Source organism: Oncorhynchus gorbuscha, linkage group LG21 (assembly GCF_021184085.1).
Source record: "Oncorhynchus gorbuscha isolate QuinsamMale2020 ecotype Even-year linkage group LG21, OgorEven_v1.0, whole genome shotgun sequence".
Lineage (NCBI taxonomy): Eukaryota > Metazoa > Chordata > Actinopteri > Salmoniformes > Salmonidae > Oncorhynchus > Oncorhynchus gorbuscha.
This window is the reverse complement of record NC_060193.1, coordinates 36,837,772-36,981,950: the sequence shown is the minus strand read 5'-3', so window position 1 is coordinate 36,981,950 and position 144,179 is coordinate 36,837,772. Positions and strand designations below refer to the sequence as shown.

Here is a 144,179-nt window from a genome sequence, read left to right as displayed (position 1 = left end):
ATCAACTGTCTCAATCATTTATTCATTAACTATCTAAATAATCACAGAAATGCATAAACAAACAGTAGTACATATGGTTACAAGGAAATGATAGAGGAGGTTCCCTAGTGGGATAAACTGGCTTGGTGGTCATTACAGGTGCATCAAAGCTGGGACCGAGAGACTGAAAAACAGCTTCTATCTCAAGGCCATCAGACTGTGAAACAGGCATCACTAACACAGAGAGGCTGCTGCCTAGATACAGACTTGAAATCATTAGCCACTTTAATAAATGGATCACTAGTCACTTTAATAATGCCACTTTAAAAATGTATACATATCTTACATTACTCATCTCATATGTACAGTATATGCTGTATTTTATACCACCTATTGCATCTTGCCTATGTCGCTCTGAAATTGCTCATCCATATATTTATGTGTATATTCTTATTCCATTCCTTTACTTAGCCTTGTGTGTATTAGGTAGTTGTTATGGAATTGTTAGATTACATGTTAGATATTGCTGCACTGTTGGAACTAGAAGCGCAAGCATTTCGCTACACTCGCAATAACATCTGCTCACCATGTGTATATGACCAATAACATTTGATTTGATTTGAATTGGACACCAGATAAGACAGGAGAATTACACCAGACATAACAGACTGACACTAGCCCCCCATCACATAGACTATTGCAGCATAGATACTGGAGGCTGAAACGGGGGGGTCGGGGGACACTGTGGACATGTCCGACAATACCCCTTGACAGGGCCAACCAGGCAGGATATAACCCCACCTGCTTTGCCACAGCAGAGTCCCCACACCACTAGATGGGTATTAACAGACCACCAACTTACTACCCTGAGACAAGGCTGAGTATAGCCCACAAAATTCTCCTCCACCACATGAGCCTGAGGGGGTGCACCACCGGACAGGAAGATCACATCAGTGACTCAACCCACTCAAGTCGAATATAGCACAAAAAAGCCTGGCACAACGTGACACACCCCACCTAGGGACGGCATGGGAGAGCACTAGTAAGCCAGTGACTCCGCCCCCGTAATAGGGTCCGAGGCAAAGAATATCAGTGGAGAGAGGGAAGCCAACCAGGCAGAGATAGCAAGGGCTGTTCATCATGCTAGTGCCTTGCCATTCACCTTCGCACCCCTGGGCCAGTCTACACTCAATCATAGGACCTACTGAAGAGATGAGTCTTCACTAAAGACTTCAAGGTCGAGACTGAGTCTGCGTCTCTCACATCGATAGGCAGACCATTCCATAAAAATGTAGTTCTATAGGAGAAAGCCCTGCCTCCAGCTGTTTGCGTAGACATTCTAAGGACAATAAGGAGGCCAACATCTTGTGACCGTAGTATACGTGTAGGCATGTACAGCAGGACTAAATCAGAGAGATTGGTGGGAGCAAGTCCATTTAATGTTTTGTAGGTTAGCAGTAAAACCTTAAAATCAGCCCTAGCCTTAAAAGCTTAAAAGTATCCCTAACCTTGGCAACAGACAAAGAACTATGAATGGATCAGTGGTTCACCAATCAGGGCCTTGTGTAGTAACAGTAAAAATACATTATGTGTTTTTAGGGGCACTAAATGTTCTTGCAAAGATCCCATGAAACGTGTCGAACATTAATATCTTAAATTCTGAGACCACGGTAATCACGTTCTGGGTAAGTTCTATTTGACATTAAGGGAATGTGCTCAGAAGTTGTGGGAACATTTCTTGTTAGCTGGGATTGAACTTTTCAATTGAACCTTGTATCATGTGCCATATTAATTTGCTATATCTTTTATTGGTTTGAAGGCAATCCCCATTGTATAGAATGAGCAATCTTAGGTATTACAGTCTGGTACCAGGTCCTTTCTAAATGTGACTGACGACTCGATTCGGTCTTATGTATCAAAATTTAAAAGTGCCATTTTTACATTTGAGAAATGGCCCTTGAATATTTGGTACACCTACTGGAGAGCTCGTCTTAGCCCCACCCACCTCTTTAAGGATTCACACGTGAGGCCATGTACTAAACAACCAAAGATTTCAAGACTAAAGGCTAATTTAATCTGAAGTGCCAGAGTGTGCTCTGGGAGTTCGTAAACTCTGAGCTTTGTCAGATTGTCTGTTTGTAAATTCAGAGTTTTTCTCTCCCTGAGTATTTAGCGCGCACATTGGCCGAGGAGTAGGGTTGATCTGAGTGTTTTGACGCAACAACAGCAGTCAAACACCCAAGCTATCTGGCTAATGTTGGCTAGCTTACTAGCTACTTCCAGACACAAATGAGAGAACAGCTCACTCTGACCATTTTACTCACCCTAGCAGAGCTGGTTAGGCTGTTTTTTTGTTATCCAGAGCGTTGATGACTGCAACTGTGCTGTAGGCAAAAAATGTAATATGCTTTTTTGCCAAGGTTAACTAACATGTGTTCGTAAATTCCTCAGTTATTCTGTGCTCTGGCACACTCAGATGAGAGTGCTCTGAAATCTCAGTAGATAGCCAGAGCGAATTTACCAGCTACGTCTATCGGCAGTTGTCGCTATGTCATCATGGACATTCTATTGAAATGGTTACTTGCATAGTGGAGTCTTTTGTTTAGACATGTAGCTAGCTAGCTAAAGAATGAACCATAATCCCATCTCACACCGTTACTACCCTGCATGAATCTGCAGGTAGCTAACCAACCAGGCTCAATGATAGCTAGCAAATGGCTCTGAGATACGAATAATGTTGCTACACAGATCATACAAGTAACATTAGCTAGCGAGCCAGCCAACTAGCGTTAAAGGCCAGAGTCGCTTCTTCCCTGTTGACGTTGAGACTGGTGTTTTATGGGTACTATGTAATGAAGCTGCCAGTTGAGGACTTGTGAGGGGTCTGTTTCTCAAACTAGACACTCTAACGTACTCTAATGTACTTGTCCTCTTGCTCAGTTGTGGGCCTCCCACTCCTCTTTCTATTCTGCTTAGAGTCAGTTTGCGCTGTTCTGTGACGGAAGTAGTACACAGTGTTGAACGATATCTTCAGTTTCTCGGGCAATTTCTCGCATGGAATATTCTTCATTTCTCAGAACAAGAATAGACTGATGAGTTTCAGAAGAAAGTATTAGGTTTCTTGCCATTCTGAGCCTGTAATCGAACCCACAAATGCTGACGCTCCAGATACTCAACTAGTCTAAAGAAGGCCAGTTTTATTGCTTCTTTAATTAGCACAACAATGTTCAGCTGTGCTAACATAATTGCAAATGGGTTTTCTAATGATCAATTAGCCTTTTAAAATGATAAACTTGTATTTAGCTAACACAACGTGCCATTGGAACACAGGAGTGATGGTTGCTGATAATGGGCCTCTGTACGCCTATGAAGATATTCCATACAAAATCTGCCGTTTACAGCTACAATAGTCATTTACAACATTAACAATGTCTACACTATATTTCGGATCAATTTGATGTTATTTTAATGGACAAGAAAACATGTGCTTTTCTTTCAAAAACAAGGATGTCTAAGTGACCCTAAACTTTTGAACGGTGTCACGCCCTGACCTTAGCTTTCTTTGTTTTCTTTATTAGTTTGATTAGGTCAGGGTGTGACAAGGGGTGGTTTGTTGTGTTTTTGTCCAGTCTAGGGTTTTTGTATATGTTTGGGGTTGCTTACTAGTCTTGGTGTTTTGTATGTCTATGGTTTCCTTCCTTTTCAGATATATATGTATGAAGCTTAGCTTCAGATGCAAGCCAGCAGTGGTATGCAGGGTGGTCCTGGTCAGTCCCTGGATGGGAGACCAGATGCTGCTGGAAGTGGTGTTGGAGGGCCAGTAGGAGGCACTCCAACACACTCCAGGGCAGTGATTGGGGACACTGCCCTGTGTAGGGTGCTGTCTTTCGGATGGGACGTTAAACGGGTGTCCTGACTCTCTGAGGTCATTAAAGATCCCATGGCACTTATCGTAAAAGTAGGGGTGTTAACCCTGGTGTCCTGGCTAAATTCCCAATCTGGCCATCAAACCATCATGGTCACCTAATAATCCCCAGTTTACAATTGGCTCATTCATCCCCCTCCTCTCCCCTGTAACTATTCCCCAGGTCGTTGCTGCAAATGAGAATGTGTTCTCAGTCTACTTACCTGGTAAAATAACGGAAAAATAAAAAATATATCTTCACGTTCGTTTGTTTGTTTTTGTAAGCTTTTTGTGTTCTTCGTTTCATTAAAATAGAAGATGTATTCACATCCCGCTGCGCCTTGGTCTCATCGCTATAACGAACGTGACAAATGGTAGTTTAGATGTGATTGAAATGAGATAATAATTGTTTGATTTACACTTTGTTTCAAGCTTGAGCATTTATTGAGTGTACTTTTGAGTTGACATGTCTTCCTTTTAATAATAAGTTGTAACTGGTAATTGGTTGTTTGTGTTTAATTCTTATCTTCAAGGGATATTTCGTCATTGAGCAGTTCTCCATACTGTGTGGGTTTATTATATTTCCTATTAAGTAAATACATATCTTTAGGAGTGCCTTTCATATTATGAGTAGGCACTGCTCTACATTATTTATGGTTATGCCTATACATGTTGACATACATTAACTGTCACATGCTGACTACTTACAGACCACCTAGTCTAAAGGACCTATTATTTAGGTGTGTGAGAGTACTATTAGACTAGATGGTCTCTACGAAATCAGACTGTCAGTCTTTGATTAGCTAGCAAAAATATCTAACTCAAGTCCTTTCTCTTTCCCTATCTGGCCTTGGACTGTTGCCTAGCAACAGGTCAATTCCCAAAATATGTCACACATGCAATACGGTAACTAATACAGTCCCTGACAGAAAAAGCTAACCAAGGGGAAGAAAAAAATCCCGGTTAGGAAAACAAATGTGTCTCACTTCACTCCTGTAACGCACTTCTATGAGTAGTGGGTGCGGAGTCAGGCGCAGGGAACAGAGGGTAAAGGACAATTGTTTTTTATTCCGGCACAGGAATAAATAAAAAACATCAAAAGCATAACAAAGACCGTCCCAAATACAGGACCCAACCAGTCCGGAGAAAAACAAGAAAATCGCACAAACAAGAACAGAGGAAATAAGCCCGCACAAAAGCAGGCGGGCATCACCGGCTTAAATAGCTCAACTAAAACCTAAACAAGAAACAGGTGTAACCAATAAGACAAAACCAACAGAAAAGGGAAAAGGGATCCGTGGCAGCTAGTAGACTGGTGACGACGACCACCGAGTGCCGCCCGAACAGGAAGAGGAGCCACCTTCGGTGGGAGTCGTGACAACTCCACTGTAAACAATATGGCAGTACTTGAAATTGATACAACTTCATTTGAAAGGACTTTTTCTCAGATTCAGATTCCCTTTCTTTATATTTATGGCTTCCGTTCTAGGAATAGGGCATGCCTTTCATTAAATAGTAGAAAACAAATAATTCAGTCGACATTCATACCGGTTATAGATTATGGTGACATCGTCTATATCAGTGTTTCCCAACTCCAGTCCTCGAGTACCTCCTACAGCACACACTTTGTTGTAGGATTTGGGAAACTTAGCTTTAAAAATGCAAATTTCTCTCAGCCTCATTGCAAAAAAAATGTTGAATAGCATGAGATTAGCTATAAAACATAACATTTTTCTCTCTCCCCCATTGCAATATCTGTAGAATTGCAGAAAATTAGCTTTAAAAGAGCAACATTTTCTCTCGGCCTCATGGCAAAATGAGTATAATAGCGTAACATTTGTGTGGTGGGGGGGTCCAGCCCAACTCTGAACTAGCTGTAATGCAGTCACAATGGAAAATGTGAACAAATCTTCAGAGAGGGACTTTCTACCACAGTACAATGTCATGCAAACTGGTACTGACAAATCCAGAATTAAAGATGATACAAGAGGTATTCAATACACTATAGAAAATCCAACCTTGCCCGCGTTCCCCTTCCAATATCAATCCCACCAATCAGATAACCCCTTTTATCACCGGCCAGTCGTATTTACACAAGTCCACAGATGGAGCTGAATGTTCATATTGGGCTTATAAGCAGCAAGAATAACTGAGAGTCAACCACTAAGAGAAACAATAAAGAGGACACAATAGAAAAGTAGAATAGAGAATAGAAACAAGAGCAACAAAGGTTTATTTGTCATACTGAAATTATTCTTAAAAATTGTCACATATACAGACAGCTCTTAGATATATCATAAATGCAACAAAAATGGGGCATTGGATTTTCACAATATCTCACAAAACACACATGCAGTTTCAACAGCTTACTCTCTGTTACTCTTCTATCGCCACATAAGACTTCATTACTAAGTAACTGTATGACTGCTCCTTAAGAACAAGACACACATTGGCTAACAGTCGATGGTACACAAAGTTGTCCTTCACTGATCAATAAACATGCTAGTTCATTTTGCTGCGCTGATCATTATCATGGGTTAATAACTTAAAATCAATTGAGTTATCACTGGTCAGTTTTCCAAGGTCTCGGGAGGTATCCACTTCCTTAAAGGTTTTGTGTCCTTGCTTTTTTTTACATTGAGGGCATTTATACACTTTAAGATCAATCCAAAACAAACAGGATTGTTTGGAAAACAGTGTGGCGGCTACCTTGATGATAATGTACAGTTGAAGTCGGAAGTTTATATACACTTGAACTTGTTTTTCAACCACTCCACAAATTTCTTGTTAACAAACTATAGTTTTGGCAAGTCGGTTACAACATCAACTCTGTGCATGACACTTGTCATTTTTCCAACATTTGTTTATAGAAAGATTATTTTACTTATAATTCACTGTATCACAATTCCAGTGGGTCAGAAGTTTAAATACACTAAGTTGACTGTGACTTTAAACAGCTTGGAAAATTCCAGAAAATTAATTAATGGCTTTAGAAGCTTCTGTTAGGCTAATTGACATAATTTAAGTCAATTGGAGGTGTACCTGTGGATGTATTTCAAGGCCTACCTTCAAACTCAGTGCCTCTTTGCTTGACATCATGGGAAAATCCAATTAAATCAACCAAGACCTCAGAAAAACCTCCACAACTCTGGTTCATACTTGGGAGAAATTCCAAAATGCCTGAAGGTACCACGTTCATCTGTACAAACAATAGTGCGCAAGTATAAACACCATGGAACCATGCAGCCTTCATACCGCTCAGGAAGGTGACACGTTCTGTCTCCTAAAGATGAACGTACTTTGGTGTGAAATGTGCAAATCAATCCCAGAACAACAGCAAAGGACCTTGTGAAGATGCTGGAGGAAACAGGTACAAAAGTATATATATCCGCAGTAAAAACCAGTCCTATATGGACATAACCTGAAAGGCCGTTCAGCAAGGAAGAAGCCACTGCTCCGAAACCTCCATTAAAAAAGCCAGACTACGGTTTGCAACTGCACATGGGGACAAAGATTGTGCTTTTTGGAGAAATGTCCTCTGGTCTGATGAAACAAAATGTTTACTGTTTGGCCATAATGACCATTGTTATGTTTGGAGGAAAAAAGGGGCGGCAGCATCATTTCGTGGGGGTGCTTTGCTGCAGGAGGGCCTGCTGCACTTCACAAAATAGATGGCATCATGAGGCAAGAAAATTATATGGATATATTGAAGCAACATCTCAAGACATCAGTCAGGAAGTTAAAGCTTGGTCGCAAATGGGTCTTCCAAATGGACAATGACCCAAGCATACCTCCAAAGTTGTGGAAAAATGGCCTAAGGACAACAAAGTCAAGGTATTGGAGTGGCCATCACAAAGCCCTGACCTCAATCCTATAGACAATTTGTTGGCAGAACTGAAAAAGCATGTGTGAGCAAGGCCTACATACCTGACTCAGTTACACCAGCTCTGTCAGGAGGATTGGGCCTAAATTCACCCAACATATTGTGGGAAGCTTGTGGAAGGCTACCCGAAATGTTTGACCATAGTTAAACAATTTAAAGGGCAATGCTACCAAATACTAATTGAGTGTATGTAAACTTCTGACCCACTGGTAATGTGATGAAAGAAATAAAAGCTGAAATAAGTCATTCTCTCTACTATTATTCTGACATTTCACATTCTTAAAATAAAGTGGTGATCCTAACTGACCTAAGACAGGGATTTGACTAGGATTAAATGTCAGGAATTGTGAAAAACTGAGTTTAAATGTATTTGGCGAAGGTGTATGTAAACTTCCAACTTCAACTGTAATTGTGATAACATAAGTTCTTGTGTGGTTTTTGTGTGTAAAATGTGAAGATGACATCATGCGAACCGTCATTCAATCATCAAATGTCAACATACATCAGTATTTCATCAACCATAATATGAATACTGTGAGTATTATTGTGATGCCACAGTTGTTCACATTTTGGGATAGTTTACATTCATTCATGATCCTTGAGTGAGAAGTAGCCTAGTCCCAAATCATGTTGGTGCTATCATGTCAACTCATTGTCGTCTTTGGCATGAAAAAGAGTGGCAAAGAGTGGCATGATGGCAAAAACAGACTGGTACCCAAACTAAGTGAGAAGGTATTGAAGTGTATTCCAGTTGTGCATATGTGAAATGTATGTATTCACGTGTAATAACTGAAAACTTAGACTAGCAGGGCCTTTATGAGTCCAACATCTCTGTAGTAATACAACATTACCTAACATTCATCAAACACAATCAGATTAACATGGGCATTCAACAGATCCTCTCTATTTAACAGTTTGAATAACAAGCAATGCAACGTTACTCTTGGTCATAACCTATAGACAGACACTTTATTGATTGTTGAAAACACCATTATAAGAAAAAGCCTCCTAAAACCTTGAACTGATATCTACGACTAATTTACTCTGCAAGTTTCATCAATGTACAATACTTATGAGTAGGCCTATGACGTGAACAGCAGCAATTGTGGAGGTCAAATATTTTCTACGATACATTGATCCAATGGTTGATGGTTCTGTATATATATGTATATAAATAGTTGTTAAATATCTGTAAACTTAATTCTCTGATATATTGTCTATATTTGTTGTGAATATAATATTAACTCCATGATTTAAAATTAAAACAATGGCCACCTTTACATAACTTACAGTATATATGGCTAATAGCAGTAAGCCAGATATTTGTAATTTCTTCCAGGAAAATGTGCTCCTCCTTTCCAAAAGTGCACTTGCCAATATATCCCAACAATGAGTGTACAACACAGCATTTGAATTTTTTGATTATTATATATTATTTTACTTAGTATTATTTCTATTACTATTTGTTATTATTGTTTCACTCACTTCTCTTTGACCTGCATTGTTGGAGCTCTGAGCATACGAATATCAATGTACCCTGCAAACACATCTAACCCTGTGCATGTGACTAATATATACACTCTGATTTAGATGTGTTTTTATGTTGGGCTATTACATTTATTACATACACTGAATGGATATCAACTTCGCATTTGAATTGTAAGAGAAGACAAATTGCCAAATCCTTAGCCTCAGTTGATGTTAAAGGAGCCTTAGCTTTAAATCATTAATATGCTTTCTGAGCTTTATAAATTGTCTCATTCAGTTGCTCTATATGTAATGCATCACCAGATGGTAAGAAAATTATCATCTGTATACTAGTACTTTGTTCTTACCACTTTCTTTATAAGTGATTAGCTTTCTCCATTAAATAATTTGAAAAGGCCTTTGGTTTGCATTAAATAATTTGGTCTGTAATAATATTTCATTTGGATAATAACTGTTATCTGGAGGCGATATATTTAACTATCATGAATGTTTGATATTTATAATAAATAAATATTGTGCTGCTGCTGTTTAACATGCTGATTTGAAAAGAGAGAGGGGGGAGAGAGAAAGAGAGAGATTTATTATTCCAGCTCCATTATTCCATTGCAAAGTTTCATAAGGACTTCTATGATATATGATCTATGTTACCAAATGGCTCTAATGTATTTTTAAAGATAAAGGCTAAATTTGTAGCAAACAACTGGGACAATTATAGTATATAATTATGACCCCATTTCTTTGGTCAAGACCTTGCATGATGGTATGTGTGTGTGGACAATCTCCTTAACACATTTTGGAGGAAAAGTTGTTGCCGGTTCTCCACATTTGGTATACATATTTCCACATCATTATGAAATAAAATAATCTGTTGTTTTCTTAAATTCGTCAAAAACATGGCCCAAAGCCTCTGATGCATATCTAACATTTCACTTGCTTCGATGTTATTGTTTGTGCTGCTGTATTTTCTTGCCAAGACCACGTTATAATAACAACCAACAGGTTAAGTGGCTCCAGTGAGTTGCTACATATTTAACTTGGCTTATTGGCTCACATGAGCTTAGAATGTTAGCATATGTGTACACAATTTACAGTGACTAACTTTTTAAGGCATTGTATCCTTACATGATAACAATAACAACAACAGCATTTGTAGGCCTATACATATTGTACATGTTTTGTTCATTAACAATGTAATAAATATATTATCCAGACATATATTCAAGTCTTGAAAAGATGCTGATAGCCATCTGTTTACAGCATGTCAAGTTAGCCTATACAATGAGTTCCTCAAGGGTGCCCATTGTGCTTTCCAGTTCCATCTCAGTCTCTGATTTGATCCTACATCCAACAATACATGATGTGTAGTTCCAGATGTGCTCTTCGTCTTAACCACATTCAGCTTACCTTGCTTGCTTCACTTTTCACAAAGCCCCTCAAGCAATGATTACAACCCTTCACATAGTCTGTGGATAGAAATGTGCTCAGATTGTGCTACTCCTGTTGGGTTCCACTGGACATCTGTGTTCCATCTGTACTTATGGCTGGAGCTGTGGTGCCAGTGTGACTAGGTTCACATTCAACAATAGATTCTCCCCCCTCGCCCAACTGTCTCATCCGCAGGTGAATCGACCCGTACGTCTTCCTGGGTTGGACAAAAGTCCTCTGGCGGTACAGCTCACCTTTGCATATGGACACCATTAGCAAGATGGACAAGAGCATTCCCCCTAGAGTCAACAGTCCCAGGCCTGCTATGATACACTTGTCGAGGTGCGAGCCCAGTTGTGCGTAGTACATCTCCAGTTTCTCCATCTGACGAGCTGACACCAGGTCTGGGTTGACCTTAGCCTCTCTGGGGATGGTATAGGCAATGATTACCAGTACTATTCCACCCACCAAGAACACCAGGGCAGATATGAATCCATAGTCGACAGAATGGTCATTGAAGTCAGTCACATGGCCCTCCTCAGACCGGGGTGACAGCTCATTTCGCTGGAAAGGCTGGGGTTGTGTCTGGTAGCCCCTATCATTAGACATGGGCCGATGAACACTCGAGCTGGCTGGGTCACTGAACCTCATCTCGTGCTCTTCTTCCTGATATGACGTGTTCTCGATTCCAGCTCTGGGCGCTGTCCGAGGACCTTGTCCCGGAGTTGTAGCGGCCTCGCAGGCAGCGCGCTTGTCCCCATCCCCCAAATCATGGAGCTCTACAGATTTCACAGACTCCATCGACATTCAGTGGATCTGCTCATGTCGTTAAATTATGCCACCCTTAATTATTTTGCTGAACACCTGCAGAAATTTATGAAATTATGAAATAGACATTGACATGTAGGCTTATTACGCATGCAGTGCCTGCCTCCCAAATTTGAATAGTCCACCATATTTAGTGAAATCTAAGTGTAATTTAAGTCGAAATATAATATTCTAGGTTAACAAAGGCCACAATATATTTCTTTAAATGAGATAGAATAACATATGCAGTCGTCACAAAACAATAAGTATTTCAAATTAAAGCGTTGAAGTGTGTAAACCTTGGTCATGGAGAGCGCATTCCTTAATCAGGAAAATCACTGCCTAGAAATGCACTATAATCACATTGAACGCTGGCAATGTTAACAATCCAAACCAGCATTTACTGATCCATGCAGGCTATTTTAATTATATGTATATTAAACACTTCACTGTTGATTCGCAGATTGTAGACTATTTATTTGGGAATAAATGCATCCCTCCAACCATTTAACCTCGATGGAACGCCACCATGTAGTGCTACTGCTGGTAACACAGATGCTCCGATTATCATTAAAAAGGGTGGAGAGTCAAAAAACGTTGATATATTATTAACAAGAACAACCTTTTTCATTATCATAATCATAGCTCATCTGCTAATTGTAGGCTACCAGATCTAGAGATTGACGAGAGTCTAGCTGTGTGACAATAGGCTGTAGGCTAAATATTTACCTCCAACAGTCGGCTACTGACACATTTTCTATATGAATTAGGCCTATATATCATGAAATCCCTTCAATTTTAACACACGATATAGGTTTTATAGTTTTTAAAAACAGTGCACAATCAACACTGGGATGACCTTGATGACCATCACAAAACGTTGCCTATTTATTAGATGAAATGTTACGTTTTAAGAGGTCGATATCTATATATAGGCCTATGCGTCAATGAATCAAAGAGGACAAATATTCAACAATAATCACATTAGCCTACAATACTATAACAAACATCCTATGCATAAAAAAAACAAACGGCTGACTCCTCTCTTGATATATCAATATTAAACACAATAAAGAAAAACCTACCCCAGGTGTTGATGCACCAGTGATAAGATTTTTTTTGTACAAAGATGCCAGTTGCGAGTGAGACGGAAAGACCTCGAGAGCGACTGGCCATGCGCAAACAAACAGCGCCGTGAAATTGGTGGTTGAAGGCGAGCGCATCGCTTCAGTCGGTAGTAGAGCCTTCAGTCATATTAAAAGCATAACCTGCACACACAGAGCTGTAACTACATATGAGTACGAGATCCGGACCTGGGTCATTTTTCCTCATTTGTAAAAAATAAAATAAAACTATATATAGCCTGTTTATATTTGATACACAATCAAGAAATCAATTACGGATCAACATCTAAATATTATGCCCAGCATTGATCAAAGTTCAGAACGCTTATAGGCCTATTCTTGATCGGACTGAGTTTCTAATCACGCCTGTCTCTTTGTGAACGAGTAGAATCATTCGTTTTGCTCGTCTGCTTCCCCCGGATTTGCCTTTTTTAGCAGCACATTCACCCCTCTCTCAATCGGCTTCCTCCGAGGGCCTGAGACGTGAAACGACCTAGCCTACCCCAGCTCGCAGTCGGCTCAAGTTTGTAGCCTGTCATGATTCACACGTGTTATTTAATTACACAGATAGAACAATGAGACAAAAATTCCACCGGATGTATAAATGTAAAGCATTCCCTTGGCTTTTCCACTCACTACAAAACTTAGTCCACTCTGCAGTCGGAGAAGATGTAACGAGATGGATTACATTGTATCTCAATACAATTTTCTGTTCCCAAAACTAAAATCTGTTACGAACAGAGTAAACTAAGTTTTGTAGACCTTACGCTTTGCCAAAGTTTCAAAAGATTGCGTTGTTTTGAAGGAGTGCAAATGCGAATTTAGTTATTACACACGCGCACTTCACAAAGTAGGCGTTCCCTAATGGTAATATGCAAATATATGACAGAACGCGCCAATACGATCTCTCTACCTCTGCTTGGCTCCGCCCATATCCTTGCTTGTTCTTCCACTCATTTGTTACCATTTGAAATGACAGGCTGTGGTCTTTCGTGGTTTATTTATTCATTTATTTGCTTGTATCATGACGTGTGAAAAATGTAACGTGGCAAAGTTATAACTTGACATTTGAATACATTCAGCACTATTTGCAAGCGTGCTGCTCAATTTGAGGTGCAACTCATTTAAATAAACTTTTGTGGACGACCTCCAGATGCTTCTTCAGGTTTGATGTGGTGTTTCTGGACAAAGAGATCAATGCTGCCTTTGCAGAGTTTGCATTTGACTAAAATGTTGTTCTCTTTCTCCTCGATTAACTCAAAATAATGGGACCATATTCACAAGGAAAATGTTAAGTGGGGTAACAACACAGCTTTAAGACAGTATGAATTCTGTTAGCATTAGACAAGGCTTTAAAAATATATATATAACACGTCGGTAGAGATATGCTTCTGAAAGTAATATACAGCTTACTTGAAAAAGTAACGAATAATATTACAATATGTGAAGACAGTAACTCGTTATATTACTCTGTTACTCATAAAAGTAATAAAACTGTAAGTAATATATTACCCCTAACACTGGTCCCAAGCTATTCTATTGAAATTTGTCTATTTTTCCACATTCAAACTTGGAGATGGAACTTTGTGTTGTGTATTGTTTTGGAATAACTGGCAACATCATTGCTTAAACAGCAAATGTGAGAAAGTTTCTGATATTCTAAGAATATGGCAACTATGTTCTGAGTACATTTCAGAAGCAAACACCACCACCTGGGCCATGTTTCGGCAACAGTCCCGTTAGTTCTCTTATAAACTGCTTGCACAGACAACTTATATTTGGATGATTTAGCTTATTCATTATTCATAATTAATTAATCATTATCGTTTTGGTTCATGCATGTGACCGACCAATACCTCACAAGGTTTCTTCTCTCCAAGTTGAGACGCTGAAACTGAGATATCCCTTTCATTCTCAAAACAAGGTTCTGGGCATACTGACAAATTGCAGATATCGATAGTGAGGATTCCTCCGAAGCACGATCAATCAGTCACTTACATAAATCCAGAAATTGGTCATTAGAAAAGTACAAACATAACATTTTCCATCACACAGTTTGTGTTTTATGCCAATTAATATAGCTGTGGATTGACTGCATTATTTGAATGTAATGTTGGCATATAGGCAGTTATTTTTAAAAAATGTATGGAATCATTCCTCTCATACTGTCTGGCTAACTAACATACAGTACAGCTAAATACTTCAAATTCATTATTTTACATAGTATCTCATCACAGCACTGGCAAACCATGGCTGACCAACTCCCTGACCAAAAGACTGACATTTAGACCATCGTAAGAAGGTTCATGTCCATTTTAGTATTCTAATTCCTAACTCTATGGCGGTAATTCACTCACAACACAGATTAACATTTTCAGGTTCTCTCACAGCGTTCCCGCCTCAGAGTGAGCGGTGGTGGTGCAAGGGGAGACATAACGTTAGCCAGTCTCTCGACAGTTGCCTTCTAAGAGCGAGAAACAAACAAAATGGAAATCCCCTCACCGTCCTCACGGCGTCCCGCCGTGGCTAAGAGTTGAGTATATTTGCCAACTACAATTTATATTAGCTAGTTATAGAGTGGCGAAGAGGAGGAGGACCTCAGCGGACCCTTTGTGTCCGGAAGTAATTCACCCCTTCATTTTTATCATTGCACTCTGTGGAGTTACTATTTTCTCGTGTCAATTCACTCGTGACATTCCTGGATTACTCATTATATTAATAAAGTTGGATTTAAATAACAAATATGATTGTCCATAAAAAAAAAGGTTAAGGGTATAAGACCGTGTACATATCTGGCTGTGTTGGCAAAATCACAACATATCCCATCAAGCCATGGTCGAGGGGAGAGGCTGCCCATTGTCACAGTTCCAAGACAAGTCAGAAACGTCCAGTTACCCTACGCCAATAACATGAAACTTGAATCCATGTTAGGTATCTGGGGTGGTAGGTAGCCTAATGGTTAGAGCGTTGAGCCAGTAACCGAAAGGTTACTAAATTGAATCCCTGAGCTGACAAGGTAAAATCTGTTGTTCTGCTCCTGAACAAAGCAGTAAACCCACTGTTCCCCGGTAGGCTGTCATTGTAATAAAGAATTTGTAATTAACTGACTTGCCTAGTTAAATAAAAGGTAAAATAAAAACATTGTCTTATGACATACAGTTAAAGTTGGAAGTTTATATACACCTTAGCCAAATACATTTAAATTCAGTTTTTCACATTCCTGACATTTAATCAGAGTAAAAATTCTGTGTCTTAGTTCAGTCAGGATCACCACTTTATTTTAAGAATGTGAAATGTCAGAATAATAGTAGAGAAAATTCTTTATTTCAGCTTTTATTTATTTCATCACATTCCCAGTGGGTCAGAAGTTTACATACTACACTCAATCAGTATTTGGCAGCATTGACATTAAATTGTTTGACTTGGGTCTAACGTTTCAGGTAGCCTTCCACAAGCATCCCACAATAAATTGGGTGAATTTAGGCCCATTCCTCCTGACAGAGCTGGTGTAACAGTCAGGTTTGTAGACCTTCTTGCTAGCACACGCTTTTTCAGTTCTGCCCACACATTGTCTATAGGATTGAGGTCAGGGCTTTGTGATTGCCACTCCAGTACCTTGACTTTGTTGTCCTTAAGCCATTTTGCCACAACTTTGGAGGTCTGCTTTGGGTTGTTGTCCATTTGGAAGACCCATTTATACGACCAAGCTTTAACTTCCTGACTGATGTCTTGAGATCTTGCTTCAATATATCCACATCATTTTCCTACCTCATCATGCCATCTATTTTGTGAAGTGCACCAGTCCCTCCTGCAGCAAAGCACCCACCACAACATGATGCAGCCATCCCCATCCTTCACGGTTGGGATGGTGTTCTTCGACTTGCAAGCCTCCCCCATTTCCTGCCAAACATAACGATGGTCATTATGACCAAACAGTTCTATTTTTGTTTCATCAGACCAGAGGACATTTCTCCAAAAAGTATAATCTTTGTACCCATGTGCAGTTGCAAACCGTAGTCTGGTTTATTTAATGGCTGTTTCGGAGCAGTGGCTTCTTCCTTGCTGAACGGCCTTGATTGATTTTCACATTTCACACCAAAGTACGTTCATCTCTAGGAGACAGAGCACGTCTCCTTCCTGAGCGGTATGATGGCTGTGTGGTCCCATGGTGTTTATTATTGCGTACTATTGTTCGTACAGATTAACATGGTACCTTCAGGTGTTTGGAAATTGCTCCCAAAGATGAACCAGACTTGTGGAGGTCTACAATTTTTTTTCTGAGGTCTTGGTTAATTTCTTTTGATTTTCCCATGATGTCAAGCAAAGAGGCACTGGGTTTGAAGGTAGGCCTTGAAATACATCCACAGGTACACCTCCAATTGACTCAAATGATGTCAATTAGCCTAACAGAAGCTTCTAAAGCCATGACATCATTTTCTGGAATTTTCCAGGCTGTTTAAAGGCACAGTCAACTTAGTGTATGTAAACTTCTGACCCACTGGAATTGTGATACAGTGAATTATAAGTTAAATAATCTGTCTGTCAACAATTGTTGGAAAAATTACTTGTAGATGTCCTAACCGACTTGCCAAAACTGTAGTTTGTTAGCAAGAAATTTGTGGAGTGGTTGAAAAACGAGTTTTAATGACTCCAACCTAAGTGTATGTATACTTCCAACTTCAACTGTATATTTAGCAAAAATAATTGTCAACTAATTTCTTAGTTACATGATTGTATAACTAGCAAAGGTGTTTTGAAGTTGAGGGTGCAGTATTTATGAAGTTTGGCAATGAGAATGAAAACTAGCATAGTTCAGCAAGTTAAGCCAGGGATAAGCCATGTGTCACGCCTTGGTCATTGTATTTTGGTTTTTGTTAATTGTTTGGGTAGGCCAGGGTGTGACATGGGTTTATATGTTGTATTTCATATTGGGGTTTGTATTAATTGGGAGTGTGTATTATTAGGGGTGTGTCTAGTTAGGCTTGGCTGCCTGAGGCGATTCCTAATTGGAGTCAGCTGATTCTCGTTGTCTCGGATTGGGAACCGTATTTAGGCAGCCTGAGTGCGCGTTGTATTTCGTGGGTGATTGTACCTGTCTCTGTGTTAGTCACCAGATAGGCTGTATTAGTTTCACTCGTTTGTTGTTTTCGTATTTTCAGTTATTTCATGTACCGCTATTTTCTTCATTAAAAGTCATGAGTAACCTACACGCTGCATTTCGGTCTGACTCATTTCAAACAGCAGACGAAATTCATTACAGAATCACCCACCACCATTCACAGACCGAGCAGCGTGTGAACTGGCAGGATCTGAAGGAGGACGTTATGGACAACAGAAGCAAGGAGTATACTACGTGGGAGGAAATCGACAGGTGGGCGGCCGACCCAGAGCGAGTGCAGGAGCCCGCCTGGGATTCCCTACAGCAATGCGAAGAGGGCTATACACGGATGGAATCGAAAAGGAAAGCACGGCTATACAGAGCGAAAACCGTAGGTAACGGGGGAAAGCGCAGAGAGAGAGTGGCAGAGTCAGGAGTCAGACTTGAGCCTACTCTCCCTGTTAATTGTGAGGAGCAGCAATATGAGGACTTCTGGTCTTGGGAGATGATATTAGACGGAAAAGGACCCTGGGCGCAGCCGGGAGAATATCGCTGTCCCAAGGAGGAAATAGAAGTAGCTAAAGCGGAGAGGCGCGAGTATGAGGAGGCAGCACTGCGACGCAGTTGGAAACCGGAAACTCACCCCAAAAAATTTATTGGGGGGGGCTAAAAGGGAGAATAGTTATGCCAGGTAGGAAACCTGCGCATACTCCCTGTGCTCACCGTTGGGCTAGAGAGACCGGGCAGGCACCGTGTTATGCTATGGAGCGCACGGTGTTTCCAGTGCGGGTGCAGAGCCAGCTGCGACTCATACCAGCCCTTCCTATTGGCCGGGCTAGAGTGGGCATCGAGCCAGGTAAGCTTGGGCAGGCTCGGTGCTCAAGAGCTCCAGTGCGCCTGCACTGTCCGGTCTATCCAGAGCCACCTCTACACACCAGTCCTCCGGTAGCAGCTCCCCGCACCAGGCTTCCTGTGCGTGTCCTCGCGCCAGTACCACCAGTTCCAGCACCACGCACCAGTCCTCCAGTGCGCCTCGCCTGTTCAGCACAGCCAGTGCTTTTCTCCCCTCCTGTGCTATCGGAGTCTCCAGCCTGTTTAGCGCAGCCAGAGCCTTTCTCCTCTCCTGCGCTGCCGGAGTCTCCTGTCTGTCCAGCGCCACCAGTGCTACCAGTCGGCCCAGCGCGTCCAGTGCGCATCGCCTGTTCAGCACAGCCAGTGCTTTTCTCCTCTCCTGCACTGTTGGAGTCTCCCGCCTGTGTAGCGCAGCCAGAGCCTTTCTCCTCTCCTGCGCTGCCGGAGTCTCCTGTCTGTTCAGCGCCACCAGTGCTCCCTGTCTGCCCAGCGCTGCCAGTCAGCCCAGCGTCACCAGTCTGCCAGGATCCACCAGAAGTGCCAGTCTGCCAGGATCCGCCAGAAGTGCCAGTCTGCCAAGATCTTCTAGATCGGCCAGACAACCTGAATCATCCAGTTCCACCAGCCAGCCAGGATTTACCGGAGCCTACTACCTGCCTGAGCTTCCTCTCAGTACTGAGCTTCCTCTCAGTACTAGGCTTCCTCTCTGTACTGGGCTGCCTCTCAGTACCGGGCTTCCCCTCAGTACCGGGCTGCTTCGGTCTCGGGCTGCCCCTCTGTCCCGGGCTGCCCCTCTGTCCCGAGCTGCCCCTCTGTCCCGAGCTGCCCCTCGGTCCCGAGCTGCCCCTCGGTCCCGAGCTGCCCCTCAGTTATGTGGGGATCAGGGTGAGGACTATTAGGCCATGGTCGGCGGAGAAGGTGGATTATCCTAGGACGCGAAGGGGAGGAACTAGGACATTTATGGAGTGGGGTCCACGTCCCGAGCCAGAACCGCCACCATGGACAGACGCCCACCCGGACCCTCCCTATGCTCTTGAGGTGCGTCCCGGTGTCCGCACCTTAGGGGGGGGTTCTGTCACGCCTTGGTCATTGTATTTTGGTTTTTGTTAATTGTTTGGGTAGGCCAGGGTGTGACATGGGTTTATATGTTGTATTTCGTATTGGGGTTTGTATTAATTGGGAGTGTGTATTATTAGGGGTGTGTCTAGTTAGGCTTGGCTGCCTGAGGCGATTCCTAATTGGAGTCAGCTGATTCTCGTTGTCTCGGATTGGGAACCGTATTTAGGCAGCCTGAGTGCGCGTTGTATTTCGTGGGTGATTGTACCTGTCTCTGTGTTAGTCACCAGATAGGCTGTATTAGTTTCACTCGTTTGTTGTTATCGTATTTTCAGTTATTTCATGTACCGCTATTTTCTTCATTAAAAGTCATGAGTAACCTACACGCTGCATTTCGGTCTGACTCACTTCAAACAGCAGACAAAATTAATTACACCATGAGATAATTCAGAAAGTTAACATGACCTTTGTGAATGATGAAGCTTTTATGTGCTTTTTTTTGATGATATCTCTGTGCAAATTGCCATCGATAAAATGCAATTGTGTTAGTTGTCTGTAGCTTATACCTGCCCATACCATAACGCCACCGCCACCATGGTGCACTCTGTTCACAATGTTGACATCAGTAAACCGCGCATCCACACGATGCCATACCCGTGGGCTGCGGTTGTGAGGCCGTTTGGATGTACTACCAAATTCTCTAAAACAATGTTGGAGGTGGCTTATGATAAAAAAAATAACATTAAATTCTCTGGTAATAGCTATTGTGGACATTTCTGTATTCAGCATGCCAATTGCACGTTCCCTCAAAACTTGAGACCTCTGTGGCATTGTGTTGTGTGACAAAACCGCACATTTTATAGTAGCATTTTATTGTCGCCAGCCCAAGATGCAACCGTGTAATGATCATGCTGTTTAATCAGTTTATTGTTATGCCACACCTGTCAGGTGGATGGATTATATTGGCAAAGAAATGCTCACTAACAGGGATGCAAATAAATATTAGCAATTCTTTTTAGAGAAATAAGCTTTTTCTGCATATTGAACATTTCTGGGATCTTTTATTTCTGCTCATGAAACATGGAACCAACACTTTACGTGTTGCGTTCATTTTTTGTTCAGTGTATTTAGGCTTGCCATAACAAAGGCTTTAAATATTTATTGACTCAAGACATTTCAGCTTTTTTGAGGCTCAGTGTATCACACCGTGTGTCAGCTGGTTGCAGGAGGATTTAATATGTGCCCTGGTGTTTAAATCCACAGGATGAATAGCTATTCCCAGAGCATAACATATGCCCACAGGCAATCTGAGATCCATCCCTCCCTTCTCCCCACTCCTTTCCCTCCCACTCTCTATCTGTCCTTACACAGCCAGTCAATGACCTAGGAAGCCATCTAAACCCCTGAGGACACATTCACCCCAGCTGGGGTTTCAACAGCACTGGGCTAGATGGAACCACAAAGCTTTTTATCATTTGGTCCCAGTCTTAACACCACACATTACATCGAGTTACTGGATATGAGAGGCTCTTCTTCTTGCTGTTGGCATCTGTGAAGAGGAGGAGCAGGACGGGAGAGTTTGGGGAATGTGAGTCAGCCATGTGATTACTCGCATTGATTTCCGTTACATCTGCTCCGTCCCACTCCATCATTAAGGGAGAGGGCTCCCACAGCGAATTGACAATTCCAATTTAGCAACTTTCAAGAGATTGATTATGTATATTTGGTTGGATGTTGGAGAGACAACAGTACAGCAGGTAGGTGATCCACTAGGGTTGAACCATCCTGTAGTTGCAAAACACAGAGGTAACACCTAGGCCTACTGTAACATGTACAGTGGGGTAAAAAAGTATTTAGTCAGCCACCAATTGTGCAAGTTCTCTAACTTAAAAGGATGAGAGAGGCCTGTAATTTTCACCATGTGTACACTTCAACTATGACAGACAAAATGAGCAAAAAAATCCAGGAAATCACATTGTAGGATTTTTAATTAATTAATTTTTGCATTGTCTGTCTGTTCTGCCCCCGTTTTACACTACTGCTACCCTCAGGTTATTATCAAGTTTTAGATAATAACCTGAGAGTAGCAGTAGTGTAAAACGGGAGGGGGGGGGGGACAAAACAGACAGACAATGCAAATAGTCTGGGTAGCCATTTGATTAGTTGTTCAGCAGAATTATGGCTTGGGGGTATTTGTATTTATTATGGATCCCAATTAGCGTCTGCCAAAGCAGCAGCTACTCTTCCTGGGGTCCAGAAAAATTAAGGCAGTTTATACAATAAGAAACCTTTTGGACCTAGACTTGGTACCGCTTGCCGTGCGGTAGGAGAGAGAAGAGTCTATGACTAGGGTGGCTGGAGTCTGACAATTTGTATTGCCTTTCTCTGACACTGCCTGGTAGAGGACCTGGATGGCAGGAAGCTTGGCCCCAGTGATGTACTGGGCCGTACACATTACTCTCTGTAGTGCCATGCGGTCGGAGGCCGAGCAGTTGCCATACCAGGCAGTGATGCAACCAGTCAAGATGCTCTCAATGGTGCAGCTGTAGAACCTTTTGAGGATCTGAAGACCCATGCCAAATATTTTCAGTCTCCAGAGGGGGAATAGGCTTTGTCATGTCCTCTTCACAACGGTCTTGGTGTGTTGGACCATGATAGTTTGTTGGTGATGTGGACACCAAGGAACTTGAAGCTCTCAACCTGCTCCACTACAGCCCCGTCAATGAGAATGGGTGCGTATTCGGTCCTCCTTTTCCTGGAGTCCACAATCATCTCCTTTGTCTTGATCACATTCAGGGAGAGGTTTTTATCCTGGCACCAAACGGCCAGGTCTCTGACCTACTCCCTATAGGCTGTCTCATCGATATTGTGATCAGGCCTACCACTGGTGTGTTGTCGGCAAACTTAATGATGGTTGTTGGAGTTGTGCCTGGCCATGCAGTCATGGGTGAACAGGGAGTACAGGAGGGGACCGAGGGACCCACGTGTTGAGGATCAGCGTGGCGGATGTGTTATTACCTACCCTTACCACCTGGGAGTGATCCGTCAGGTAGTCCAGCATCCAGTTGCAGAGGGAGATGTTTAGTCCCAGGGTCCTTAGCTTAGAGATGAGCTTTGAGGGCACTATGATATTGAACGCTGAGCTGTAGTCAATGAATAGCAGGAACTCTTTTTGTCCAGGTAGGAAAGGGCATTGTGGAGTGCAATAGAGATGGCATCATCTGTGGATCTGTTGGTGGGGTATGCAAAGTGTTGTGGGTCTAGGGTTTCTGGGATAATGGTGTTGACATAAGCCATGACCAGCCTTTCAAAGCATTTCACGACTACAGATGTGAGTGCTATGGGTCGGTAGTCATTTATGCAGGTTGCCTTAGTCCCTGTGCCCAAGAATACTATGGTGGTCTGCTTTAAACATGTTTTTATTACAGACTGGTTGAACATGTCAGCTGGGCAGCACCTGCTCAGAGTACACATCCTGGTAATCTGTCTGGCCCTGCGGCCTTGTGAATGTTGACCTGTTTAAAAGGTCTTACTTACATCGCTATGGAGAGCGTGATCACACAGTCGTCCGGAACAGCTGATGCTTTAGTGTTGCTTGCCTCGAAGCGAGCATAGAAGTAATTTAGCTCATTTGGTAGGCTCGTGTAACTTGGCAGCTCGCAGCTGTGCTCCCCTTTGTAGTTTGTAATAGTTTGCAAGCCCTGCCACATCCGACAATCGTCGGAGCCAGTGTAGTACGATTCAAATCTTAGTCCTGTATTGACGCTTTGCCTGTTTGATGGTTCGTCTGAGGGAATAAAGGGATATCTTATAAGCGTCTGGGTTACAGTTCTGCTCCTTGAAAGCGGCAGCTCTACCCTTTAGCTCAGTGCGGATGTACTCTGTAATCCATGGCTTCTGGTTAGGGTATGTTGGTAGGTCACTGTGGGGATGACGTCATCGATGCACTTATTGATGAAGCCAGTGACTGATGTGGTGTACTCCTCAATACCATAGGATGAATTCTGGAACATATTCCAGTCTGTGCTAGCAAAACAGTCCTGTAGCTTAGCATCTGCGTCATCTGACCACTTCTTTATTGACCGAGTGCTTCCTGCTTTAGTTTCTGCTTGTAAACAGGAATCAGGAGGATTTGCCAGATTTGCCAAATGGAGGGCGAGCTTTGTACGTGTCTCTGTCTGTGGAGTAAAGGTGGTCTAGAGATATTTTTCCTCTGGTTGCACATTTAACATGCTGGTAGAAATGAGGTAAGACGGATTTAAGTTTCCCTGCATTAAAGTCCCCGCCCACTAGGAGCGCTGCCTCTGGATGAACGTTTTCCTGTTTGCTTGTGGCCTTATACAGCTCATTGAGTGCGGACTTAGTACCAGCATCGGGTTGTGCTGGTAAATAGACTGCTATGATAAATATAGATGAAAACTCTCTTGGTAAATAGTATGGTCTACAGTTTATCATGAGATACTCTACCTCAGGCAAGCAAAACCTTAAGACTTCCTTTAAACCTCTACGGGATTGGTGTCCCTAAACTGGGACGGTTGTTGCTAACATGTGCTAATGTGACTAGAATGAGGTTGTATACAACAGCCAACTTTCCGGAACATAGACATGTCTTATAAATGTGCAGAAAGCTTACATTCTTGTTAATTTAACTGCAGTTTCCAATTAACAGTAGTTTTTACAGTGAAAAATACCATGCAATTGTTTGAGGAGAGTGCACAAGAACAAAAAACTTTTATCACTGCAACTGGTTTGACTCATTCTCCTCTGAAGGTAAATAATGCACTGACACTCCGTAATCTTTCTCCAATTTGTCATCCTGAGGGTGCTAGAGACACAATGTAGCATAGTTTTGAAAATGGATAAACTTAATCTATTACCATAGCATTTTTGCATGCTCTCTATAGTTATGTACTTAAATCTATCAATTGACACTTTGGGAAAACTCCTGGCAGACTTAATACAAAATATTGTGCAGTAATGTAATTCTTCACTGGATCAGTCTGAAACGTTGCACACACTGCTGCTATCTGGTGGCCAAAATCTAAATTACACAGACTTTTATCTGAAAGTATGGCCTTCTGCATTTCAAAGATGGAACAAAAAAAGAGAATGCATGTTTTTTGTTTGTATTATCTTTTACCAGATCTAATGTTTTATATTTTCCTACATGAATTGAACTTTTTCACAAACTTCAAAGTGTTTTCCTTTCAAATGGTATCAAGAATATGCATATCCTTGCTTCAGGTCCTGAGCTAGAGGAGGTTAGATTTGGGTATGTTAGGCTAAAATAATAAAAAAGGGTCCGATCCCTAGATTTCGTGCACCAGCTGTTGTTAACAAATATACACAGAACTCCACCCCTTGTCTTACTGGATGCAGCTGTTCCATCTTACCAATGCTGCGTAAACCCTCCGGCTGTATTTTATCCATGTCGTCGTTCTGCCACTACTCGGTGAACATAAGATATGACTTCGTTTTATGTCCCGTACTAAAACACTATCATCTAAAGCAGTTATTCCGAGTCCACTGCCATGTCTTTATGAAGATTGTGTTTGCACATTTCTGTCGCTCAATGCACTTCAAACTCCTCTATTGCAATAAGGCAGGTCAGAAATACTGTTGGTCAGGAGCATGCATCTTTTAACTGCCCTCTGTGTACAGTCAAGCAACCTTTCTTGTAATCTGTACTCTTCAGTCACCTTAGGGGAAATGTAAAGAAGCATGAGATGGTGGCATGCCCATTTTTAAGAGTTGTGATTACCGCACAAATGCATACTCATTTAATTCACACAAGAGTAGGACACACCAAGTGAGTGTTAGGTCAGGTTTCTGTGATGACATTGTCTGTCAGCAAACTAATAACTCCCCTGCCACTAGCTCAGATGACTTAAATGAAGAATGTCCTGGCCAGAGCACAGAAATAGATGATGCTTCAGACAATGGTGAATTGAGGAATCAGCTGAAACAAAATGGAACTTTACTTTAGAAAAATGCAGTCTTTCCTTCATGTGTCAGATACAGCTACAAGAAATCGTTGAACACTTAAATCAGATTTTCTCCAAGTCTCAACCATTAATCAAGGAGGCAATTAACGATGTATTGCAGAAGCATGACCACACTATTAGTGATACTACCCTTAATGAAGTTGTCAGTGCGGTCATAGACAGTAATATTCTTGTCAGTGGTAGTGCTGAAGGTGCACAGTTGTTATCTTCCAAGAGGAGAAAAACATTTGTTGAGAGAAACTATCCCATGGTAACGCCATTTAGACTTTGAGCAACCTGCACACACAATTTTGTATGTTCCAATACTTTAGATTCTTCAATAACTGTTTAAAAACACTGATATTCTAAGCAAGATCTCAGCAGCAAATATTGAGCCAAGTCACTACATGTCCCACAAAGAGGGTTCATATTTCCATGAAAATGACATTCTCAACAGGAGAACTTAAACTGTCACTCCAGCTGTATATTGATGATTTTGAAATTCCTAACCAACTTGGCATATGCAGACAAATTCACAAACTATCAGCAGTATACTGGATCCATTCCAATCTATCCAGTAAATATAAAATCAGCCTCACACACTTAACAGCTTGCTGCAATGTGTAAAGTGACAGACCTCAAAGTATGGTTACGCGGCTATACTTGTACCATTATTACATGACATTCGTTCTCTTGAATAGAATGGTGTTTTTTATTGATTGGGGGGTTGGGGGTAATAGTCTTTTAGAGCAGAGTATGTTTGTAGATTCTGTATGGCCACCAACAAACAGATTCAGTCCAATAAGGATAATTTAGCCTGAGAACTAAAGCCTGTTGAGCTGTCTCTTTGCCTTAAAAGAGATGATTCACCTTAAGTACTTCACTTTTGATTATTTAAACAGGAAGATAGCATTGTTTCCATATCAGCACACAGACAAAGTTGATAGACCACAGCTCATTCCCAAGACTTTCACCTATAAAGGTACAATAGGACGAATGGACATGAGGGTGATGGTTCATGGGCAGTTTTGATGGACTTGAAAAAAGTGGTAGAATTGGCTTGTGTCCTGTGTTTACATATGAGACCATTGAGTATTTGCAGTGTAAAATTAGTGACCATAGACAGATTCTTAAAGAGATCTTCCCTGAGTATAGACTTCGCCATAAACATCACTATGTCGAGCACTATCCCAACCTTAAGTGTTTTGGACCCTTGGTGCACCTCTGGACTATGCGGTTTGAGGGCAAATATTGTTTCTTCAAAAGTATTGTACCCGACACGCAGAATTTTAAGAACATTTTGAAGACATTGGCAAGCAGACACGAGTACCTGATGGCTTATCTCAGTCCGCCATCATTTTTCACACCACAGACCCAAACATCTAATGTCTATCCTAGTTTCACCACTACATTGGGGGAGAGACGACTATCAACACAATCTGCACTACATCGAAGGTCACCGTTGATGGCACAGACTATGCCCCTGGATAGTTTGTGTCAGTTGGAGTAGGTGGGGGGGCTGCCTCAGTTCTGCAAAATTGCTCATATATATCTCTTGTGAATAACAATGTTTATTTTCTATGCAGTCATTTTGAGTCATGGTATGTAGAACATCCTTGTTCCTATGAGCTATCATCTACACAAGTTAGCCTGTCTGTCCAATTGCAATCTGAGTTCAACGACACTGTCACCTTTTCTGCATACAACATTGATGTCCAGTTGCTGTTGACCCCCAAGAAGTTCATTCGAGTGAGAAAAATGTTGAACAGTTTATGGTGTGTCATTATTTGTTTAATGAAGTGTTACCATTTGTATTGTTTTGATATTCCAAGTGCAACCTCTCAATTCGTGGATGTCATTATGGCAGCCCCCTGCACCTCTCCAATTCAGAGGGGTTGGGTTAAATGCAGAAAATACATTTCAGTTGAATAAATTCAGAAGTACAACTGACTAATGTTAGAGTTGCGTCAATTCGAATCTGGTATCAGGATAAATATGACATTGAGTCACCGATTGTATACTATGTATTTTTTAACTAAGCAATAAGTGCCATGAGGCCGAAGGAATTGTCTGTAGAGCGCAGAGAAAGGTTTCCAAAAACAGTGGCCAAAAACACAAATGGAAGAAGTTAGGAAGCACCAAGACTCTTCCTAGAGCTAGGAGCCCGGCCAAACTGAGCAATCAGGGGCCCTGGTCAGGGTTCCTCTGGAGATGGGAGAACCTTCCAGAAGGACAACCGTCTCTGCAGCGCTCCACCAATTAGACCTGTATGGTAGAGTGGCCAGACAGAAGCCACTCCTCCATAAAAGGCACATGATAGCCCGCTTGGAATTTGCCAAAAGGCATAGAAAAGACTCTCAGACCATAAGAAACAAGATTCTCAGGCCTGATGAAACCAGGATTGAACTCTTTGTCTGAATGCCGAGCGTCACGTATGGAAGAAACCTGGCGCCATTCCTACGGTGAAGCATGGTGATGGCTGCATCATGCTGTGGGGATGTTTTTCAGCAGCAGGGACTGGGAGACTAGTCAGGATCGAGGGAAAGATGGAGCAGAGTAGAAAATTCCTTGATGAAAACCTGCTCCAGAGCGCTCAGGACCTCAGACTGGGGCGAAGGGTCACCTTTCAACAAGACAATGACCCTAAGCACACAGCCAAGACAACGCAGGAGTGGCTTCAGGACAAGTCTCAATGTCCTTGAGCGGCCCAGGCATGGCTCGGACTTGAACCCGATATCACATCTCTGGAGAGACCTGAAAATAGCTGAGCAGCGACACTCCCCATTTAACCTGACGGGGCATGAAATGATCTGCAGAGAAGAATAAACTCCCTAAATACTGGTGTGCCATTCTTGTAGCGTCATACCCAAGACGACTCGAGGCAGTAATCGCTGCCAATGGTGCTTTAACAAAGTACTGAGTAAAAGGGTCTAAATACTTATGTAAAATCTCTAAAAGACTGTTTTTAATTGGTCATTATGGGGTGTTGTGTGTAGATTGAGGACAAAAATGTAATCCATTTGAGAATAAGACTAACTTAATAACAAAATGTGGAAAAAGACAAGGGGTAGGAGTACTTTCTGAATGCACTGTATATAAAATATATATAATTTCCCCTCATTTTAAACTCTCCCCTAATTGTAGTAAACTAATGGACCACACTTAGGCTACTACTTCTAATTTATAAATTTCACGGACCTAGTATATTTTACAATCGTTTTTGATTTTAATCCTATCCTTCAGCTACCCTCAACCTCTCCCATCAATCTCTGAAGACCATCTAGTTTTGATTTCAATTAGAATTTTGTTTGCCAAATAAGTTGCACTCTCATTTCCATTGACAGTAGCGGGTGGGGAATGAGAAACAGAGGAGAAAGAGAAGAGACAGAAAAAGAGGGTTCTACTTAAGCTATATGGAATTGTTGAGGTCATAACCAAGGATCATTTAGCCATTTGATTTTGAATGAAAGACCACTTGATTTAAAAAAAGAAAAAAAAGTGGGCCTTATTGCCATTAGCCCACACAAACGCATTGAATAACATTACATGGAACAAGAGAGTTCCCACCAAAAACCTAAAGGAAGTTTGTTCTAAAGCGTCCGTCAAATATTGGAGAAAAAGAGAATCAGGAAACAAAAAATATTTAACCCCTTATTTTAGACACTAAACAGTCTCCATACATATTTCCATTAATTTTTTAAACTGATACCGGGGGACCTTCAGGTGAGTCTTGCGAGGCCTAAAGCAAAACAACCGACATGTACGTGTTCGTGAGAGTCTCACCTTTGCACCAAGGGGTCATATTAGTGTGTAGCCCTACACTACGGCTGTATTGACTTCAGACGAGTCCCAAGATACTGTTTTTGCTCTACCCCCACAAGCATGAATAGTTTAAAGGCCAAACCGTTCAGACGCTAGAGACGATTTTGTGAGAAGACCGATTTTCAGGATGTCTCATGGTCTGACAAAAACCGCTCTAGCTCTGTTACCTTTCACCTCAGAAGTGCGACAGAGGAGGATAAGGTCGATTGAGACAAATCCAAAGCAAAAAACGAATTGAAACAGATTGTGGATTTTTATTATGCTAATTAGATTCAAGGGGGCTCAGACATAGACCTTAGAACACAGGCAGAGCATCAGCTAGCTATGTGAATACGATTTCTCTGTGAAAACGAAAACTGTATTTATCATTATGGATATCAAGGCAATCTGAGGATACCTACTTTTTAGTGTTCATGTTATTTCATCTTGCAGAAATCTGTATCTACAATTTTTGGAAAATGTACATTTATGGGAATCATCGATTGTCCAGACATATCCCATTATGCTGGGATAAATTTATATCCACTCAGATTACGTGGTATGAAAGTTCTAGAAAAAGGGAAGAAAATGACCCTTTGGCATCTTTTCCCAATAGTGAACGCATTTGCTACATACTTTAGTTTTATGCTCTTGTGAAGGTGAGCTGTAATAGATTGAGCAAAGAAATTTATATACTGTGACTAAAAATAGAGGGCAGGATTTCCTGAGTTCACTGAAGGCTGTTATTCAAATTGAGTATTTGACAGCTTCTAATGTAGCCTATTGATTCGTGTTTTGCATTCCAGAGTTGTTTTTTTAAACACAATTAAAATAGTAATAAAAAAACAATGTAATAAATATTTTATTACAACATTTTGCTGGACATAAACCAGTGAAGTCTGAAAAACATTTTAATAAGATGTCAGTAAAAGCAAACTATTATGTTAAGTTGGGTAGCAGACAACTTGGATCAATCATTAAGTTCTAATGCTGTAGGTGTTTCCGAATGACTTCGATTGTAAAACTATTTGGACAAGTTCTACATTTTACTTTTGGGGACACAAGCAGCAAAAGCCAGTCTTTGCAAGCAGCATTTGAAAATCAAAACAAATATTAACTGCTTGGACATTTGACTATGAACTCCAAAATGTTGTTTAAATTAGAACCCCAACAAATAATCCCATCCCCCCCCAAAAAAAGTAGCTTTATTCCACACTGAACAAATTAGTCAAACAGTTTTATGAGAAGGGATTCTCCAGTACTTTTGTATACTTTTTAACCCAGTAGTTCGGAAGGTAGTGCCACCTATGTGCACCACGTTATTGCTCTCTCACTCTGCTGTTTGTGCATCTTGCTAGCGGTCACTTGCATGACGAGGGCTGAAGCTCATTGGTTGAAACCGAATTGCTAAGGGGCTGGCCCACATGAGGGAAAATTACACAGCTTCCAGAAAAACAGTTACTTTCCAACTAGGGATTTCGTTACTAATTCAAGCAAAACAAATTCTGCACATAGATCATGCATGCGCATGAACAAACTACACATTGAGCTGCCAGGAAGTGTCAAAGCGGGAGGTATTATTATTTTTTATATATATTTTTGCCAAAGTTCCAGAGCCTGTCTAAGTGTGTATTCCTCACAGGTCCAGGAAGTGTGAGGAGCGGAGGAGTGCCTTTTCTTCTACATGAACATGTCATCGTAGCCTGGCGGCGGCATGTGATCTGGGTCTGGCCTGGAAACCACAGAGCATAATACAGTCATACATCCATAAATAATACTCGTCGACAAGTGCCCCACTCAAGACATACCTGGTGGGCAATTTCTGTGACGGCCCACCACACCAGCCATTTTTTCACTCTTAGATGACAGCCTAGAAGAATTGTACCTTGACTTCAGTTACATAGACTGACATATTGCATCTCAAATACCTGTGTGTTTACAATAGCCTTCACTTTCTTACCCAACATACAGATTAAAAGCCATCTCTTTTCCTAACTCAGGCACACTTGGATTGATATTTATTGTGCACTTATTCATGTCAAATAAATCCCATAATATAAAAGTGAGGTTACACGCTATAACTAGTAATAAATAAATAAACATTGAAGGCATTTTGAAATATTATGAACAAAAATAAAACGATTTCACTGAGTTACAGTAAATTGAAATAAATGCATTAGGACATAATCTATGTATTTCACATAACTCAGCAGGGGAGCAGCCATGGGTGGGCATAGGCTCACCCACTGGGGAACCATGCCTAGCCAAATCGGAAACACTTCTCCCCCTCCCCCACACAAAAATGGCTTTCTTACAGACAAAAATACTCCTCAGTTTCATCAGGTGGCTGGTCTCATGCGATCCCGCAGGTAAAGAAGCAGGATGTGGAGGTCCTGGGCTGGCGTGGTTACATGAGGCCGGTTGGACATGCAGCCAAATTCTTTAAAACAACGTTTAAGCTGCCTTTGTTTATGGTTGAGAAATTACCATTAAATTCTCTGGTAACAGCGCTGGTGGACATTCCTGCAGTTGTCATGCCAATTGCATGCTTCCTCAATATTTGAGACATCTGTGCCATTGTGCTATGTGACAAAACTGCACATTTTAGTTGCCTTTATTATCCACACCACAAGGTGCACCTGTGTAATGATCATGCTGTTTAAATCAGCTTCTTGATATTGCACACCTATCAGGTGGATAGATTATCAAAATGGTGCAAACAAAAAAAAGCTTTATGCGTATGGAACATTTCTGGGATCTTTTATGTCAGCTAATGTGCTCAAACTTTACATGTGGCATTATATTTTTCTTCAGTGTAGTTTATTGACCATCACTCCTACAAATGTAAGCTAGTAAGCAATAAATAGATACTTACAACTTTCCAATTATGCATTAATGATTAATAAGGTGTACAGTTCATACATTAATACTGTAAATAATTAATATAATCAATAGTTCAAAGTCTGTAAATAGACATTTATAGCTTACTAACATTTACAAATTTAAGAATACTACTACTTATGAATGCCTTCTAAAATGGTGGACATTGGTAATACCCAAAATAAAATTCAAGAAAATAACTCTTACCCAGGTCTGTGTCTTCCGACAGGCCCAAAGGGGTCAAAGCGGGCCCCGGGCGGCACAGCTCCCGGCGGCAGGATTCCAGGGAGCCCACCAGAGGGGTCAAACCCTGAGCGGGGGTAACCAGCCCTCAAAGGGTCCACGATCATCCCTCCTCCACGACCACTGGGAGACACAGAAACAGAGCCCGTCATTGGTCTATTGCATTAGATAGAAAATGCTATTTGCTGTGATAGTGACTCAATAATAATCCACTTTCCTAATATTTGAGCCTGATCTTCATTGTCAGCATAATTCAAGTCATGTAAATTAAAATATATGAAGATGTCAACAAATTTTGAATAGTCCTTTAAATGAATACCATCTACATTGTCAGAGTGGTTGGATTAATGTCTTTAGCGCCTAGTGGTTTAAATTCAAAGAAAACAATTGCTTTGCAGTCAAATGTACAGTTCAAACATTTTTGGTAAAAAAGCCCAGCCATAGTGAGGAATGGTCCAACGCCTGCTTTATAGTCTCTTGTTCTACCATTGCCGAGTGCAGGAGGGAAACTCACCCAAAGGGATCCAGATCGGCTCCACCTGCAGCGAAAGGAGCCATGGGGTCTGGCCTGAAAAACACATGACACCACTAGAGTGTATCTCAAAGCAGACTTCACGTTATGGTCTTTTAAAACCTACTTTGTTAAAATAGTGAGTTATAGCTTGCAAAATAAATAAATGTGAATCTGGGTGACAACATGAGGAAGTCTTTTTTTCCTACATTAGGACTGTTTCACTCAAGAGATTAGGTCTGCGTCATGTGGTATCGTATCACGGAAAATGAAAGACCGCATATATAGTTGTACCCATGCAAGGTATTGTCAGATGTCAACTAAATCTATTGATCCAAAGTGGAAAACTGGTTGATTTGATTGTACAGCCAACAACCAATTCACGTCAGCTGCCAACTAAATACAATATTGTACGTTGTGCCGTTCGCCTGCAGGGGTCTTGATTGAAAAACAAAAATGTGAAAAGTATGCATGCAAGTCAATATAGTATCACTTACAGTTGAAGTCGGAAGTTTACATACACCAAATATATATATATTTTTAAATTAACTCAGTTTCACAATTCCTGACATTCCCCATCTTGGGTCAGTTATGATCACCACTTTATTTTAAGAATGTGAAATGTCAGAATAGAGAATTATTTATTTAAGCTTTTATTTATTTCAAATTGCCAGTGGGTCAGAAGTTTACATACTATTCGGTAGCATTGCCTTTAAATTGTTTAACTTGGGTCAACATTTTGGGTAGCCTTCCACAATAAGTTAGGAGAATTTTGGCCCATTCCGCCTGACAGCTGGTGTAACTGAGTCAGGTTTGTAGGCCTCCTTGCTCGCACGCGCTTTTTCAGTTCTGCCCACAATTTCTATGGGATTGAGGTCAGGGCTTTGTGATGGCCACTCCAATACCTTGACTTTGTTGTCCTTAGGCCATTTTGCCACAACTGTGGAGGTATGCTTGGGTCATTTTCCATTTGGAAGACCCATTTGCGACCAAGCTTTAACTCTAACTGATGTCTTGAGATGTTGCTTCAATATATCCACATCATTTTCCTGCCTCATGATGCCATTGATTTGCATTTTTTGGCACCAAAGTACGTTCATCTCTAGGAGAGAGCGCGTCTCCTTACTGAGCAGTAAGACGGCTGGTGTTTATACTTGCGTACTATTGTTTGTGCAGATGAAAGTGGTACCTTCAGGCATTTGGAAATCGCCCCCAAGGATGAACCAGACTTGTGTAGGTCTGCAATTTTTTGTGGGGGGATTTTCCCATGATGTCAAGCAGAGGCACATAGTTTGAAGGGAGACCTTGAAATACATCCACAGGTACACCTCCAATTGACTCAAATTATGTCCATTAACCGATTAGAAGCTTCTAAAGCCATGACATCATTTTCTGGAATTTTCTAGGCTGTTTAAAGGCACAGTCAACTTAGTGTATGTAAACTTCTGACCCACTGGAATTGTGATACAGTGAAATAATCTGTCCGTAAACAATTGTTTGAAATTACTTTGCATGACACAACTAGATATACTATAGCTTTGGCAGGTCGGTTAGGACATTAAACAAGAAATTTGCGGAGTGGTTGAAAAACGAGTTAATGACTCCAACCTAAGTGTATGAATGCTTCCGACTTCAACTGTACATATAAATACACTTTTTTCCCCCCAGAAGAAAATAGCTTTCAACCCTGGTACTGAAACATGTATTCATGGTGTATTGTGGCAAGGCCCACAGCAGGAGTGTGACTATCCCTTTTAATGAAGGCGAATGTTGCAACCCAAGAAGACTCTACAGGCGATATGAGCTGAACTCGAAAAATTGCCGCCCATTGGCCTGCGTTTTTGAACACCTGTAACTGCCATTTAGAGAAGAAACTTTTTTTGTTGCCTTAAGTTAAATAAATAAAATATGTTTATAAAGTGGTACAGCGTCCACCTTACAGTTTTTGGGAAGAACACCGGATAAATTTACAGTAACTTCAGAAAGTACTCATACCCCTTGACTTATTCCAAATGTAAGTGCTACAGCCTAGATTTCCAAATGGTTTAAATCAATTCCTCACACATGCAATTTCAGCAAATGAAGTACTGACATCTAATTCACATAAGTATTCACACCCCTCAGTCAATACTTTGTAGAAGCACCTTTGTTGGCAAATACAGCTTTGAGTAGTCTTGGGTATGTCTGGATCAGCTTTACACATCTGGATTTGGGGATTTTCTCCCATTCTTCCTTGGAGATTCTCAAGCTCTGTTAAGGCAGATGGGGAGCGGCAGTGAATGGCAATCAAGTATTTCCACAGAATTTAAAATGGGATTCAAGTCTGGGCCACTAAAGGCCTTTGACATTCTTGTTCTGAAGCTAATGGAGACCACTGTGCTCTTGGAAACACCCCAGATTTATGTCTCATCACAATTCTCTCAGATATCTATGGATAGTTCCTTGGACTTCATGGAATAGTTTCTGCTCTGACACACTGTCAACTATGGGACCTTACAGTTAATTTGGAATGTAATTCAGACCCCCTTAACTTTTTCCAGTCTTAGCCTTATTCTGAACCAATTTTTATTTTAAGTTTTTTTTTAAAGCGCACAACAAAGCTAACAAAAAAAAATACTAATGAGATCAGGTGCACCCTGCTTCCATTGATCATCCTTGAGATGTTTCTTCATCTTGGACTCCACCGGTGGTAAATCCAACTTGAGACATGATTTGGAAAGGCACATAACTATACATAAAATTAAAAAGCCCCACAGTTGACAGTGCATGTCAGAGCAAAAAACAAGCCATGAGGTTGAAGGAATTGTCCGTAGAGCTCAGAGACATAATTATGTCGAGGCACAGATCTGGGAAAGGGTACCAAAACATTTCTGCAGAATTGAAGGTCCCCAAGACACAGTGGCCTTCATCATTCTTAAATGGAAGAAGTTTAGGAAGTGTCTTGATGGTTCCAGATTTGGCCGCCCGGCCAAACTGCGCAATCGCAAGAGAAGGGACTTGGTCAGGGAGGTGACCAAGAACCCAATAGTCACTCTGACAGAGTTCCTCCTTGGAGATGGGAGAACCTTCCAGAAGGACAACCATCTCTGCAGCACTCCACCAATCAGGCCTGTATGGTAGTGGCCAGGCAAAAGCCAATCCTCAGTAAAAAAGGCACAACAGCCCACTTAGAGTTTGCCAAAAGGCACCATGAGTAACAAGAGAGACTGGTCTGATGAAACCATGGTTGAACTCTTTGGTCTTCATGCCACGCATCATGTCTGGAGGCAACCTGGCACCATCCCTACGGTGAAGGATGGGTAGCAGCATCATCCTGTGGGGAATGTTTTTCTAGCGGCAGCGAATGGGAGATTAGTGAAATAATTGTTGGGGAAATGGTGTGAGTCATGCACAAAGTAGATATTCTAACCAACTTGCCAAAACTATAGTTTGTTAACAATAAATGTGTGGAGTGGTTGAAAAACAAGTTTCAATGACTCCAACCTAAGTGTATGTAAACGTCAACTATACATGTGAAATTTGTTTCGATTTAGAAAAGACCATTATCATGCACCCATCTCAAAACAGGCAGCAGGGAAAAAAATAAATGTAATCTATGCACTTAAATAGCGAATGGAGGACAATTATCCCATTGTTCATTTTCATGCCAGCCAGGTAGGCTATACTCCTGGTGTAAAGAGAAGCAATGTGCTTAATATTAGGAAAGTTGCATAGCCTATAGAAATGATGCGCAACAAGACCACTCATGAAGTTCGAGATTAGATTTGTGTTAATGTCAGTGATTAGAGGGACAGAGTACCAGGCAGTTATCAAATTTGGTGATGACTTTTTTAAAACTTAGGAATGCGTTTATTTTTCCATGATCGTGTTTTGTAAATAAATAAATTCACTTGTAAATGTTTATGACATTCGAATTGTAAATATGTATGATTGTGTACAGGGCTCCCAAGTAAAAGAGGCCTTGGTCACAATGAGATTCCCTGTTTAAATAATCTGAGTATACCAAACATAAGAACACCTTCTTAACATTGAGTTGCAAAACATTTGGCCATCAGAACAGCCTCAATTCTTCAGAGCATGGATTGCTGGCCCATGTTGACTCCAATGCTTCCCACAGTTGTGGCAAGTTGGCTGGATGTCCTTTGGGTGGTGGACCATTCCTGATACACACTGGAAACTGTTGAGTATGAAAAACACAGCAGTATTGCAGTTCTTGACACACAAACTGGTGAGCACGGCTACCATACCCGGTTCAAAGGCACTTAAATCTTTCGTCTTGCCGATTCACCCTGAATAGCGCACACATACACAATCCATGTCTCAAGGCTTAAATCTTTCTTGAACCTTCTCCCCACTGATTGAAGTGGAATTAACACGTGAAATCAATAAGAGAACATAGGTGAAACCTAGTCAGTCTGTCATGGAAAAGGCAGGTGTTAATATTATGTATACTCAGTTTACATTTAAATTCAATTCTGTCCATCCAGTTATAGTAAATCAAAACAGTTGACAGACTACTGTGTGAAGCTTTAACCTACCCTATCATATGTGACCGAACGGCTCAAGTCGGTCTTATGTAGCAAAAATTGAAATAGTTTACATTGGAAAAAAGATTGGATAAAAGACTGAGAAATCATACATTGTATATCATACACTTGAGTTGAGAAACAATGGGACAGTAATTCTGCTCTGAAAGTTGATAAACCCCACTTATGAGAAAATGGCTCTTGAATGTTTTGGTACACCTACTGGAGAGCTCTGTCTACAACCATTCAGCATCGGTCACACGCTCTTAAGCTTTAGCCCCACCCATCTCTTTAAGGATTCAAATGAGGCCATGTACTAAAACAGATTAAGACTAAGTGCTGGTTTATACCGTGTCTATTGATATATCTGTTGACAGTTGTCAGTGACATCATTTTGTCTTCGACATCAAATTTGTCCTGGTGGTCCAAAATAGCATAATTGGTGTATTTTACCGCCAATAAACCAATCCTTTAAAAAAAATGTATGTCAATATAGCAAACCAGGCAACTAGATTTCTAGCTTGTTAACTAGCTAGATAACATTAAGGAAGCTGGCTAGCCAGTTCAAATAATGACCATATCATATAGCTGACATCTTCACTTAAGCTAATCTGTATTCATTACTACATGAAAATAAACGTAGTCATTATTTATAAGTTAATGGCAAGCCAATTACAGAAATTAGCTTATGGTTGCGAGTTAAGAAATAAAAGCAAGGCCTTTACTGGAGAATTTTTGAAATTGGACACGAAGTGTTTACATTCAAATGCCACTCCTGTAAATTAGTGACGTGCATCACCTACTTTCCTGAAACGAGTAACATATACATAAATACAATTTTGTAATGTTACTAGGCTAAACAGTCAGTATAAATCAGTGACTACAGCTGATAAAGTACAGTAGGGGTATTCAAGTCATGTTCTTCTTTACTAAAGGTGAACATCAACTGGCCCAACATTCACAACATTCACTAGTTGAAGAACCCTGTAGTAAGGTATGTTGTACAAACCAGTTAGGCTGCCTACTGCTCTGTGGATGCCTCGTGGGAATGCAGAGAGGGTCACTGTCCGGCTGGGAGTCATTGGATTTCTCTCTGCTACTCTTTTCTTCCTTTCTTGGCACGGGCACTGAGGGAAGGAGCTGGCTCTTCACCTTCTGAGACAAATCTTCTGCATTCTTGAATACACTGACAGAGAGGAGGATCATGTCAATACCAACACGTTTTAGATAATTATAGGAATAGTAAGGTAAATTCTGTACAAATCTGGAATAAAAATTGTAATGCATGAAAATGTATTTTGTCGCAAGGAGCTTTGATTCATACTTGTCATTGTATCTACACTGAACAAAAATATAAAAACACAAGAGCAACAATAAAGGGTTTATTGAGTTCATAAAGATATCAGGCAATTGTTTAGGTCCTAATCTATGGATTTCAAATCAAATTTTATTGGTCACATACACATGGTAATGCTTGTGCAGCGAAATGCTTCTGCTTCTAGTTCCGACCATGCAGTAATGTAACAATTTCACCAAAGTGTAAAGGAATGAATAAGAATATGTACATATAAAATATATGGATGAGCGATGGCCGTGAGGCATAGGTAAGATGCAGTAGATGGTAGAGAGCACAGTATATACAGTGGGGAGAACAAGTATTTGATAACACTGCCGATTTTGCAGGTTTCCTACTTACAAAGCATGTAGAGGTCTGTAATTTTTAAAATCTTAGGTACACTTCAACTATGAGAAATGGAATCTAAAACAAAAATCCAGAAAATCACCTCCCTCCAAAGATGTTCTATCGGGTTCAGGTCTGGAGACTGGCTACGCCACTCCAGGACCTTGAGATGCTTCTTACGGAGCCACTCCTTAGTTGCCCTGGCTGTGTTTTTCGGGTCATTGTCATGCTGGAAGACCCAGCCACGACCCATCTTCAATGCTCTTACTGAGGGAAGGAGGTTGTTGGCCAAGATCTCGCGCTACATGTCCCCATCCATCCTCCCCTCAATACGATGCAGTAGTCCTGTCCCCTTTGCAGAAAAGCATCCCGAAAGAATTGTTGCCACCACCATGCTTCATGGTTGGGATGATGTTCTTGGGGGCTGTACGGTCATTGGCAAACTTCAGACGGACCTGGACATGCGCTGGCTTGAGCAAGGGGACCTTGCGTGCGCTGCAGGATTTTAATCCATGACGGCCCAGCTCTCTTCAGGTCATTGACCAGGTCCTGCCATGTAGTTCTGGGCTGATCCCTCACGTTCCTCATGATCATTGATACCCCACGAGGCGAGATCTTGCATGGAGCCCCAGACTGAGGGTGATTGACCGTCATCTTGAACTTCTTCCATTTTCTAATAATTGCGCCAACAGCGGTTGCCTTCTCACCAAGCTGCTTTGCCTATTGTCCTGTAGCCCATCCAAGCCTTGTGTAGGTCTACAATTTTATCCCTGATGTCCTTACACAGTTATCTGGTCTTGGCCATTGTGGAGAGGTTGTAGTCTGTTTGATTGAGTGTGTGGACAGGTGTCTTTTATACAGGTAACGAGTTCAAACAGGTGCTGTTAATACAGGGAATGAGTGGAGAACAGGAGGGCTTCTTAAAGAAAAACTAACAGGTCTGTGACAGCCGGAATTCTTACTGGTTGGTAGGTGATCAAATACATGTCATGCAATAAAATGCAAATGAATTATTTAAAAATCATACAATGTGTGATTTGTGTTTTAGATTCCTTCTCTCACAGTTGAAGTGTACCTATGACAAATTACAGACCTTTACATGCTTTGTAAGTGTAAAAAAAGTGTATCAAATACTTGTTCTCCCCACTGTACATATGAGATGAGTAATGTAGGGTAAGTGGCATTGATTAAAGTGACTAGTGATACATTTATTATATCAAATTTTTTATTATTAAAGTGGCTAGAGATTTGAGTCAGTATGTGGGCAGCAGCCACTCAATGTTAGTGATAGCTGTTAAACAGTCTGATGGCCTTGAGAGATCGAGAGACTGAAAAACAGCTTCCGTCCCAGCTTTGATGCACCTGTACTGACCTTGCCTTCTGGATAATAGCGGGGTGAACAGGCAGTGGCTCGGGTGGTTGTTGTCCTTGATTATCTTTTTGGTCTTCCTGTGACATCGGGTAGTGTAGGTGTCCTTAAGGGAAGGTACCATGCCCCCCCAGCGATGCGTTGTACAGACCGCACCACCCTCTGGAGAGCCTTACGTTTGTGGGCTGAGCGGTTGCCGTCCTAGGCGGTGATACAGCCTGACAGGATACTCTCGATTGTGCATCTGTAAAGATTTGTGAGTGTTTTTGGTGAAAAGCCAAATTTCTTCAGCCTCCTGAGGTTGAAGAGACACTGTTGCACCTTCTTCACAACACTGTGTGGGTGGACCATTTCAGTTTGTCTGTGATGTGTACGCCCAGGAACATAAAACCTTCCACCTTCTCCACTACTGTCCCATCAATGTGGATAGGGGGGGGGGGGGGGGTGCTCCCTCTGCTGTTTCTTGAAGTCCACAATCATCTGTGTTTTGTTGATGTTGAGTGAGGTTATTTTCTTGCCACCACCTCCTCCCTGTAGGCAGTCTCGTTGTTGGTAATCAAGCCTACCACTGTAGTGTCATCTGTAAACTTGATGATTTGAGTTGGAGGCGTGCATGGCCACGCAGTCATGGGTGAACAGGGAGTACAGGAGAGGGCTGAGAACGCACCCTTGTGTGGCCCCAGTGTTGAGGATCAGCGGATGGTGATGTTTCCTACCCTCACCACCTGATGGCGGCCTGTCAGAAACTCCAGGACCCAGTTGCACAGGGCGGGGTCGAGACCGATGGTCTCGAGCTTAATGACAAGTTGGGAGGGTACTATGGTGTTAAATGCTGAGCTGTAATCGATGAACAGCATTCTCACTTAAGTATTCCTACTGTCCACGTGGGTTAGGGCAGTGTGCAGTGTGATTGCAATTGTGACGTGTGTGGACCTATTGGGGCGGTAAGCAAGTTGGAGTGGGTTGAGGTGGAGGTGATATGATCCTGGACTAGTTTCAAAGCGATTCATGATGATGGAAGTGAGTCGTTTAGCTCAGTTAGCTTTCTTGGGAACAGGAACAATGGTGGCCCTCTTGCAATGTGGGAACAGCAGAAAGAGCTCAGGATTGATTATGTCCGTAAACACACCAGCCAGCTAGTTTGGGCATGCACTGAGGACTCGGCTAGGGATGCCGTCTGGTCCGGCAGCCTTGTGAGAGTTAACATGTTTAAATGTTATACTCACGTTGGCTGCGGTGAAAGAGCGCCCGCAGGTTTTGGTAGCGGGCCGTGCCAGTGGTACTGTATTGTCCTCAAAGCGAGCAAAGAGGTTGTTAGGTTTGTCTGGGAGCAAGACTGTCCGCAGCGAGGCTGGCCGTCTTTTTGTAATCCGTGATTTTCTGTAGACCCTGCCACACACCTCTCGTGTCTGAGCCATTGAATTGTGACTCTTTGTCTCTATACGGACACTTGGCTTGTTTGATTGCATTGTGGAGGGAATAGCTACACTGTATTCACTCATGTTTCCGGTCGCCTCGCCATGATTAAAAGCAGTGGCTCGCGCTTTCAGTTGAGCGAATGCTGCAATCAACCCACGGTTTCTGATTGAGGGAAGGTTTTAGTCACCGTGGGTACAACATCACCGATGCACTTGCTAATAAGCTCGCTCATCGAATCAGCATGTATATGCGGATATCTCAATGTTGTCTGAGGCTAACCTTAACATATCTTTAAGAGTGGAATCTGATTAGTCAGACCAGCGTTGAACAGACCTGAGCACAGGAGTTTCCCGTTTTAGTTTCTGTCTATAGGCTGGGAGCAACACTATGGAGTCGTGGTCAGATTTGCCGAAAGGAGGGCTTTGTATGCGTCGCAGAAGTTAGAGTAGCAATGATCTAGAATGCTGCCCGCCTGGGTTACGCAGTCGATATGCTGATTAAATTTAGGGAGCCTTGTTTTCAGAGTAGCTTTGTTAAAATCCCCAGCTACAATAAATGCAGCCTCAGGATGTTGTTTCCAGTTTACATAGAGTCCAATGAGGTTCTTTCAGGGCAGTTGAGGTGTCTGGTTGATGGGGGGGGGGGGGGGGACACACAGGGCTGTGATTCTAATCGAAGAGAATTCTCTTGGTAGAGAATGCGGTCGGCATTTGATTGTAAGGAACTCTAGTTTAGGTGAACAAAAGGACTTGAGTTCCTGTATGTTGTTATAATCACACCACGACTCGTTAATCATAAGGCATACACTCCCGCACTTCTTACCAGAGATGTTGGTTTCGATGCGTGAAGAATCCAGGTGGCTGTACAGACTTTGATAACGTATCCCGAGTGAGCCATGTTTCCATGAAACAGAGAATGTTAGTCTCTCTGGAAAGCAACCCTTGCTCGAATTTCGTCTACCTTGTTGTCAAGAGACTGGACACAGGCGAGTAGTATACGCGGGAGAAGTGATCCAGTCTAAGGAGCCTGGCCAGAACACCGCAGTTGTTTTGGGTCGCCTACTGGGCTCTGAGCCATTGTCCTGGGTGGTGGTCCAAACAGAGGATCCGCTTGGGAACGTCGTAATGTTGGTAAGTTGACGGTGCTCTTACAGTGGGGCAAAAAAGTATTTAGTCAGCCACCAATTGTGCAAGTTCTCCCACTTAAAAAGATGAGGCCTGTAATTTATCATAGGTACCCGTCAACTATGACAGACAAAATGAGAGAAAAAATATCAAGAAAATCACATTGTAGGATTTATGAATTTATTTGCAAATGATGGTGGAAAATAAGTATTTGGTCAATGACAAGTTTCTCAATACTTTGTCATTGCCAACAAAGGGTATATAACAGAGGTCAAACATTTTCTGTAAGTCTTCACAAGGTTCTCACACACTTGCTGGTATTTTGGTCCATTCCTCCATGGAGATCTCTAGAGCAGTGATATTTTGGGGCTGTTGCTGGGCAACACTGACGTTCAACTCCCTCCAAAGATTTTCTATGGGGTTGAGATCTGGAGACTGGCTAGGCCACTCCAGGACCTTGAAATGCTTCTTACGAAGCCACTCCGTTGCCCGGGTGGTGTGTTTGGGATCATTGTCATGCTGAAAGACCCAGCCAAATTTCATTTTCAATGCCCTTGCTGATGGAAAGAGGTTCTCTCAAAATACATGGCCCCATTCATTATTTCCTTTACACGGATCAGTCAACCTGGTCCCTTTGAAAAACAGCCCCAAAGCATGATGTTTCCACCCCCATGCTTCACAGTAGGTACGGTGTTCTTTGGATGCAACTCAGCATTCTTTGTCCCCCCGTGTGGTTCTGGGATTTTTGCTCACGGGGTGAGATCTTGCGTGGAGCCCCAGATCGAGGGAGATTATCAGTGGTCTTGTATGTCTTCCATTTCCTAATAATTGCTCCCACAGTTGATTTCTTACCTATTGCAGATTCAGTCTTCCCTGCCTGGTGCAGGTCTACAATTGTTTCTGGTGTCCTTTGACAGCTCTTTGGTCTTGGCCATAGTGGAGTTGAGTGTGACTGTTTGAGGTTGTGGACAGGTGTCTTTTATACTGATAACAAGTTCAAACAGGTGACATTAATACAGGTAACAAGTGGAGGACAGAGGAGCCTCTTAAAGAAGAAGTTACAGGTCTGTGAGAGCCAGAAATCTTGCTTGTTTGTAGGTGGCCAAATACTTATTGTCCACCATAATTTGTAAATAAATTCATAAAAAATCCTACAATGTGATTTTCTGGATTTTTTTTCTTCTCATTGTCTATGATGAAAATTACAGGCCTCTCATATTTTTAAGTGGGATAACTTGCACAATTGGTGGCTGACTAAACACTTTTTGCCCCATTGTATATCCAATAGTTCTTCCTGGCTGTATGTAACAAGACTTAAGATTTCTTGGGGTAACAGTAAGAAATAATACGTTAAAAATTTAAAAAAAATACTGCATAGTTTCCTAAGAACCCAGAGCGACCATCTGTCAGCGCCAAATCACATGACTGAATAGAGATATGCATCAGTTGGTCACAGATACCTTAGAGGGGCATGGATTAGAAAAACAGTTAATATCTGGTGCGACCACCATTTGTCTCATGCAGCGCGACATCTCCTTCACATGGAGCTGATTAGGCACCAGTAGAATGTTGAGGAGTTTCTGGACATTGGTGGGTCCTGGAACATGCGGTCGTAGACGTCGATCCACAGCATCCCAAACATGTTCAATGGGTGACATGTCTGGAGAGTATGCAGGCCATGGAAGAACTGGGACATTTTGGCTCTCAGGAATTGTGTACAGATCCTTGAGACACGTGGACATGCTGAAACAAGAGGTTATGTGGCAAATGACCAGCACAAAAATTGGCCCCAGGATCTCATCACAGCATCCCTGTGCATTCAAATTGCAATCGATAAAAAGCAAGCATGTTTGTTGTCCGTAGCTTATGCATGCCCATACCAAAACCCCACCATGGGGCACTCAGTTCACAATGTTGACATCAGCAAACCTCTCACTCACACGACACCATCTGCCCAGTACAGTTGAAACAGGAATTCATCCATGAAGAGCCCTCTTCTCTAGCATGTCAGTGGCCATCAAAGGCGAGCATTTGAAGTCAGTTATGACACCAAACTGCAGTCAGGCCAAGATCCTGGTATGGACGACAAGCAAGCAGATGAGCTGACCGGAGACGGTTTCTGACAGTTTGTACAGAAATTCTTCAGTTTTGCAAACTCACTGTTTTATCAGCTGGTCTCAGACAATCCATGTTGGTAAAGAAGCAGGATGTGGAGGTCCTGGGCTGATGTGGTTACATGTGGTCTGCGGTTGTGGGGCCGGCTGGATGTACTGCCAAATTCTCTAGAAGGATGTTTGTTGGAGGCAGCTTATGGTAGAGAAATGAACATTGCATTTTCTGGCAAGAGCTCTGGTGGACATTCCCAGTCAGCAAAACTGCACATTTTAGAGTGGCCTTTTATTGTCCCCGTACAAGATGCACCTGTGTAATGATCATGCGGTTTAATCAGGGGCGGCAGGTAGCCTAGCTGTTAGAGCATTGGACTAGTAACCAAAAGGTTGTAAGATCGAATCCCCGAGCTGACAAGGTACAAATCTGTCATTCTGCCCCTGAACAAGGCAGGTAAGCCACTGTTCCTAGGCAGTCATTGAAAATAAGAATTTGTTCTTAACCGACTTGCATAGTTAAAATAAAAAATTCTCAATATGCCACCCCTGCCAGGTGGATGGATTATCTTGGCAAAGGAGAAATGCTCACTAAAAGGGATAAACACAAAATTAGAGATATGCTTTTTGTGCCTATTGAACATTTCTGGGATCTTGGGTTTCTATTTTTGTTCAGTGTAAAAGGATTGATGAGAAATATTTACTTGGTTGGGATATTTGGACTTAGCCAGGCCTCATCGAAGACTCTTGGCAACAAAGCAAGAATTGGTGTAATATAAAGATTTACAGCATGGCCTATAATATGGAGCAGTATTTCGGTAAGTCACTATTTTTTGTGTGTGTGAAAAAAATGTTATACGTGTGGTCCAGTGGATTTCCTTAGCCAAATACTTATAAATCTGTTGTTCATCACTTTTGCTCCATTAAGTGAGGTTCAAATTGAGCAAGACTTCAATACATCCCCAAAAATATGACATACTGACCAACCTTTCAAATGTCTGCAAATGATCTGCATCCACATAATCACTGACATTCATTGTCAGGTCTGACACCTGTTCAGTGGCCGAGTCCTGACACAATAGAAAAGAGTCACACTTAGGCCTACTGTAGATGTTGTCTAACTACATTTCTGAGAAATAACCACTTGAAAGACTTGAAATAGCATTTTGAATAGCTGTATAGTTACCATTAAGTTGAAGATCAAGGTGGAATCCACAGTGATGGCTTTGACCAAGAAATTAGACTTGTCATCATTTGACTTGTACCGCAGGGTGTACAATTCCTTGCTGTCATTCCACCCTGTAGGAAGCAACTCCGACTTCTTGTCACCACTCCGAGGCTGAATTAAATGTAAATGACAGATTTATTCATTCATAATTACAGGTATGCATCATCACGTCATGTTGCATAACGTCAGACCCTCTCAAGATAACTATTTAAAGCCACAATCATGAGGGTTTCAGCCCAATGTTAACCCCGCCACTTTCTAAAATGTAAACTAAGGAGGAGGCTGAAAGAATGTAACCACACATATTCATAGATGGATCAGATTCAAAGAATGACGGCCCTAGCTACAGATTTTAAGAGCAAAGAACTTGATTTAACCAAACAGATGTGGTATCCATTGTAATTGGGGATTACATGTTAGGTACGGTTAGGCGTAGCACAGCATTTCAACAAACTTTAACTAGGCGATAACTCTTCGTTCTCGTTTCGGTCAAACATGCATCTTCTAAAGTCTCCAGTTGCAGGTGGTTAATTAACGCAATAAGGCCCGAGGAAGTGTGGTATATGGCAAACAACGCGGAGTGCCTGGATACAGCCCTTAGCCGTGGTATATTGGCCATATACCACACACCCACGAGGTGCCTTATTGCAATTATAAACTGGTTACCAAGGTAATTGGACCAGTAAATAGTATTATCGTTTGGTCATACCTATGGTATATTGTCTGATTAGCGTGTTACAAAATCTAACTAGAGACCTGATTGGCAAGCTAATTCACAAGACACATCCACATAAGCAAAATAATTACTATTATTTACATATTGGCATTCATACAAATTCAAGAAACGTATTGATTTGTCAACCCAGTTTGCTGACACCATCACCACTGGCTACCAGCAACAGATTAGCAGTCTGACATGCCTTGCTAACTAACTATCGTTAGCTATAGCTAGCTAATTTAGCCAATTGACAAAGGTACCAACTATGTATATATATATATTAATGCTTGTAAATTAACTAGCCAACTATAGTTGGTTAGCGAGGATACATGTCAGACGGCTAATCTGGCGTTGTTAACCAATTGGGAAGTTGTCAGTAAACTCTAAAGCACTTATCCATAAAACATGGAATTATAAATTAAATCATTTGTAGCCTGCAGGCATCACACTCACCTCATCTCCTAACCCAAGGCATTTGTACCCACTCTTTACAATTTCCCAGTGAACAAAACACACGACGACGTCTTGTGGACAGGTAATATTGCCTGCTACGCAGCTATACAAAAGCTCTAAACCAGCCATCTTTCGGAAAGTTATGAATCGATAGCAATGTTTGACCGAAAACGAAAGCCGTGCGAGAGGCACGGCTGTTTATGTTACTCATTGGGACGATCTCAATGGCTCGCAAACGCGATCTCTCCTTTCCCCTTGTCTCCTTCTCAAAACCCATTGGATGAGAAAACCAGAGGTACCGCCCCCCTGACCTTCTCCTCCAATGTGTTGTGAGGAGACGAGGAGAAAAGAAGCGAGGACGATACAATTGAGATATTCCCATTTTTAGAACGTGAAAGTGATCCCTGGGGGAAGTGAACTCATCTCAGATTTTCAGAAAATGATGCCTAAAAAACAGTGTCTCGTGAAATATATGCCACTCAGAAGAGGCTTTCCCTAGCATTGTACAGTACATTGACTGCATACATTTATAATTAGGGCTATGGGAACGTGATCCCTACGGGAATTGAGGACCACAATACGAGTCATAATACCCATAAAGCCTAGCGGTGACACCCGGAAATGATTCCAATCGTTTTTCCACCATTCATTTTACCATAGAGGATTTTAGAACTGCTTCATATAAGGTCTGTGTTCTGTGTTGGCTCATCCTGCAGTGAGTTTTGATACTGAGCAAATCTTTCTCGGACAAGGTCACTTTTGTCAATATATTCACCTGTATGCTATGTACCAGATTGTAACCACTACTGTGGTGGAAAAAGTACCCAATTGTCATACTTGAGTAAAAGTAAAGATACTTTCATAGAAAATGACTTGAGTAAAAGTCACCCAGTAAAATAATACTTGAGTGCAAATCAAAAACTATTTGGTTTTAAATATAGTTAAGTATTACAAGTAAATGTACTTGCTGAAATATACTGAAGTATAAAAGTATAAATGAGGTCAAATTCCTTATAATAGGCAAACCAGATGGTGCAATTATTGTTATTATTATTATTTTTTACATATAGCCAGAAGCACTCTCCAAAACTCAGATACAAATGACAAACACAGCATTCTTGTTTAGTGAGTTCGCCAGACCAGAGACAGTAAGGGTGACCAGGGATGTTCTCTTGATAAGCGTGTGAATTGGACCGTTTTTCTGTCCTGCTAAGCATTTGAAATGTAGCAAGTACTTTTGGGTATGTATGGAATAAAAAGTACATTCTTTTCTTTAGAACTGCAGTGAAATACGTAAAAGTTGTCAAATATAAATAGTACAGTAAAGTACAGATACTAAAAAAACGACTTAATTAAGTAGTAGTTTAAAGTATTTTTACTGAAGTAGTTTACACCACTGCCACTACTCCAATAAGCATACGTGAATTGTATAGTTTTCTGACCTCTGTATACAAGAGGCATTGCTGGAGCTGTGTGTTAAGGTAAGAATAAGCCCTGTTTGCTGACAAGCTATTTTGGTTAGGTAAAAGATCTGTGGTTAGCTAGATGCTTTTGAAAATTTGCTAGATAACCACCAACTGTAGTTACGTGTACAATGCACGTTACCTTCCTTACAAGTAAAAAGAAAACCAGCGTAGGCTAGCATAATGACTGTTTTGACCTTATATTATTGACAAGTCCTTTGTGAGATAGCCAGCTAGTTAACATTAGCTCACGGTTTGTTTAGTCATGATTTTTCATGTGGTGACCTGCTAGCGAATGTTAGCCAACCAGGGCAGCAATATAGCTATCTAAATATTGCCTGGTGGGCTAGTTAGTTAGTCACCTTGGATGGCTACTGTGAGGATTGAAAATATGCTTGGCGTATCATGAGGGTGTCGGTGTATGTTAAAAGCAACATTTTGCAACATATTGTGTGACTAGTGGAAAGGCTGTGGCTGGCCTTGGGTGTAGGCAGCTATCATGAATTGTTGGGGGCACATACAGAACGTAGGGTAGGGAACAAACGGTCTTTTGTTAGATAACAGGAGCCAGGTGTGTGAAAGCTGTATCGAGTGCATGAGCGCATAGATATTCTACACAACTACAACGACTGACCGCTGAAGCACCTAGGGGGCTGGGACCAGCTCGTGCGCCAACAATCAACGATAGGCTGAGTAAGTTTAAACCACGCCCAGTCTCTACTCTGACAGGCCGGCTCGGAAGCAGGAACTACTTCTGTCAGAGTATATTATAATAACTGTGTCAGGAACAAGTCAGTTCTCTGTTCTACCCTGCGTGGCGTTACAGCGAACCCGTATATACGAAAATTGCATTTACCACTTATTGCTTAGCTAATAAAAAGTACATAGTATACAATATGGTGACTCAGTGTCATATTTATCCTGATACCAGATTTGATTGACGCAACCCTTAACACTACATTCGCTAACGTTGCACTGTATCTCATCGTGGTGTAATCTGACTTTTCCAAGCGGTGACATGCTGGCGAATGTGCCTAATGTTAGCGATTAGCACTAACTAGCTATCTTTAAATATTCCTGCCCTGGTGGAATAGCTAACATATGGGGTCTGGGCAAAAGTCTGATGACACTAACAATGAGCTAACGTAATTAGCTAGCTAATGTTGATAAAGGATATGTAGAAGGGCGAGCCGGTCAAGGATCGATTCAGACAAGGTGGTAAAATTGTACGACAAGCGACAGTTTATTCAGAGTAAAGATATCTGGTACAGCGTAATTACGGCCCTTCCGTTAGCCCATAAGACCAGCAGGAAAGAGAAAGAGTTAACCGTTACACACACAATTTATACAGAACAGAAAGTAGGTTGATTCTAGAAGATCGGTTCTTCGGATTGGTTCAGGCTGGGGGTAGTCTTCTTGCATTGGCTCAGCTGGGCCGTCCGTCACTCTAGAATCCCGCCGTCACACAATGTTCAGCTAACAAAGGAGATTTGGTGTGTGCGCTGTGTGAAAGCTATCCTGTATGGGACCTAACATGTTTCACTGTGAAAATACGTTGTCTCAGTTATAGCAATGTAATAGCAGTAAGCTGGTCATTAGCATAAGAAATAGCACTTCCTTACACTAAACATTAGCTAAATATCCCTGCCCTGGCATGTCACCACGTGGAAAAGTGTGACTACACAAACGGTGAACTAACATTAACTAGCTCGCTCATAAAGTACTTGTAGGCTCAATGTTTCCACATACAAAACACAAACGGTTTTGTTCCACGATTGCATCTGATGTTTCTGACTAATCAAATTACCTGGAAGTGATTTATACATATCAGCAGGGATGGAAATCATTTTCAGACTGGACTAGTAGACAATGTGCCAAACTAGCCTGACACAGCAGTAAAATGGTTAGTAGAAAATGTGCCAAACTAGCCTGACACAGCAGTGAAATTTTGCCTATAGAAACATCGCATGCCACAGATTTAGGACCTGACTGTTATCTGGGCTAGTAGAAATCGTGGTCTGCTGGCCAGTGCCCAAAATTGTTATGTTCCATCCCTGCATGTCAGTCCCTTTCAGACGATCCTTGTTTATCACTGTTGGTCCTCCTCGGTGACATCACGGCTGAGGGTTTTAACTTTTGTCTTGAGAATTAGAATCAGAAGTACAGCGTACAGTTAATCACAATATTTCACCTCTTCAGGCAAATAGTACCCTACACTCAGTGACAACACACAGGTCAGCAGCTGCCATTTTCCGGTGGGAAAGTGAAATGGCCCTGTATTTTCCAGAAAAAGGTAGCTCATCCACTGTGGCAGAAGAGGAAGATCCAGACTGTTGATTGGGGAAACAAGAACAAACAATGAGGCATGAGGATCGGGTGTTGAGGGATTACTTGTCGCCTTGTCAAATGTGGGTTTGTGTTATGATAAATAATGCGTTTTCGTTCCAGATAAAGATCAATCAATCATCAATGAAATGTATTTTAAAACCCCTTTTTACATCAACCAATGTCACAAAGTGCTATACAGAAACACAGCCTAAAACTCCAAACAGTAAACAATGCAGATGTAGAAGCACGGTGGCTAGGAAAAAACACCTAGAAAGGCCAAAGCCTAGGAAGAAACCAATAGAGGAACCAGGTTCTGAGGGGTGGCCAATCCTCTTCTGGCTGTGCCGGGTGGAGATTATAACTGTACATAGTCAATATATTCAAACGTTCATAGATGATCAGCAGGGTCAAATAAAAGTAATCACAGGGGTTGTAGAGGTGTAACAGAGGGTGCAACAGGTCAGCACCAGTAGTAAATGTCAGTTGGCTTTTCATTACTGAGCATTCAGAGTTCGAAACAGCAGTTGTGGTAGAGAGAGTCGAAAACAGCAGGTCCGGGACAAGGTTGGCACATCCGGTGAACAGGTCAGTGTTCCATAGCCACAGGCAGAACAGTTGAAACTGGAGCAGCAGCATGATAAGCATGACTGTGGACAGCAAGGAGTCATCGGGCCAGGTCATCCTGAGGCATCCTGAGGGAGAGAGAATTAGCGGGAGCATACTTAAACTCATACAGGACACCGGATAAGACAGGAGAATTACACCAGATATAACAGACTGACACTAGCCCCCCGACACATAAACTATTGCAGCATAGATACTGGAGGCTCAGAAAGAGGGGTCGGGAGACAATGTGGCCCCGTTCAACAATACTCCCGGACAGGGCCAACCAGGCAGGATATGACCCCACCCACTTTGCCAAAGCACAATGCCCACACCACTAGAGGGATATCTGCAAACCACCAACTTACTACCCTGAGACAAGACTGAGTATAGCCCACAAAGTTCTCCCACACGGCACAAACCTGAGGTGGTGCCAACCCGGACAGGAAGATCACATCAGTGACTCAACCCACTTAAGTGATGCACCCTTCCTAGGGATGGCATGGAAGAGCACTAGTAAGCCAGTGACTCAGCCCTCGTGATAAGGTCAGATGCAGAGATTCCCAGTGGAGAGAGGGGAATCTGCCAGGCAGAAACTGCAAGGGTGGTTCGTCACTCCAGTGCCTTTCCGTTCACCTTCGCTGAAGAGATGAGTCTTTAATAAAGACTTAAAGATGATGATACAGCATTGAAAAAGACCTACCACTGACCAAATGTCTCTTTGTTTTCCAGTCCAACAGGAGTGCATCTCTCAGACCATTCTGTGCATGGATATCCTGTGCCAGTGTGATCTGAGCGCGAGGACGACAACGATTAAATCGGACGATTTTTAAAATGTTAATTTGTAATAATGACAATTACAACAATACTGAATGAACACTTATTTTAACTTAATATAATACATCAATAAAATCAATTTAGCCTCAAATAAATAATGAAACATGTTCAATTTGGCTTAAATAATGCAAGAACAAAGTGTTGGAGAAGAAAGTAAAAGTGCAATATGTGCCATGTAAGAAAGCTAACATTTAAGTTCCTTGCTCAGAACATGAGAACATATGAAAGCTGGTGGTTCCTTTTAACATGAGTCTTCAATATTCCCAGGTAAGAAGTTTTAGGTTGTATTTCATATACCTTTGACTATTGGATGTTCTTATAGGCACTTTGGTATTGCCAGTGTAATAGTATAGCTTCCATCCCTGTCCTCGCCCCTACCTGGGCTCGAACCAGGAACACATCAACAACAGCAACCCTCGAAGCAGCGTTACCCATACAGAGCAAGGGGAATAACTACTCCAAGTCTCAGAGCGAGTGACGTTTGAAACGCTATTAGCGCACACCCCACTAACTAGCTAGCCATTTCAAATCGGTTACACCACCCTAATCTCGGGAGTTGATGGGCTTGAAGTCATAAACAGCGCAATGCTTGAAGCACAGCAAAGAGCTGCTGGCAAAACGCACGAAAGTGCTGTTTGAATGAATGCTTACGAGCCTGCTGGTGCCTACCATCGCTCAGTCAGACTACTCTATCAAATCATAGACTTAATTATAACATAATAACACACAGAAATCCGAGCCTTTGGTCATTAATATGGTCGAATCCCTTAACTATCATCTCGAAAACAAGACGTTTATTCTTTCAGTGAATTACGGAACCGTTCCGTATTTTATCTAACGGGTGGCATCCATAAGTCTAAATATTCCTGTTACATTGCACAACCTTCAATGTTATGTCATAATTACGTAAAATTGTGGCAAATTAGGTGGCCCAAACTGTTGCATATACCCTGACTCTGCGTGCAATGAACGCAAGAAAAGTGACACAATTACACCTGGTTAATTGTGACTAGGGGGCAGTATTTTCATTTTTGGAAAAATAACGTTCCCGTAGTAAACAGGATATTTTGTCAGGACAAGATGCTAGAATATGCATATAATTGACAGCTTAGGATAGAAAACACTCTACAGTTTCCAAAACTATAAAAATATTGTCTGTGAGTATAGGAAAACTGATGTTGCCTGAGAAGAATCCAATCCGGAAGTGCCTCATGTTTTGAAAGCTCTGTGTTCCAATGCTTCCCTATTGAGCAGTGAATGGGCTATCAACCAGATTACTCTTTCTCCGTATTCCCGAAAGTGTCTACAGCATTGTGACGTAGTTTTACGCATTTATGTTGAAGAATACCCATAAGTGGCTACATTGCGCAAGTGGTCACCGGATGGCTCCCATAGTGACTCTCGCGTAAAATACAGAGGTAGCCATTATTCCAATCGTTCGTACTGATTGTCCCGACGGATATATTATCGAATAGATATTTGAGAAACACCTTGAGGCTTGATTATAAACAACGTTTGCCATGTTTCTGTCTATTATGGAGCTAATTTGGAATATTTATCGGGGTTTTCGTGACTGCAATTTCTGGGCGATTTCTCAGCCAAACATGAAGAACAAACGGAGCTATTACTCCTACAAAAATAATATTTTTGGAAAAAAAGGAACATTTACTATCTAACTGGGAGTCTCATGAGTGAAAACATCCGAAGCTCATCAAAGGTAAACGATTTAATTCGATTGCTTTTCTGATTTCCGTGACCAAGTTACCTGCTGCTAGCTGGATAAAATGCTATGCTAGGCTATCAATAAACTTACACAAATGCTTGTCTAGCTTTGGCTGTAAAGCATATTTAGAAAATCTGAGACGACAGGGTGATTAACGAAAGGCTAAACTGTGTCTCAATATATTTCGTTTGATTTTCATGAATAGGAATATTTTCTAGGAATATTTATTTATATTTAACATACAACAGGGCGTGAGGTATCAACACCCCCCCCCCTTTGGATACATTCATGCCAATTGTCTATGGCTCAATTTGTGGAAATCACTCATCGCCTTTAATGTTGTGATTCACTGACACACGATGACCACGATTTGAATGCTGCAACTGAGACGGAACACATGCTGAGACCCCGAGTATGATTGGACTTGGGCTGGATATTTGTGACAACCACCTAAAAGGGGTGCAGAAGCACACCAGCTCCCCATTTTATGTTTATTCCATGGCCAACCATCTCTCTAGCTACTTCTTATTCCACACTATGCCTTTAATGTCTCATAGTCCCTCAACTTTGGAACTCTCCATCTTATCTCTATAAACCCATCCTACCTTAACCTATTTTCTCTGTGCTGCTTCCTCCACTTGATCTTCTCCTGATTTTGATAACATCTACACTCAGTAACACGTTTAAAAGTGTTGTTTTGAAAAAACAAAACTGTGCAATGCTGTCCTCCTGGTAAATGTGCTGCTCACAATTGACAGCAGAAACATGGACCTGTTAAATTGAAAAGAAGGGTGTTGATATAGCTGCGTTTAGGCATAGCTTCCTTGTTCTGAGTCTTTCTCATTGTGCTGGAGTTGAACTAGTATTTTATATAAAACCTACCCTACGCATCCAGTTTTTCCATTTTCCACCAAAATCACAATATGCGGTTTACATTGTGTTATTTGTGCAGGTCTAATTCCTTAAAAGGAAAAGCAGAATCTCTCTTGGATAGTAATAATAGTTCATATGGTGCTCTTTGATGCCCCAGTTTTGGGGCATTTTGAATAAATGTTTACTTAAATTCAGATGATTATATGTTATTGATTTCTTTACAACAATGTAATTGTTTGAGTTCAGGTGAAGGATGAGTGACTAGGTGCATCCTTGTCATATAAATATGCTTATTCATTCATGATGTTTGATACATTCTGCAATGACTTAATCTGGCTTTGAATCTGCAACAGAACATGTCAACAAGTTAGGTCTGAATTTATTTAAAACAGCAGTGCATTCTGACACAATGAATTGAATCTTGTTCAAATAGTTGGCAGAAATGATAAGGTATTAAATAAAGCTCTCCACTAGCTGAAGGAAAAGAGGATCTGGTAAAATAAAAAAATAAAAAATGCCTTTTTTCTAATGTGCTAATATCATTGTAGGTAGCTAGCTAGCTGTATTTGTATTAATTATGGATCCCCATTAGCTGCTGCCAAAACAGCAGCTACTCTTCCTGGGGTCCAGCAAAATTAAGACAGTTTATATAATTTTTAAAACAATACATTCACAGATTTCACAACACACTGGGTGCCCTCAGGCACCACTACCACATATCTACAGTACTAAATCAATGTGTATGTATAGTGCATATATAGGTTCTTTGCAAAACCTATCCTAGTATTTGTGGAACATCATAAATATCTGACTGCTACTAGAATAGTATTTTGTACAAGACAAGACCAAATGCATAAATAAAACAACCAATATTAGTTCAATAAAATATGTAAGAGTAAATTAAAATGTTCAATATATCTTTCGATTTGGATCAAGGTAGCTAATGACTAGCTAGCAGACAGCAAAGGTTTCAGTTAGAGATGACCTGCAGGAGCTTGCAGGGATTTGTCGTCTTGCATAATGTCTACTTTGATGCTAATTAACATTTACGAATCTGTAAATCGAGCTGAATATTGATAAGTCACCTTTTTCCCGAGAGATTTGCATGGTTATCAAAACGTCACGCAACAGCCAACAATAAAAACACAACTCAATTTTGACGTATTTAAAAAAAATCCACAATGGATAAAACGAATGGTGGAAAAATAATTGGAACCATTACTGTTTTGACCGCTAGGTTTTATGGGTATTATGACACGCCCATAAAAATAATTGGAACCACGGTGGGCGTGTCATAATACCCATAAAACCAAGCAGTCAAAACATAAATGGTTCCAATTATTTCTCCACCATTATTTTTCCTCAATTCTAGGGGTGTGCCGAGCTCGTCGTACTTGTATTCTTAATCATATTCGTTTTATAAAACTTGATAATCATAATCAGATTTACTCGTGATTGGAACACCTGAAAGTGTGCTTTAAATGCCTGGTAAAGCCTATACTTTAAGTGTGCATTACTGCGCTATCACTCAGATTGTATCTTTATGTTCCTTCACTCATTCACACACATTGTTCAAAGCTAAATGACCCTGACAGATGAAAATGCACATAAGGGCTATTTACTTATTCAGTCCTATTCAATTATCAACAAATTAGGCCAATAAATACCCTGATGAATGACTGGCTACTACTGCCTGTGTTTATTCCAGACAGATTTAGATTAAGTTAGGCTAATTTGCTTGCCCCATATATTGTTTCACTTTAGAGAGGATACATTTTTTTCCTCTCTTGACACTTATGCCACAACATTTGTTAAATAAACATGCCTGGATGAGAATAAATAATAATAGCAAGAAGAATGGTCTTGAATCACGACACAATTTTCAGCAATGGAAAAATTAAACCGACAGATTGATTGAATTTATTTGACAATTTCTAAAATAAACTCAGTAAAAAAGGAAACATCCCTTTTTCAGGACCCTGTCTTTCAAAGATAATGCATTGAAATCCAAATAACTTCACAGATCTTCATTGTAAAGGGATTAAACACTGTTACCCATGCTTGTTCAATGAACCATAAACAATGAATGACCATGCGCCTGTGGAACGGTCGTGAAGACACTAACAGCTTACAGACGGTAGGCAATTAAGGTCACAGTTATGAAAACTTAGGACACTAAAGAGGCCTTTCTACTGACTCTGAAACACACCAAAAGAAAGATGCCCAGGGTCCCTGCTCATCTGCGTGAACGTGCCTTAGGCATGCTGCAAGGAGGCATGAGGACTGCAGATGGGCCAGGGCAATAAATTGCAATGTCCGTACTGTGGGACTCCTAAGGCAGCGCTACAGGGACACAGGGCAGACAGCTGATCATCCTCGCAGTGGCAGACCACGTGTAACAACACCTGCACAGGATCGGTACATCTGAACATCACACCTGCGGGACAGGTACAGGATGGCAACAACAACTGCCCAAGTTACACCAGGAACGCACAATCCCAGTGCTCAGACTGTCCGCACTAGGCTGAGAGACGCTGGACTGAGGGCTTGTAAGCCTGTTGTAAGACAGGTCCTCAACAGACATCAGCGGCAACAACGTCGCCTATGGGCACAAACCCACCGTCGCTGGACCAGACAGGACTGGCAAAAAGTGCTCTTCAATAATGAGTTGCGGTTTTGTCTCACCAGTGGTGATGGTTGGATTCGCATTTATCGTCAAAAGAATGAGCGTTACACCGAGGCCTGTACTCTGAAGCGGGCTCGATTTGGAGGTGGAGGGTCCGTCATGGTCTGGGGCGGTGTGTCACAGCATCATCGGACTGAGCTTGTTGTCATTGCAGGCAATCTCAACGTTGTGCGTTACAGGGAAGACATCCTCCTCCCTCATGTGGTACCCTTCCTGCAGGCTCATCCTGACATGACCCTCCAACATGACAGAAATGTCAGTGTTCTGCCATGGCCAGCGAAGAGCCCGGATCACAATCCCATTGACCACGTCTGGGACCTGTTGGATTGGAGGGTGAAGGCTAGGGCCATTCCCCCCAGAAATGTCTGGGAACTTGCAGGTGCCTTGGTGGAAGAGTGGGGTAACATCTCACACCAAGAACTGGCAAATCTGGTGCTGTCCATGAGGAGGAGATGCACTGCAGTGCTTAATGCAGCTGCCTTGTCTCACATACCCTTGATACCTATGATGAAAATTACAGGCCTCTCCCATCTTTTTAAGTGGGAGAACCTGCACAATTGGTGGCTGACTAAATACTTTTTTGCCCCACTCTATATAAAACAATCAATCCCTAATATATACAAGAAAATCACAATATAATAAACAGGTAGCAAAAGGCAGACCATAAGCTAACCCAGGCATTTCCTTCTCAGCCACATACTATAATCTTATGACTCACTTTTGAGACATACTACTATTTAGCCATTTTTTCAGTGAGAACTTGAAACTACCTCATTATTTTAGAAGACTATTGCAAAGAATTGCAGCTGAGTGTGAAAAAGTTTATTTCCCCATACCACTTTTAAATCTAAAAGGAACAACGTCAGTTTCACTCCTTCTCGTGGAATAGTTATGGTTATCCCTTAATAATTTAAAGACAAAGTAGACCTACAAAACAACAAAAAAGTAGGCCAAAACATTTCGAATCCCCCCGTACCTTCTCCGCTATGCAATCTGGTTTCAGAGCTGGTCATGGGTGCACCTCAGCCACGCTCAAGGTCCTAAATGATATCATAACCGCCATCAATAAAAGACAATACTGTGCTGGCAGTATTCGTCTGTAGTCCGGACCTCTGGCAGTCTCTATGGGGGTGCCACAGGGTTCAATTCTTGGACCGACTCTCTTCTCTGTATACACCAATGATGTCGCTCTTGCTGCTGGTGAGTCTCTGATCCACCTCTACGCAGACGACACCATTCTGTATACTTCTGGCCCTTCTTTGGACACTGTTTTAACTAACCTCCAGACGAGCTTCAATGCCATACAACTCTCCAACTGCTCTTAAATGCAAGTAAATTCTTCCATTTAAAAATCTCCTTGCCAACAAAGAGGCTTCTCCTCTTGGCCTTTCGGCCCAAAATTCAAAACCGGATAAAGCCAACCCTCTCAGCACTCTTAGTACGGAGCGCCTTGACAAAATTGTCAAGAACTTTTGCACCTTTAACCCCATTCCAGGGAAGCCAAACAACACATACATTCTTATCAGACATAAAATATGTCTTGGATGGCTACCCAAACACTACGGGTACTGAAATGCTTTAACTGTTGAATCAAACATTGAATAGACACATGACAAGGTTCATCCGTCTACAACTATATTTTAACATTATAGATTACAGTTACAGTTTTTTGGTTATCCCTTACATGTAAAACCTGTTTTCAAAAAGCCACCTGCTGTCCATCACTACTTTAAATAAAAACACAGCATCTTGTTTACATTCTTTATTGTAACCACAATGTCACAAATCATTTGCATCTACCTTTCCAATTACTTTTAGAGTTTGGGATTTACAAATGTGTGCTTTTCATGTCATTTTTCGTTAATTCCAGTTAGGATTTAAGTATAACATTTGAGTGGTGGCTTTAGTGAGAAGTGTAATGGTTTAATATTCAATAATATCTGCCCTCCGAATTCATATCGAAGGAGAATTTTTCACGCCCTTATTAGTTACATTGTTTAAGTTTGAACGTGCAGACTGGCACTAAGAACAGCGGGAAAGTTTCCCTAGTCAACGCCATTATTAGCGCAATGCCCTTCCCCATGGGCTAGGTCCGTCTTCTGTGCGCGGCTCTGTCGCCCATCCCATGCCCCATGGCCCCCGCCTTGAACCTTGCGCGCCCACGGCTATTTCAGTGGATACAGCTGGAGAACTGCAAGGCAATCCCATTGTGCGTCACTCGGGAGCCATGACCTATATGACCAATAAATATTGTCCTGCTAATAACAGGGTTAATAATATATCTGTGAGAAGATCCAAGGGGCTTTTATATCATTCTAAATTAATAATAATAATAATTGCTTTGTTTAAAAAATAATATTTTGGAAATTATTTTGTTTTCAAATAACGTAAAATGAGCGAGAAAAAGGTCATTCTTGAACATGGTGAAACATGTATTAATTTGTAATTAAATTATTGTTACTAATTTGTAATTAAAGCCAGTTTGTTATTTAGAATTATTTATTTTGGTTTTTAGAGGGAGAGAAACCAAAAACCTTCAGTCATCTTATGGATCTGCCAGTCGAGGCCGGCATGTGTATTGAACCAGCATCTGTAGCAACACAGCTTGCACTGCGATGCAGTGTCACCGCTGCGCCACTAAGGTGCTGTACAATATAACCGGTCGGGAGAGGCCACAGTACTACAGAGACACAGTAGCGCCTTGGGACCCAAAAGCATAATCAGTGCTCTAACCCCCCCTTGGGCTGATCTGGAGCAATGAAGTAGTGACTCAGGGTACAGTACTAAACCACAAATTACCTCTAAATCCCAGAGAATAGTCACAAAACTTTTAGTGGAGCAACCACTGTACCAAGCAGTCAAACAGGGAAATGGCTTCAATTTTTCCATCATTCATTTTTCCCATAGGGAATTTTAGAAACACTTAAAATAAGGTCTGTGTTTTGTGTAGGTTTACCCTGGCTTGATGTTTTGACAACCATGTAAATCTCTCTCGGACAATATGCAATTTATTATTATATTCGGCTCGATTTACGTTCAGATTCGAAAATGCTCATTTACATCAAAGTAGACATCATGCAAGACTACACATCCCTGCAATCTCCAGCACATCTTCTCTAGCTGACACCTTTGCTAACAGGTATTGTGTCAATTTAAAACTTGCACAAGACAGTTCAAATAATTGTCAATTTAATCCAATGAACTTTTGCCTTTCTGTTCAAAATTTTGTAACAAGACTGCCCAAATGTGTCTAATTGTTTTTTTATAACTTTTCAAGTACACTCTCCTCAAACAATATCATGGTATTCTTTCACTGTAATAGTTACTGTAAATTGGACAGGCAGTTAGCTTAAATTCGTGTTAATCATTCTGCCAATATCAGATATGTCTATGTCCTGGGAAATGTTCTTGTTTACTTACAACCTCATGCTAATCGCATTAGCCTACGTTAGCTCAACTGATCCTGAAGAAATTAAAGAAATGTAGCCAATTTCTTAATTACTACATTTGACTACCATTAGATAGTTAATCCAGAGATTCTTACCTTTGCCTCGATTTGGCAGTTTCATCCAGATCATCATGGCATTTGTAGCTCTTCATGATAGCCACATTAGCATCTAATTAGCGGTTCATTTTTTTGTGTGGGGGGGTAAATACAGGCGAATATATCGCGATTTTAGAGATATACAAGGTTATTAAAACGTCTCGCCAGGGTAAGCATACATACACGAAACACAGCCCTTATTTTAAGTGTTTCTAAAATCCCCTATGGGAAAAATGAATGGTGGAAAAACGATTGGAACCACTTCCTTGTTTGACCTCTGGGTTTATGGGTATTATGACTCATACTGTGGAACTCTATTGAGTCTTAACATAGCAATCAATGGTTCAGTACAGTGTATTGATACATACTGTACCATAGATCTGGCAGACGACTGCGATTAAATTTCTCTGGACCGCGACCACAGATTATTTATAGCATGCGTCATTAGATGAGCACGGGAAAAAAGAAGCAACAACAGTGTTTCGCACTCATACATATTTCTCAGCACATCAAGGTTGTTTATATTATTGTCTGTTTACACGGTGTATACTGTTTTGGGATTTAAAAAGGGACCTTTGCAGTTACATGAAGCCATTGTTAGTTTGTATTAGCAACGTGGAAGAAAAGATATTCGGAGCATCAAAACGAGAGGCCTGCTAGCTACTGTTTGCTTGTTGCAACAAGAACCAGCTACAAGAAACCCTCACGAGTTGGTCTTGTTTGAGCAGAAACGTTTTCCACAAGTTTCAGGTACGTTAATGTTCTCTACTTGTATATCTGAACGTTGTATTTCGTAACACGTTGTATAACTAGTTAATTCACTTGCATACAGTATCTTAGTACAGTAACTATCTACGTGTGTGGTCATAGATTGCTACAGTTGTTACCTCCCATGTCCATCTGTGCTAGCTAGCTAACGTGGTCAAGTCAAATAGGGTCTTTGGTCAAATGAACAACCTTAGCTAACCAAGATCAGCCGGTGTGTCAAACACACAGGCCGGTCGGATTTAACTAACTAGTAATGTTATGTGGAGTAAACTGAAACGTAACTGTTCGCTAATTAACTAACTATGTTAGCAGCATGTGTTGGCTAGCTAATGTTAGCGTAGGCAGCAAATTGTGGTACAATAAATGCAAACAATCTTGCATCAACGAAGTGGAAATCCACGGTTCTCGTAAGACTAACGATGTTTATTATGACCATGTTTAAATTATCTTCCCCTTTAGTGCTCAATCATCATGGCTGATGACTTTGACATAGAAGCAATGCTTGAGGCTCCATATCGAAAGGTGGGTTTTGGCCTAAGGTATTGTTTGTGATTGTAATGCACTTTATTGTAAATACTGTGGTGGTCTATGTCACTTCTTTGCCCCAGACCCAAAATGTCTAGCCTATTCTATGTGTGTTTCTGATGTGATGCTGCAGTTCCTTTTCAGACTATGAATAAATGCCCATCTATCTCTTTTTGTAGACTTGCCTAACGATATCTCACCTCTACTTCCATGAATTCCAGTGTGATCTGTCAAAAAATGAAGGTAGTAATTGCCCAATGTATTGCTGTACTGTGGTCCCCTTGGTAACATAATTGTGGTCATTGAATGGCCAGTCTACAAGGCGAATGCAGTGGATGCACAATAACATTTAATTGAGGGACTGGGTTCTTGATCAGGCCTAGTTGGCATTCTCCTTTATCTCAACAACTGGGCTAATGTTTTGTGCATGGACTATGCCGAACCTGTCAACAAATGCCTAAACCATCTTCTGAGCATGTGGGTGTTAACCAAGAGTTTGACAGCTGTCAAACAATGTCTGTCACATATCTGAGAAGTTTGTCAAAAAGTAGAAAAGTGTTCAGAATAGATTCCGTATTTTAGCCTACATGGCAGACGATTGTAGGCCAAACCTTCTGACTGTTTCACCTCACATACAGCCTTTCTGCATTGTGATAAACTGCAGAACTTTAGCCAGCTCGATTAGAAAAACACAAATGCCCATCGGGCCTGGTCGAGAAGCCAGTTCCTTTAATTTAAAAGACATACCATGGAGAGAGTATTCAAATATCTGTATGCATGGTGTGGTTGTTCCACATGATTGACTTTACCCTGCTATTGATTTAAGACCGATATAGTGAAATCGGCCTCTGTAAATGATAAAGGTTTGGTAAGCTGACACATTATAGAAAACATGATTGCATGTCCTTTACTTTCAATACATGAGATGTGTATGGTTAAGTACAGGACGCAGGTATGTTAGTTCACAATGTTCACTCTCATTTCTCATTCCAGTGAGGAAGGAAGTGTGGATTTTGTCGTTACACTGCATTCACCAACAAGTTATACATTTTACATAACCTGTATAACTGAAAATGGCTTTTTCTCCATGGTTGACCAGAATGTAATTTTTTTGCATGCTCATTCACGAGGAGTACATGTTTATTTATTCATAAGTCCATTATATTTGCCACACTTTGATGTAAGGCCTATATTTAATAGAGTACAAACAGTAGGAAACATGGAACTCTTCTATGCTGCTGGCGACAGTACCAACTAGGGAGTTTCATATACCTCATCTTATATTTAATCATGACTTTCCTTGGTAGTTGATATTACTAAGCAGTGTGAATCCCTGTTTGCTTCAGGGCGAGATGTGTGACAGAGGTGGCATCGAGCTCTTACAGTCCACGAACGAAAATTGGTGAAGATCACTGGAATGGCACCCCCCCACTGGAAATCGATCAGTTTTGGGTTGCTAGCATGGCCACATTGGTCTTAGGCAAAGAATAGCCTGGGATCTGATCTGGATGGGGCTGCTTAAGAAAAATGCACCAGAGATATGACTTTAGATATGGATAATTACTCATAGAACTTGACTAGATGCTAAATGTCTCATCGACAGTATGATTGGAGAGAGAGAGAACAAGTGAATAGACACTATTTTAAAGCCCCTAACTGTAGATCTCAGTCCCCATGTAAACTTTAGCATGGATACTTTTTTAAACAATTATTATATTTTCTCTTGTTCCCACCCCCCGTTTATCCTGACAACTTCAAATGTTGCCTCTTCGTCCTCATGCTGTTCTTCTATCGACCCTGCTTAGGATGAGATCAAGCACAGTAGTCCAAATGGGCACAAGGAACACAGCAAGAAGTAAGTGAAACAGACATGGTGTAGTAACAAGCAACGCTCACCCAAATGTATTTATTATTTTGACAATTGTTCTAAAATGTTTATTGATCTTTACTTATTCACTGCCTCACATTGAGTCATTCTCTTTCCTCAGGAAAAAAAAGAGCAGGAGTCGAAGCAGAGACAGGAAGAGAAGCAAAAGCCGGGATCGCAAGAAGAGCCATGACCACAAGCGGAGCCGCAGCCACGAGCGAAAGCGGAGCCGCAGCAGGGAGAGGCGCCGGAGCAGAGAGCGCAGCGGCCGCTACAGGGACCACAAGACCACCTTGTATGTATGCATGCCTCATCTGGTGTCAGTATTTCCCTTCAGTCTGCATCACCCTAGTTTTAGAGGCTGCTGCCCTATGTACATAGTCATGGAACACTGGTCACTTTAATAATGTTTACATTCTGTTTTACCAATTCAGCTTGATTTTAAATTGACCAGAAAGGCATAGCTTTCCATCAATGGCTGAGACAAAGATGGAGAAAATGCATCCCTTGAATGAGTAGGTGTTCTAAAACTTTTGACTGGTACAATATATATATATATATATACATAGACATATGTATGTGTATATATATATATATGTGTGTACATGTGTATGTGTGTATGTCTATGTATATATATATATATTGTACCAGTCAAAAGTTTTAGAACACCTACTCATTCAAGGGATGCATTTTCTCCATCTTTGTCTCAGCCATTGATGGAAAGCTATGCCTTTCTGGTCAATTTAAAATCAAGCTGAATATGAATGAAACTCACATTACCTTGTACAATTGTATTGCTCGCATAAACTTATTTGGCAAATGTTGTTGCGGGTGTAGCAAAATGTTTGTGTTTCTAGCTTCAACCGTGCAGTAATATCTAACAATACACATATCTAAAAATGTTAAGCATGGAATTTTAAAAAATTGAAATGTTAGGACGAGGAATGTCCAAGTCCGGAGTATGAATGTATGTCTCATTCAAGGGTTTTTCTTTATTTTTCATATTTTCTACATTGTAGAATAATAGTAAAGACATCAAAACTATGAAATAGCACATGGAATGGAATCATGTAGTAACCTAAAGTCTATTTATATTTGAGATTCTTCAAAGTAGCCACCCTTTGCCTTCACAGCTTTGCACACTCTTGGCATTCTCTCAACCAGCTTCACCTGGAATGCTTTTCCAAGTTCCCACATATGCTGAGCACTTGTTGGCTGCTTTTCCTTCACTCTGTAGTGCAAACTCATCCCAAACCATCTCAATTGGGTTGAGATCAGGTGATTGTGGAGGTCAGGTCATTTGATGCAGCTCTCCATTGAGCTCCTTCTTGGTCAAATAGCCCTTACACCGCCTGGAAGTGTGCTGGGTCATTGGCCTGTTGAAAAACAAATTACGCCAGATGCAGCGTATCGCTGCAGAATGCTGTGGAAGCCATGCTGGTTAAGTGTGCCTTGAATTCTAAATAAATCACAGACAGTATCACAAGCAAAGCACCTCCTCCTGCTGGTAACTCTAATAAACATATCCTCTGCGGCAGAGGTAACTCTGGGTCTTCCTTTCCTGTGGCGGTCCTCATGAGAGCCAGTTTCATCAGTGTGCCTTGAATTCTAAATACAGTGCCTTGCGAAAGTATTCGGCCCCCTTGAACTTTGAGACCTTTTGCCACATTTCAGGCTTCAAACAAAGATATAAAACTGTATTTTTTTTGTGAAGAATCAACAACAAGTGGGACACAATCATGAAGTGGAACGACATTTATTGGATATTTCAAACTTTTTTAACAAATCAAAAACTGATCAATTGGGTGTGCAAAATTATTCAGCCCCCTTAAGTTAATACTTCGTAGCGCCAACTTTTGCTGCGATTACAGCTGAAGTTGCTTGGGGTATGTCTCTATCAGTTTTGCACATCGAGAGACTGAACTTTTTTTTCCATTCCTCCTTGCAAAACAGCTCGAGCTCAGTGAGGTTGGATGGAGAGCATTTGTGAACAGCAGTTTTCAGTTCTTTCCACAGATTCTCGATTGGATTCAGGTCTGGACTTTGACTTGGCCATTCTAACACCTAGATATGTTTATTTTTGAACCATTCCATTGTAGATTTTGCTTTATGTTTTGGATCATTGTCTTGTTGGAAGACAAATCTCCGTCCCAGTCTCAGGGCTTTTGCAGACTCCATCATGTTTTCTTCCAGAATGGTCCTGTATTTGGCTCCATCCATCTTCCCTGTCCCTGCTGAAGAAAAGCAGGCCCAAACCATGATGCTGCCACCACCATGTTCGACAGTGGGGATGGTGTGTTCAGGGTAATGAGCTGTGTTGGGTGATGAGGGTGATGAGCTTGTGTTGCTTTTACGCCAAACATAACATTTTGCATTGTTGCCAAAAAGTTCAATTTTGGTTTCATCTGACCAGAGCGCCTTCTTCCACATGTTTGGTGTGTCTCCCAGGTGACTTGTGGCAAACTTTAAACAACACTTTTTATGGATATCTTTAAGAAATGGCTTTCTTCTTGTCACTCTTCCATAAAGGCCAGATTTGTGCAATATACGACTGATTGTTTTCCTATGGACAGAGTCTCCCACCTCAGCTGTAGATCTCTGCAGTTCATCCAGAGTAATAATGGGCCTCTTGGCTGCATCTCTGATCAGTCTTCTCCTTGTATGAGCTGAAAGTTTAGAGGGACGGCCAGGTCTTGGTAGATTTGCAGTGGTCTGATACTCCTTCCATTTCAATATTATCGCTTGCACAGTGCTCCTTGGGTGTTTAAAGCTTGGGAAATCTTTTTGTATCCAAATCCGGCTTTAAACTTCTTCACAACAGTATCTCTGACCTGCCTGGTGTGTTCCTTGTTCTTCATGATGCTCTCTGCGCTTTTAACGGACCTCTGAGACTATCACAGTGCAGGTGCATTTATACGGAGACTTGATTACACACAGGTGGATTGTATTTATCATCATTAGTCATTTAGGTCAAAATTGGATCATTCAGACATCCTCACTGAACTTCTGGAGAGAGTTTGCTGCACTGAAAGTGAAGGGGCTGAATAATTTTGCACGCCCAATTTTTCAGTTTTTGATTTGTTAAAAAGGTTTGAAATATCCAATAAATGTCGTTCCACTTCATGATTGTGTCCCACTTGTTGTTGATTCTTCACAAAAAAAATACAGTTTTATATCTTTATGTTTGAAGCCTGAAATGTTGCAAAAGGTCACAAAGTTCAAGGGGGTCGAATACTTTCGCAAGGCACTGTATGGCGGATGCATATTTTGTATATATTTACACACAAAATGACAAAACGACAAGATGTAAAAAATAAAATAAATAAAAAATGCCTCTGTAAAAATCTGACTACAAGACCAAACAGCCTGTGGAATAATGTGAATGTACGTCCATTGAAGACTGAGAAAAATAAATTGGCACACGGAGAACATGTCATTTTGAGAAAATGGCAGATTAAAGATAGTTTTGCTTCTCTAGGGATGTAATTATTGTTTAGATAACCTTATTCACTATTATGTATTGATTTACTTATAATTTCATCACTCTTTATGTGATGTACAATGCAGAGAACGCTGGAAGAATGATCATTTAATCACGATAGTGAATTATTGTAATGTTTGTTTCTGTCAATTAATCCCATAATGGATGGGTTGGCGATTTGACACAAATACAATTGCATTCATTCATTCGATAGGGTAATCCAATTAAAATATACTTTCCATAAATATGACAATTTGTCACATTTAATTCAACTCATTTATATATCACTTCTAAACTGTTTCAAGCAATAGAGCATATGCTTTGAATACTGGTCTGTTGGGCAAGTATGCAGTTTTGGGATAATTCTCATATCACTTTGCTCAATTTATCACATACAATGACTTTGTATGGCTGTTGAAATGTGCAGAACATTAATCAGCAATGCCTGCCCCATATGTAAGGCCCTCTTTGAGTTGTTGCTGGTGCCCCCTTTTTTTCTTGACTGTGTCATGGGACCTGCGCCTACGCTTGGCACTCTCCATTGAAGCAGCATCAGCTCTCACAACTCTTCTCTGATTGCTTCCATTGTCACCAAAGTGTATTAAGCCACATTTTGTTCATCACATTTGATATAGCAGTGGCTTCAACATTGAACGTGGCTACTGCCATACTTGTTGCTCCTTCAATGCGGCTTTTGCCCACGAAGACAGTTTTGGGGTATCGTGACCATATTACAGAGTTCAGACAGTCATTTGCATTCTGGGTTCCTCCGTGCTACATTCTTTTGAGGTTATCATTTGACATTCTATGATAAACAGTTACCATTTTCTGTGCAACCTCTCACATTTTTAAAAAATTATGCCCTCCAAGGTCTTTGTGACAGGGTGGATCTTCATTTCTATGGCTCTCTGTTACCAGCACAAATGCTCACAACTGTCCCGTTGTTGGAAGTGAATCCTCTCTTGTGCCAAGTGCCATCCAAGGATACATGAATGTCTATGATGGCATCCTCATCTTCCTTCAGCAACTCTGCCATGTCTGGGTCTATATCTGCATATGCGCTTCTAATTATATTTGCAGCACTCTCCATTGACTGTAGCCCTCTCTGAATATCTGCAACTAAAGTGGGGGGGGGGGACTTATGTCTGTCGACATTAGTCATAACTGCAGGACTAAATATCAGCATGTTACCCATTGTAAATATTAGCATATCTGCATGTAGTTACTTTATTTATAACTAATTTATCTCTAATCACATTAGGCTACAGCCCTATGACACTGGGCTTATGTAACAGTCTCATTGTAAAGTTATGTTTTCCTATCACTCTGTTTTATTAACTTTGAATACATTTGCTGGAGCAAGGAAATAAATATTATTTATACACAGCAAGTCACCTGACAATATTGGTCTACTCTCCCTTTTTATTTACCTGTCATTTTCCTGTCATGTCTCCATGAGCTGAGATGCAAGGAAGGAATCCCTAGGACTTATTTTCTTGAGCTGCATAACCAAGTCCAAGTTCGTGGGCTAGAAGAACCATCCTCACATTTCTATCAAATGCCACATCTCCCCTGGAGCACTCCTGTAGCCTGGAGGAAGTAGAAACACACCTCAAATTCATCACGATCACCTTCACAGTCTGCACATTCTATCACGACAGAATCCCTGTTGGTGGGGTCTATGGTGATTTTTCAGTCCAGTGTTTAGACCCTTAGGGCAAATCAAATTGGTATATTTGTGACGTGGAATAAAATACACTGTTGACTGGCTGATTGCTGCCAGTTGTCATCTTCATCTCGACTTATTTGCGTCTCTAAGTCTGTACTAAGTACACACCCCTGAGGTGCCCCAGTGTTGAGGATAAGCGTGGCAGACGTGCCTTACCACCTTGGGGCGGCCCGTTAAGAAGTTCAGGTTCCAGTTGCAGAGGGAGTGTTGAACGCTGAGCTGTAGTCATTCATTGTTTTTATTTAGCTTAGGCAAGTCTGTTAACAAATTATTATTTACAATGACAGCCTACCGGGGAACAGTGGGTTAACTACCTTGTTCAGGGGCAGAACAACATATTTTTATCTTGTTAGCTTTAGGGATTCGATCCAGCAACCTTTCAGTTACTGGTCCAACGCTCTAACCACCTAGGCTACCTGCCACCCCAAATGAACAGCATTCTCACGTGGGTGTTCCTTTTGTCCAGGTGGGAAAGGGCAGTGTGGAGTGTGATTGAGATTGCGTCATCTGTGGATCTTTTGGGGCAGTATGCCAATTGGAGTGGGTCTAGGGTATCCGGGAGGATGGTGTTGATGTGAGCCATTTTCAGCCTTTTAAAGCACTTCATGGCTACCGACGTGAGTGCTACGGGGCGGTAATCATTTAGGCAGGTTACCTTCGCTTCCATGGGCACAGGGACAATGGTGATCTGCTTGAAACATGTAGGTATTACAGACTCAGTCAGGAATAGGTTGTCAGTAAAGACACTTGCCAGTAGGTCCACTCATGCTTTGAGTACACATCCTGGTAATCCATCTGGCCCAGCGGCTTTGTGAATGTTGACCTGTTTAAAGGTCTTGCTCACATCGGCTACTGAGAGCGTTCTCACAAGGTCATCCAGAGCAGCTAGTGCTCTCGTGCATGCTTCAGTGTTGCTAGCCCCGAAGCTAGCATAAAAGGCATTTACCTCATCTAGTAGGCTTGCGTCACTGGGCAGCTCGCATCTGGGTTTCCCTTTTGTTGTCCGTAATAGTTTTCAAGCCCTGCCACATCCAACGAGCTTCGGAGTCGGTGTAGTAGGATTCAATCTTAATCCTTCATTGACTCTTTGCTTGTTTGATGGTTCATCTGAGGGCATAGCGGGATTTCTTATAAGCGGCCAGATTAGTGTCTAGCTCCTTGAAAGCTGTGGATGTTGTCTGTAATCCATGGCTGCTGATTGGGATATGTACGTATTGTGTATAAACTGCCTTAATTTTGCTGGACCCCAGGAAGAAAGCAGCAGCTAATGGGGATCCATAATAAATACAAATGCGTACGGTTTCTGTGGAGACGATGTTGTCGATGCACTTATTGATGAAGCCGATGACTGAGGTGGTATACTTCTCAATGCCATTGGATGAATCCCGGAACATATTCCAGTCTGTGCTAGCAAAACAGTCCTGTAGTGTAGCATTCACGTCATCTGACCACTTCCGCATTGAGCGACTCCTGTACTTCCTGCTTTAGTTTTGGCTTGTAAGCAGGAATCAGGAGGATAGAATTATGGTCAGATTTGCCAAATGGAGTGCAGGGGAGCGCTTTATATGCATCTCTGTGTGTGGAGTAAAGGTGGAATAGAGCTTTTATTTGATTTATTTTCCCCTCTGGTTGCACTGATTTTAAGTTTGCCTGCATTAAAGTCCCTGGCCACTAGGAGTGCCACTTCTGGATGAGCATTTTCTTCTTTGCTTATGGCCTTATAGAGTTGATTGAGTGTGGTCTTCGTGCCAGCATCTGTCTGTGGTGGTAAATAGACAGCTACGAATAATATAGATGAGAGCTCTATTGGTAGATGGTGTGGTCTACAGTTTATCATAAGGTACTCTACCTCAGGCGAGCAATACCTCGACATCTTTGATATTAAAATCAAATCAAATCAAATTTTATTTGTCACATACACATGGTTAGCAGATGTTAATGCGAGTGTAGCGAAATGCTTGTGCTTCTAGTTCCGACAATACAGTGATAACCAACAAGTAATCTAACTAACAATTCCAAAACTACTGTCTTATACACAGTGTAAGGGGATGAGGAACATGTACATAAGGATATATGAATGAGTGATGGTACAGAGCAGCATACAGTAGATGGTATCGAGTACAGTATATACATATGAGATGAGTGTGTAGACAAAGTAAACAAAGTGGCATAGTTAAAGTGGCTAGTGATACATGTGTTACATAAGGATGCAGTCGATGATGTAGAGTACAGTATATACATATGCATATGAGATGAATAATGTAGGGTAAGTAACATTATATAAGGTAGCATTGTTTAAAGTGGCTAGTGATATATTTACATCATTTCCCATCAATTCCCATTATTAAAATGGCTGGAGTTGGGTCAGTGTCAATGACAGTGTGTTGGCAGCAGCCACTCAGTGTTAGTGGTGGCTGTTTAACAGTCTGATGGCCTTGAGATAGAAGCTGTTTTTCAGTCTCTCGGTCCCAGCTTTGATGCACCTGTACTGACCTCGCCTTCTGGATGATAGCGGAGTGAACAGGCAGTGGTTCGGGTGGTTGATGTCCTTGATGATCTTTATGGCCTTCCTGTAACAACGGGTGGTGTAGGTGTCCTGGAGGGCAGGTAGTTTGCCCCCGGTGATGCGTTGTGCAGTCCTCACTACCCTCTGGAGAGCCTTACGGTTGAGGGCGGAGCAGTTGCCGTACCAGGCGGTGATACAGCCCGCCAGGATGCTCTCGATTGTGCATCTGTAGAAGTTTGTGATTGCTTTTGGTGACAAGCTGAATTTCTTCAGCCTCCTGAGGTTGAATAGGCGCTGCTGCGCCTTCTTCACGACGCTGTCAGTGTGAGTGGACCAATTCAGTTTGTCTGTGATGTGTATGCCGAGGAACTTAAAACTAGCTACCCTCTCCACTACTGTTCCATCGATGTGGATAGGGGGGTGTTCCCTCTGCTGTTTCCTGAAGTCCACAATCATCTCCTTAGTTTTGTTGACGTTGAGTGTGAGGTTATTTTCCTGACACCACACTCCGAGGGCCCTCACCTCCTCCCTGTAGGCCGTCTCGTCGTTGTTGGTAATCAAGCCTACCACTGTTGTGTCGTCCGCAAACTTGATGATTGAGTTGGAGGCGTGCGTGGCCACGCAGTCGTGGGTGAACAGAGGGAGTACAGGAGAGGGCTCAGAACGCACCCTTGTGGGGCCCCCGTGTTGAGGATCAGCGGGGAGGAGATGTTGTTGCCTACCCTCACCACCTGGGGCGGCCCGTCAGGAAGTCCAGTACCCAGTTGCACAGGGCGGGGTCGAGACCCAGGGTCTCGAGCTTGATGACGAGCTTGGAGGGTACTATGGTGTTGAATGCCGAGCTGTAGTCGATGAACAGCATTCTCACATAGGTATTCCTCTTGTCCAGGTGGGTTAGGGCAGTGTGCAGTGTGGTTGAGATTGCATCGTCTGTGGACCTATTTGGGCGGTAAGCAAATTGGAGTGGGTCTAGGGTGTCAGGTAGGGTGGAGGTGATATGGTCCTTGACTAGTCTCTCAAAGCACTTCATGATGACGGAAGTGAGTGCTACGGGGCGGTAGTCGTTTAGCTCAGTTACCTTAGCTTTCTTGGGAACAGGAACAATGGTGGCCCTCTTGAAGCATGTGGGAACAGCAGACTGGTATAGGGATTGATTGAATATGTCCGTAAACACACCGGCCAGCTGGTCTGCGCATGCTCTGAGGGCGCGGCTGGGGATGCCGTCTGGGCCTGCAGCCTTGCGAGGGTTAACACGTTTAAATGTCTTACTCACCTCGGCTGCAATGAAGGAGAGACCGCATGTTTCAGTTGCAGGCCGTGTCAGTGGCACTGTATTGTCCTCAAAGCGGGCAAAAAAGTTATTTAGTCTGCCTGGGAGCAAGACATCCTGGTCCGTGACTGGGCTGGATTTCATCTTGTAGTCCGTGATTGACTGTAGACCCTGCCACATGCCTCTTGTGTCTGAGCCATTGAATTGAGATTCCACTTTGTCTCTGTACTGACGCTTAGCTTGTTTAATAGCCTTACGGAGGGAATAGCTGCACTGTTTGTATTCAGTCATGTTGCCAGATACCTTGCCCTGATTAAAAGCAGTGGTTCGCGCTTTCAGTTTCACGCGAATGCTGCCATCAATCCACGGTTTCTGGTTAGGGAATGTTTTTATCGTTGCTATGGGAATGACATCTTCGACGCACGTTCTAATGAACTCGCACACCGAATCAGCGTATTCGTCAATATTCCCATCTGACGCAATACGAAACATGTCCCAGTCCACGTGATGGAAGCAGTCTTGGAGTGTAGAGTCAGCTTGGTCTGACCAGCGTTGGACAGACCTCAGCGTGGGGGCCTCTTGTTTTAATTTCTGTCTGTAGGCAGGGATCAGCAAAATGGAGTCGTGGTCAGCTTTTCCGAAAGGGGGGCGGGGCAGGGCCTTATATGCGTCGCGGAAGTTAGAGTAACAATGATCCAAGGTTTTACCACCCCTGGTTGCGCAATCGATATGCTGATAAAATTTAGGGAGTCTTGTTTTCAGATTGGCTTTGTTAAAATCCCCAGCTACAATGAATGCAGCCTCCGGATAAATGTTTTCCAGTTTGCAAAGAGTTAAATAAAGTTCGTTCAGAGCCATCGATGTGTCTGCTTGGGGGGGATATATACGGCTGTGATTATAATCGAAGAGAATTCTCTTGGAAGATAATGCGGTCTACATTTGATTGTGAGGAATTCTAAATCAGGTGAACAGAAGGATTTGAGTTCCTGTATGTTTCCTTCATCACACCATGTCCCGTTAGTCATGAGGCATACGCCCCCGCCACTCTTCTTACCAGAGAGATGTTTGTTTCTGTCGGCGCGATGCGTGGAGAAACCCGTTGGCTGCACCGCCCTGGATAGCGTTTTCCCAGTGAGCCATGTCTCCGTAAAGCAAAGAACGTTGCAGTCTCTGATGTCCCTCTGGAATGCCACCCTTGCTCGGATTTCATCAACCTTGTTGTCGAGAGACTGGACATTGACTGGACTGGACTGGACATTGGCAAGAAGAATACTGGACATCGCACACCAGCTGTTTTTGACAAAAAGACACACCCCCACCCCTCGTCTTACCAGATGTACAGTTTAAGTCGAAGGTTTACATACACCTTAGCCAAATACATATTAACTCAGTTTTTCACAATTCCTGACATTTAATCCAAGTAAAAAATCCCTGTTTTAGGTCAGTTAGGTCACCACTTTATTTTAAGAATATGAAATGTCAGAATAACATTAGAGTGATTTTATTTCAGCTTTTATTTCTTTCACCACATTCCCAGTGGGTCAGAAGTTTTACATACTCAATTAGTATATGGAAGCATTGCCTTTTAAATTGTCTAACTTGGGTCAAATGTTTCGGGTAGCTTTCCACAAGCTTCCCACAATAAATTGGGTGAAATTTGGCCCATTCCTCCTGACAGAGCTGGTGTAACTGAGTCAGGTTTGTAGGCCTCCTTGCTCGCACACAATTTTTCAGTTCTGCCCACAAAATGTATACGGGATTGAGGTCAGGGCTTTGTGATGGCCACTCCAATACCTTGACTTTGTTGTCCTTAAGCCATTTTGCCACAACTTTGGTCGCAAATGGGTCTTCCAAATGGACAATGACCCCAAGCATACTTCCCAATCTTTAATATACCACACCATGATGCTGCCGCCCCCGTGCTTCGCGGTTGGGATGGTGTTCTTCGTCTTGCAAGCCTCCCCTTTTTCCACCAAACATAACGCTGGTCATTATGGCCAAACAGTTCTATTTTTGTTTCATCAGCTCCTTCCTGAGCGGTATGACAGCTGCGTGGTCCCATGGTGTTTATACTTGCGTACTATTGCTTGTACAGATGAACGTGGTACCTTCAGGCATTTGTAAATTGCTCCCAAGGATGAACCAGACTTGTGGAGGTCTACAATTGTTTTCTCTGAGGTCTTGGCTGATTTCTTTTGATTTTCCCATGATGTCAAGCAAAAAGACACTGAGTTTGAAGGTAGGCCTTGAAATACATCCACAGCTACAATTGACTCAAATGATGTCAATTCGCCTATCAGAAGCTTCTAAAGCCATGACATCATATTCTGGAATTTTCCACAGGAATTGTGATACAGTGAATTATAAGTGAAATAATCTATATGTAAACAATAGTTATTAATGTCCCGTTGGTAGGATAATCGTAATCGTAGGTCATCAATTCTATTTTCCAATGATTGCATGTTAGCAAGTAGGACGGATGGCAGTGGAAGTTTACTCGCTCGCGGCGGATTCTGAGAAGGCAGCCCAATCTGCGTCCTCTTTTCCTTCGTCTTTTCTTCACGCAAATGACAGAGATTTGGGCCTGTTTCCAGGATAGCAGTATATCCTTCTCGTCGGACTCGAAGGCACACCTGTTAATTGAAATGCATTCCTGGTGACTACCTCATGAAGCTGGTTGAGAGAATGTCAAAAGTGTGCATAGATGTCATCATGGCAAAGGGTGGCTACTTTGAAGAAACTCAAATATAAAATGTATTTTGATTTGTTTAACACTTTTTTGGTTACTACATGATTCCATATGTGTTATTTCATAGTTTTGACATCTTCATTATTATTCTACATAGTAGAAAATAGTAAAACTAAAGAAAAACCCTTGAATGAGTAGGTGTGACCAAACGTTTGACTGGTACTTTACTCCGGACTCGGACATTCCTCGTCCTTATATTTCTATTTTTTTTTCTTCCATTCTTAACATTTTTAGATGTGTGTGTATTGTTAGATATTACTGCACTTACTTCAAGGAACACAAGCATTTTGCAACACCTGCAATAACATGTGCCAAATAAGTGTATGCGAGTAATACAATTGAACAGGGAAATGTGAGTCTCATTCACATTCAGCTTGATTTTAAATTGACCAGAAAGGCATAGCTTTTCGTCAATGGTTGAGACAAGAATGGGGAAAATCCATTTATCCTTGCAGGGTAAAGCCGGGTGTACACTACGTGACTTTCAAAATCCTAACATCTCGTCGCCTCTCACATTAAACTATCTTTCCTGTAGTTTTTTGTCTTGTCAATGTAGTGGTGCACACACTAAACAATGTGGCACAGATCGGAGGAAGGGGGATGCCTAGTCAGTTGTAAAACTGAATGCATTCAACTCAAATGTGTCTTCCACATATAATCCAACCCCTCTGAATCAGAGAGGTGTTCGGGGCTGCCTTAATTGACATCCATGGCGCTAAGGGGCAGAATCACAGATTTTTACCTTGTCAGCTCTGGGATTCTATCCATCAACCTTTTGGTTACTGGCACAATGGCACAACGCTCCTACCCACCAGGCTACCGGCCGCCCCACACCCTTGGTCATGAGGATTCTTGACACTGCGCTGTCTCGCGAAAACAAATATGTAATTGTAAACATATTCAGTCAGACATTTCATCTTGCCATGCAGAGTTGAAATATCTAGCCAATACCTTTAAAAATATATATATTATTATTATTTATTTTTTGTGATATCCAATTGGTAGTTACAGTTTTGTCCCATCGCTGCAACTCCCATACGGGCTCGGTCGAGAGCCGTGCATCCTCCGAATCACGACCCCGCCAAGACGCACTGCTTCTTAACAATGCTTGCTTAACTCAGATGGTTGCATAACCCTTTCTCCGGGAACTGGGAGGTAGTGTGAAAACTACTGTCTTCCCTGGCGCTCGCAGTGCAATCCTTTTAGAACCGTAGATAAACAAGCTCGTAATGGTATCAGGCTGAATTCTATGGTCCCCAAGCAACCAGTATACCATTCATGGGGAGACTGCACATGCGCGGCAAATCTTCCCCAGCTAGTGGGGTGTGTACGTGCTGAGACTTGTATGCCTGAGGCAAGAATGCCTTCTGTTGGCATGCAGTGTTTTCTACCAGCGCCGTCTGTCGGCTATACAGCAGACTAGTCATTTGTAGCCGGTTACCTTTTAGGCTTCTCTTCAAATCGCTAGTCAGAAAATAGTCTGCAGAGCCCTATCCTGCTAGAATGAACAATATTATGCATCTTCTAGCGATCTATTGATGGGACACAAAGTGTATTGCAGATAGCTGAGAATAATGCCAATGAAATGGAAGCTTGAAAAAAAAGTGCAACTGCCAACCCTACCATTGTGTAGTGAGGTCAAAAACAAGAGCCGCTGTATAGTGGATAGGTATAACAAACGTAGAGGAATTCTTCCTTATCAACCCGTTCTACCTAGAGAGATGTCTATGCTGAACTGGAGAGAGGGTAGGGCAAAGAGCATGGAGTTCTTTGTGAACTGCCTCTTATAGGCTAGGGTGCTACTCCTAGGCTTTCCAGTCCTCCAGCCTACCATGGGGCTTGAGAGGTCAGAATTTCACTGTGATAGCAGCAAAGGACTGTTTGTGTCTGTGTCTGCCCTGGTTCTGGGACTTCGCCTGGGTATTAAAAGTCGGCTTTTCCGTTCTCCGTCCCCCTTGGTCCGGCGGAACATTGGACCACTCGATGCCGAGTTTGGCCGCGGCTTGCTTGCAGATGTCGATGAGCGTGTAACCTGGGAGGGGTTGGCAACCTTCTTACCGTCTGTGCCCTTGGCTAGGTGCCTGGGGACAGGTGCTGTGCTTGAGAGGGAGGTTGCGGGGGCTCCCCCTCACTTGCTCCATCCTCGGGCTCAAAGTTTGAGAAGCTGCTATTAGCTTGAGCCTCCTATCTCCCCTTCTCACAAGATTGTGTCTTCGTTAAATGAGGGAAGAGAATTAAGGTTATCCATCTCCTCTGCCCAGCTTTGTACAGACGAGCGCTTGTCCCATATCCTGGGGGGTGGCTCGGATGCGGGATTGCACAGAGCAGGAACAATCTTTTTTAGTCTCCTTCTCTTGCTAACCTTCGACAGTGTACTGCAGTGCAGACACGACTCTGGGTAGTCGACTGTTTCTTGAGTATGCTTGTGTCCTAAACAGGCAAAGCATAGAGATTGCTCTTTCTCTGAGATGTGAGAGCAACAGGGGGTAGAGCTGGGGCTCAGGTGCCTGTCTTGGGTCATCCTGGCAAGGGTAAGCGGTAGAATTGACTCTGTGGAGAGGTTAATGGCACCCAGTAAGCCGGAGAGCACCGCAAGGTGGAGTTGCTCTGTAGGCTAGCAGTGGTGTAAAGTGAGGTAAGGATGTCGCAGAATACAGTTCCCATGCAGGAACATCACTCAGCGGAATTTCAGAGCGCAACCTATAGTTTTTGATAAAACTCAAACTTTCATTAAACTTTCATTAAAATACACATTCAAGGTAGTGAATTAAAGCTACACTCGTTGTGAATCTATCCACCAAGTCAGATTTGTAAAATGCTTTTCGGCGAAAGCATGAGAAGCAATTATCTGATAGCATGTACCCACAAAATACTGCAACGTCACCTAACACGACAGATTTTGCGTTAGCCGGCGCTACCCAAAACGCAGAAATAAAATATAAAACATTCATTACCTTTGACAAGCTTCTTTCTTGGCACTCCTAGATGTCCCATAAACATTTATTTGGGTCTTTTTTCGATTAAATCGGTCCATATATAGCCTAGATATCGATCTATGAAGACTGTGTAATCAAGGAAAAAACTGCGTTTGATAACGCAACGTCATTTTTTTAAATTAAAAAAGTCGACGATAAACTTTCACAAAACACTTTGAAATACTTTTGTAATGCAACTTTAGGTATTAGTAAACGTTAATAATCTATCAAAATGATCACGGGGCGATGTTTATTCTTTAGCTCCACGTCTTGAAATCATGTCCGGATATTCCTCAACCAAAACATCCTGTCGGAGACCGGAAGAAATCGGCTTCTTTGTGTTCGTTTGTCCAAGAAACAAATCCGAGACAAATGACAAGACTGTTGACATCGTGTGGAAGCTGTAGGTATTGTAACCTCGGCCCCATTTAATGTGGGTCACTTTTAACAATTGTTTGAAGTTGCGCATGGATATATTTTCCCATTTTCAGTGATCAGATTTTCCTGCACTTTTCGATGAAACGCACGTTCTGTTATAGTCACAGCCGTGATTTAACCAGTTTTAGAAATATCTGAGTGTTTTCTATCCACACATACTAATCATATGCATATACTATATTCCTGGCATGAATAGCAGGGCGCTGAAATGTTGCAAGATTTTTAACAAAAAGCTGCGAAAATTCGCAGCTTCCTTAAAATACTTTAAAATACTACGTATCGACTTCTTAGGGCTGAAATCCCATTAACGGGATCGATATGACAACAGCCAGTGGGTGCCAAATTCAAAACAACAGAAATCTCATAATTAAAATTCCTCAAACATACATGTATCTTATACCATTTTAAAGGTTATCTTGTTGTTAATCCCACCACAGTGTCCGATTTCAAATAGGATTTACAGCGAAAGCACCACAAACGATTATGTTAGGTCAGAGCCATGTCACAAAAACACTCACAGCCATTTTTCCAGCCAAAGAGTGGATTCACAAAAAGCAAAAATAGAGATATAATTCATCACTAACCTTTGATGATCTTCATCAGATGACACTCATAGGACTTCATGTTACACAATAAATGTATGTTTTGTTCGGTAAAGTTCACATTTATATAAAAAGAATCTCAGTATACATTGGGTGCGCTATGTTCAGTAGTTCCAAAAACATCTGGTCAATTTGCAGAGAGCTACATCAATTTATAGAAATACTCATCATAAATGTTGATGAAAATACAAGTATTATACATGGAATTAAAGATATACTTCTCCTTAATGCAACCGCTGTGTCAGATTTTTAAAAAGTAAATCATGCTATAATCTGATAACGGTGCTCAGAGAACAAATACATATACCCGCCATTTTGGAGTCAACAGAAGTAAGAAATAACATTATAGATATTCACTTACCTTTGATGATCTTCATCAGAATGCACTCCCAGGAATCCCAGTACCACAATAAATGTTTGATTTGTTCGATAATGTCCATTTATGTCCAAATAGCTACTTTTGTTAGTGTGTTTGGTAAACAGATTAAAACTCACGAAGTGCGTTCACTAGTTGCAGACGAAATGTCAAAAAGTTCCATTACAGACCGTAGAAACTTGTCAAACGATGTATGGAATCAATCTTTATGATGTTTTTAACATAAATCTTCAATAAAATTCCAATTGGAGAACTCCTTTGTCTTCAGAAAAGCAAAGGAACGGGAGATACCGCTTTGGATAAAAGCGTCTGCTAAATGGCATATATTATTATATTATTATGTGAAATGCGTGTGACCAGACCTCTGACTCATTCAGCTCTCATTCGGCCCCACTTCCCAGTAGAAGCATCAAACAAGTTTCTAAAGACGGTTGACATCGAGTAGAAGCCTTAGGAAGTGCGAGATGACCAATATCCCACTCTATCTTCGATAGGGGCTGAGTTGAAAATCGAAGAACCTCAAATTTCCCACTTTCTGGTTGCATTATTTTAAGGTTTTTGCCTGCTATATGAGTTCTGTTTTACTCACAGACATCTTTCAAACAGTTTTAGAAACTTCAGAGTGTTTTCTATCCAAATATAATAATAATAATATGCATATATTAGCAACTGGGACTGAGGAGCAGGCAGTTTACTCTGGGCACCTTATTCATCCAAGCTACTCAATACTGCCCCCCAGCCATATGAAGTTAAGTAGGTTTTTTTGGTATCTTTACTTTACTATTTTTATATTTTTGACAACATACTTTTACTCCACTACATTCCTATCCTACGCTCTGCGGTGGAGTCCTTGAGGGTCCACCTGTGAACAGGTAAGTAGTAGAGCAGAGGTCCTAGTCAGTAGCTGAAGAGAATAGAGGCTCTTAATCATATATGTAAGGAAGCCAAAAAGAATGGAAGCTGGGAGCGGACTACGGACCCTAATGTGAAGTGTAGTGGTCCACTATTGGCCGTTGCTCCTGTCTCTCTACGAGAGATGTGTGATTGGATATTCATGGACTCCGCTCCTAAAAGCGGACGCTACCCATAATTGAGAGACCTAACAAGTAATTGAAATAGAATTCATTCTAGGTAATGCAATACAACATCAACGTCACACTGGCTTCTCATCTGGTGAGCTCTCATTGGCTATTGCTTACCACCGTTGTCAAAACTTGTCGTTGCACATCTCACTACAAGAGCATTGCATATTTTGTGCTGATAAAATAAAAGGTTGGAAAATATTTTGACGGTTCAAAGACTGGATCAGTGGCACTCAGATTGTGTCTCTGAGGGAGAATTAACGCTTACATTAAACGAGTGTCAGTGACGGCCGCGTGCCTCGAGTAGGCAATGACATGGGGATTTTGTCTTCAATCTCTAAAACTTGTCTGGCAGAAATTGTGTAGTGTACATCTGGCTTAAGGGTTTTGTTCAAGAGAAGAGATACGGAATAAAGAGTTCCGACCCTTGACTAGGCCAAAATAGAAGTGTTTAGACAGAACAGAGCCATCACATGTTCCCCAATACCCCCCACTCCCACCTACAGTGTATTGACTGGCATACTTTAAGGTCTGGAGTGCCTTTTCCCTCTTATGAGATCAGTAGTAGTGGACTGAGATTAACCTTGTTTTCAATCGCAGCTCTGGGCCGAAATTTAATGGTGGTTCCAGAGGGAAGATTGGCCCCCCAACTGTCATCAAGCTAAGGTTTCTATTTCACAATTTTTCTGTTGTTTGTGTGGGTAGTTTTGTGCTGTGTATGTGTGAATGTGATGGAGCAACTCAAATAGATGCTAATGGAACCCTTTCTTTCAGCCGAAGACGTTCTAGAAGCCGAAGCCCTTTCAAGAAAGAGAAGAGTCCTGTGAGGCAAGTGTTCCTTGGGGAGATGACGCAAAAGAGCTCAATCAGGTTGACGTTCCACTTTTAAAGCTTGTGTACCCTTGTTCGACAAAGTAGGCTTACCATTTTGATAATACCTTGTTGACAGACATACAGTGGGGCAAAAAAAGTATTTTGTCAGCCAACAATTGTGCAAGTTCTCCCACTTAAAAAGATGAGAGGCCTGTAAATTTCATCATATGTACACTTCAACTATGACAGACAAAATGAGACACTTTTTTTCTCCAGAAAATCACATTGTAGGATTTTTTATACATTTGTTTGCAAATTGTGGTGGAAAATAAGTATTTGGTCACCTACAGACAATCAAGATTTCTGGCTCTCACAGACCTGCAACTTCTTCTTTAAGAGGCTCCTCTGTCCTCCACTCGTTACCTGTATTAATGGCACCTGTTTGAACTTGTTATCAGTATAAAAGACACCTGTCCACAACCTCAAACAGTCACACTCCAAACTCCACTATGGCCAAGACCAAAGAGCTGTCAAAGGACACCAGAAACAAAATTGTAGACCTGCACCACGCTGGGAAGACCGAATCTGCAATAGGTACATTTACATTTACATTTAAGTCATTTAGCAGACGCTCTTATCCAGAGCGACTTACAAATTGGTGCATTCACCTTATGACATCCAGTGGAACAACCACTTTACAATAGTGCATCTAAATATTTTAAGGGGGGGGGGGGGTGAGAAGGATAACTTTATCCTATCCTAGGTATTCCTTAAAGAGGTGGGGTTTCAGGTGTCTCCGGAAGGTGGTGATTGACTCCGCTGTCCTGGCGTCGTGAGGGAGTTTGTTCCACCATTGGGGAGCCAGAGCAGCGAACAGTTTTGACTGGGCTGAGCGGGAACTGTACTTCCTCAGTGGTAGGGAGGCGAGCAGGCCAGAGGTGGATGAACGCAGTGCCCTTATTTGGGTGTAGGGCCTGATCAGAGCCTGGAGGTACTGAGGTGCCGTTCCCCTCACAGCTCCGTAGGCAAGCACCATGATCTTGTAGCGGATGCGAGCTTCAACTGGAAGCCAGTGGAGAGAGCGGAGGAGCGGGGTGACGTGAGAGAACTTGGGAAGGTTGAACACTAGACGGGCTGCGGCGTTCTGGATGAGTTGTAGGGGTTTAATGGCACAGGCAGGGAGCCCAGCCAACAGCGAGTTGCAGTAATCCAGACGGGAGATAACAAGTGCCTGGATTAGGACCTGCGCCGCTTCCTGTGTGAGGCAGGGTCATACTCTGCGGATGTTGTAGAGCATGAACCTACAGGAACGGGCCACCGCCTTGATGTTAGTTGAGAACGACAGGGTGTTGTCCAGGATCACGCCAAGGTTCTTAGCGCTCTGGGAGGAGGACACAATGGAGTTGTCAACCGTGATGGCGAGATCATGGAACGGGCAGTCCTTCCCCGGGAGGAAGAGCAGCTCCGTCTTGCCGAAGTTCAGCTTGAGGTGGTGATCCGTCATCCACACTGATATGTCTGCCAGACATGCAGAGATGCAATTCGCCACCTGGTCATCAGAAGTGGGAAAGGAGAAGATTAATTGTGTGTCGTCTGCATAGCAATGATAGGAGAGACCATGTGAGGTTATGACAGAGCCAAGTGACTTGGTGTATAGCGAGAATAGGAGAGGGCCTAGAACAGAGCCCTGGGGGACACCAGTGGTGAGAGCGCGTGGTGAGGAGACAGATTCTCGCCACGCCACCTGGTAGGAGCGACCTGTCAGGTAGGACGCAATCCAAGCGTGGGCCGCGCCGGAGATGCCCAACTCGGAGAGGGTGGAGAGGAGGATCTGATGGTTCACAGTATCGAAGGCAGCCGATAGGTCTAGAAGGATGAGAGCAGAGGAGAGAGAGTTAGCTTTAGCGGTGCGGAGCGCCTCCGTGATACAGAGAAGAGCAGTCTCAGTTGAATGACTAGTCTTGAAACCTGACTGATTTGGATCAAGAAGGTCATTCTGAGAGAGATAGCGGGAGAGCTGACCAAGGACGGCACGTTCAAGAGTTTTGGAGAGAAAAGAAAGAAGGGATACTGGTCTGTAGTTGTTGACATCGGAGGGATCGAGTGTAGGTTTTTTCAGAAGGGGTGCAACTCTCGCTCTCTTGAAGACGGAAGGGACGTAGCCAGCGGTCAGGGATAAGTTGATGAGCGAGGTGAGGTAAGGGAGAAGGTCTCCGGAAATGGTCTGGAGAAGAGAGGAGGGGATAGGGTCGAGCGGGCAGGTTGTTGGGCGGCCGGCCGTCACAAGACGCGAGATTTCATCTGGAGAGAGAGGGGAGAAAGAGGTCAGAGCACCGGGTAAGCAAGGTAAGGTAAGCAGCTTGGTTTGAAGAAATCAAATGTGGGAGCAATTATTAGGAAATGGAAGACATACAAGACCACTGGTAATCTCCCTCGATCTGGGGCTCCACGCAAGATCTCACCCCGTGAGCAAAAATCACAGAACCACATGGGGGGACCTAGTGGATGACCTGCAGAGAGCTGGGACCAAAGTAACAAAGCCTACCATCAGTAACACACTACGCCGCCAGGGACTCAAATCCTGCAGTGCCAGACGTGTTCCCCTGCGTAAGCCAGTACATGTCCAGGCCCGTCTGACGTTTGCTAGAGAGCATTTGGATGATCCAGAAGAAGATTGGGAGAATGTCATATGGTCAGATGAAATCAAAATAGAACTTTTTGGTAAAAACTCAACTCGTTGTGTTTGGAGGACAAAGAATGCTGAGTTGCATCCAAAGAACACCATACCTACTGTGAAGCATGGGGGTGGAAACATCATGCTTTGGGGCTGTTTTTCTGCCAAGGGACTAGGACGACTGATCCGTGTAAAGGAAAGAATGAATGGGGCCATGTATCGTGAGATTTTGAGTGAAAACCTCCTTCCATCAGCAAGGGCATTGAAGATGAAACATGGCTAGGTCTTTCAGCATGACAATGATCCCAAACACACTGCCCGGGCAACGAAGGAGTGGCTTCGTAAGAAGCATTTCAAGGTCCTGGAGTGGCCTAGCCAGTCTCCAGATCTCAACCCCATAGAAAATCTTTGGAGGCAGTTGAAAGTCCGTGTTGCTCAGCAACAGACCCAAAATATCACTGCTCTAGAGGAGATCTGCATGGAGGAATGGGCCAAAATACCAGCAACAGTGTGAGAACCTTGTGAAGACTTACAGAAAACGTTTCACCTCTATCATTGCCAACAAAGGGTAAATAACAAAGTATTGATCAACTTTTGTTATTGACCAAATACTTATTTTCCACCATAATTTGCAAATAAATTCATTAAAAATCCTACAATATGATTTTCTGGATTTTCTTTTTTTTTGTCTGTCATAGTTGAAGTGTACCTATGATGAAAATTACAGGCCTCTCTCATCTTTTTAAGTGGGAGAACTTGCACAATTGGTGGCTGACTAAATACTTTTTTGCCCCACTGTATGTAGCATAAATGGTATCGTAACATATGTCACCATACTGGGATTTAGAACGTAGGCCCACAGTAAATTTGCCCGAAACTTGCAGACAGGAGCAGGCACAAGATTTTTGTTCTGGGTAATCCAGATTACCATTTTGCTGACAAAATATAGTAAAATAAATACACAAGTGCTTTTACAGTGCTTTTACAACTTTTACAGTGCTGATACAAGATTGGGGCCACTGGAAAACAAAAAATGGCTTGACCACATAAGAGTAATTCAATGCTTTGTTTCTACAGGCAGCCAATAGACAACCTGACTCCAGAGGAAAGGGACGCTCGCACAGTGTTCTGCATGCAGCTGGCAGCCAGAATCCGACCACGTGACCTGGAGGAGTTCTTCTCTGCAGTGGGAAAGGTGAGTGTCTTTACTTGTAATGTCATTGTCATTCTTGCCGAAAAAAAATGTGGCCACCGATTTGCTAAGCATTTGTACCAGGTGAGATGTTTGCTCCAGTTTTTTTCAGAAAACTATTTAACACCAAAGTAAACATGAAACTTTGCAATTTACAATAGTTTTTATTTGATTTATTCTGACCTTTTAGTTCAAGCCTCAATGTTTTATTTAGAAAAGATGGGTGTTAAAAATGTAAATGTATTTAGGTGTTATTCACAGCCAACAAGAGCAATGGATTTAGCAATGTCTTCTCTTCTTATGCTCCATCCATTCTAAAACAGATTATTTTGTTCATTTTCAAGGTGAGAGATGTGCGCATGATCTCTGACAGAAATTCGAGGAGGTCGAAGGGGATTGCTTACATCGAGTTTGTGGAGGCCAACTCGGTGCCACTGGCTATAGGATTGTCTGGCCAGCGACTTCTGGGGGTGCCAATAATTGTTCAGGCCTCACAGGTAATGGTTAGTAATCATCTCACAGAGATTTTATTCTTTCTATTTATTTTAACTAGGGCTGTCAATGTTAACGTGTTAATTACAGTTACATTTTGAAATTTTTTCCGCACACATTCCTTTGAGCTCACACACTCTTTGCACTCGACAGCTAGCAACCTTTCTTGTGGTGGGGAGACCATCCACTATGCGTGCAGCTTTCAGCTACAAATGTTAAGGAAAACTTACAGAAAGTTCAACCATAAACACTTTCTCAGGTATTTCTTTAAATCACAGCAAAAACATATTTGCACAGAAGTAGCTAGTCAGTTATGCTAACATTAGCTAGCTGGCTAACCAAACAAGAATATTTAGAATGCCGTGGCTGATTGCCTCTAGATTCAACACTAATTTCCCACAATGATTTGAATTAAAACAGAACTTCAATTCCATTTAGCTATTGTTTTTGTTGTCTAATTTCTAGTACAGTAGCACCTTGTGACTAGTTCATGTTGGGCATGGATAAGAATTAGAATAGGCTTGATCTAATAGCTGTATGATATTTTACATTTATATCACACCTGAGGCGACTTCAACAAGGCTTCTGTTTGTGGTGAACATGTTGTCAGAGTAACAATTTTAGTTGAATGAACATTGCAAAATGTTATGGTGAAGCATCAAACATTTACTTTTTGTAAGGATTACTGTGACTTTTTAGCGACAATGTTCAAACTGAAAATGACTTCGCTATTCCTACTAAATATAGTGGAAAGTCTACATAGCCAATTAATATATGTTTTTGCGCCAGTTAAGACCTGAAACACACACTTATGTTCGCGGCACACTACCTTCTCAGACTGTTAGCTAATGTTACGAACGGTCGCTGCTAACACAAAACAAATGGATTATGTTAACTATTTCCCTTGTTGAATGCACCTTGGCTGAGATGTTATTGTCTTAGAAAACAGTTTATTTTGAGGTTTCGGTGAGGTTCTGTTGACATGCATTGAAACGTGTGGCCTTTCCATGGATTTCTTTTCCAAATTACTACCAATGAACATATAAATTTCCTAAAACTTCCTAATACTAAACATAAAATACTTTAAATAAGGTGTGGGACAACATTGGTCTATTACATTTCAGCAAGTAGCAGGTCTATTACGCACCAGCAGCTAGAATTTGTCCATCCACAATTCAACTGTGGGAACATGGCAGCTATCAACAGCAGACAACTGAAAGAGCTGGCCGGTACTATACGAGAGATTGTTTGTGAGGAGATTACCTCTGCCCTCGATTTAAAATAAAAACCTGTAAATGAATCACTGGTAGTGCTCACTGCTAAATTGGATACCTGTTCAACTGAAGTGTAAAGTCTGGAGAAGACAGCCAATGCGACACAGGTGCGACTGAAAACAGAGCAAGAAGCTATGTTTGAAGGGATAATCAAACTCTTAAAAGAGGAAACAAGTATCTGAAAGACTACAACTTGGTGGTACTTCCTGCTCTGGGCCACAGTCTCTTGGTGGGCTTTTTTGAAAAGGAGGCAGACACTAACAACACAATCCTTTGTTTAGGGACAATGAGGGGACATTGGGAGCTGCTTTTGAGAGGAAAGCTCAGTCAACATAGTGAATGGGTTGGGGGCCTAAAGTTTTAGGAGGGCAGTTCTTACACAGTATGAAATCAGTGTCTTGTTTGTAAATAATGCATGGGACAGTATTGTAGGATTTGGCTATACCGACATCTATGGTTAGCATAATTGTGTTTGTCAAACAGGTAGGCCTACCACGTTTTTGAATAGGAAGAAATAGGCTCAAATTCTATATGTAATTCTATGATTAGGCCCATAAAAAATGTTGGTGCGCGCGTGCACATATAGCGGGCATAAAATAATTTTACTTTAACCCCTGTATCGGAAAGTTACAATGTTTCAATCACTGTGCAGCCAACTGCCTATAGTAGGTAACAGTTTATTTCTAATAAAGACACCTGTTATCACACATGGCACGACCCCACCCTTGTTACAATTAGAATAAAAATAACATATTATCATTTAATAATCCTGTAGAACTGTAAAAAGAGTGAGATCCTTTGAACTTTGGAAACAAGTGCTTTCGTAAATGCATGGCGGGCCTCGTTTTGCTGGAGCAGTGTAAAATATTTTTTTTGTCAATGACCCAGCCTTAACTAATTTTGTTTATTTACATATCGAATTGGATTGTCCAACATTTAAATTTCATAATTTCTTCATTTTGTGGCCCACATAGTGGCCTCTTCCGTCTGCTGTTGTGCTGCATTTCAGTCAGCAATGTTTTGTCTTGGTAGCTTCTCCATGGTCCTTAAATCAAATCAAAGATACCCAGCATTTCCACATTCAGCCTGTCGGTGGTCCCATGTAGCGCAATGTTCTGGGTGGCCATTACGCGTATCAGGGCTATGAGCCTCTGCAGCACCTGCTGCCAATGGAGAGTCTCTCCGTCAATAGCCCATTGGGATTGGGCATTGATAGTTTGCTTGGACACTAGCCTGTTCTCCAGCATTTTGCTTGGAATAAATGAGCCATGGTCTCTCCACTCTCACCCCGTTTCCCATCCTCCTATTGTAGTGGGCCACCGAAAATATTTGTTTTATCTCTTGGGAAATTCCCCACCTTATTCTGATATTGCCCAGCATGCACTAAAATGTCCCGTAAAGATCCATTCATATCTTTTGGCCACTCCCCGGGATCGTTTATGTTTCTTGTCTGGGAGTTGGATTTAGCAATAGCAGCACCACTGTCATCGGGGACGTAGAAAGACAAATCTGAGTCCGTGTCCCAGATAGTAGGGTCTCCGCTGGCATTGTTTGGAGGTGTGGTCAACTGGTGCGACAACCTATTCTTGTCCACCCAGAGAGCAGTCATCATAGGTGGAAATGGATGGCTCGGAATCCTCCGGTTCGCCCTCTTTGCTGCTAGAACTAGCGAATGGGGGCTCGTCTGTCTCTGAATTTATGTCTTTGGAGACTTGTTCTCCACAATGGCTTAATGGACATTGCTGCACGCTTATACATTTCAGCATTTCTTTTGCTCAGAGATTGTGCCTCTTCTCTCATTATTTCTACAATATTTTTGATATATATTTGCTTCCTGATAGTTTTTGTCTCTTAGACATGGTAGTAAATTTGGTTGCAAATCTCTGAACTTCGGGAGAAGCGGGAATGGGAACTGCAGCAACAGCTATGAGCTGGTTGCGTGGGTACCGCTGGCGGTGTAGTAGCCGATCAGGGGTACCGGAGGGCAGCAGCCAATTTCCAAATTGCCGCCCCAAATTCAAGTGACCGCTTCAAATCAAATTGTATTTGTCACGTGCTGAAAACAACCTTACAGTGAAATGCTTACTTACAAGCCCTTAACCAACAATGCAGTTTTCAGAAAATACTTAATAAAATAAGAAATGAAAGTAACAAATAATTAAAGAGCACCAGTAAAATAACAATAGCGAGGCTATATACAAGGGGTACTGGTACATGTGGGGGCACCGGTTAGTCGAGGTAAGATGTACATGTAGGTAGAGTATTTAAAGTCACAATGCATAGATACTAAACAGAGAGCGGCGTAAAAGAGGGGTTGGCAATGCAAATATTCTGGGTAGCCATTTGATTAGGTGTTCAGGAGTCTTGTGGCTTGGGGTTAGAAGCTGATTAGAAGCCTCTTGAACCGAGACTTGACGTTCTGGTACCGCTTGCCATGCGGTAGCAGAGAGAACAGTCTATGTCTAGGGTGGCTGGAGTCTTCGACAGTTTTTAGGGTCTTCCTCTGACACCGCCTAGTATAGAGGTCCTGGATGGCAGGAAGCTTGGCCCCAATGATGTACTGGGCCGTACGCACTACCCTCTGTAGTGTCTTGCTGTCGGATGATGATGCAATCAGTCAGGATGCTCTCGATGGTGCAGCTGTAGAACCTTTTTAGGATCCATTGCCAAATCTTTTCAGTCTTCTGAGGGGGAATAGGTTTTGTCGTGCCCTTTTCATGACTGTCTTGGTGTGCTTGGACCATGTTAGTTTGTTGGTGATGTAGACACCAAGGAACTTGAAGCTCTTCACCTGCTCCTCAAATCAAATCAAATTGTATTTGTCACATACACATGGTTAGCAGATGTTAATGCAAGTGTAGCGAAATGCTTGTGCTTCTAGTTCCGACAATGCAGTGATAACCAACAAGTAATCTAACTAACAATTCCAAAACTACTGTCTTATACACAGTGTAAGGGGATAAGGAATATGTACATAAGGATATATGAATGAGTGATGGTACAGAGCAGCATACAGTAGATGGTATCGAGTACAGTATATACATATGAGATGAGTGTGTAGACAAAGTAAACAAAGTGGCATAGTTAAAGTGGCTAGTGATACATGTATTACATAAGGATGCAGTCGATGATGTAGAGTACAGTATATACATATGCATATGAGATGAATAATGTAGGTAAGTAACATTATATAAGGTAGCATTGTTTAAAGTGGCTAGTGATATATTTACATCATTTCCCATCAATTCCCATTATTAAAGTGGCTGGAGTTGGGTCAGTGTCAATGACAGTGTGTTGGCAGCAGCCACTCAATGTTAGTGGTGGCTGTTTAACAATCTGATGGCCTTGAGATAGAAGCTGATTTTCAGTCTCTCGGTCCCAGCTTTGATGCACCTGTACTGACCTCGCCTTCTGGATGATAGCGGGGTGAACAGGCAGTGGTTCGGGTGGTTGATGTCCTTGATGATCTTTATGGCCTTCCTGTAACATCGGGTGGTGTAGGTGTCCTGGAGGGCAGGTAGCTTGCCCCCGGTGATGCGTTGTGCAGTCCTCACTACCCTCTGGAGAGCCTTACGGTTGAGGGCGGAGCAGTTGCCGTACCAGGCGGTGATACAGCCCGCCAGGATGCTCTCGATTGTGCATCTGTAGAAGTTTGTGAGTGCTTTTGGTGACAAGCCAAATTTCTTCAGCCTCCTGAGGTTGAAGAGGCGCTGCTGCGCCTTCTTCACGACGCTGTCAGTGTGAGTGGACCAATTCAGTTTGTCTGTGATGTGTATGCCGAGGAACTTAAAACTTGCTACCCTCTCCACTACTGTTTCATCGATGTGGATAGGGGGGTGTTCCCTCTGCTGTTTCCTGAAGTCCACAATCATCTCCTTAGTTTTGTTGACGTTGAGTGCGAGGTTATTTTCCTGACACCACACTCCGAGGGCCCTCACCTCCTCCCTGTAGGCCGTCTCGTCGTTGTTGGTAATCAAGCCTACCACTGTTGTGTCGTCCGCAAACTTGATGATTGAGTTGGAGGCGTGCGTGGCCACGGAGTCGTGGGTGAACAGGGAGTACATGAGAGGGCTCAGAACGCACCCTTGTGGGGCCCCCGTGTTGAGGATCAGCGGGGAGGAGATGTTGTTGCCTACCCTCACCACCTGGGGGCGGCCCGTCAGGAAGTCCAGTACCCAGTTGCACAGGGCGGGGTCGAGACCCAGGGTCTCGAGCTTGATGACGAGCTTGGAGGGTACTATGGTGTTGAATGCCGAACTGTAGTCGATGAACAGCATTCTCACATAGGTATTCCTCTTGTCCAGGTGGGTTAGGGCAGTGTGCAGTGTGGTTGAGATTGCATCGTCTGTGGACCTATTTGGGCGGTAAGCAAATTGGAGTGGGTCTAGGGTGTCAGGTAGGGTGGAGGTGATATGGTCCTTGACTAGTCTCTCAAAGCACTTCATGATGACGGAAGTGAGTGCTACGGGGCGGTAGTCGTTTAGTTTAAAAAAAAAATGTTTAGTTTATTTTATTTTTACAGGGACAGTGCACATTAATCAACGTTTCAGTAAAAGTGCCGGTTTTAGCCAGCCGGCTAATTTTCAACCGCAGTCCCTGGGCAGGTTATTAAACAATTACAATATAGACAATAGCACCATAGACATAGCAACATAGGACAAGCAAGACATAGCATACAGACAGAGCAACATAGAACAAAAAGCAGCAAGACAAAATTCATAAAAGCAACAAAGTGTTTCCACACCTCACAAGCTACAGACAACAGACAACATGGAAAGCGGCAACACACAGCTAGGGACCATGTTCACAAATCTGATTGACCTTTAGCCAGGTCTTCAAGCATTTTGTGAAAGTGTGATATGTGGTGCAGTTATGTGTGTCTGATGGCAGTGTATTCCAGACATGGGAAGCTCTCACAGAGAATGCAGATTTACTAAAGGTGCTTTTACTTAGGGGAACTATACAGTCACCTCTCATGGCAGACCTTGTGGATCTGCTGCCATATGTCTGGGTTTTCTGTTTAACAAAAATATTGAGTGGAGGGGGAGCCAGGCCATTAAGGATCTTGAATACAAGACATGCGTCGGTGTATTGCACAAGATTTTCCCAACTCAAGATCTCATGCTTTCTAAGGATGTGACAATGATGATTGCTATTGGGCTTCCTATCAAGCACTTTGAGAGCCTGTTTGTAGACAGACTGAATAGGTTTTAATGTTGTACAGCAAGCTTGGGCCCAACTAGTCAAGCAGTATGTTAAGTGGGGGAGTATCATAGAATTGAAGTACAGTTTTGATACCACCTGGAGCTTCTCCCCTGACACATAGACATCTGGCTCAGTAGCATCTGTTGCCCTCTTTGTGAAGAACATGCAAACAGTTTTTCTCACATTGAGATGCAAACACGAGTCACTGAGCCACTTTGTAACCTGGACCATTACAGTAGTGAGTTCTTGTGCATCTTGTTGTTTGCTCTTTGCATGCACATATATCACTGTATCATCTGCATACATTTGAACTTCAGACCCAGTACAGACAGAAGGCAGATCATTAATGTACAGGCTGAACAGGAGGGGCCCCAGTATTGACCCTTGGGGCACGCCCACATCATAGCTACGAGTGGGCGACAGCTCATTGCTCACTCTGACACACTGAGTTCTGCCTTCAAGGTATGATTTCATCCATCTCAAGGCATCAGGGGAAAAGTTGAACTTACACAATTTTGTGATGAGAATCTCATGGTTAACAGTATCAAAAGCCTTCCTTAGGTCCATAAACACAGCCCCAACAGCACCCCCTTTGTCCATCTTGGACTTCACATTTTCCAGAAGAAAGCAGTTGGCCGTTTCTGTGGAGTGTTTCGCTCTGAAGCCAAACTGCATGGAGTGTAATATGAAGGGGCTGTTGTTGAGGTGGGCAATCAGTTGTTCTGCTACACACTTTTCAACAACCTTTGACACCACAGGCAGGGTCGCCTGATTTAAAGATGGCCGTTATTATGGCCGACTTCCATACCCTTGGAAACACACCGAGACCAATAGATGTGTTGGTGACCTTAGTAATGGGGCCAATGAGTGACTCTTTGTAGTTTTTAAGAAAGGTAGAGTCCATCCCAAACACATCTTTGCTTTAGAGTTCTTTAGTGAGCTAATCACCTTGTTCACCTTTGACTCAGAAACCTCCCTTATGATGAAGACAGGTTGAGTATCATTCACTAGCACTGAGCCCAAGAAATCAGTGGAGGGGTTCTGTGTCAGTAACCTGACAGTCAATAAAGTAGGAATTGAAGGCTGTTGCTATTTCAACTGCATCCTGTGTTAGATTGTTATTCACCATGATTTCTAGTCTTTTTGCAGTGTTACTATGGTCTTTCCCTGTTAACTTTTTTAGATTCTCCCATATCAATTTAGAATTTCCCTTTGCTTCACCAATTATGTTAATAAAAAAGTTTGCCTTGGCCTGTCTGATTTCTTTTATCACCTTATTTCTCAACATGGTAAACCTACGTCTGTCATGCTCTAATTTAGATTTTAGAGTTTAGCTCAGTTACCTTAGCTTTCTTGGGAACAGGAACAATGGTGGCCCTCTTGAAGCATGTGGGAACAGCACACTGGTATAGGGATTGATTGAATATGTCCGTAAACACACCGGCCAGCTGGTCTGCGCGTGCTCTGAGGGCGCGGCTGGGGATGCCGTCTGGGCCTGCAGCCTTGCGAGGGTTAACACGTTTAAATGTCTTACTCACCTCGGCTGCAGTGAAGGAGAGACCGCATGTTTTCGTTGCAGGCCGTGTCAGTGGCACTGTATTGTCCTCAAAGCGGGCAAAAAAGTTATTTAGTCTGCCTGGGAGCAAGACATCCTGGTCCGTGACTGGACTGGGTTTCTTCTTGTAGTCCGTGATTGACTGTAGACCCTGCCACATGCCTCTTGTGTCTGAGCCATTGAATTGAGATTCCACTTTGTCTCTGTACTGACGCTTAGCTTGTTTAATAGCCTTGCGGAGGGAATAGCTGCATTGTTTATATTCGGTCATGTTACCAGACACCTTGCCCTAATTAAAAGCAGTGGTTCGCGCTTTCAGTTTCACGCGAATGCTGCCACCAATCCACGGTTTCTGGTTTGGGAATGTTTTTTTCGTTGCTATGGGAACGACATATTCGACACACGTTCTAATGAACTCGCACACCGAATCAGCGTATTCGTCAATATTTTCATCTGATGCAATACGAAACATATCCCAGTCCACGTGATGGAAGCAGTCTTGGAGTGTGGAATCAGCTTGGTCTGACCAGCGTTGGACAGACCTCAGCGTGGGAGCCTCTTGTTTTAGCTTCTGCCTGTAGGCAGGGATCAGCAAAATGGAGTCGTGGTCAACATTCCCGAAAGGGGGGGCGGGGCAGGGCCTTATATGGGTCGCGGAAGTTAGAGTAACAATGATCCAAGGTTTTACCACCCCTGGTTGCGCAATCGATATGCTGATAAAATTTAGGGAGTCTTGTTTTCAGATTAGCTTTGTTAAAATCCCCAGCTACAATGAATGCAGCCTCCGGATAAATGGTTTCCAGTTTGCAAAGAGTTAAATAAAGTTCGTTCAGAGCCATCGATGTGTCTGCTTGGGGGGGGGGGGGGGATATATACAGCTGTGATTATAATCGAAGAGAATTCTCTTGGAAGATAATGCGGTCTACATTTGATTGTGAGGAATTCTAAATCAGGTGAACAGAAGGATTTGAGTTCCTGTATGTTTCCTTCATCACACCACTACAGTCCAGTCGAGGAGAAATGGGGCGTGCTCAATCATTTATTTTGTCTTGATCACGTTGAGGGCGAGGTTGTTGTCCTGGCACCACAAAGCTAGGTCTCTGTCTCGTTGTTGTCAGTGATTAGGCAAGTCGGTTGGTCCTTCTGTAGCTCAGTTGGTAGAGCATGGCGCTTGTAACGCCAGGGTAGTGGGTTCGATTCCCGGGACCACCCATACGTAGAATGTATGCACACATGACTGTAAGTCGCTTTGGATAAAAGCGTCTGCTAAATGGCATTTATTATTATTATTATTATTATTATATTATTAAGAACAAATTCTTATTTACAATGACTGCCTAGGAACAGTGGGATAACTGCCTTGCTCAGGGACAGAGCGACAGATTTTTACCTTGGCAGCTCGGGGATTCGATCTTGCAACCTTACGGTTAGGCTACCTGCCGCCCCAACTTAATGATGGTGTTGGAGTCGTGCCTGGCTGTGCAGTCATGAGTGAACAGGGAGTACTGGAGGGGACTGAGCACGCACCCCTGAGCGGCCCCATCAGCTTGGAGGATGTGTTGTTACACTTACCACCTGGGGATGGCCCGTCAGGAAGTCCAGGATCCAGTATCCAGTTGCAGAGGGAGGTGTTTAGTCCCAGGGTCCTTAACTTATGAGCTTTGAGGGCACTATGCTGTTGAACGCTGAGCCGTAGTCAATGAATAGCATTCTCACGTAGGTGTTCCTTTTGTCCAGGTGTGAAAGGGCATTACGGAGTGCAATAGAGATTGCATCATCTGTGGATCTGTTGGGGCGGTATGCAAATTGTAGTATGTCTAGGGTTTCTGGAATAATGGTGTTGATGTGAGCTATGACCAGCCTTGCAAAGCACTTCATGGCCACAGATATAAGTGCTACGGGTCGGTAGTCATTTAGGCAGGCTACCTTAGTCCCTGTGCCCAATAACATTATGGTGGCTGCTTGAAATATGTTGGTATTACAGACTCAGACATGGCGAGGTTGAAAATGTCAGTGAAGACACTTGCCAATTGGTCAGCGCATGCTTGGAGTACACGTCCTGGTAATCCATCTGGTCCTGCGGCCTTTTGAATGTTGACCTGTTTAATCAATAAAGTAAAAATTTGACGTACGTATCTGATCATCGTGCTTATTACTGGCAGATACAGATGTCAGAATCTCCTTTAAAGAGCCACAGGATGGCGGTTCCTTACTAGAAAATCAACCATTATAAACTGATTTAAATGAATTAGTATTGATTAACAAAACATTTGTTGATGATCCTCGGATTCTATGGGGCGCCATCAAAGGTTTTAATAAAAACAACGCAAATGCATTTGCATCTGGGCTGAATAAATCACAGCTAAAGAAGATATCAGAATTGGAAAAGTTGTTAACAACGTTAGAGCGTTCTCAACAAACACTTTTTTGGATTAGGTAGCTACTACTCTCTTCAAATTCGTGTCAGAACTAACTCTATTAATAAGACAGAGCGAAATTGCTATCCATCGAGTTGGACTCGCAGTAATGATCATGTCATGTTTGTCATTTATTATCATGTCTTGTCCCTGTGCTCCCCATTCTATTCGTTTCCCTCTGCTGGTCTTATTAGGTTCTTTCCCTCTTTCTATCCCTCTCTCTCCCCCTCCCTCTCTCACTCTCTCGCTCTCTCTTCTCTCTATCGTTCCGTTCCTGCTCCCAGCTGTTCCTATTCCCCTAATCATCATTTAGTCTTCCCACACCTGTTCCCGATCCTTTCCCCTGATTAGAGTCCCTATTTCTTCCTTTGTGTTCCGTTCCTGTCCTGTCGGTTCCTTGTTTAGAATTCACCGTGCTGTGATTGTGTATCGCCCTGTCCTGTCGTGTTTTTGCCTTCATCAGATGCTGCGTGTGAGCAGGTGTCTCTGTCAGCTACGGCCTGCGCCTACCCGAAGTGACCTGCAGTCTGTGGCCGCTTCTCCTGTTATTCCCTCTACAGACTAGAGGATTTCTGTTATTCCCTGTTTGGACATTTCCTGTTAAGGATTCAGGATTTGTCGTTTTCTGTTTGGACTTGAATAAACTCTGTTTCTGTTAAGTCGCTTTTGGGTCCTCTTTCACCTGCATGACAGAAGGAACCGACCAAGGAATGGACCCAGCGACTTCAGACGCTCGTTACACTGCCGTCGAGATCCAAGGAGCCATGCTCGGCAGACACGAGCAGGAATTGTCTGCTGCTCGCCATGCCGTGGAGAACCTGGCCGCTCAGGTTTCCGACCTCTCTGGACAGTTCCAGAGTCTACGTCTCGTGCCACCTGTTACTTCCTGGCCTGCCGAGCCTCCAGAACCTAGGGTTAATAACCCACCTTGCTACTCCGGGCAGCCCACTGAGTGCCGCTCCTTTCTCACGCAGTGTGAGATTGTGTTCTCTCTCCAACCCAACACATACACTAGAGAGAGAGCTCGGGTTGCTTACGTCATTTCACTCCTTACTGGCCGGGCTCGAGAATGGGGCACAGCTATCTGGGAGGCAAGGGCTGATTGCTCTAACAAGTTCCAGAACTTTAAAGAGGAGATGATTCGGGTTTTTGACCGTTCAGTTTTTGGTGGGGAGGCTTCTAGGGTCCTGGCTTCCTTATGCCAAGGTGAACGGTCCATAACGGATTATTCTATTGAGTTTCGCACTCTTGCTGCCTCTAGTGAGTGGAACGAGCCGGCGCTGCTCGCTCGTTTTCTGGAGGGACTCCACGCAGTGGTTAAGGATGAGATTCTCTCCCGGGAGGTTCCTTCAGATGTGGACTCTTTGATTGCTCTCGCCATCCGCATAGAACGACGGGTAGATCTTCGTCACCGGGCTCGTGGAAGAGAGCTCGCATCAACGGTGTTTCCCTGCTCCGCATCGCAACCATCTCCCTCCTCTGGCTTTGAGACTGAGCCCATGCAGCTGGGAGGGATTCGCATCTCGACTAAGGAGAGGGAACGGAGGATCACCAACCGCCTGTGCCTCTATTGCGGAGTTGCTGGACATTTTGTTAATTCATGTCCAGTAAAAGCCAGAGCTCATCTGTAAGCGGAGGGCTACAGGTGAGCGCAACTACTCAAGTCTCTCCATCAAAATCCTGTACTACTTTGTCGGTCCATCTACGCTGGACCGGTTCGGGTGCTACATGTAGTGCCTTGATAGACTCTGGGGCTGAGGGTTGTTTCATGGACGAAGCATGGGTTCGGAAACATGACATTCCTTTCAGAGAGTTAGAGAAGCCTACGCCCATGTTCGCCTTAGATGGTAGTCATCTTCCCAGTATCAGATTTGAGACACTACCTTTAACCCTCACAGTATCTGGTAACCACAGTGAGACTATTTCTTTTTTGATTTTCCGTTCACCGTTTACACCTGTTGTTTTGGGTCATCCCTGGCTAGTATGTCATAATCCTTCTATTAATTGGTCTAGTAATTCTATCCTATCCTGGAACGTTTCTTGTCATGTGAAGTGTTTAATGTCTGCCATCCCTCCCGTTTCTTCTGTCCCTACTTCTCAGGAGGAACCTGGCGATTTGACAGGAGTGCCGGAGGAATATCATGATCTGCGCACGGTCTTCAGTCGGTCCCGAGCCAACTCCCTTCCTCCTCACCGGTCGTATGATTGTAGTATTGATCTCCTTCCGGGGACCACTCCTCCTCGAGGTAGACTATACTCTCTGTCGGCTCCCGAACGTAAGGCTCTCGAGGATTATTTGTCTGTGTCTCTTGACGCCGGTACCATAGTGCCTTCTTCCTCTCCGGCCGGGGCGGGGTTCTTTTTGTTAAGAAGAAGGACGGTACTCTGCGCCCCTGCGTGGATTATCGAGGGCTGAATGACATAACGGTTAAGAATCGTTATCCGCTTCCCCTTATGTCATCAGCCTTCGAGATTCTGCAGGGAGCCAGGTGCTTTACTAAGTTGGACCTTCGTAACGCTTACCATCTCGTGCGCATCAGAGAGGGGGACGAGTGGAAAACGGCGTTTAACACTCCGTTAGGGCATTTTGAGTACCGGGTTCTGCCGTTCGGTCTCGCCAATGCGCCAGCTGTTTTTCAGGCATTAGTTAATGATGTTCTGAGAGACATGCTGAACATCTTTGTTTTTGTCTATCTTGACGATATCCTGATTTTTTCTCCGTCACTCGAGATTCATGTTCAGCACGTTCGACGTGTTCTACAGCGCCTTTTAGAGAATTGTCTCTACGTAAAGGCTGAGAAGTGCTCTTTTCATGTCTCCTCCGTTACTTTTCTCGGTTCCGTTATTTCCGCTGAAGGCATTCAGATGGATTCCGCTAAGGTCCAAGCTGTCAGTGATTGGCCCGTTCCAAGGTCACGTGTCGAGTTGCAGCGCTTTTTAGGTTTCGCTAATTTCTATCGGCGTTTCATTCGTAATTTCGGTCAAGTTGCTGCCCCTCTCACAGCTCTTACTTCTGTCAAGACGTGTTTTAAGTGGTCCGGTTCCGCCCAGGGAGCTTTTGATCTTCTAAAAGAACGTTTTACGTCCGCTCCTATCCTCGTTACTCCTGACGTCACTAGACAATTCATTGTCGAGGTTGACGCTTCAGAGGTAGGCGTGGGAGCCATTCTATCCCAGCGCTTCCAGTCTGACGATAAGGTTCATCCTTGCGCTTATTTTTCTCATCGCCTGTCGCCATCTGAGCGCAACTATGATGTGGGTAACCGTGAACTGCTCGCCATCCGCTTAGCCCTAGGCGAATGGCGACAGTGGTTGGAGGGGGCGACCGTTCCTTTTGTCGTTTGGACAGACCATAAGAACCTTGAGTACATCCGTTCTGCCAAACGACTTAATGCCCGTCAAGCTCGTTGGGCGTTGTTTTTCGCTCGTTTCGAGTTTGTGATTTCTTACCGTCCGGGTAGCAAGAACACCAAGCCTGATGCCTTATCCCGTCTGTTTAGTTCTTCTGTGGCTTCTACTGATCCCGAGGGATTCTTCCTTATGGGCGTGTTGTCGGGTTAACAGTCTGGGGAATTGAAAGACAGGTTAAGCAAGCACTCACGCACACTGCGTCGCCGCGCGCTTGTCCTAGTAACCTCCTTTTCGTTCCTGTTTCCACTCGTCTGGCTGTTCTTCAGTGGGCTCACTCTGCCAAGTTAGCTGGTCATCCCGGTGTTCGAGGCACTCTTGCGTCTATTCGCCAGCGCTTTTGGTGGCCGACTCAGGAGCGTGACACGCGCCGTTTCGTGGCTGCTTGTTCGGACTGCGCGCAGACTAAGTCGGGTAACTCTCCTCCTGCCGGTCGTCTCAGACCGCTCCCCATTCCTTCTCGACCATGGTCTCACATCGCCTTAGACTTCATTACCGGTCTGCCTTTGTCTGCGGGGAAGACTGTGATTCTTACGGTTGTCGATAGGTTCTCTAAGGCGGCACATTTCATTCCCCTCGCTAAACTTCCTTCCGCTAAGGAGACGGCACAAATCATTATTGAGAATGTATTCAGAATTCATGGCCTCCCGTTAGACGCCGTTTCAGACAGAGGCCCGCAATTCACGTCACAGTTTTGGAGGGAGTTCTGTCGTTTGATTGGTGCGTCCGTCAGTCTCTCTTCCGGGTTTCATCCCCAGTCTAACGGTCAAGCAGAGAGGGCCAATCAGACGATTGGTCGCATACTACGCAGCCTTTCTTTCAGAAACCCTGCGTCTTGGGCAGAACAGCTCCCCTGGGCAGAATACGCTCACAATTCGCTTCCTTCGTCTGCTACCGGGTTATCTCCGTTTCAGAGTAGTCTGGGTTACCAGCCTCCTCTGTTCTCATCCCAGCTTGCCGAGTCCAGCGTTCCCTCCGCTCAAGCGTTTGTCCAACGTTGTGAGCGCACCTGGAGGAGGGTGAGGTCTGCACTTTGCCGTTACAGGGCACAGACGGTGAGAGCCGCCAATAAACGCAGGATTAAGAGTCCAAGGTATTGTTGCGGCCAGAGAGTGTGGCTTTCCACTCGCAACCTTCCTCTTACGACAGCTTCTCGTAAGTTGACTCCGCGGTTCATTGGTCCGTTCCGTGTCTCCCAGGTCGTCAATCCTGTCGCTGTGCGACTGCTTCTTCCGCGACATCTTCGTCGCGTCCATCCTGTCTTCCATGTCTCCTGTGTTAAGCCCTTTCTTCGCACCCCGTTCGTCTTCCCTCCCCCTCCCGTCCTTGTCGAGAGCGCACCTATTTACAAGGTACATAAGATCATGGACATGCGTTCTCGGGGACGGGGTCACCAATACTTAGTGGATTGGGAGGGTTACGGTCCTGAGGAGAGGAGTTGGGTTCCGTCTCGGGACGTGCTGGACCGTTCACTCATCGATGATTTCCTCCGTTGCCGCCAGGATTCCTCCTCGAGTGCGCCAGGAGGCGCTCGGTGAGTGGGGGGTACTGTCATGTTTGTCATTTATTATCATGTCTTGTCCCTGTGCTCCCCATTCTATTCGTTTCCCTCTGCTGGTCTTATTAGGTTCTTTCCCTCTTTCTATCCCTCTCTCTCCCCTCCCTCTCTCACTCTCTCGCTCTCTCTTCTCTCTATCGTTCCGTTCCTGCTCCCAGCTGTTCCTATTCCCCTAATCATCATTTAGTCTTCCCACACCTGTTCCCGATCCTTTCCCTGATTAGAGTCCCTATTTCTTCCTTTGTGTTCCGTTCCTGTCCTGTCGGTTCCTTGTTTAGAATTCACCGTGCTGTGATTGTGTATCGCCCTGTCCTGTCGTGTTTTTGCCTTCATCAGATGCTGCGTGTGAGCAGGTGTCTCTGTCAGCTACGGCCTGCGCCTACCCGAAGCGACCTGCAGTCTGTGGCCGCTTCTCCTGTTATTCCCCTCTACAGACTAGAGGATTTCTGTTATTCCCTGTTTGGACATTTCCTGTTAAGGATTCAGGATTTGTCGTTTTCTGTTTGGACTTGAATAAACTCTGTTTCTGTTAAGTCGCTTTTGGGTCCTCTTTCACCTGCATGACAGATCAATTAGCGGATATTGCAACTATTGAATCTGATTCGGGTGAATTTTCAACCAAAGATTTTCCCGTTTCGATAAAGAATACACCTCTTGTAAATCCACACCAAGCCAGATATATCTTTTAAAAATAATTAAGAACTCCTCTTCTCTCAACTGATGAAGCCGGTGTGCTAGGAGCCCAAATCTCTCTCTATGAACTCAAAAGGGCATTTGATAACATGAATAAAGGTAAATCACCTGGTTGTGACTGTATTCCTCTTGACGTCGATTTAAAATGTTGGGTTCAATTAGGTCCACTGTTACCTGAAATTATTATTATTATAGCAAATCGGAGAAGGGCCTTCGTCAGGGAGGTGACCAAGATCCCAGTGGTCACTCTGGCAGAGCTCCAGAGTTCCTCTGTGGAGATGGGAGAACCTTCCAGAAGGACAACCAACTCTGCAGCACTCCATCAATCAGGCCTTTAGGGTAGAGTGGCCAGACGGAAGCCACCCCTCAGTAAAAGGCACATGACAGCCTGCTTGGAATTTTCCAAAAGGCACCTAAAGACTCTCATACCATGAGAAACAAGATTCTTTGGTCTTATGAAACCAAGATTGAACTCTGACCTGAATGCCAAGCGCCACATCCCTTGGAAACCTGGCACCATCCCTGCGGGTCAATGGAAAGATGAATGGAGCAAAGTACATATAGATCTTTGATGAAAACCTGCTCAGGACCTCAGACTGGGGCGAAGGTTCACCTTCCAACAAGACAATGACCTTAAGCACACAGCCAAGACAACGCAGGAGTGGCTTCGGGACAAGTCTCTGAATGTCCTTGAGTGGCCCAGCCAGAGCCCGGACTTGAACCCGATCGAACATCTCTGGAGAGACCTGAAAAAAGCTGTGCAGCAATGCTCTCCATGCAACCTGACAGAGCTTGAGAGGATCTGTAGAGAAGAATAGGAGAAACTCCCCAAATACAGGTGTGCAAAGCTTGTAGCGTCATACCCAAGAAGACTCAAGGCTTTACTTGCTGCCAAAGGTGCTTCAACAATGGGTCTCAATACTTATGCAAATGTGAAAACTACAAAGCAAATAAAAACGTGTTTTCTTCCCCTATAATCAAAATATATTATACCTAATTAGCTTCAAATTTGAACTTGAATTTCTTAAATTTCTTATGATTAATTAATAAATTTATGATTAATCTCTGCGGTTAACTCTTTTCATTCTTTTTAAATAATTTGACAGCCTTTTATTTAAACAGCCTGAGGCAATCTGCACCGTTTCCCTACGTTCACTTTGTGTGTGCTTTCTCTAGGCTGAAAAAAACAGGGCTGCTGCCATGGCCAACAACCTGCAGAAGGGCAACGCTGGCCCAATGAGACTCTACGTCGGATCCTTACACTTTAACATCACAGAGGAGATGCTACGAGGAATATTTGAGCCCTTTGGAAAGGTAAGAGGCGTTGTACAATGTACCGTAGGCTTCGCATAAATGTCAACTTTGGGGAAGCTGTTTTTTCACATACTCCACAAAAATCACCTTTCTAATAACGCATTGCATGCATCCATCACATTTGCAGACTAACATAAGGTAAAATGCCTAATGTGATGAGTAGATTTGTGAACCGTATGCCAAGTCATTGTTATAAGTATATATAACTCAATGAATGTTTGCAAAAATTACTGTTCTGAACAGAATGCAGGTGAGCGATTGCAGGGGTTAAAATTCTCCATCACTGCAATAAAAATCTCTGGGGGGTGGTTTAGAGATGACATAACCTAATCCAGAAGCATGACTGTTCTACGAAATATATTCCCAAATATTTATCTTCTCTGTTAAACTGTGTGCACTGAACTGACATGCGTGACTGTTACTGACGAACAGCTCTTTGCGCAATACCAAGTGTCGGCTGGAGTGGTGTAAATCTCACCGCCTTTGGACTATGGAGCAGTGGAAACGTGTTCACTGGATGGTGATGAATCACGCTTCACCATCTGGCAGTCTGACAGAAGAATCTGGGTTTGACGGATGCCAGGAGAATGCTACCTGCCCCAATGCATAGTGCCAACTGTAAAGTTTGGCGGAGGAGGAATAGTGTTGTGGGGCTGTTTTTCATGGTTCGGCTAGGCCCCCAGTGAAGGGAAATCTTTATGCAACAGCATACAATGAAATTCTAGACGATTCTGTGTTTCCAACTTTGTGGCAACAGTTTGGGGACGGTCCGTTCCTGTTTTAGCATGACAATGCCCCCTTGTTCAAAGTGAGGTCCATACAGAACTGGCCTGAAGGGAGCCCTTACCTCAATCCCATCGTACACCTTTGGAATGAATTGGAATGCCAGCTGCGAGCCAGGCCTTATTGACACCACGATGTTCAGAAGAAGGGAATGAAATAGTCTATAATGTGGCGCTCAACCCAACTGTGTAGCCTACTGCAGCTAATTGCAAAGCAAATCAATGCCACTACTTTTAGTATTCAGGTAAGGATTTCCAGTGCTACTATTTTTGCCATGTAATGCTGTTATTAAAACAAAATCAGACAACCCCATAGTAGAGTAGTTGACCTATTTACATAGTCGGCTTGTTGTGTGTTCTGTAAGATATATTCCTCTCGAGGCGCATTCAAGTTGCGATAGGGAGGCGAACCTGCATTCTGACAAGCAGTTAATGCACAACAATTCTTAATAAATGTACAAAATGATCCTCTTTCCCTAAAAGCATGACCGTCATCATCACTTTCTTACATGGAAGGGGAGGTTAACCCTGCTCCGTGTGTTGCATTGAGCAAACCTAGAGCTGAGCAGAAGCGTTTATTAGGATATGCATGCAGGGCCTGGGAAAAATAAATATTTACCCATTTCATCCAATTCTATGTAATTTCACATGACAGGAGAAATTAGCATCTTTTTAATACCACAACATGACCGAAAAGACAGTCTACCCGACAAACTGAGATAAATAAAAACAACATTGACTTGAATGCAACCAATTGCGTAGTCCTTTAAAAAGAAGGGGGAGACAGATTGTAGGTCTACAACATATCAGTGCTATGTAGACTTTAATCTGTAATCCATTTCCTTCCACCAGATTGAGAGTATTCAGCTCATGATGGATAGTGAGACGGGGAGATCCAAAGGATATGGCTTCATCACTGTAAGTAGCACATTCAATCCAGTCAATGGATGCACACAATACTATGATTATTGTGAATACTCAGAATAATGAAATTGTTCGATTAAAATGTTTACATGCTTTGCAAGTAGAACAATTTCCCTTAAAATCCGATTTCCATGGACATATATTATAATCTGATGGGAAATAAACGTTATATCACAACGACCATATTGTTAATGACTGGGAATTCCCAGGTATCTCATTATACGATGTTATCACGATAAATTAGGTGCGGATACGATATATATTGTGATTCTATATGCATTTTAATTCTTTATGTACACTATTTATACAAAAGTATGTGGACACCCCTTCAAATTTGTTTATTTGGCTATTTCAGCCACACCCTGGCTGACAGTTGCACACGTGCAATCTCCATAGACAAACATTGGCAGTAGAATGGCCTTACTGAAGAGTTCATTGACTTCGAATATGGCACCGTCATAGGATGCCACCTTTCCAACAAGTTAGTTCGTCAAATTTCTGCCCTGCTAGACCTTCCCCGGTCAACTGTAAGTGCTGTTATTCTGAAGTGGAAACCTTTAGGAGCAACAACAGCTCCGACCGCGAAGTGGGAGACCATACAAGCTCACAGAACGGGGGTGCTGAAGCGTGTAGCGCATACACATTGTATGACCTTAGTTGCAACACTCACTAACGAGTTCTCAGACTGCCTCTGGAAGCAATGTCAGCACAATTTCTGTTCGTCAAGAGCTTAATGAAATGGGTTTCTATGGCCGGGCAGCCATACACAAGCCTAAGATCACCATGCGCAATGCCAAGTGTTGACTGGAGTGGAAACACGTTCTCTGGAGTGATGAATCACGCTTCACCATCTGGCAGTCCAACAGAAGAATCTGGGTTTGGCAGATGCCAGGAGAACGCTACATGCCCCAATGCATAGTGCCAACTGTAAAGTTTGGTGGAGGAGGAATAATAGTCTGGGGGCTGTTCTTCATGGTTCGGGCTAGGCCGCCAGCAAAGGGAAATATTTAAGATACAGAATACAATGACATTCTAGACTATTCTGTGCTTTCAACTTTGTGGCAACAGCTTGGGGAAGGCCCATTCCTGTTTAAGCATACCAATGCCCCTGTGCACAAAGCGAGGTCCATACAGAACTGGCCTGCACAGAGCCCTGACCTCAACCCCATCAAAGACCTTTGGAATGAATTGGAATGCCGGATGCGAGCCAGGCCTAATCGCCCAACATCAGTGCCGACCTCACTAATGCTTTTGTGGCTGAATGGAAGCAAATCCCCGCAGAATTGTTTCAAAATCTAGTGGAAAGCCTCCCCAGAAGAGTGGAGGCCATTATAGCAGCAACGGGGGACCAACTCCATATTAATGCCCATGATTTTGGAATGAGATGTTGGACAAGCAGGTGTCCACATACCTTCGTCATTGCAATTCAATACTGCAGTTGTATTGCCATTCAGTGTTCCGAACATATTGCTTGTGCTCATTGCGGTTAAACCATGTGCCAACAATATAAGCAAGAAAACATTGAATGTTGGGTTCAACTTGGCTTTCCATGGAATGCGTTCTGTTATAACATGATTAGCAACCGCTACTTGGACAGTGTGTTTGTGTCAGGAGAACTTTCCAGTATAAAAAAAAAATGACAATAATGCATGTAGTCCATTTTTAGAGCCCACATTATTCTGACATATTTTAGAATGTAGTAATAATGTGTTTGTCAATGCTTAATGCCATTGGGAAGACAATTCATTATTGTTATTGTAAATGCATACTTTTTTGCATGCATTTTTTGGGGGGAGTGCTTTTTCTATATTACTACAATTAAATATAAAATTGAGGTTCTTGAAAATGACAATTAAGTGCTTAAGAAACTCCTTGAATTTGACTCTTCAATGTCTTTATGAATCATGATTGGTGTGCATGTAAACATAGTCACTTCATTTTCTCTCCAGTTCTCAGACACAGAGTGTGCCAAGAAGGCTTTGGATCAGTTGAACGGCTTTGAGCTGGCTGGCCGGCCGATGAAGGTGGGCCATGTGACTGAGCGCACAGACGCCTCCAACGCCAGCTCCTTCCTGGACAACGACGAGCTGGAGAGGACAGGCATCGACCTGGGCACCACTGGGCGCCTGCAGCTCATGGCCAGACTGGCTGAAGGTAAAGCCAGAGAGAGCCCAGGGCCTGTATTCACAAAGAATTCTGAGGAATCATGTAAGGGATGGTTCATAATGTACAGAATGAGGATCTGCAAGGAAAGGGGGAGGGTCATGTCATGTAATTGATGAAAGCAATGTCAGCACAATAATAATTTCAACATTTCTCAGTGTTTTAGAATTAGTTGCTTATTAGGCCTGACGCTGCCCCTCATCTCTGATTCTGAGCTGAGCACGCAATATCAAGTGCACCTTTAGGTATTTAGTGTGGTGTCAATCAAATGATCCATAGGCTGTACGAAGTGCATGCTCAGAGAAGCAGAGAGCAAAGTAATATTTTGATGAAAATGAACTTAATTGAGTCATTTGCACTGCTGGTATGGAGTAAATAAAACGAGGCTGCATTACACACTACAATGGATATTCCAACCCTGAACCCGGACAGCTTTTTTTTTGTGCTGCTGAACCAGTGGCTGTGCAGTGTAGGCAGTTCAGGAGGAGAGACAAAGGCTTTTCCTCCAAATATAAAAAAATAAATAATTCTAAATGTAATATCGTGCGTGCGGACTAGCCTATATATTCTGTTCAGTTTGAGAAGGAGAGCGCTTTAGATGGTAAGTAGGACCGGAGGTAAACTTTGATAGCTTGCTACTACTATAATTGATATGATTAAAAACAATGTTTCTTGCTCATGATGTATTTATCAGAGTTATTGACCTCACAATAATCCAGATTCGAGTAACTTACATTGTGGTGCTGAAACTTGAAGTGGCAGCGGGGCGAAATCTAGCGGAAATCGACAGCTCATCAAATCAAATTTTATTGGGCACATACACATATTTAGCAGATGTTATTGCTGGTGTAGGGAAATGCTTGTGTTCTAGCTCCAAAGGTGCAGTAATGTCTAACAATTCACAACAATACACACATCTAAAAGTAAAAGAATGGAATTAAGAAATATATAAATATTAGGACGAGCAATTTCAAGAGGGCATTGAGTAGAATACAGTATATACATATGAAATTAGTAAACATTATTAAAGTGATCAATGATAACATGTCCTATGTACATTGCATTTGGAAAGTATTCAGATCCCTTGACTTTTTCCCAATTTTGTTACGTTACAGCCTTATTATATGACTGTTAGTGATCCCTCTAAATTACATAAAGGGGTGCCCCAATGTTTGATACTCGGCCCACTACTGTTTACAATGTATATCATATACAGTGCCTTCGGAAAGTATTCAGACCCCTTGACTTTTTCCACATTTTGTTACGTTACAGCCTTATTATAAAATTGATTAAATACACAATACCCCAATAGCTATTTTCAGGTCTCTCCAGAGAGGTTGGTTTGGGTTCAAGTCCGGGCTCTGGCTGGGCCACTCAAGGACATTTAGAGACTTGTCCCGAAGACACTCCTGCGTTGTCTTGGCTGTGTGCTTAGGGTCGTTGTACTATTGGAAGGTGAACCTTCGCCCCAGTCTGAGGTCCTGAGTGCTCTGTAGCAGGTTTTCATCAAGGATCTGTCTGTACTTTGCTCCGTTCATCTTTCCCTTGATCCTGACTAGTCCCCCAGTCCCTGCTGCTGAAAAACGCCCCTACAGCATGATGCTGCCTCCACCATACTTCACCGTAGGGATGGTGCCAGGTTTCCTCCAGACGTGACACTTGGCATTCAGGCCAAAGAGTTCAATATTATTTCTCATGGTCTGAGAGTCTTTAGGTGCCTTTTGGCAAACTCCAGGAGGGTTTTCATGCGTCTCTTACTGATGAATGGCTTCCGTCTGGCCACTCTACCATAAAGGCCTGATTGGTAGAGTGCTGCAGAGATGGTTGTTCTTTTGGAATATTCTCCCATCTCCACAGAGGAAGTCTAGAGCTCTGTCAGAGTGACCGTCAGGTTCTTGGTCACGTCCCTGACGAAGGCCCTTCTCCCCTGATTGCTCAGCTTGGCCGGGTGGCCAGCTCGAGGAAGAGTCTTGGTGGTGCTGTCTCTGAGCTCTATGGACAATTCCTTTGACCTCATCGTTTGGTTTTTGCTCTGAGATTTACTGTCAGCTGTGGGACATTATATGTGACCAACTGGCTCAAATCGGTGTTATGTAGAGCTACAAAATGGAATATCATACACTTTATTTTTGAGGAACAATTGGAAAGTAATTCTGCTTTGAAAGTTGATAAACTCGTATAATCACTTTTGAGAAAATGGCCTTTGAATGTTTTGGTACCTACTGGAGAGCTCTCCTTTGTCAACACCCATTCAGCATTGTTTACACCCTTTTAAGCCAGCCCCACCCATCTCTATAAGGATTCACATGTGAGCTCATGTGCTAAACAGTGAGTAGTATAGTAAAGATTAAGACTAAAAGTGGTAAAAGTAGTAGCCTACAATAAGGAAAAATTCCAGGTAAACAAAGTGTCCAGATAAAAATATTTTATAGATATCAGATGACGCTTACCCAGACACACTTGTCTAAATTTGATGGGTCATGTGAAAGAAATGCTTTAACCTCCAGCCACATTTTGCCAAGTGGATGGGTCTCTACATAAGGTGTAAACTGTATAGCCAAATGGGTACTTGCATAGTAGCAATATCAGAAATAGATGGTGTCAATATAAAAATAATAATATACAGTATGTACAAGAACAAAATCAGTGATAGATGAGGTAGTTATATACTTACAGGGGTAAAATGGCTGAGCAGCAGGATAAAGAAAAAATAGTAGCAGCAACGTATGAAATCCAATATTATTGGTCATATACACGTGTTTAGCAGATGTTATTGCGGGTGAAGCGAAATACTTGTGTTTCTAGCTCAGACAGTGCAGTAATATCTAACAATTATATAACATATACCCAATAAACACAAATTTAAGTAAAGGAATGAAATTAAGAGTATATAAATATATGGATGAGCAATATCCGAGCGGCACAGACTAAGATACAGTAGAATAGAATACAGTAGACATAAGAGATGAGTAAAGCAGTATGTAAACATTGTTAAAGTGACTAGTGTTTCATTTATTAAAGTAGCCAGTGTATTCAAGTCTATAGGCAGCATATAGGCGGAAGACTAATGTGATAGTGATGGCAAATGTGCTAGTGATGGCCTAGTGGTGTGTGTGTTAGGAGAGAGTAATTTGAATAGAGGCACTGCAGATAGTGCTGATGACGGGTCCCTCCGAACCACACAAGGGAATCTAATTTTGGAGATCCTGTTTCTGTCCTGCCCATGACATTGGTGCAGGGCATTTGATGTCCAGATCCTCTTCGTTGCAAAACTCCCTGATCTTCTCAAAAACATAACTATGTCTAGCTGTGTCCAGTCCAGGTGGTGCTTGTACAGGCAGATCATCTATGGAAGGATGATCTTGCGCAGCAGCTGAAACCTGGTCCGACTGAGTCGGAACACTCCTTGGTGACAAAAACACCAGGCTCCAGAGCATCGACGCTGTAAAACAGGAAATAACCAAAAAATGTAAGACATTACATCCTTGCGCAACATCAATTCACCTCCCAAATTTAAATAACCTCATACAATGCAATGAAAATTATATTCAGCTGAAGTGCTGGTACTGCTTGAACTGTGGCAGCGGCCTGAAGTACGGAGTCAGGTGTTGTTGCCAGCAATCTCAGGCAGTGTTCACTGGTCTTTCTGAAGTGCTGCTTGATGAGGCCAAAGCACCAGCAAACTTGATGTGGCCTGTGATCAGGAAGTGAAGGTCCAGACTGATGGAGGTTGTGTGTGGTCCGCCAGGCCCAATACCAGAGCACAAACCTGTTCTTGTTTTGGCCACCACAGTTGCGAGGAGTTAAAAAGTAGATGGAACTTAGCGGCAGAAGGATAGTGCACCTGCAAACAACAAAATTACATTAAGTTAATGAAAAGAAAATGTAATGTAAAACGTAATATTATTTTTTATGCATCATTATCATGTTAGTTTCACTTACCTACAAATGTGCAGACCAGCAGCACTGCATACAGAAACATCTTGTAAACTGGAAGTAAAAATGATAACACACAAAATACAGAAATAATGTGAGATCAATAAAAGTAGTGCCAATCATGTTGGAGGTCAATTAAATAATCAAAATGTGTTGTTTATGCTTTACATACCAAGTGTTGTCATCGATTCCTTGTAGAGATGCCACACTGCTGCATTCGTCACATGGGATGGCAGCAGCTTTCCACCAAAGTGTTTGTGTCCTGGGAGGAGAGTCAGGCGTGTTCTACTAATGCTGAAAGATAAATTCCAGATACAAATATTTTGGCATTATTATACAATAGATAGCCGTAATCACCGCCAGACACACCTGGCTAACTTGGTGGGTGATTATCTGGTCGAAGTGGAGTCTTTTGTTTAGACATGCTAGCTAAACAATGAACCATAATCCTAATCCATAGAGTACTATCAAGACAAACCAATTATCATAGCTGGCTAAAGTTAACCAAATTGGTTCAATTTTTTGGCGATGTTTACTGACACACACCAAATTCAAACGGTGTTGAGCGTTCGTAAATTAATCGGTTATTCTACGCTCAGGTACACAGACGAGAGTGCTCTAAAACAGTTGTTGCAGTGACGGTCTATTAAAATGCATACTTGCATACTGGAGTGTTTTGTTTGGCCCTAATGTGTCTGTTACATCTTCTTTTTACCATCACCCACTCTCCTGGCACTACGTCATGTCCCCCCTCGGGTGTTATTCCCCACACCTCTTTTACTTGTATGTAATAGTTAATAGTTAAGCATTGTGTCACTCATAAAGTGAACATCTGCTTTTCTCAAATCTAACGTGCCTGGTAGTGACATGGGTCGACCTGTGACGACCCCAAACAGACTCAACCCTGTGGTTTTGTTATCTGTTGCCCGTATACTAAATAATACAATGCATCCGGCCATGCAATCCCTCCTTGATGCATCTTTGAAAGTCTCTTTCAAAACTTTAATTTGTGCATTCTACCTGCCCTCTCGATCGAGGATGGTACGGGCAGTGTAGTTGCCAGTCTATGTTCAGAAGACAAGCTACGTCCTGACACACTTTTCCTGTGAAATGAGTGCCTTGGTCGGAATCTAATTGTTCCGGAAATCCCCATCTGGGAATGATTTCTCAGTCAGAATTTTAGCTGTGTGTTGTGCAGTTCCTTTTTTTGTAGTGTTGGCTTCAACCCATCATGAGAAATGATCAACAACAACCAGCACATCTTCATGTCCTTTACATTTGGGCAGTGTGATTTTGTTAAGCTGTAGATGTCTGAAAGGTCCTGGTGGGGCAGGCGCTCGTCATGTGTCTGTACTTTCCCTCGGCCCTTGGTGTTGTTTTCCATACAAATGTTGCAATTCGCCACAACATCCTCAGCCTCTTTCAGCACACCAGGATTCCACCATTTGCCCACAAAACAGTGAACTATCTTGTCCACACCAATGTGTGCCAAAGAGTAGATCTGTATCACCAAGTAGGGTAAGAGTGCATTTGGCGCTACACATCTCAGGTTGTATTTCCACACACCTTCTTGATTGAGTTTGCACCCTGCAGCCATCCATTCCCACACTTTATCATTTGGTGCACTGCTTTGGATGTTTATAATGTGTTGCAATGTATCCAAGGTGTATTTCCTAATCAGTTTATGTGACAGCCAAATCATTACCTTTACTCTCGTCTGTAAATATTTTTCCATGTGCTTTCATTTTCAAAATTGCAACTTGTCCAGGTAACTGGAGAACATTCAGTAGAGCCATCACCTCTGGTCCATTCTTCACAGGAACTCCCAGTGATGTCATGAATCCTCAGTTTTTCCATATTTTTCCTAAATCCTGGGTAACGCTCAAAGCATACCTTGAGTCTGTGTAGATATTAGCTGTTTTTCCTTCAGCCGGTTTGCATGCGTCTGTCAAAGCCACCAATTCTGCCACCTGTGCAGGTAACGTGTCTGTCACTATCACATTGTTCACTGTAGTAACTGCCCAGCCTGCCTTCCTCACAGCCCTCTCCACAATGCTTGAACCATCTTTGTAGAACATAAACTCAGGGTTCTCCAACGGATGACTTTTAGTAAACCCATCGGAAAGCTGTTTCATATGTCTTCCCCCCCACTCCTGTTGCTCTCATCTTCTTGCCCGTGTACTGAGGACATATATGTTTTGCATAAGATATGGGCAATACAGTGACTTCGGTGCCCGTATCTACTAAACAATCTACTGCAAAGTTGTTAACCATCATGTTCACATATATTCCATCCGATTTCATATGTACACCAGCTGAGATGGGATGTAAAGAGGGGGTCTGTTAGTTTACCTCCACGACATCCAGCAAACTCCCCTGCTGACTGCTAAGCCGGAGAGAGCTTCATAAATTTGCACATCAGCATTGTCTCATTAGGGCTGTTGTCCTGTGTACATTTTCCCTTTGACAGATCATGCTTCTCCTCGCCATTCCTCATAAATATTTTCTTTTCCAACCTTCTCGATGCCAGAAATCCAGCAATAATGACATACACCAGGTTTCTCTTCTGCTGAACGAATAATGTTGTTGGATTCACTTAGAACCTGCACAACTCTGATGACAGCAGGTTTATTGTGTTGATTGATGTCTCTGTCCAGTTGTGACAGCCTGTCGATGATGTTGCCGTAGTTTTGTTTCTCCCAATCAGTAGTTGTGGAAACAACAGTTTTTTGCAAATCATTGTGTACGGATTGCACCATCTGATGTGTGATTGCCCATTTTTGGAGGAATTGAGTGCATCTTCATCTTCCATGTCAGGTAACCCTCTGTGTCTAACCACCTCTGCTTTGAACCTTTCTTCAAATTCAGCAAATGGTTGTTTCAGTTTTTGGACACATTTGGACCACCAATTGGTGGTTGCATTGGTCAGACCCTTAACTTATTGGTGACAGGGGGCAGTATTTTCACGTCTGGATGAAATGCATGCCCAAATTCAACTGCTTGCTACTCATCCCCAGAAGATAAGATATGCATATTAGTAGTATATTTGGATAGAAAACACTCTGAAGTTTCTAAAACTGTTTGAATCATGTCTGTGAGTATAACAAAACTTATGTAGCAGGCAAAACCCAGAGGACAAACCATTCAGATTCTTTTTTAGGTCACTTTCTTTTCAATGAGTTTATATTGAGAATCCAGATTTCTAAGGGACCTTCTTGCAGTTCCTATTGCTTCCACTGGATGTCAACAGTCTTTAGAAATTGGTTGAGGTTTTTCCTTTGTGTAATGAAGAAGTATGGCCATCTTGGACAAGGATAACTTGAAGTGTACTGTTAGATAGAGACGCGTGACCAGAAAGCTAGCTACTGTTTGTTTTCCTCCTGTATTGAACACAGATCATCCCGTCTTCAATTCTATCAATTATTTACATAAAAAAATAACTAAAGTTGTATTACAAAAGTAGTTTCAAATGTTTTGGCAAAGTTTACAGGTAACTTTTGAGATATTTTGTAGTCACGTTGCTCAAGTTGGAACCGGTGTTTTTCTGGATCAAACGCGCCAAATAAATGGACATTTTGGATATATATCGATGGAATTAATCGAACAAAAGGACCATTTGTGATGTTTATGGGACATATTGGCGTGGCAATTAAAGAAGCTCGTCAAAGGTAAGGCATGAATTATATTTTTATTTCTGCGCTTTGTGTCGCGCCTGCAGGGTTGAAATATGCTTCTCTCTCTTTGTTTACTATGGTGCTATCCTCAGATAATAGCATCGTTTGCTTTTGCCGAAAATACTTTTTGAAATCTGACATGTTGGCTGGATTCACAACAAGTGTAGCTTGTGTCCCACATATCCCAGAGAGGTTAAGGAAATAATGTATGGCTCTCCATCCATCGGCCAGATCTTGCTCTCCACCACCCACAGCTCTATAAAACTTTACGCCATGTTCACGGTTGTTCAAAACAAAGGCTAATAACTGTAACCCATCATAAGGATGTAAACTGTAGAGTTTCTTATCACTTCAAATGGTCCCACGTCTTCATACCCACGTCTCGTGGATGCTTCAAAGTCTTTGACCATTCGTCCAACTGTTTTAGAGATGCTGATTTTATGTGTGATTACTGTCACTGGAGGTCTGTCTTCACTTCCTTTAACAGTCTGTGTTCTGGTTGGCCTAAGACATCGTTCCTCAACGCTGTCAGAATCTGTTGACTCAAAGCCAGGCAGTGCTGACCAGATGCCTGAAACCCGATCTGCCTTGCACAATTCAATGTGAGGGTAGATTGAGGGAACAGAGAACCCACAGGTGGGGTCAAATCTAGCCTTCAATATCGCTTGTTTCATAGTCTGCTAAGCATCATGATCTACTTTTACATAATGATGTTCAGTGGCAAAGGTAATAATGCTCTCAAGAGAGTGGCCTTATGTGAGCTTAGGGAGGAGATAGTTGCTTTTCTCCGCGATTGCCGCCACAAGAAAGCCAACACATACAGAATCTAGCATCAGGAGGATTTCTAAGGGATGTGAAAGATTCAGCAGACTGCTGACATTACACCTCTGGCTAAAATATTACTGTAGCTCTGCTGGAGTCACTTTTATTCATATCTTTGATACCTTCTTGAAATAGAAGATCCTCTCAAGGAATGACGGAGTCCATCCTAATCATCTTGGCTCCTGGACTCTGTCCACGCATTTCAAGGCTGTGTTGATACAATGACTGGTAAATGATCCAAGACCAGCTCAGTTAAACCCTACCATTGTGACAATGAGTCGTCATAATGCTGCATCAAAAGTACATGATCTTAGGGGCATTGGCAAACACAATGTAAGTCGTTTAATTTATGTACCCCTAATTGCACCTAATACATTTGTTTATCCTACAGCTATTGTAAGCAGTAATCATGAGCCTATAAACCAGAGTTACATTGTTAGCACTGAGGCAGTGTGCAATAGTAAGAAGACCACTTAGTGCAGGGTGAGCTGCATAATCACTCCAATGTAAATAACATGAGTAAGTCTACCTCTAATACGCTTCCCAGTAAAGCATTAAAAGCAATCAAGCAACCCAGAAAAGTGCTAAACAAATAGCCCATATTAACATATGTAGCCTAAGAAACAAGGTCCATGAAGTCGATAACTTGCTTGTAACAGATGACATTCATATTCTGACTATCTCTGAAACTCACTTAAGTAATACATTTGATGATACAGTGGTAGCAATACATGGTTATAACATCTACCGAAAAGACAGTAATGCCGACGGTCTATATTCAGAACCACATTCCTGTAAAGCTTAGAGATGATCTAATGTTATATACTGTTGAAGTAATATGGCTACAGGTTCATTTGCCTTACCTAAAGCCCATTCTGGTGGGAAGCTACTATAGACCACCAAGTGCTAACAGTCAGTATCTGGATAATGTGTGTGAAATGCTTGATAATGTATGTGATATCAACAGAAGTATATTTTCTGGGTGATTTAAATATTGACTGGCTAACATCAAGCTGCCCACTCAGGAAAAAACATCAAACTGTAACCATTGCCTGCAACCTGGATCAGGTTGTCAAGTCACCCTACCAGGGTAGTTACAAACAGCACAGGAATTCAATCATCAACATATATTGATCACATTTTTACTAACGCTGCAGGTATTTGCTTTAAAGCAGTATCCAAATCCATAGGATGTAGTGATCACAATATAATAGCCATATCTAGGAAAACCAAAATTCCATAGGCTGGGCCTAATATAGAGAATAAGAGGTCATACAAAAGTTTTGTAGTGATTCATACACTGCTCAAAAAAATAAAAGGAACACTAAAATAACATATCCTAGATCTGAATTAATGAAATATTCTTATTAAATACTTTTTTCTTTACATAGTTGAATGTGCTGACAACAAAATCACAATATAATTATCAATGGAAATCAAATTTATCAACACATGGAGGTCTGGATTTGGAGTCACACTCAAAAGTAAAGTGGAAAACCACACTACAGGAACTGAGAAGTGGTCTGTGGTCACCACCTGCTGAACCACTCCTTTATTGGGGGTGTCTTGCTAATTGCCTATAATTTCCACCTGTTGTCTATTCCATTTGCACAACAGCATGTGAAATTTATTGTCAATCAGTGTTGCTTCCTAAGTGGACAGTTTGATTTCACCAAAGTGTGATTGACTTGGAGTTACATTGTGTTGTTTAAGTGTTCCCTTTATTTTTTTGAGCAGTGTATGTTGATGATGTAAAGAATATTTGCTGGTCTGTGGTGTGTAATGAAGAGCAACCAGACACTGCACTTGACACATTTATGAAACTACTTATTCCAGTTACTAATAAGCACCCACCCATTAAGAAAATGACTGTAAAAATTGTTAAATCCCCTCGGATTGATAAGGACTTGAAAAATGGTATGGTTGAGAGGGATGAGGCAAAATGTATGGCAATTAAGTCTGGCAGCCCAACTGATTGGCAAACGTACTGCAAATTAAGAAATCATGTGACTAAACTAAAAAAAAGAAAGTACTCTATGAAACAAAGATAAATTATATAAAGAATGATAGTAAAAAGCTTTGGGGCATCTTGAATTAAATTTTGGGGGGGAAAGCCAACTCGGCTGCTTCATTCATTGAATCAGATGGCTCATTCATCACAAATCCCACTGATATTACAAACTACTTGAATGCCTTTTTCATTGGCAAGATAAGCAAACTTAGGGATGACATGACAGCAACAAACGCTGACACTACACATCCAAGTATATCTGACCAAATTATGAAAGACAAGAATTGTACTTTTGAATTCCGTAAAGTCAGTGTGGAAGAGGTGAAAAATGATTGTTGTCTATCAACAATGACAAGCCACCAGGGTCTGACAATCTGGATGGAAAATTCCTGAGGATGCTGGCAGACGATTTTGCCACTCCTATTTGCCACATCTTCAATTAACCTTTCTAGGGTAGGGGTTCCGCTAGCGCCCAAGCCTTCCCCATTTCTCCTTCTCACAAAACCAGTCAGATGATGTTCTGAAAGAGCTGCAAAATCTGGACCCCTACAAATCAGCCGGGCTAGACAATCTGGACCCTTTCTTTCTAAAATGATCTGCAGAAATTGTTGCCACCCCTATTACTAGCCTGTTCAACCTCTCTTTTGTGTCGTCCGAGATTCCCAAAGATTGGAAAGCAGCTGCGGTCATCCCCCTCTTCAAAGGGGGGGACACTCTTGACCCAAACTGCTACAGACCTATATCTATCCTACCCTGCCTTTCTAAGGTCTTCGAAAGCCAAGTCAACAAACAGATTACCGACCATTTCGAATCTCACCATATCCTCTCTGCTATGCAATCTGGTTTCAGAGCTGGTCATGGGTGCACCTCAGCCACGTTCAAGGTCCTAAACGTTATCTTAACCGCCATTGATAAGAAATATTACTGTGCAGCCGTATTCATTGATCTGGCCAAGGCTTTCAACTCTGTCAATCATCACATCTCATCGGCAGACTCGACAACCTTGGTTTCTCAAATGATTGCCTCGCCTGGTTTACCAACTACTTCTCTAATAGAGTTCAGTGTGTCAAATTGGAGGGTCTGCTGTCCTGACCTCTAGCAGTCTCTATGGGGGTGCCACAGGGTTCAATTCTTGGACCGACTCTCTTCTCTGTATACATCAATGATGTCGCTCTTGCTGCTGGTGAGTCTCTGATCCACCTCTACGCAGACGACACCATTCTGTATACTTCTGGCCCTTCTTTGGACACTGTGTTAACAACCCTCCAGGCAAGCTTCAATGCCATACAACTCTCCTTCCGTGGCCTCCAATTGCTCTTAAATACAAGTAAAACTAAATGCATGTTCAACCGATCGCTGCCTGCACCTGCTCGCCTGTCCAACATCACTACTCTGGACGGCTCGTGGACAACTACAAATACCTAGGTGTCTGGTTAGACTGTAAACTCTCCTTCCAGACCCACATCAAACATCTCCAATCCAAAGTTAAATCTAGAATTGGCATCCTATTTCGCAACAAAGCATCCTTCACTCATGCTGCCAAACATACCCTTGTAAAACTGACCATCCTACCAATCCTCGACTTTGGCGATGTCATTTACAAAATAGCCTCCAATACCCTACTCAACCAATTGGATGCAGTCTATCACAGTGCAATCCGTTTTGTCACCAAAGCCCCATATACTACCCACCATTGCGACCTGTACGCTCTCGTTGGCTGGCCCACGCTTCATACTCGTCACCAAACCCACTGGCTCCATGTCATCTACAAGACCCTGCTAGGTAAAGTCCCCCCTTATCTCAGCTCGCTGGTCACCATAGCATCACCCACCTGTAGCACGCGCTCCAGCAGGTATATCTCTCTGGTCACCCCCAAAACCAAATCTTTCTTTGGCCGTCTCACCTTCCAGTTCTCTGCTGCCAATGACTGGAACGAACTACAAAAATCTCTGAAACTGGAAACACTTATCTCCCTCACTAGCTTTAAGCACCAACTGTCAGAGCAGCTCACAGATTACTGCACCTGTACATAGCCCAGTTATAATTGAGCCCAAACAACTACATCTTTCCCTACTGTGTTTATTTTTTAAATGTTTTTATTTTGCTCCTTTGCACCCCATTATTTTTATTGCACCCCATTTATTATTCTACTTTGCACATTCTTCCACTGCAAATCTACCATTCCAGTGTTTTACTTGCTATATTGTATTTACTTTGCCACCATGGCCTTTTTTTCCTTTACCTCCCTTATCTCACCTTATTTGCTCACATCGTATATAGACTTGTTTATACTGTATTATTGACTGTATGTTTGTTTTACTCCATGTGTAACTCTGTGTCGTTGTATGTGTCGAACTGCTTTGCTTTATCTTGGCCAGGTCGCAATTGTAAATGAGAACTTGTTCTCGACTTGCCTACATGGTTAAATAAAGGTGAAATAAAATAAAATAAATTAAAAAGGTCACAGTAATTAGGCTTCTCCAAGCTCATATGCTGCTGATTTTCACTAGTAGCCTTCCAAACTTGCTAACTGATTGGTACTCAGCACTCTATTGTCCCTCTTATCACTCTGACATCAATGCAATTGTAATCAAACACTTCATGAGAGCCCATGAGCTCATGTTGCGCAAAATGTCTATAGTCTATGCAATTGCCTCTGTTAAAAATAACCACCCTTGGCCTTGATGACAGCTTTGCACACTCTTGGCATTCTCTCAACCAACTTGATGGAGTTCCCACATATGCAGAGCACTTGTTGGCTGCTTTTCCTTCACTCTGCGGTTCGACTCATCACAAATCATCTCAATTTGGTTGAGGTCGGGGAATTGTGGGGGCCAGGTCATCTGATGCAGCACTCCATCACTCTCTTTCTTGGTCAAATGCACAGCCTGGAGGTGTGTTGGGTCATTGTCCTGTTGAAAAAAATGATATGCCATCCCATCTGGTTTGGGATTAGTGGGACTATCACTGCAGAATGCTATGGTAGCCATGCTGCTTAAGTGTGCATTGAATTCTAAATAAATCACAGACAGCGTCACCAGAAAAGCACCCCCACACCATAACACCACCTCCTCCATGCTTTACGATGGGAAATACACATGCAGAGATAATCTGTTCACCCACACCGCGTCTCACAAAGACACAGCGGTTGTAACCAAAAATCTCCAATTTGGACACTATACCAAAGAACACATTTCCACCGGTCTAATGTCCATTGCTCGTGTTTCTTGGACCAAGGAAGTCTCTTAACCTCTTCAACCTATGGGGGCGCTATGTCATTATTGGGTTAAAAAAACGTGCCCGTTTTAAGCGCAATATTTTGTCACGAAAGATGCTCGACTATGCATATAATTGGCAGCTTTGGAAAGAAAACACTCTGACGTTTTCAAAACTGCAAAGATATTATCTGTGAGTGCCCCAGAACTGTTGCTACAGGCGAAACCAAGATGAAACATCAAACAGGAAATGAGCTGAATTTTTGAAGCTCTGTTTTACTATCGTCTCCTTATATGGCTGTGAATGTGCTGTGAACGAGCTTATGCTCTCTGCTGTTCGTCCAAGATGTCTGCAGCATTGTGACGTATTTGTAGGCATATCATTGGAAGATTGGCCATAAGAGACTACATTTGCCAGGTGTCCGCCAGGTGTCCGCCTGGTGTCCTTTGTCTAAATTGGTGCGCAATTCTCAGTAGCACTCATTTTACCATGCGATACAGGAGAAGCACACTTCCAGGAATGATACATCATTGAAGAGATATGTAGAAAAACACCTTGAGGATTGATTCTAAACAACGTTTGCCATGTTTCAGTCGATATTATAGAGTTATTTCGGAAAAAGTTTGGTGTTTTTATAACTGAATTTTCTGGGTTTTTTGGTAGCCAAACATGACGCAGAAAACGGACCGATTTCTCCTGCACAAATAATCTTTCAGGAAAACTGAAGATTTGCTATCTAACTGAGAGTCTCCTCATTGAAAACATCCGAAGTTCTTCAAAGGTAAATGATTTATTGAATGTTTTTGCTGGTTTTTGTGAAAATGTTGCCTGGTAATGCTAATGCATATTTAAAAAAAAATCTGAGATGGCAGTGTTGTTAACAAAAGGCTAAGCATGAGAGCTAGCATATTGATTTCATTTCATTTGCGATTTTCATGAATAGTTAACGTTGCGTTATGGTAATGGGCTTGAGGCTGTAGTCATGATCCCGGATCCGGGTTGGCTCGACGCAAGAAGTTAATATTGGTGTTCTTTAGTTGTGGTTTCTTTGCAGCAATTCGACCATGAAGGCCTAATTCACACAGTCTCCTCTGAACAGTTGACGTGTAGATGTGTCTGTTACTTGAACTCTGTTAAGCATTTATTTGGGATGTAATTTCTGAGGCTGGCAATGCTCATGAACGTATCCTCTACAGCAGAGGTAACTCTGGGTCTTCCATTTCTGTGGCGGTCCTCATGAGAGCCAGTTTCATCGTAGCGCTTAATGGTTATTGCGACTGCACTTGAAGAAACTTTCAAAGTTCTTGACATTTTCCATATTAACTGACCTTCGTGTCTTAAAGTAATGATGGACTGTCATTTCTCTTTGCTTATTTGAGCTGTTCTTGCCATAATATGGACTTGGTCTTTTACCAAATAGGGCTTCTGTATACCATACCTACCTTGTCACAACACAACTGATTGTCTCAAACGCATTAAGACGGAAAGAAATTCAACTAAATATTTTTAAGAAGGCACACATGTTAATTGAAATGCATTCCAGGTGACTACCCCATGAAGCTGGTTGAGAGAATACCAAGAGTGCAAATCTGTCATCAAGGCAAAGGGTGGCTATATGAAGAATCTCAAATATAAAATATATTTAGATTTGTTTAACATTTTGGTTACTACATGATTCCATGTGTGTTATTTCATAGTTTTGATCAAGGTACCACATTCATCTGTACAAACAATAGTACGCAAGTATAAACACAGTGGGACCACGCAGCCGTCATACCGCTCAGGAAGGAGACGCGTTCTCTGCGAAAAAGTGCAAATCAATCCCAGAACAACAGCAAAGGACCTGGTGAAGATGCTGGAGGAAACAGGTACAAAAGTACCTATATCCACAGTAAAACGAGTCCGATATTGACATAACCTGAAAGGCCACTCAGCAAGGAAGAAGCCACTACTGCCCCAAGACCTCCATAAGAAAGCCAGACTACGGTTTGCAACTGCTCATGGGGATGAAGATTGTACAATTTGGAGAAATGTCCTCTGGTCTGATGAAACAAAAATAGAACTGTTTGGCCATAATGACCATCATTATGTTTGGAGGAAAAAGGGGGAGGCTTGCAAGCCGAAGAACACCATCCCAACCGTGAAGCACGGGGGTGGCAGCATCATGTTGTTGGGGTGCTTTGCTGCTGGATGAACTGGTGCACTTCACAAAATAGATGGCATCATAAGGGAGGAAAAGTATGTGGATATATTGAAGTAACACCTCAAGACATCAGTCAGGAAGTTAAAGCTTGGTAGCAAATGGGACAATGCCATATGGACAATGCCCCCAGGCATACTTCCAAAGTTGTGGCAAAATGGCTTAAGGAGAACAAAGTCAAGGTATTGGAGTGGCCATCACAAAGCCCTGACCTCAATCCCATAGAACATTTGTGGGCAGAACTGAAAAAGTGTGTGCAAGCCAGGAGGCCTACAAACCTGACTGAGTTACACCAGCTCTGTCAGGAGGAATGGGCCAAAATTCAGCCAACTTCTTGTGGGAAGCTTGTGGAAGGCTACTCAAAACGTTTGACCCAAGTTAAACCATTTAAAGGCAATGCTACCAAATACTAATTGAGTGTATGTAAACCTCTGACCCAGTGGGAATGTGATGAAAGAAATACAGCTGAAATAAGTCATTCTCTCTACTATTATTCTGAAATTTCACATTCTTAAAATAAAGTGGTGACCCTAACCGACCTAGACAGGGAATTTTTATGTGGATTTAAATGTCAGGAATTGTGAATAACTGAGTTTAAATGTATTTGGCTAAGGTGTATGTAAACTTCCGACTTCAACTGTAGATATTCAAGTTTTATTTTGTCTGGTTTAGCATCCCAGATGATTTGAAAAATGTATCATCAGGAGTAGGCAGCGCCATAAATAATTGAGTAAACTGAGCTATGACTAAGGAGTTAATCAGGGCAATGATTCCATCACAGAAAGGTATTTAACTCTCCATGGACACCTTTGTTTTTAAGCCTTGCATTTCAAATTCTCTAATGTTGTTATTGGACCTGATTTTAATAGCTAGCATTTCAATGGCGGCAGGGTAGCCTAGTGGTTAGAGCGTTGGGACTAGTAACCGCAAGTTAAAATCCCCGAGCTGACAAGGTACAAATCTGTCGTTCTGCCCCTGAACAGGCAGTTAACCCACTGTTCCTAGGCCGTCATTGAAAATAAGTAGTAAAATAGTAAAATAAAGGTAAAAAATAATGGTAAAATACAAATAAAAATGGCCATAAAAAACAGATACGGTGACAGCGGACACCCTTGTTTAACTCCTCTTGACAATTCAAAACTCTCTGAGAAGTAGCCATTATTTACTATTTTATACCTGAGGTTACCATACATTTTTTTTTACCCATTTTATAAGAGAATTACCTCCATTTAAAAAATCCAAGCATTTATAAATAAAACCCAGTCTTACTTTATCAAATGCCATTTCAAAATCCTCTATACATACCAGGCCTGGCTCCTTAGATGTTTCATTATGTTCTATTATTTCTGGTAGTTATTGTATATTATCTTCAATGTATTGTCCATGTAAAACCTGTCTGATCAGGGTGAACAATACCTGGTAAAACCCCTTTTTAATTCTGTGTGCTATGCATTTCGTTAGTATTTTTGCATCACAACATTGAAGTGTGAGGGGCCTTCAGATTTGTAGATAGACTGGGTCCTTATATTTGCCATCTGGGTCTTGTTTTATTTATAGAGAAATCAGACCTTCCTGCTGAGTACCTGACAGACTAATCCATATTTTATCACCATCAGAATTACCTTTAACATCATTGAGATGTTATCCCAGCATTTCCATAGCAATTGACATTTCACATGATCATGAAAGAGACCTTGCATTACTCAAGAGATGGCTTCACTACTTACATCAGCTGATATCTCAAAGTGCTGTACAGAAACCCAGCCTAAAACCCCAAACAGCAAGCAATGCAGAGGTAGAAGCACAGTGGCTAGGAAAACTCCCTGAAAGGCCAAAACCTAGGAAGATACCTAGAGGAACCAGGCTATGGCCAGTCCTCTTCTGGCTGTGCCGGGTGGAGTACAAATGTATTCCCTACAATATGTTATTATTCCCCAATGCCCCTATTCTGATATCTTCCCCTTGCTTGTTGTAAATATATATAAGCTTGTAGACAAATGCATAAAAAAGATAGGCAAACAATAAACACATTAAATTATAAAACAGTTCTCGACAATAGAGAGAAGAGAAAAGAGAGAGCGAGATCAGGTGTGTATGTATAAGTCTGTATGTGTAAGCAAGCATGTAACTGAGTGTGTGTGTGTTCATATCCACTTAATAATGTTCATATATTTTTACTATTCCCATACTTTCTTTTTTTCGTAACCTGAAGTCCCTGTAGAATTTAGTACAGCCATGGTGTTATGGAGCTGTCTCGGAATAGCTGTCCATCTATAAAGAGTTTGTCCACAATGAGAAAGGCATGCTTAGCCTTCTCCCATTGTTGCCTTTGTACCGGATACAGTCTCTCATGATGTTCGATTATCTCCCTTGGAAATTGGTCATTGAGACAAAAATGTGGTCCCTTTAAGCTCCCTTCCCCTGCTTTTGATCAGCTCCTTTTGTTGGTAGTGTTCAAATTTTGCGATGATCGGTCGGGGACCCTTGGTCTTGTTGCTCCGAGCTCCAAGTCTGTACTCGGTGGAAAGCCACCTTGTTTCAAGTCTCTATAGGAAGTTTCAAGGCTGATTGCATGAATTCTCTGATCCTGCCCCTCTGGATTATTGGATGCGTCCTCAGGAATCCCAGAAAAAAAATATTTTCAAGCATGCTACGACTTTGATTGTCTAGCGACTCCTTCATTAGCCTGTTTTCCTTGAGTAGACAATCCATGTTGGAATCGTGGATTTTTTACCTTGGCTGTGAGTGCCTTGTTTTCTCCTTGGAGCGTGAGAATTTCACTCTGGCTGAACTCCAAACACCCCCTCAGCCCTGCTACCTCCTCATACAACTTTTCCAGTGTTGCATGGATTCCAGCCAGAGCACTAGCCTCTACTTCAACGGGAAGTAAATCATCCTTGTCTGTAGATAAATCTGTTTTTCTTTTTTTTGCCAGGTTAAAGTTATTTTGTGAGGTAGTCAGATCTTTCCATGATGGGAGTATGTTGTTCCTCCATAGCGTAAAGCTGTTGGTTCTCGTCGATTTTCCTCAGGATCTCCTTAGTATCCAGATTGGCTCTTTACTGCAACCAGTTGTTTTACGAAAGATAACAATGAGTCTTTCCCATGACGACGACAGGTGCCTGTAGTACAGCCAGCTATCACTTGCGGTATTCACGCAAAATAATGGAACACAAACTTGCAGTCCCAGCCGTAAACGCTAACCACGTCGTGAAAACCTTAGCAACAAAATTTTAATTCTGATTAAAATCGATTTAATGAAACAATTTTAGTATAAACAACAAACCGAGTGTAGACAGTACAATGTTCTGTTGCGCACTCTGATGACATATCTGATGACGTATATCCATCTCTAAAAATACCCAGATCATTTACAGGTGATGCTCAAAGATGATCTGGGCTTTATAATTCTCTAATGTACATGTCCTCTTGCTTAGTTGTGCACCGGGGCCTCCCACTCCTCTTTCAATTCTGGTTATAGCCCGTTTGCGCTGTTCTGTGAAGGGAGTAGTAAACAGCATTGTACGAGATCTTCAGTTTCTTAGCAGTTTCTCGCATGGAATAGACTTCCTTTCTCAGAACAAGAATAGATTGACGAGTTTCAGAAGAAAGTTATTTGTTTCTGGCCATTTTGAGCCTGTAATCGAACCAACAATTGCTGATGCTCCAGATACTCAACTAGTCTAAAGAAGGTCAGTTTTATTGCTTCTTTTAATTAGCACAACCATTTTCAGCTGTGCTGTCATAATTGCAAAAGGGTTTTCTAATGATCAATTAGCCTTTTATAATGATAAACGTGGATTAGCTAACAGAACTTGCCATTGGAACACAGGAGTGATGGTTGCTGATAATGGGCCTCTGTACGCTTATGTGGATATTCAATACAAAAATCTGCCATTTCCAGCTACAATAGTTATTTACAACATTAACAAAGTCTACACTGTATTTCTGATCAATTTGATGTTATCTTAGTGGGAAAAAATGTTATTTTCTTTCAAAAACAAGGACATTTCTAAGTGACCCCAAACTTTTGAACAGTAGTGTATGTGGATACCAAAATATGTTTCAATTTCAATAGTTTTCTGCAAGAAATTGTGCATTATTTGAAAAAAGTGCAAGAGTGCCAATATCTTTTCAACAGAAAATAAATCTTGTCTCGGTCAGATTTGAGTTGAGCTAGCTAGCCCAGTTTGAATGCAAATCTGAGGTTCAGTAATTTTGGGCTGGTTTCTAAGGTTATTTTGGTGTGGCAGGTATCCTAGTGGTTAGAGCTTTGGGCCAGTAACCGTGCGGTTGCTGGATCGAATCCCAGAGCTGAAGAGGTAAAAATGTGTCATTCTGCACCTGAACAAGGCAGTTAACCCACTGTTACCCCAGTAGGCACTCATTGTAAATAAGAATTTGTTCTTAACTGACTTGCCTAGTTCAATGAAGGTTAAAAAATATGAATAATGTTTTCCGTTTTTGCCTGTTGGCTCTCCAAAGTTCCCAATTTCTTTGGGTTTGATTGTGCAGCTGCCATAACTGCAAGCTGGCCCAAATATATTAAATTGTGTCAGCTGAGCTCATAGTGGAACTCATCATTCATTACGTTATTCAGGATGTGCAACACTAAATCTGGTGGGAATACTGACCCGACAGGGGAAATGAATGGAGCGGTTTCCAGGCAGGCTGGTGGTGCAAAATTATCACAGATGAATCACGTTGGCAACTTATTATAGCTTTTGATCATTAAAAAATACTAAAAGCTACATAATTCAGCTTTAAGAACCGTATCATAAAGTGTGAACAAGGACGAATGTCAAGCCCAATGTCTTCTGTCTTTCAGGCACGGGACTGCAGATTCCCCCAGCAGCACAGCAAGCCCTGCAGATGGGTGGGGCCATTGCTATTGGTGCCATGGCTGCTGTATCAGGTAATAAAATGATGATTAATTGGACAAGCCTATCTGACTGCCATTATTGCTTTTCTCTGAGCTATTTGGAAAATGCTAATATCATCCAGCATTGATCAAATCTGTTGGTTTGCAAGTAAGACACTGATTGGTTGATTTGGTGTGAGGAGCTGGTCTGTTGTGAGACTCGTGTCAGAATTAGGCTGGATTGAACATAAATAAATAATAAGGAACATTAATAAATGTAACATTTCTAGCACATAGTTTAGTTATTTTAATGTGATATGATGCATTTGTACACTTTTTTCTAAAAACTTTTAGCTGCCATGAATCCTGCCATGAATATGAACATGAATACAGCTATGAACCTACCCTCACAGCCACTTGCTACACACTGTTTCCAGCTGTCTAACATGTTCAACCCTCGGTCGTAAGTATTTAACATTTAATCAAGTTGTTCAATCTAGCATATTCGTATCCCAAGGAGGCCAGCGGATGAAAGTACACAAACTTAAGACTTAAGATGTTATTTGTTCCCATAGACTGGTTCCCAATCACTAGTCCTTTGTGGGTGATAATTTCCCATCTGATTTTACAGTGAAGATAACCCAGGCTGGGATGTTGACATTCAGCATGATGTCATTGAGGAATGCAACAAACATGGAGGAGTTGTGCACATATATGTTGACAAGAATTCCACTGAAGTAAGACTTTTAAGTGTATTTGAATGGTTTTGAAATGGTTGCTGTCTTAAATAGCAACTCAATAAAGTTGTTATAATTTTTTTAGGGCAACGTGTATGTGAAATGTCCATCCGTTCCTGCTGCCATGGCTGCAGTAAACGCATTACATGGTCGATATTTTGCAGGTAAGAGGGACTGACTATTGACGCAGTCATTTAAAAATATATATGTTTTTTTCTAAACTGTCATAATATCCTTAACATTTTCTTCACAGGTAAAATGATCACAGCGGCATACGTCCCTCTCCCAACATATCACAACCTTTTCCCTGACTCTGTGAAGGCTACCCAGCTCCTGATCCCTCTTGCTCACTGATGATCTCTCACAGCAAGACACGAAAAACCCAGATTGGTGGGACACTGTATAATAGATTTTTTCCCCCTTCAATTTTCTCTCTTTAAAAGTTTGACATTTTACAGCCTGTGGTCGTTTTTTTAATTCCTGCAAGTTATGGCAGTATGTTTTTATTTTATGTTAGTAGCTGAAGTAAAATCTTCTTTTTTTTGGCTTTCCATATGCAAAAAATAATCATAGCTTTACTTGCATAGCCACGTCCAAACATGTGTTGGGCATTGAGGGTGGAGTGTCAGCCAGTCTAAGAGTTTATTGGTTAATCTGGACAATTTACCATTTTATATTTTGTGAAGCTTATTCTTGTTCATACATTCTTGTGCTTGAAAGCTTTGATGGGCATGTTTTCCCTGATGAAGTGTACAACTTACAGTTGAAATCGGAAGTTTACATACACTTAGATTGGAGTCATTAAAACTTGTTTTTCAACCACTCCACAAATTTCTTGTTAACAAATGTAAAAACTATAGACCTCCACAAGTCTGGTTCATATTTGGGAGCAATTTCCAAATGCCTGAAGGTAACACGTTAATCTGTACAAACAATAGTACGCAAGTATAAACACCATGGGACCACGTAGCCATCATACCGCTCAGGAAGGAGACGCGTTCTGTCTCCTAGACCTGAACGTACTTTGGTGTGAAAAGTGCAAATCAATCCCAGAACAACACCAAAGGACCTTGTGAAGATGCTGGAGGAAACGGGTACACAAATATCCACAGTAAAACGAGTCCTATATCGACATAACATGAAAGGCTGCTCAGCTAGGAAGAAGCCACTGTTCCAAAACCGCCATTGAAAAGCCAGACTACGGTTTGCAACTGCACATGGGGACAAAGATCATACATTTTGTAGAAATGTCCTCTGGTCTGATGAAGCAAAAATAGAACTGTTAGACCTTAATGAGTATCGTTATGTTTGGAGAACAAAAGGGGGAGGCTTGCAAGCCGAAGAACACCATCCCAACTGTGAAGCACGGGGGTGGCAGCATCATGTTGTGGGGGTGCTTTGCTACAGGAGGGTCTTGTGCACTTCACAAAATAGATGGCACAATGAGGTAGGAAAAGTATGTGGATATATTGAAGCAACATTTCAAGACATCAGTCAGGAAGTTAATGATTGGATGCAAATGGGTCTTCCAAATGGACAATGACCCCAAGCATACTTCCAAAGTTGTGGCAAAATGGCTTAAGTACAACAAAGTATTGGAGTGGCCATCACAAAGCCCTGAACTCAACCTTATAGAAAATTTGTGGGCAGAACTGAAAAGGCGTGTGTGAGCAAGGAGAACTGCAAACCTGACTCCGTTACACCAGCTCTGTCAGGAGTAATGGGCCAAAATTCACCCAACTTCTTGTGGGAAGCTTGTGGGAGGCTACCTGAAACGTTTGACCCAAGTTAAACCATTTAAAGGCAATGCTACCAAATACTAATTGAGTGTATGTAAACTTCTCACCCACTGGGAATGTGATGAAAGAAATAAAGCTGAAATAAATCATTCTCTCTACTATTATTCTGACATTTCACATTCTTAAAATAAAGTGATCATAACTTACCTAAAACAGGGAATTTTTACTCGGATTAAATGTCAGTAATTGTATAAACTGAGTTTAAAGGTATTTGGCTAAGGTGTATGTAAACTTCCAACTTCAACTGTAGATACCCAGACATAAGAAAAGAGGATGTTGAATCTTTTTGAAAAGCAAAAATAAAATTCAAACATTGCAGTTTCGTTTATACATCAGAATATTTTTGGCCATTGTGGAGAGGTTGGAGTCTGTTTGATTGAGCTCCATGAGCTCTTGAAACGTAATGACTGATTTCATTTGTGGTCGTTTAGAGTATATGTTTACTAATCAAGATTAGATTTTATAAAGACCTTGATTAAAATGTATTTTAGTTACACTCAAGTAGTTTCTTTCCTTGCTCAATACTGTCTGTAGCACATCATTCTATGATCCTCCCATTTGGTATAAGCATACATAATATACCCACAAAATATATACACTTCTAAGAAAATCAAAAACTTAATTGGAAAAAATGTCAATGCTGATGAGACATAGAATCCCAAAACTCGGGAGTTACGGATTTACTGGTCAGCCGAACAGGCAATATCGATATGTTATTAAAAATCTTCTGTAGGCAACAGACTAGTGTAAAGGTTACTTTAAAGGGGCAATCTGTGAATATAACTTAGCTTAGTTCAACTGTCATGCCCCATCCCTCATCTCTTTACCAAAACTGGTGGGGTGAAACATTTTGTGTGAGGGAAAAAAACTTGTGAAAAAACAATATTCGGCTAAACAGTTAAAACATGTTTAAACAATTTAAGATTTTCCCACAAAATGTACTGTTTATTTCAAAGTAACAAACATTTAGGTATTACAAACAACGTCCATTACCAACTTATCTGAGATCCTACTGTAATTAAGCTTTGGCATGAATTTGGAGCAAAACTGGACTCTTATGTAGGCCGTCATTGTAAATAAGAATTTGTTTTTAACTGAATTGCCTAGTTAAATAAAGGTTCAATAAATAATAATAATAAAATATATTCTGTGGAGAGAACAAGTATTTGATACACTGCCGATTTTGCAGGTTTTTCTACTTACAAATCACGTAGAGGTCTGTAATTTTTTATCATAGGTGCACTTCAACTGTGAGAGACGGAATCTAAAACAAAAATCCAGAAAATCAGATTGTATATTTAAGTAATAATTTGCATTTTATTGCATGACATAAGTATTTAATCACCTACCAACCAGTAAGAATTCCGGCTCTCACAGACCTGTTAGTTTTTCTTTATGAAGCCCACCTTTTCTCCACTCATTAACTGCACCTGTTTGAACTCGTTACCTGTATAAAAGACACCTGTCCACACACTCAATCAAACAGACTCCAACCTCTCCACAATGGCCAAGACCAGAGAGCTGTGTAAGGACAAAATTGTAGACCTGCACAAGGCTGGGATGGGCTACAGGACAATAGGCAAGCAGCTTGGTGAGAAGGCAACAACTGTTGGCGCAATTATTAGAAAATGGAAGAAGTTCAAGATGACGGTCAATCACCCTCGGTCTGGGGCTCCATGCAAGATCTCACCTCGTGGGGCATCAATGATCAAGAGAAAGGTTAGGGATCAGCCCAGAACTACACGGCAGGACCTGGTCAATGACCTGTAGAGAGCTGGTACCACAGTCTCAAAGAAAACCATTAGTAACACACTATTAAAATCCTGCATTTTACGCAAGGTCCCCCTGCTCAAGCCAGCGCATGTCCAGGCCCGTCTGAAGTTTGCCAATGACCATCTGGATGATCCAGGGGAGAAATGGGAGGTCATGTGGTCTGATGAGACAGAAATAGAGCTTTTTGGTCTAAACTCCACTCGCCATGTTTGGAGGAAGAAGAAGGATGAGTACAACCCCAAGAACACCATCCCAACCGTGAAGCATGGAGGTGGAAACATCATTCTTTGGGGATGCTTTTCTGCAAAGGGGGCAGTACGACTGCACCGTATTGAGGGGAGGATGGATGGGGCCATGTATCGCAAGATCTTGGCCAACAACCTCCTTCCCTCAGTAAGAGCATTGAAGATGGGTCATAGCTTTGGAGGGAGCTGAAAGTCCATATTACCCAGCGACAGCCCCGAAACTTGAAGGATCTGGAGAAGGTCTGTATGGAGGAGTGGACCAAAATCCCTGCTGCAGTGTGTGCAAACCTGGTCAAGAACTACACGAAACGTATGATCTCTGTAATTGCAAACAAAGGTTTCCGTACCAAATATTAAGTTATGCTTTTCTGATGTATCAAATACTTATGTCATGCAATAAAATGCTAATTAATCACTTAAATCATACAATGTGATTTTCTGGATTTTTGTTTTAGATTCCGTCTCTCACAGTTGAAGTGTACCTATGATACAAATTAGAGACCTCTATATGCTTTGTAAGTAGGAAAACCTGAAAAATCAGCAGTGTATCAAATACTTGTTCTCCCCAATGTGTATATATTAACAAACCTAGCGCAATGGTCAATCTTACTGCAGCACTGTCGAGTTGTGGGTGTCAAATATATTTGTTATTTTCAAAGCGGGTTAATAATGGGCGCAATAGTTAGTTTGACGATTGCTTGACCACTTTATCACTTTGGTGCAATTTTCACAACTCTTAACAAAAACTTCAAAACAGATTATCGAAAAGACAGTTGCTTAAAACTCTAGGCACATTTTCAATTGACTAAGTACATCAAACTAAATCATAGTCACTTTTTCACAATTTAATCAGTGTTTCATCTAGAAATACATGTTTCACATTGCAATACATGATTCTATAAAGTAATTGCCTCAAATGTACTACTATGATGATTGCTATGATGATTTAAGTTCACAGTAAATGTTTTTTTTAATGGATATTGAAAAGATTAGAGATGCACTGGATGTAACAAATTAAATCTAAGTTTATTGGTTACATAAAGATTAGCTGATGTTGCGAAATGCTTGTGTTTCTAGCTCATTCAGTGCAGTAACACAATATCAATATGCAAATAATCCAAAAATTCCACACTGCTTTCCTAAAATTGAATTGGCCAATACAGTACTGTAATACTGTAATATATGCAATTTACTTAGCAGACACATGTATCCAAATGACAACAATCCACCATTGTGGTATGTGACCCCAGTTGGATTCAAACCCACAACTCTGGTGTTGCTCGTGCCATGCTCTTATCAAGTGAGTCACCAACAGACCACAACAATACATGCAGTGTCTTCAGAAAGTATTCATACCCCTTGACTTATTCCACATTTTCTTGTGTTACAGCCTGAATTCAAAATGGATCAAATATATTTTATTTTCTCCACCCGTCTACACACTACCCCATAATGACAAAGTGAAAACATGTTTTTATAAATGTTAGCAAATTTATTGAGAATGAAATAGAGAAATATCGAATTTACATAGAGTAACAGTCAAACGTTTTCTTTATTTTTATTATTTTCTACATTGTAGAATAATAGTGAAGACATCCAAACTATGAAATAACACAAATGGAATCATGTAGTAACCACAAAAGTGTTAAACAAATCCAAATATATTCAAAGTAGCCACCCTTTGCCTTGATGACAACTTTGTACACTCTTGGCATTCTCTCAACCAGCTTCAAGAGGAAGCCGGAATGCATTTTGATTAACAGTTGTGCCTTCTTAAAATTTAATTTGTAAAATTTATTTTGTTCTTAATGCGTTTGAGCCAATCAGTTGTGTCGTGACAAGGTAGGGATCGTATAGGGATAGTCCTATTTGGTAAAATACCAAGTCCATATTATAGCAAGAACAGCTCAAATAAGCAAAGAGAAATGACAGTCCATCATTACTTTAAGACATGAAGGTTAGTCAATCTGGAAAATTTCAAGAACTGTAAAAGTTTCTTCAAGTGCAGTCGCAAAAACCTTCAAGCACAATGATGAAACTGGCACCAATGAGAACTGCCACAGGAAAGGAAGACACAGTTACCTCTGCTGCAGAGGATAAGTTCATTAGAGTTACCAGCCTCAGAAATTCCAGCCAAATAAATGCCTCACAGAGTTCAAATAACAGACACATCTCAACATCAACTGTTCCAAGGAGACTGCGTGAATCAGGCCTTCATGGGCGAATTGCTGCAAAGAAACCACTACTAAAGGACACCAATAAGAAGAGACTTGCTTAGTCCAAGAAACACGAGTAATGGACATTATTCCCAAGGCAATCTGTCCTTGGATCTGGAGTCCAAATTTGAGATATTTGGTTCCAACCGCCTTGTCTTTGTGAGACGCAGAGTTGTTGAATGGATGATCTCCACATGTGTGGTTCCCACCGTGAAGCATGGTGTGATGGTGCTTTGCTGGTGACACTGTCAGTGATTCTATTTAGAATTCAAGGCACACTTCACCAGCATGGCTACCACAGCATTCTGCAGCGATACGCCACCCCATCTGGTTTGCGCTTAGTGGGACTATCATTTGTTTTTCAACAGGAAAAGAACCCAAAACACACCTCCAGGCTGTGTAAGGGCTATTTGACCAAGACAGAGAGTGATGGAGTGCTGCGTTCGATGACCTGGCCTCCACAATCACCTGACCTCAACCCAATTGAGATGGTTTGGACTGCAGAGTGAAGGAAAAGCAGCCAACAACTGCTCGGCATATGTGGGAACTCCTTCAAAGACTGTTGGAAAAGCATTCTAGGTGACTACCTCATGAAACTATTTGAGAGAATGCAAAGCTGTCATCAAGGCAAAGGGTGGCCACTTTGAAGAATCTAAAATACATTTTTTTTGTTTAACACTTTTTTAAACATGTGTAATGTGATAGTTTTGATGTATACTATTATCCAACAATGTGTAAAATAGTGAAAATAAAGAAAATCCCTTCAATGAGTAGTGGTATCAAAAATATTGACTGGTACTGTAAGTATTCACAACCCTAAGTCAATACTTTGTAGAACCACCTTTGGCAGCGATTACAGCTGCGAGTCTTTCTGCGTAAAGTGTCTAAAAGCTTTCCAAACCTGGATTGTGCAAGATTTTCCCATTATTATTTTCAAAATTATTTCAAAAACTCTGTTAAATTTGTTGTTGATCATAGCTAGACAACAGTTTTCAGGTCTTGCCTTAGATTTGTAGGTAGATTTAAGTCAAAACTGTAACTCGGCCATTCAGGTACATTCACTGTCTTCTTGGCAAGCATCTCCAGTGTAGATTTGGCCTTGTGTTTTAGGTTGTTGTCCTGCTGAAAGATGAATTCATCTCCCAGTGTCTGGCAGACTGAACCAGGTTTTCCTCTAGGATTTTACATGTGCTTTGCTCCATTCTGTTTTATTTTTTATCCTGAAACACTCCCCAGTCCTTAACGAATACAAGCATACTCATAACATGATGCAGCCCCCAACCGGATGTGTTATGGCTTTACACCCCCTGCTATAATGTGGCTAATGAGTTACTTTTCTAACAGAACACAGAGGGTGTTCTTTAATGGAAGCCTCTCAAATATAATCCAGTTAGAATCAGGAATTCCCCAGGGTAGCTGTTTAGGCCCCTTGCTTTTTTCAATGTTTACTAATGACATGCCACTGACTTTGAGCAAAGCCAGAGTTTCTATGTATGCGGATGACTTAGCACTATACACGTCAGCTACTACAGCAACTGAAATGTCTGCAACACTCAACAAAGAGCTGCATTTAGTTTCAGAATGGGTGGCAAGGAATAGGTTAGCCCTAAATATTTCCAAAACTAAAAGCATTGTATTTGGAACAAAACACTCACTACACCCTAAACCTCAATAAATCTTGTAATAAATAATGTGGAAATTGAGCAGGTAGAGATGACTAAACTGCTTGGAGTAACACCAGATTGTAAACCGTCATGGTCAAAAAATATTGATGCAGTAGTAGCTAAGATGGGAGAAGTCTGTCTATAATAAAGTGATGCTTTGCCTTCTTAACATCACTATCAACAAGGCAGGTCCTACAGGCCCTAGTGTTGTCGCACCTTGACTACTGTTCAGTCGTGTGGTCAGGTGCCACAAAAAAGGACGTAGGAAAATTGCAATTGGCTCAGAACAGGGCAGCACAGCAGGCCCTTGGGTGTACACAGATAGCTAATATTAATAATATGCATGTCCATCTCTCCTGGCTGAAAGTGGAGGAGAGATTGACTTCATCACTACTTTTATTTATGAAAGGTATTGACATGTTGAGTGCACCGAGCTGTCTGTCTAAACTACTAGCACATAGCTCGGACACCCACGCATACCCCACAAGACATGCATTGGAACTGCATTGCAGTCCTAGAGGTGTCACTACAGACCCTGGTTTGATTGCAGGCTGTTTCACAACTGGCCGTGATTGGGAGTTCAATAGGACGGCACACAATTGTCCCAGCATCATCCGGGTTACGGTTTGGCCGTGGCAGGCCGTCATTGTAAATAGGAATTTGTTCTTAACGTACTTGTCTAGTTAAAATAAAGGTTAAATAAACATTGTCTGAATACTTTCTGAAGGCACTGTAAGTACAATATTGTAAGATACAATACACGATTACAAGACGGAATGTATTCAGATCCCTTGACTTTCTCCACATTTTGTTACGTTACAGCCTTATTATAAAATTGATTATTAGACATTTTTTAGAAATGATTGCAAATGTTTTTATTTATTTTAAACAGATACCTTATTTACATAAGTATTTAGACACAACATTGAGCTCAGGTGCATCCTGTTTCCATTGATCAGCTTTTTGATCAGCCTAGAAACATTCCATTGATGTTTCTAAAATTTGATCGGAGTCCACCTGTGATAAATTTGAATGATTAGACATGATTTGGAAAGGCACACACCTGTCTAAAATGTTTTACAGAGTTGACCGTGCATGTCAGAGCAAAAAAACAAGCTATGAGGTAAAAGGAATTGTCCGTAGAGCTCAGAGACAGAATTGTATCGAGGCACAGATCTGGGGAAGGGTATCAGAAAATGTCTGCAGCATTGAAAGTCCCCAAAAACACAGTGGCCTCCATCATTCTTAAATGGAAGACGTTTGGAACCACTAAAAAAGACTTCCTAGAGCTGGCGACCCAGCCAAACTGAGCAATCGAGGGAGAAGCGCCAATAACCTGATGGTCACTCTGACAGAACTCCAGAGTTCCTCTATGGAGATGGGAGAATCTTCCGGAAGGACAACCATCTCTGCAGGACTCCACCAATCAGGTCTTTATGGTAGTAGAGTGGTCAGACAGAAGCCACTCCTCAGTAAAAGGCACATGACAGCCTACTTGGAGTTTGCCAAAAGGAAACCAAGATTGAACTCTTTGGCCTGAATGCCAGGGACTGGGAGATTAGTCAGGATCAAGGGAAAGATGAACGGAGCAAAGTACAGAGAGGTCCTTGATGAAAACCTTCTCCAGAGCACTCAGGACTCCAGACTGGGGCGAAGTTTCACCTTCCAACAGGACAATGACCCAGGAGTGGCTTCAAGAAAAGTCTCAATGTCCTTGAGTGGCCCAACCAGAGCCCGGACTTGAACCCGATCTAACATCTCTGGAGAGACCTGAAAATAGCTGTGCAGCAATGCTCCCCATCCAACGTGACAGAGCTTGAGAGGATCTGCAGAGAAGAATGGGAGAAACTCCCCAAATACAGGTGTGCCAAGGTTGTGGCGTCATACCCAAGAAGACTCGAGGCTGTAATCTATTTCAAAAGTGTGTCAACAAAGTGCTGAGTAAAGGGTCTGAAAACGTACGTAAATGTGATATTTGCATTTCTAAAAACCTGTTTTTGCTTTGTCATTATGGGGTATTGTGTGTAGATTGATGGAGGGGGGGGCTGTTCAATCCATTTTATCATAAGGCTGTAACAGCAGAATTTGGAAAAAGTCAAGAGGTCTGAATACTTTCCGAATGCACTGTATGATTGCCATCCCCATAAGTGTACCACCCTCCTTCAGGCCATGGATGAGGCATGCAATGACTTCAATCAAGATCTATCTCAGGCTTTGATTCACCAGGCCAAAATATTTTTTCCCAGGTGCATGAACAATGAGGATATTTTCTATGATTTCAATAAGAACCTATGGCCAAAGGTTCGAGACAGGCTTGATTCAAACTAGTGCCTGTTAAACATAGTTTAATTTATTTCATTTGATTACATCGTGAAAGATGTCTTCAATGATCATTATCGAAATGTGATGCTCAATAAATTTGTATGGCTAGTTTGTGTATTGCCTAATTTGAAAACGGTGTAATGTACTGTAATTTACAGTGCTGTAGCATACTACTTTCAAAGGCCAATATAGATAATGTTTTGCTGTTAGATTTACTGGTTATTACAATAACTTAATTCAAAATATCTAATATGTATTATTATTTATTACAAATGCCAATGCAGCATCTATTTTCCCTGTGGTCCATCAAAATTAAGGCAGTTATATTCCATTTTAAAAACATTACAATACATTTCACAACACATTTCACAACACTGTTTGCCCTCAGGCCACTACTCTGTCACATATCTGCAACACAGAATCCATGTCTACATGTGTGTATAGTGCGCATGTTGTCATATGCGTGTGTCTGTGACTGTGTGTCTCTTCATATTCCCTGTTGTTCCATCAGGTGTATTTTTATCAGATTTTTAGCAGATTTTACTGCTTGCATGATTTACTTGTGGAATAGAGGAATAGTGATGTGGAATAGATGTGATATGAGTAGAGTTCCATATACTGTGCACCTGTGTTCTGGACTTGGGGACTGTGAAAAGACCTCTGATGGCATTATATTCTGTTTTGGTGAATAAACCAATGTACTCATTATATTTCACAGTAAAAATATGTTTTGAATCAATAGATGTGTGGTGAAAGATGTCTACAAAGAAAATGAATGCACAATGAAAGGTTTTGAATGTAAGAGTGGCTAGTACAAGTGTTACCCGTTTGGAGTTTTGTACTAAGAGTTTTTTAAATTCACCACATACTTGAAAATAGTACCAAAGCGATAAAAAAACCTGTAATACTGATTCGCGGTTGTCTCAAGTTGTGTATGCTGTTGACGGTTTGCGTTATCATCAACTCGAATTTGGCTTGAGGGCACGGAATATTCACATATTAGTGGATTGATGCCTTTATTAAATAGCATACAGTAACGAATAATAGCAACAGTAGAATTGCATACAGTTTTGCTAAATATGTTTACTGTTGGTATTTTACACATTACATTCACGCATCTCCAAAAGTACAAATATTATGCTTCTATAAATGGTATTGTATATGTGAGGTACATACTCAATAGGCAAGATATCTGCTGTTGATATGGTAATATAGGACTTAACAATGTAAATAAGTTGGATGAGCCCCAGCTATCAATGAGGAATCGGCCCAGAAGCCTCTTCCGGGGGGCTGGAACTGATGAATCGGCCCGGTGTCGGACTCGGCCTGGAATCAAGATAAATGACTGCTCAGAATCAGCTAAGTACGTCGGGCCGTTTCCGTCTATCGGAATTCAGCTGACTTTGCCGGCATTTTACCAGAATCCCCTAGAAGCAGCCCGATGCAAATATAAAAAAATATATTTTTTTTGTCATTTTAAATATTACTATTATACCTTTTATACATATAAATTATACCCATCCACAAAAAAAAAAACATTTTGTCAGAGGAAACACCATACACCTGGTGACCGTGTCAGCGTCACTACAATGCGATGGAACGAGGACATCCCGGCCTACCAAACCCTCCCCTAACTCGGACGACGCTGGGTTAATTGTCCGTAGCCTCATGGGTCTCCCGGTCACGGCCAGCACGGGTCTTGAACCAGCATCTGTAGAAATGCAGTTTTCACTGCGATGCAGTGTCTTAGATCACTGCACCACTCGGGAGGCTCCATCCACAAAGTATTTAATGCTTATCAATTGCCCTGCACAAAGTATCAAAATACTACCACAGGACTCTAAAAGAATTTCATTTAAATGTTAAAGGTATTTTTTGATCACAAAAACTGAGGAAATATGGAAAAATAAATAATGAAATGTTAATTATATAAAGCAGCCCATGTAATTATCTGCCAGAGAGTAGCCCCAATCGTTCCAAGCCCCAAGTAATACATTTGGGCCAGATAATTCACACCTGAATCGGCCGGAGCCCCAAGTAAAATATACATTTGGGCCAGATAACTCTCACCGGAATCGGCCTGAGCTCAATCCCCACATCCTAGCCATAAGTAATACTGCCGAAGGCAGCCCAGACTCGGGGCCACATGACGTCAGCTGAGACTGACTCTCAGCCAAGTGCCCCGACTCTCAGCCGTAATCGGCCCAGATCCACTGTGCTAGCTGAGGTGTATATGTGAAAATGGGGATAGATACAGAAACACGCGAACTGAAGAAGTCTATGCAGGTGTGAAAATTGTCTAAACCTCCAAAACTGCACTCACGAGTAAAAACAATTAAAATCTTGATAGGCTGCTTGGCATATGCATAGCCAGGATAAAAAAGACGCAATGAAGCATTGCTGTTGAACTCGGCTTCGTTATAGTTGGTAAGCCAACAGAGGACTTTCTAATCAAATAGAACAGAAAACAACTAAAATATTTCTAAATATGAAGGTCACCGGCATCATCACATCTCTCTTGGAAAATGTCAGAGCCCCAGTTTGACAAGAGCGCCATTCTTAGCTCCAGCCAAAAATAGAGCCCCTTATTCCCCTTAATGTCTGATCTTTAATTGGCTTACATGTTGGCACTATTTAAATGGATTACAACAATTGTTATGTCATCCCTGTACATCCTTGCCAGGTCCTGAGGCAAGCTGAGCATTTTCGACAAGCGCCTTGAGTCCACAGTACCAAAGCCATCACTCCCTAAAGCATGTCGGATCAGATGTGTTGCAGAGTTCTCATCCTCTAAAGCAAAAATGGCTCTGCTTTTCCTCTCCTGGAGCAACCTGTGCATCTGTCCCAGTGTGAAAGCCAGCCCAGATACAGGTTTCTGCCAGTGTAGACCAGTCAGATGTTCTCCTATGACCTGCACCACAGTTTGCCTGTGCATCAGCTCCCATAGTCCATCAGTTGCCATGATCAGAAACTTGTCCTTTGGCCTCAGTGTGTGGATTGTCACCTCTGGCTCAGCAATGAGATATGGTGGCGTGTGGTAGTTAGGTGGGAGCATCTTAAACTCATTGGCCGACAAGATGTCTGGTCTTGTTTCATACACCCGGTTCAACATTTCACCACTCCATTTAAACTTCATGTCTCCGAACCCTCTGAAGGGCATGAGGAGGCCCAGTAGCCTGTCGTGTTTGACTACCGTCTTGTGTTCGAGCGCAGGGTGCTCCGATAGAACCCTCTGCAACTCGTCTGCGTTTTGGGCATTGTGGTCGTTACTGATGGTGTGTGCTGACCAGGTCCCGTTCTCCTCTTGGACTCCCAGCACGGCCCTGCTATCCCCCAGGTTGGCCACATGCAGGTCATCTCCATCCACATGGACGACACATGCTGTGCACCCTGACAGAGCCACCCGAAGAGGGGTGAAGTGGGAAAATGGGTCCCCAAAGTCCACCTGGGCCTCAAGTGAAATGTCATTGTCCAACCTCTTGAATGCATTCATCAAAGCCGTTTTGACGTCCCTGTCCTCATCGTCCTCTAGATCGATCCTCTCTTGCCAGTACGTCCTAAGGCTGTTGAAGTAAAGCTTCCCAGAGTCTCTGCTGGTATGGTCATTTGGGTGCTTGTGCCACTGTAGCATGGGTAACACCGGCCTTTCATTCTCAACTGCATCCTCAATGTCCATTAAGGTCTTCACTGGGAGTAGAGCCACAGCAATGTAGTAGAAGAGCCTTTCACTGACTGCCTGGGCGCACGCATAACCTGCATGTCCATCGAAAACCCCCAAAAGCATTCCCCTACTCTGGAGACAAGTCGCTGCACTCCTACGGTCCTCATTCAGAGCATTTGATGCCAAGATGTTACTATCTAACCCTAAAATTGAGTTAACAGAGTTTCGTCCATCATATCCATTGACTTTATAACTGTACTCATTAGCTTTTAAGATGTGGTTTATTTTAGAAAGAGGCATCTGACTGGTCTGATGGTTGTCTCTGTATTTTCTCCCATTGATTGTTTCTGCTGGGTAGTTGATACCGATCAAATCTACTGGAGGTCTGGAGGAATGACACAGTCTAGTATCAAAGCCAAGTAATTGAATTTGGGTCAAGCAGCTTTTCCTTATCAGTCCTAACCTGTACATGGCCCAGTATTGTTTGAGGTGTTG

The 144,179-nt window shown here is 42.2% G+C and overlaps 4 protein-coding genes across 7 annotated transcripts in view; 1 reads left to right on the top strand and 3 right to left on the bottom strand.

The window, feature by feature from the left end:
- Positions 1-8,061: 8,061 nt before the first annotated feature.
- On the bottom strand, positions 8,062-13,248 carry LOC124008207 (transmembrane protein 74B-like). The gene is made up of 2 exons (XM_046319316.1): positions 12,572-13,248; positions 8,062-11,543 (listed from the first exon to the last, which is right to left on the bottom strand). Exon 2 carries the CDS (start codon positions 11,484-11,486, stop codon positions 10,746-10,748), a length of 741 nt encoding a protein of 246 aa, XP_046175272.1. The 5' UTR covers positions 11,487-11,543; positions 12,572-13,248; the 3' UTR covers positions 8,062-10,745.
- Positions 13,249-30,245: 16,997 nt separating this feature from the next.
- On the bottom strand, positions 30,246-47,901 carry psmf1 (proteasome inhibitor subunit 1). Its single transcript, XM_046319219.1, has 7 exons — positions 47,659-47,901; positions 46,446-46,598; positions 46,247-46,329; positions 38,571-38,747; positions 33,039-33,092; positions 32,489-32,647; positions 30,246-31,133 (listed from the first exon to the last, which is right to left on the bottom strand). The coding sequence occupies exons 1-7, from the start codon at positions 47,785-47,787 to the stop codon at positions 31,082-31,084; spliced, it is 807 nt and encodes a 268-aa protein (XP_046175175.1). The 5' UTR covers positions 47,788-47,901; the 3' UTR covers positions 30,246-31,081.
- A 14,079-nt stretch (positions 47,902-61,980) lies between these two features.
- rbm39a (RNA binding motif protein 39a) lies at positions 61,981-130,869 on the top strand. 4 transcript variants are annotated; one of them, XM_046318339.1, is made up of 17 exons: positions 61,985-62,465; positions 62,943-63,005; positions 63,188-63,251; positions 64,814-64,863; positions 64,997-65,170; positions 82,684-82,749; positions 82,858-82,953; positions 86,648-86,765; positions 87,107-87,265; positions 104,541-104,678; positions 106,313-106,378; positions 108,334-108,538; positions 129,235-129,321; positions 129,622-129,730; positions 129,899-130,004; positions 130,090-130,168; positions 130,258-130,869. In XM_046318339.1, the coding sequence occupies exons 3-17, from the start codon at positions 63,219-63,221 to the stop codon at positions 130,356-130,358; spliced, it is 1,587 nt and encodes a 528-aa protein (XP_046174295.1). In that variant the 5' UTR covers positions 61,985-62,465; positions 62,943-63,005; positions 63,188-63,218; the 3' UTR covers positions 130,359-130,869. The 4 variants fall into 4 exon arrangements, with proteins under 4 accessions (XP_046174294.1, XP_046174296.1, XP_046174293.1 ...); XM_046318338.1 differs by lacking the exon at positions 63,188-63,251 and having other exon boundaries at positions 61,981-62,465; positions 87,107-87,259; XM_046318340.1 differs by lacking the exon at positions 63,188-63,251 and having other exon boundaries at positions 61,983-62,465; positions 82,858-82,911.
- Positions 130,870-141,014: 10,145 nt separating this feature from the next.
- The window catches only part of si:ch211-15p9.2 (uncharacterized protein LOC562650 homolog), a 4,431-nt gene continuing 1,266 nt past the window's right edge, over positions 141,015-144,179 (bottom strand). The window contains exon 2 of the mRNA XM_046318341.1: positions 141,015-144,179. This exon is cut by the window's right edge and continues 50 nt beyond it. Coding sequence (XP_046174297.1) covers positions 142,641-144,179 — 1,539 coding nt within the window. The 3' untranslated portion in view covers positions 141,015-142,640.

Coding starts and splice junctions, on each gene's coding strand:
- LOC124008207 (XM_046319316.1), bottom strand. CDS start 11,486: ATGTCGATGGAGTCTGTGAAATCTGTAGAGCTCCATGATTTGGGGGAT.
- psmf1 (XM_046319219.1), bottom strand. CDS start 47,787: ATGGCTGGTTTAGAGCTTTTGTATAGCTGCGTAGCAGGCAATATTACC. Junction 32,648..33,038: donor GCCGATCTGGATCCCTTTGG/GTGAGTTTCCCT, acceptor TGTGTCTCCCAG/TGGTCGTGGAGGAGGGATGA. Junction 31,134..32,488: donor GTCGGAAGACACAGACCTGG/GTAAGAGTTATT, acceptor TGTGGTTTCCAG/GCCAGACCCAGATCACATGC.
- rbm39a (XM_046318337.1), top strand. CDS start 62,955: ATGGCTGATGACTTTGACATAGAAGCAATGCTTGAGGCTCCATATCGA. Junction 108,539..129,234: donor CATGGCCAGACTGGCTGAAG/GTAAAGCCAGAG, acceptor TCTGTCTTTCAG/GCACGGGACTGCAGATTCCC. Junction 130,169..130,257: donor ACATGGTCGATATTTTGCAG/GTAAGAGGGACT, acceptor TTTTCTTCACAG/GTAAAATGATCACAGCGGCA.